This window comes from Choristoneura fumiferana, chromosome Z (assembly GCF_025370935.1).
Source record: "Choristoneura fumiferana chromosome Z, NRCan_CFum_1, whole genome shotgun sequence".
Taxonomy (NCBI): domain Eukaryota; kingdom Metazoa; phylum Arthropoda; class Insecta; order Lepidoptera; family Tortricidae; genus Choristoneura; species Choristoneura fumiferana.
This window is the reverse complement of record NC_133472.1, coordinates 35,497,177-35,641,355: the sequence shown is the minus strand read 5'-3', so window position 1 is coordinate 35,641,355 and position 144,179 is coordinate 35,497,177. Positions and strand designations below refer to the sequence as shown.

The following is a 144,179-nucleotide window of genomic DNA, read 5'->3' as shown; positions in this document are numbered from 1 at the left end:
AATATATAAATTCGGGATAAAAAATTTGCTTCTAAAATAATGACTTTACAGTTGTAACTATAATTTATCGAATGTCCTTATATTTATGAAGTATGTTATTAAAACTTGATCTACCCTTCTAATTATTGTAGGCTGAGTCTACCAATTTTTTTTTTGGATTTGTATTTTTATACCATAGGTGACCATAGCTTCATATTAATTAAATATAATGTACCTAAGTATTCGAAAATACACAGCACAGAATATTAATCATAGGTTCTGAAATAAAAAAAATAAAGTTTAAGATGAAAAGAAACTAAAGAGATTTTCGGATTGCCACGCGATTCAAGCCCGCACCTGGGGGGCTACTACAAATTTCGAAAATCGAAGTTACCGTCCTTTTCACTCTCGTTTGAAATAATATAAGTGTCAGCGGGACGGCAAGATACGAAGTTAGAATTTTGCACTTCGTAGTATAGGGCCTGCTCCCGGCAACCTCATCATCATCACCGGAATGCCGTCCGGCGTTCCAAAAATTTTATTCGTTTTTAATAAATAATAAATACAAACAATATAAATTCAAAGTTTTTGTCGATAAAACTGTTGTCTAAACGCGCTCGTTGTGAATCTACAGGTATTAAGTAGGTATACTAATCGTAGGTACGATCAAAAGTTTCACTTAAAGAAAGTTACATGGTTTTACATTATTCATCAATGAAAAATCTGTTATTACTTGACTGATTTATACAGTATAATTACATACTTATGACCACTTGTAAAAAAATTAATCAGAATGTAATCATAATAATTAAACGGATTTAATTAAATTATAATATAATTAAATGCAATCACGATATGTTATGAGTACCAACCAGGTAGGTAGTTGGTAAAAAAGCGACGTATTGTATTAACTAGTTGGTATCTTATAAGTGAGTTACCGGCAGCCAGGCTTTTTAAGGGAGGTTAAAGTAGTTTGTTACAAAGTTAATAAAGTCTAAATTTGAGTTTATTGATTAAATTAATGTCATGGTTAAGTTAAAGAAATACGTTACTTTAACCTCCCTTAAAAAAGCCTGGCTGCCGGTAACAAACTGTATGAAAGCAAGTTGTACATACTAAATCACTTTGATGCTTAGTTTCAAATTTAACTTTAGATATGATATAGTAGATTGATAACCAAGGGTGAAAAGTGACCCATTTCACCCGAGATTCGCCAATAGTTCGAGGGGAGACGGGTAATTTCACCCGAGTTAGACACTCTACTTTTCATTTCGACTGTCAGGAAAGTAAAATACTACAAAACATTAGAATAATAATAAATTGAATATACTTATATCTAACCTCCAACAGTACCTTTTCGGCTGACCACTTGCCACGGCCGACTATAAAAAAATCGAGTTGGTCACGACCAAGGAGCTTATATACAAAACTGGAGGTTAAACGCCGAACGAAGAAGTTTGACCTTTATAACTTATTTATATATTCAATCTCTTTCTTTCACATGTCACGAAAGACTTCCATCTCTTTCTTAACCAAACTAAAGAAATTTCTTGGTTCAAACGGAAGTTCGACGTTCAACTTCCAGTGTTGTATATAAGCTCCTTGGTCACGTCGTGCATCTACTGGGCTACTACGAAACTCGAAACTCGAAGTTCGTATCGTACCGTCCCTCTCGCTCTCGTATTAAATAGTATAAGTGTCAAAGGGACCGCACGACACGAACTTTGAGTTTCGTAGTAGCCCAGCTAAATGGTCATTCCAAAACGTGAAAAAAAAGTGTCATTGACGTAACTCAATTATCTTCGACACCGTGGCTAATCGAAAAATTAAAAAAAATACTTTCCACCCTAGAGATGAAAACGCAATTTTCCACCCGTCTATCTACCCATGAAAATTAAAGTTTCCGAACAGGAGAGATGAAAATAAATTTATTTATAAACAAGTAAATAGATTAATATATTTAAGTTGTATACTTTAGAGACACATTTTGTATTAATTTAAGATTTCACACGCTGCGTTCTTGTGCTTTTCTCCGTTTCTCGTGTAAAACTAAATTTATTTAGTTTCATATTTTTGGGAGGGATTGTGTTTGTTGGTACGCGTACGTTGGTGCGTGTACCTACCTACACGTGTTAGGTACTTTGTTGTCAACATGCCTAATAAAGGCAGTTAATATAGTTTTGTGGTTATCAATCAAACAAATTGGATTTGAAAAGTGCAACGAGTTGATTTATGTTCTTAAAACACTAAGTAAAAAAATCTTGTAAAGTAAACTTTAGTTCCGTACAATAAGAAAAAAAAATGTCTTTGATTGTACCTATTTCCTTCTGATAATCGAACCGATTATTTTGACATAGGTAACTGTTTTTGATGCATATACATTTTACCGTTGCAAATCTGGGTGTCACTTTTTCCCTGCCCGGATAATACCGACATGGAAATACCGACCCTGTTTTTGTATACACGCCCATAGAAACTGACATGAGCTTCTATGGGCGTGTACACGAAAAACAGGGTCTGTATTTCCATGTCGGTATTATCCGAGCCGGGAAAGAGTGTCACCCGCAAATCTTTCTTTTTTTATAATCTTTTTGACGCACAATCTCTGCAATAACCTCACGTTTTGAGCAGTTAACTTTATCGCCGTTTCGTTACTTAAACTATTTTGCTATAACGTTGTTCGGAACGCAAAACAACAAAACGGTTTTCTTTACGAAAAAAACCCACACATCCCGAGCAATCTAGTATATATTTGGTATATACAACTATTGATTTCTAACCATGTAAATAAATAAATAAATATCATGGGACAATTGACACCAATTCACCTAGTCCCAAACTAAGCAAAGCTTATACTATGGGTACTAGGCAACGGATAAACATACTCATATAAGATAAATACATACTCATATACATACATACTTACTAGTATATAGGCGCCTCCCACTCTTAGTAGTCGCTACATTTCTATTCTTGTTATTGTTAGTTCTTTCATCGGGCCTACGGGCCGGACTGACGCCTCGGGACACGTAGCGTGTTCGATAGCCAGATGAAGTAAGCTGACGTATTGCAGTCAATAGATCTCGTTTCGGGCGGGCAACAATGGATCGCGTGACGCCGGCGCGTACGCTACGTATCCGCGTTATGATGCCCCACGTAACAACAATAAACGATTTGTTTCCGAGTAAATCAAATGAAACTAACAATCGTAAATGTAAAATAAAACATTTTTATTTATAAAAACGTAAAAACGGTGTCCTGGTAAAATCCGTACCTACTCGAAATAATACAGAATGGAAAGACCTTAGAAAAGCACTCAAAAATTCGGGAAAATCTTTTATAAATAAAAAGGGACAAACAGTTCCCGGCAAAAAAAATGAAAGAGCCCTGGAAATATTCAAAGAAATGTTCCCAAAAATTGGAAGAAAGGGAATATGTTTTTAACTGTTTTTGGGATATTGGAAGTCATGAGAAACAATGGGAATTTATTTTAAAGTACACAAAATGCAATAAACCGAAACGAATTAAAGCAGAAGGGCCTAATAGAACACAAATAAGGGTTTATAGTTTACTTATAACTGAACGACATTATTTCAGCGACTTTTTAAAATTAGTCGAGTCTTTAGATTTTCCCTTTTTCATTCAAATTAAATAGTATTATCATGTACGCCACGCCAACCTAGAACCCGATTGACGTCGCAAATGACATTAAAAAAAGAATTAAAAATAAAAATATCAGTAATATAAAAGGGCACTTCACACTTGTCCCACATCGCTAGTAATATGTATTACAAGAAGGTAGGTATATATACAATAAAAGGTGCCTCAAAATTGTTCAGAAATATTTCAGTCATGTGGGTTTGTTTGCCGGAACACCCGTGTAACAGTATTGCATCGGCATTTTTTGTATCAAACGCTTTTGTTGAGGCCACACATTTATTTCATATGATACGAGTACTGTGTATAAACCTGCCGTCAAAAATTGTCTAACGAACAGAGAAAACTGCATTAATATCCGAAAAAATTTGAGAACGACTTTATACTATACCTAAAAGTAATAATAATATTAAAAAGATAAAATATTAAAGACAAGTGAATGTGAAACTTAGACCAATTCCTTCTTTTGGGATGTAAAAACTTACATAAAAAATGGCAATAACGTTTGATTTTTTTTATAGTAAAAACCATTTTTTTTGCTATCTTTTGACTGAATTCTCACCCAGGCCCTCAGCGATATCAACAGCGACAGGGTCGCAACCCGATCCCAGACTCGCATTAGCCTAATGACGAAGGAATTCTAAATTACGCTTGTCCATTAAAAAAATGAAAGTAAAATTGTTTTTCCTTAAGTGCTCCAATAGAAATGGGTAGTCATTACGATGCATTAGTTAACCATACCAACTACCCATGACCGTGGCTAAGGAGCCCCGCATGCGCTGCGCTACGCATCGCTGCATGCACCCGGCCACTACCAGTGCATCAGACCAAACTCAACCGTATTTTATTGCACTACAGTTACCAGTTACTGTATTAGCTTCGGCTTTATTTACGAAACAAACGACAACCTTAGTTATAGCTGAACCTTATAACGGCGAGCGGTCACAGACCATGTGGAGAATGTGAATGAACTGGCACTCTATTATCTATTTTGGTATTTTCCAAAATATTTCTGCTCTTCAGTGAGCACTATTAACTGACTCGTGTAAAGGTGCAATCGTAATCATGTGGTTCCGTATTTTTGAATATTTTGTAAGATAGGGATACATGCTATTTATCCACAACTAGCTTTTGCCCGTGGCTTCGCCCGCGTGGAATTTGGTTTTCACGCGCTGTTCCTTCGGGAACTGTGCATTTTCCGGGATAACAAGTAGCCTGTGTCACTCTCTGGCCCATAAACTGTATCTATGCCAAAATCACGTTGATCCGTTGCTCCGTTTCGACGTGAAAGACGGACACACATACAAACATACAAACACACCCACTTTCGCATTTATAATATTAGTATGGATTAGGTACCTATTGTCAAGGAAATTAATTTGCGTCCTGGGGTGGAACCTTTTCATTATCATTTTTGTCATGATTTCTTTAGCAGATGTATGAAATGTCAATATGACATAAGTAGAAGCACAAAGTTTCCACCCTGGGTAGTGATTAAATTTCCTTGACTGTACGTGTGAGAATTTAGTTCTTAAATAAACAATATTCTTTATCACATAAGTGCCTAATTACATGTTGTAACATCGTACCTAACTATACTTCATTTTTTTAGCATTAGAAAGAAGTATTTTTATTCAAAAACACTTTTAAAAAATAAGTCACAGCAAATAGTAACAATTAGCAAGGACATATGATCATTTACATGCTTTTGGTATCTTAAGTAATAGTTACTGTTTTTTTTAAAACGTTATTCAATAAAAAGACTCGTCAAGATTGTTTACCTTATTTCTAATGCTAAAAAAAAAACGAAGTATAGGCAAAATCCGCCTGCCCCCCCATACTATGTTTTCATTTAATACCTACCTAAAAATGTTCTTGAAAACATAATAGGAAGTACCTTCAGTCTTTAACATACTACATTACAAGAAAACATTGCACTCTGTAGTGAATCGTGTCTTGTCGTACTGCATTTATGTGTCTTAAATCAAGATTTAAAAAAAATAGAGAGACAAGTACACAGGCAGTGTACGAGGACATATATATCACAAACGCTGTATACCTACATAACTTCAACAAACGCCTGTCACATTAAAACACACGCCATAAAATTACACGTTTATTAACAAATTGATACCACCCTATTCATTTTAAGCAAGTTTTATGTCGGTACATTAATTTCAAGTGACTGCTGACAACATATATCAAGAACACATTTTACGCGCAATAGTTATTTGTGCAACAAGAGAGCAAAGTTGTTTTTTGTTGCGAGTGTTGATTTTGAATCCCGAGTTAGCGAAGGATTCTATAATTGAATCATGAGCGTTAGCGAGTGATTCTAGGTTAGAATTCTGAGAGCAGCAAGGGATTCAAACACATGAGATGCAAAAGAACTTTGGTCTCGTGTGACACATACAATTTTTCACCTCAGCAGCGAGAACATAATTTAAATGTACTTACCTGTTTACGAAACAAACACAATTTTTTTAATATAATCCGATTAAGAAACAAATATAATAATCACATTTAAAAACCCTTACTCAAAAATGATACGTACAGTCGCAATTACATCTTTAAAAAGTCACCAGAAAGTTAAGAATGCCAAACATTGTTGAAAAGCGGTAAGTAGAGAGGTTTTGAATTCTGAACGAAATAGTGACCAGTAGGTACAAAACAAATCTCATACTCATAACATGCATTGCAATTTGAACTTAGAACTTCTTGTAAAATATGTCATACTTATTTTTTAATACTGCAAAAAGCGTCATCTTTGGGTCATTAAAAAGATTGAACAATAAACGTATCATCCCAGTCTATATACGTCCCACTGCTGGGCACAGGCCTCCTCTCTGAACAAGAGGGCTTGGGCCATACTTCCCACGCGGGCCCAGTGCGGATCGGGCGCTTCCCACGCACCATTGAATTGCTTAGCAGGTTTGTGCAGGTTTCCTCACGATGTTTTCATAGCTCGTGGTAAATTTCAAATGTAATTCCGCACATGAATTTCGAAAATCTCAGAAGTGCGAGCCGGGGTTTGAACCCACGACCCTCTGCTTGAGAGGCGATAGGTCAAACCACTAGGCCACCACGGCTTAATATTATTATAAATGTTATAAACCTTTAAACATGATTTTATTAAGATTTCTATTACATAGACATGAATAGATTTGTTACAAATTCATTCAATTTGACAAATATTTATTCCAAATGTAGAGGCAGTATACGGAATTCTTTTATAAAAAAAAAACAAGAGAAGCGGCTTTCGTGCAACGAGGTTGCATACTTTATTTAAAGATAGGGATAATTTACATTTTGGAAATATTTCGTTGTCATTAATTGCCATAAATTTAATTTAAGATTGTAATCAACACATTTGATCCTATCTCTCGCTTTTTTCGTGTTGAAGTGATAGTGACAGATCAAAGTGAAATTCAAATATTTGGAATTCAGTGCGTAGACGCAACACTACTCAGCATTTAAAAAATAATAATTAAAAAGTTACTTTGTCTCACGGAGTGAGCAAAATGCGATTTTGCTCACTGATTTCTCATAGCAAAACCTGCCTGTTTGAGGTGCTGAGGTGAAAAAGAAATTAGTAAGTGGACATCCGTTATTAGTATTAACACTGTAAATCGAATGCTGACATGCGACAAGTTATATCATGCCACGAGCCACTGGAGCGAGAACAAAGTGTTATGCTACAGCAGTGATTCCCAAAAAAGGGTCTTGCTGTCTACGTAGGCGTGAACAAAAAATGCGATGTTAAGGTCACGAAAATTTATCTGCTTTTGATAGTAAAGAGCCAAATGTAAGCATAGTTTTTATAAGGCCTACCTACATTGTTTTAAGTAAACTAAGCAGATAATATTTTAATAGGGCAAGCGACTGGACAGATCAGAAGCGACACAATTTTATTTTTGCGACTTTAAGAATGTGGTAGAAATGTAGCAGCAGGGTCCACCGAAACCAGTAAAATTTTGAAAGTGGTCCACGAGAAAAATAAGTTTGGGAACTACTGTGCTACAGTTTTGACCGTCACATATTTGCCTTTGTGTAACGATTGTACTCTTAGTTTTAAATTGATTTGTTTTAACAACGCCATTGAATTGGCCGCACGTGACATTATAATTTGAGAATGTTATTGAAAGTTAAATAACTTTGAAGGATGGAGTAGCTATTTATGAAAAGTGACGGCAGCCGATCTAGTATCAGTGAAAAGACGTATCGCCATCGTCAGCCTCACCGAACACTTTTGTTTGATATTTTTTTTATTAGTTTAGAAATTACGAACTTGTAGTGATTAAATGAACTGCGAGTCTGAAACAGTTTTCGATAGCGGCGACTGAAATAATCTAGAAATACTTAAATAATACTTAATTAACCATTAAAGCCAGCAAAACAGAGTAAATTAGAAATATACAATTTAAAAAAATAATTTTAAAAAATACGTGTGCTACATTTCTAAATTTTACAACAGGAATGTAGGGGGTCCCTTAAATAAAATTGAAATACCTATGTATGTACTCTGAACATCTTCAGATTAGATCTACCAATCATGATTCTTTTTAAACAAGCTGTCAGTACTTTCAGTGGAAGAGTAAAATTCTTCCACCGTAAAAAAATATAATTGTATAAAGACGCGCAAAAGTCAAAACTACATTATTCTGATCTGAACATATACATTTCAGGTCAAGTAACCATTAGCTTTTGGACTTCGAACTGGACTGGACTTCGCCGGCAACCCAATTTAGCTCTTACACGCTTTCTTGTCCTGCGGGGCTACTCCGAAATTCGAAAATCGAAGTTCGTGTCTATCCGTCTCTTTGACACTTATACTATTTAATACGAGAGTGAGAGGGATGGTACGATACGAACTTCGATGTTCGAATTTCGGAGTAGGCCCTCTGCTCTGAAAGCAGAATGGTACCGAAGGTATGTATCGCGTCCGTTCTCATGAGCACTATTGGATTGTTCTAGAATCTAGACGCAAGCTTTATAAGCTTATTAATATGTACTCGTATACAGCCATGAATACAAAGGGATGCATAAAATCCATTAAATTCCAAATTAAATTTATTTACAGATGTCTCCAAATTTTGGAAGAGGAAGCTCGTTTTAGTTAACTTTATGTGTTTTATTTTTTATATAAATAATTATTTTATTTGCGAATGTCAAAAAAATATAATACGTAAGCTGGAGATGTATAAGCTCTCCGTAAGTCAAACCAACAATCTACAGTCGAGTACATAAACTTGTGAGCAAATTTTGATCAAAAATATCTGAACACGACTCTATTGTTAACGGCGTAGAAGCGTGTTCGGATATTTTTAATTTTAATTAAATTATGGCTCACAAGTTTATGAACTCGACTGTACCTAATTATATATGTCAATAACTTAAAATAACAACAAACACATAATATAGACCGATTCTCTCACAAGTTCACACACTTAATATTAGTAGGATAGGATATAATTGGTTACATGATGTCGATGTATTTTTATACAATGAAAGCCTACGATGAAAGCCCACACAATATAACTACGGCTACAGCAAATTGTGCATTATGGTTCTACAACGGGCGTTGCGTAACGTATACTTCCCACTTTCTACGAGCCTGTACATCATCGCGAGCAGCATTATCGCATTTTAAGAAAAAAACTCATTTTCCTTCTTCCTTTATATTGAGTTGCAGAATGGTGCAGACATATTGATTGCATAGAATTTTAATTTCGGCTTGTGGCATGAAATCTATAAATATTTGATGCTAAACAGACCTGCCATTGTGCCTTACGTGGAAGCAGTTCAAATAGTCTTCATTTTGGCATTCTTCTTTTGGCGACTTCTTCTGTATCCTATATAGGTGTAATTTAAAAATATCTGATTACATGCTTTAATGTGTCTAATAATATAATTTTTTTCAGTATCAAGCACCAAAAGCAACTTAAGTGTAGGTACTTAAGTATTATGTTTCTTTAACACAAGTCTTTATGCTGATAATTAAACAAACTTCACTTTTAACCAACAGACGATGGAAGCAAATCTTAAAACTCGATTATTAACCACTTTCAATACGATTTACTTTTTCATACATGCTCAATACTAATCAAATCATGTAGATTACCTTCCGTCAGCAAAAAAGTCGGTATGTTTTTTTTACAATACTTATCTATTTGCCAAACAAACCACTAAGTTAGTAAATAAACAACGAAGCCAGCTAACAGTTTTAATCTCGAATAAAACACCGGCACGAGATTGCTGCTGTCCATCCATCTCCCTTCAATCTCGACCGTTTCCCACACTAAAAGGGAACTCGCTATTAAAATGTTACGAGGCAGTAACCAGAGTAATTGTGACCAATTTTTGAACCTTTTTATTACCCCATGCAACTATCAAGTTGTTATCTCGAGCCTTGGGGATCGTTGCAACGCTTCAGTGACGCCACTCACTGAGATAAAAAGGGTCTATCTCGGCTTTGGTTTGATGCGCCCATCGAAAGTGGATGTGTTCGTGAACCAAATAAAAACAGTGCTTCACTGTGGAAATTAACCATTCAAAAGTCATTATCAAAATTTTGTACAGTTGCCTATAGATCGTGAGTCATCCAAGAAATTCTTTTAACACTTTATACATCAGTGTCAGTTGTTCGCTTTACAACATTATGAACATTATAAACTATATTACTAACAAGACAATATAGAAATCAGTCTTTATGATTCTTTTTGACGTAGGAACTGTAAAACTAATGGCAAATTACTTATTTGGGCGATCATACCTATAGGTAGGTAAAGCAAAACCGTCACTTCAGGAATGACAGCCAGACAACGCACAATATTAGCCACCAGACCGATATAATTTAAAATTTAACACACGCATAACTTTACATAAATATACATGGAATAGGGAACTAGCGTATATATGTTTACGTAGTCCATCTTCAGAAAAAAAGCCTTGGGATACGTTAGTTCACAATAAATAGCATTAAGCATCGTAACACCGTTTAAAGTTACGTTTCGAAGTCCTATTACTTAAATTATTACTTTTACTATTACTTACTATTACTTAAATTTTTATTAAAAAAAATACTTTTACTATTGCTTACTATTACTTTTATTATTACTATTACTTAAATTTTGAGTTCTGAAATTCAATCTCAGACATGTTATTCATCGAGCGAGCGTAAAGCGTTTCAGCTTGGGCAAAAGTGCGTTCGTATATCTGCCCGGATGTCTGGCGGTTTACAGGTAGGTCACAATTCTCAACTGACTCGTGAAATTTTGTGATCAGGCTCGATAGTTAAATATCTAGAATTTTATGTCAATTCAGATTATGGTTTTTTTTTTGGCGAAGCCATCGGTGGGAAACGTAAGAAATATTATATTTTAGCCCTTTCAGAACCACTAGTATAATTTATTTCTAGCTAGAAGACCCGCAGGACAGGTTTTACAGTTTTAATTGGACAGCATTGGACATACAGTGTTGAATGCACTGTTACTTTTGACTTGTTCTCTAACATCGTAATATGTATGTAGAGGTATACACAAACTATGATGTACCTGAAATCCAATAATTAAGACGAAATATGGTGTTAAATAACCCGTATCCTGATTATAGATTATGGATCCATTTTATTTTGTTTGTTACAGCTCGTTGAGTTACATTGTTACATATATGTAGCTGGTGATATGAGTTGAGTAGGTTTAGTCTTTGTTAAGAGCAAGGAAATGCAGAAACTTTGTAACTTGCTTATGTACAATGTCATGAAAAGTATTGAATAAAACATTTTAATTAAAAAATTGCGTTTTGTAGGTGATCTGGGCCGACGACTCAGGCAAAAAGGGGAGGACCCTCGCTCCGAGTCATTTCTGGTGCAAAGGCTGTCCATAGCTATCCAACGTGGAAATGCCGCAAGTGTTATGGGCACCTTTGGGGCGGGAATGGCGAGGGGCGAGTTATTTGACTAGGTTATAGTTTTCTTTTGTTATTATGAATGTATTTTTGCAATAAATGATTTAACAAATTACAAAAAAAATTAAAAAAATGGGTCAAGTGCGAGTTAGACTCGCGTATCGAGGGTTACGTTCAATTTTGTTCAATTCTATGAGCAGCCTAAACTTTTTTTTATTTTCTTATTAATTTACACCTCAAATTTGCTTCTGGGTTTAAAATTTATTTATTTACATTACACGTTTTTTGGGTCACTAACTTATCTACATATATTATATATGTGTATCAAATTACTACTAAATCGGTCCAGTAGTTTTGGAAAAAATCGATTGTGACAAACGGACAGACAGACAAACAAAGAGTCACCAAGAAACTTACCAAAAAGAAAATAGAACGGAAAAAGTCAAAATAACCTCGAATCCATTGTCTGTTTTTTTTAAGTAATCTATATATATAAAAGAAGAAACTGACTGACTGACTGACTGACTGACTGACTTATAGATCAACGCACAGCCCAAACCGGTAGGCCTAGAAACTTGAAATTTGGAATATATATCGCTTGATAGGTGTAGACACGCACTAAGAAAGGATTTTTCAAAATTCCCACGGGATAGGGAATAAATGGGATTTATATTTTCACTTCAAAATGGCCTTATTTCCGTAACTATAATTATTAGAAACTTCAAATTTGGAATGCAAATAGATAATACTAACAGCTAAAAACAGTTTTCAGGATTTTTCGAAATTCCCACGGGATAGAGAATAAATGGGATTTGTATTTTCACTTTCAATTATTGACCCTTTTACCGTAAGTATAATTATTAGACTTCGAATTTGGTAAACAAGTAGGTAATACTAACAGCTAAAAATTATTTTCAGGATTTATCAAAATTCCCACGGGATAGGGAATAAAATGGGATTTATATTTTCACTTTGAAATGGCCCTATTTCCGTAACTATAATTATTAGAAACTTCAAATTTGGAATGCGAATAGATAATACTAACAGCTAAAAATAGTTTTCAGGATTTTTCGAAATTCCCACGGGATAGAGAATAAATGGGATTCATATATTTTTTTTTTCAATAAATGTCCCAATTTCCGTAACTATACTTATCAGAGACTTCAAATTTGGCATAGAAGTAGTTAATTATAATAGTTAAAATTAGTTTTAAGGATTTTTGGAAATTCCCAAGGGATAAGGAAAAAACGGGATTTATAATCAGTTCAATGGGATCTATTTTTCGTTATACCTACTGGTGAAATTTGGCATGTAGGGTACTTGAGGAGTATTGGGAAGCAATAAGAGATAATTTCCTGAAATTCCTACAGGAAAACAAAAAAACGGGATTTTTCGTTTTACTGGTCGTGGAAAGCTGAAATTCGGCGCCTAGGTTGCTTGGGGAGTGTAAAGTAGCATTGAGAGAGGATTTTCCAAAATTCCCACGGGAACGGGAAAAAACGGGATTTTTCGTTTTGCTGGTCGTAGAAAGCTGAAATTTGGCAAGTGGTTTCCTTGGGGAGTGTAGGGGAGCACTAAGAGAACATTCCCGAAAATTCTTACGGGAACGGGAAAAAACGGGATTTTGCGTTTTACTGGTTGTAGAAAGCTAAAATGTAAAAATTCAAAAGTTTCTATTGTAAGTAGGCCACAAAGGGCTCTTCAACCGACTTCAAAAAAAAGAGAAGGTCATGCATTCCACTGTATATATTTTTTATGTTTGTTCACTGATTTGTCGATCAATTGGGGATCACCGAACCAGGATCTGATGACGGGATCTCAGGGAAATCGAGGGCAACCTTCAAATTTTGTATGCACGCATTATATTTTTAGTTCAGTTCAGTTTCTTTATTTGCCATAAATACATGTACTAAGCATGTTGTAGATATAAATAAGTCTCAATACAATTTCAACAATATGGTGTAGCAAACAGGTACAAGCATAATCCTTACGAATATTTTATATATGCGAAAGTGTGTGTTTGTGGGTTTGTATGTTTGTTTGTTTATTTATAGTCTTCATTGTACAAAAGGAAAACAAAAGGTTACAGAAAAAAAATATGTTTGTTGTTTGTTTGTATGTTGGTGCATCTTTCACGTCGAAATGGAGCGACAGATCGACGTGATTTTTGGCATTTGGCAGTTTACGGGCCAGAGAGTGACATAGGCTACTTTTATCCCGGAAAAATGCACAGTTCCCGAGGGAACAGCGCGCGATAACCGAATTCCACGCGGGCGAAGCCGCGGGCAAAAGCTAGTGCTTAAATATTGTGACTTTCAAATTATTGAAGCGATAAAGTAATTACCTTGTTTTTACAGCTACACTTAAACGTTAATTTCTTGTAGTAAATTACATTAATAACTAGGTATATATCGGGATCGCTACTTTCTATTTCAGTTTTGATTCATATGACACATCAATTTATGAAAATGGCCAAGAATTCAAAAACCACGGTGACGAAATATTTTGGCACCCGTTGAAAAACCTTTTGTTGAATTAATCCATTGTGCCCCGTCAATTAATTTTTGAAATAACGTTTTGATTGAATTAATTGCGAATATATAACCTAGTTGTTGCCCGCGATTTCATCTGCGAAGAATTCATCACCTTGTACCATCCTTGTACGAATATATACGGAATTTGCGATTTTCCGAAATATTGTCTTTCTCGGGGTCCCAAACTATCTCCCATATCAAATAGCTGTTGCTCGTGACTGTCTGTTTTTTTTTCGTTTATCGCGCGCTTGCGGGTAGGTACTATCCAATTTTCCGGAAAAAAAACTATGTCCTTCACGGGGCTAAAAAAGTATGTCTACACCAAATTTCATCACGGTTGGTAGAGTAGCTACTCGTACTTTAAGCGTAAACGCGTAGGTAACAATCAAACAACCATACTCACTTTCGCATTTATCATAGTACTGCCTAAAAATAAAAACGAAAAATCGAGTTTTTCCCAAAAATATTTTATAAACTATACTGGCTTATTAGGCTGATTTTTTATCTCCTTTTCCTTTAAGAATATAGCACTTTATGTATTCAACGGCCAGTCTTAGTAAATTAATGCTTTACACTGGCACGTTAATGACCAGCAGCTATCCTAAGAACTTCACAATTTTTGGTCTGATTTATAAATCACTTTCCCGATAGCATTTCCCTGATCGCGGCCCGTTTCATGAGTTTCACCGCCGCGTAAGTGCAGGAAATACTATGCACGCACGCAACCGCAAAATTAAACTATATACACAACCACAACTTAAATAATGATTATATTTATCTATATGTAATTTTGTATAAAAACTAGTCATTAAGGGAAATTAATTAGGTACTGGAACTGTTCCGCTTAAGATCAGCATTTGTATTAGTTTTTTTAAGGGTTCTGTACCTAAATGGTCCCAGCAGGACCCTAGCTTCCACTATACGTTTGTCCGTCTGTCAAATGGCTGTATCTTTCGAACCGTGACAAATAGACACTTGAAAAATCACAGAGTAAATATAAATATGCTAGTTCAATTACGAAAATGATATAAAATTATAAACCAAACTGGTCCCCTGACCCCATGTAAGAACAGTATTTTAGTGTTTTGTGATCTTAACATTAAAAGTGGGTAGACACTATGGCTGCTGTAAAAATAAATAAATAACATGAAGTGTAGAAAGAAGGAGAATAATTCCGACATTACCTAGTACTTCTCGTGGCATTAAATATTTTATAACCTGTAAAGTAAATTTAGTGATTATTAAAATCGTATGAACATGACTTTATAATTCAAATGAATGCACGAATGTGTATGTTTGTAATAACAGCAATCAATATAACGTAAGCGCGAATATATAGCCCACTGACGGACCAATATATTACGTAAAATACATATTACACCGCGTTTTTCTTGATATCCGTTAACTTTCAATCAATCAATCATTTATTTGCGATAAAAACATACTTAAATGCATGCAAATACAGTTTTAGATGAGACACATACCATTATTTTATATTACGAATGAAATTAGAAAATAAATTCTAAATACAAAGTCAAAGATAGACATAATATGGCTCAGTTCGTTGGCAGAAATTACTTAATAATTAACTTAAAAAAATGATAACTAACATATTTAGTTAACTTTACAATTGTTAAAGATAAACTTGTAAAATTTACAAACTTGACGAGTGACATCACGTGACTCAATAGAAAGACATAAAATTTAGATGAAATTCGGTATATAGATAGTTTGAGTCCCGGGAAGGATAAAGGATAGTATTAATTATTAACAACGATGAATAGCAGTTGATAACATCCTTCAATGTATAGTCACCAGCACCAATATCTGACACAACAAGCGTGCATAAATATCTGATAGGTACGACTCTATTTCTAGTGCCAGAAGGACGTGTCAGATATTTTTGCACGCTCCGCTGTGGCAAATATTAATGCTGGTACCAACAGGATTTTGTCGAAGTTGCTAATATTTAAAAAGGTGATACGCAGGGGTACGACCGAGTTATTGTTCAATAAATGACGACATCGTGAGAGTAGCGGGAAACCGGTGGATGCAAGTGGCGAGTTGTCGTTCATTGTGGCGTTCTAAGGGGGAGGTCTTTGTCCAGCAGTGGACGTCTTCCGGCTGATGATAATGATGATGATGATGATTACAGTGGCCGTGGTGACGAGAAGACCGAAGTGGTGGGTGTCAAGTCTCCCTAGCAGAGCAAGTCCTTCAAACTACCCGCACTTGACCCTTGACTTGGCCGTTTAAGTGGTAGGTATTTTGACTATGAGTGAAAATCACGAAAACGTTGTAGCACGTCAGTATGGGCCTGTGACGTCACTCCTTAGTAAAAAGTGTACATACGTACTCGTAGGTGTGATGCCACACTGGAATTGGTATAAACTCCCTTATTATGCAATGCATAGAAATGAAGTGTTGTGTCCGATGACATACCTATAATACACACGCTTCTCACATTCCGGGTTGTCCCACCAAAATGCTCACTTCACACCACTTCTGCCTACTCAAGTATACCAAATACCTAACAACGTTTTGAAAGACAAACTATCCTATACCATGGGAAGATATCAATTTAATTAGCTAATCTTAAACATAACCGTTAACTAACCTACAAACATTGGACTTTAATGATTTCCAAATATCTGAGTATCTATCTATAAAACGAAACACGTGGAGTTCATTCACTGTCCCTCGTCCCAATTAACGGTGCATGCCTTATTATAAGGCAATATTCAAACTGGAGATAAAAGGGAAAAAAACAGGTCGATAAGGGCCCTGCCTCTCCGTTTGGAATCAATCCGGGCTACGTATCGCTAAAGCCACCGGTGCACAAGGTTTTTACACCCCTTTCGATTATTAAGCTACATTAAAATGTCAGGCTGAGACGTCACATCTTTCGATGTGGAGAATTTGAGCCCGACTTAGAAGGTGATTAATCGTGGCATTCGTGGCGTTTGTCTATTTTATTTATGCACCTACTTAAGGATAGTCTTTAGACATTGGAAGCACTCAGTGAGCTGTGTTAGGGCTAAAAGTGGATAAAGTATTCAAACGTTTCATACACAAATTTTACACTTCAAGAAAAATCTGCTTCGATAGTAAAAACTTTTTTTATTTATTTATTTTGAAAAGTTTATTTATACTATCTAACATCCAAAACTAAAACTATATAATATAAACTAAACTAATGTTACAAAATAAAAATGTCATCCAAATTTTTTGCCTCAGGCCCCAAGACACTGGCAGCATTACCTCTCTGAAATGTTTGCGAGAGATAAGTGCCAGCCCTGGGGTCGGTAGTTAATTATTATGTTAATCTTTTTGTACCTAAAGAGACCAAACGAGCATTTTCGGATAATTCCACTTGGCAACTTTTTCTAACACAAGTAGGCACTTATTGAAAATAAATTTTGATCATATCTACTCAACGAGCTTAAAGCCATCCACGACTCTACTCCCAAATTTATTTACGAAATGACAAACAGACAAAATCCCTGACATTAATCAGAACAGCCACTAAACCCGTCAAAGTTTGAGAGCCGCCGCTCGAGGACTCAAGATTTATTATGTACAAGGGAGAAGGCTCGTCCAGTGGGGTTTATTAGAAAGTCGGCTTATCTGAGTATTTTTTTGTGTTACGGTAAATCTGGTTCGAGATGTTCCATGTTACCGGGCGGCCCTTCATCTTCCAACCAACTAAACCGCACATGTTTCACACCGCATTCAGGTTAATTCTCGAGTTTGTGGACCACCAAGGTTGCGATGACGGCCCTGATAGTGTGTTATTTAAAATAAGTACAACTTTTGTCGTCTTTTATGATTATTTTTATTAGTGACCGGACTAGAGGTGTTGCGACAAATGTTCTGCTAGACGCAGTACGAAGGTACGTGGATTGTGAAACCGAGATTTTGCAGGTGGTAGGACTTTGTGCAAGGTCCGCCCGGATTGCTACCACCATCTTGCTCGCTAATCCTGCCGTGAAGCAGCAGTGCTTGCACTGTTGTGTTTCGGCGTGGAGAGTAGGACGGCCGGTGAAATTGCTGGCACTTGAGGTATCCCATCTTGGGCCTCTGGGTTGGCAACGCATCTGCAATTGCAGATGTTTATGGGCGGTGGTGATCTCTAAGTATCAGGAGACCCACTTGCTTGTTTGTTAACCAGTCGAATAAAAAAAAATTGCGTTCGTTCAACCGTGGGATGGGATGGACTTCTCCTTCATAGTCCAACGTGGGATTCTTGATCGCTGTTCGTAATTTGGCCATGCAATTAAAAAACTGCAAAACATAATATAATGTGACATAATATCAAACGTATGGGATGTTGTGAACAAAACATGTATTTTTTATAATTTTTAAATTAATATTTTAAGAGCATTCTAGGATTGAAGTATTTTAAAAATGATGATTTCCCCTTATCCTAATAGTAATGGGCACAAAATGTTATAAAAAAATAGTTTTATACCTGTAGATTACGGGAAAACCTATGAGAAGTCTACGGTATTTAAAGTAACATAGGAAATATCCACAATGTTTAGCAAGTACAGAACCTTCTCCACGCGAGTTTGACTGGCACTTGTCCGGTTTTTTAGGGTTCCGTAGCCAAAATGGCATAAACGGAGCCCTTATAGTTTTTATGGTAGCTATCAATATTACTCTTCAGCACAATCACGTACGTTTATAATAACGGTCTTAGCACAGACACGTACGTTTTTTTGGAAACGATTGAAATCAAGAAATGTACTTCTACCTATGTCTACTTATGACTTATGACCTACCTAACTAACAATAACTGTCTATCTTTAGACAGGTAGCGCCATCTATGTGTTACAGGTATCATTTTGCAAATTGTTCGCGACTGCTTAGTCTAACAGACCCGTGAAGAAGTTTCAGTGAACAGTTGCCGAGTGCGCAAACGCAGCCTTTCTCCTCATTTCGCGGACTTAACTCTAGATGGTGCTGTTTTTGCAGACTTACACTACAGTGTAATCATTTATAAAGGGTATTTTTTTTAAACGACTAGAAATCTTAATCAAGTTCCTTTCTTATTATTTTTCAATAACTGTTAGCCTCACTTGCAATTAGTACTCGTAACGTCTAATATGGATTTAAGTTTTTACTAAATAGCTTAGACTCAATTTCAGTAAATAATAAATACGTGATGTATTTTATCTATCCAAAATATCTTAATTCAGTCCCTATTTATGTGTAATGTCCTCGCTCTAACAAATGACTACCGTCCGACGTTGGTTCCACCATTTATTAATTAAAATACTTCATAGAAATGAGATGTCATAATTTTAAATAAACTGTCATTTGTATGCGCTCTGGGGGCTCTCCCCAATTGGATGTCAGCTGCCACCCAAGACGACTATTTATATAAAGAAAACAGATGACATGTTAATGTTGACCACAACAGTTTCACGTAGGGCTTTAGTATCTTAGTAGATACTAAGTGAAAAGTACTTGAAAAAAGGTGTGTTTTTGGTTGTATCAAAATTTATAGGTACTTGACATTACTGATCATAGTTTTGAATGATTTTGAGAATGAATTAACTTTTGATAATCTATATTTAAGTCGTCTATATTATTTGACAGCATCCTGACCTTATCCTGACTGAATGATTGACTAACTGATTGACTTATCAACACACAGCCCAAAGTACTAGAACTAGTGGCCTAAAATTTGCATTGGGCTTAGTTATACCTTTTCCTTTAAAAAAAGTAACGTGACTAAATAACAGACAACCCGCAGCCTAAACCATTGAGCTAGACTAGCAAGACTTGGAATTGGACAGAAATATTCCTTAATTTGTCAGAGGTGTACAAAGAATAGTTTTTTCGAAATTGCTATGGGATAGTGAACAAAAGGGATTTTTAATAGTTACTTGAAGCCGATATAATGTAGATATGATAGTTCCTGAGCTAAGGGGAGTAGTACTAATTTTCAGTTATTTCTACGCGGAGAAGTTCGTAAAGTATAGTTCAGTCGAGTGCGAGAAGGATCGAAGGCGCAAATAGCTACTTACCTACACAAACAAAATATTGATCATAACTGATTTATCGGAAGTTAGGTATGACTATGTCCATTTTGTAGGCACTTCTGGCCTGCTTTTGAAAATACTTTCTTTTCCTTAGCTTAAACTTTCAAATCAATAATAGTCTATCCAAATTCAATCCGTTGCGGGTGATTGAAAATTTGGCCGTAAAATTTGTTGTAACTTTTACATTTGTTGTATTTTAGATGTATTTTGGTCCTTCATTGATGACGGTGCTTGATTTTTGTATTTCATCAGTTTTACCAAGGACCATAGTAGGTATATATGGTCCTTGGTTTTACCTACACGTACCAACTAGATTTAAGTCAATTTGAGGTCAGTCTGGGAACCTCATAAGGAAGTCTAAATGACTATAAAAGAAGTATAGAAGAACTGACGTTATTGTAAATAGGAGTCACACGAACAATAGTATTTCTTTTACGTAGAGCCTTATTTTCTGAAACTTTGTCTAATAAACATATCAAACGATCTCCCAAGACACAATAATTAGTCTATAACAACATTTTAAGTACTCGTAGTTCCCATAAAATATCCATCAAGCCATGTTAAACAAGGAAGGTAATAGACAGATGACAGGTTTTATATACTTTATATGCTGGGGCTAAGCTCACGCTCTTCGTGATTCCACTCTATTTGGACCTTTTACTCCGTTGATTGGCTCTGCATACAATTAAAGCACCTTTCTAAATAAGTAATTTAATTTTAAAGCCAACGCATAACGTGTAGATAAACAGTCCTTGGTCAGAGAAGCGCTTTTTTTTTGTTCTACTCGAAATTGAATGACGTTCGATTTTAATTTTAATATTTTCTCGGTACAATATAATATAAAGCCCCTTATTCATAGTATCCGTTTATTGGTAATAATGTTTTTTTTTTTCGAGATTTACAGAATACATTTTGCTATGTTGAAAAGAATATTTACCTAACTTAATCTGTTTACAACATTCTAAGAAACTGGGGGGTATTTTAACACAAGCATATCGAATATGTCATCAAATTAACAAGTTTTTTAATTATTAAAATGCCATAGCAACTTTACGCCAACGTTTTTTTATCTATTTCTCATCCATTTAGTTTAATCCGTTCAGATAATACACATTACTCAACATCGAAGGATGTTTATGATAATTATGAGCGCCGGCGCCGGAGGGTAAAGCGCTAATCCTCTGACGACTAAACCGCGTCCACCTCGCGTGATCTGATCGTGGATGGATACCTTTAGACACGGCATCTATCGTGAATAGTAAGGTTTAAATTAATTTAAACGAGAATGATAATTTCCAAATATTCTTATCCGCTCGTCAAAATAATTGGCCGACTGAGATTTACATGGTGTCCATTAAGGTAGTAGGGCTATTCGGCAAAAGACGGTGTCACCAAACATGACATGTCGAAAACTATGTAATCTATCTGTTGTGATTTTACCGAAAATAATAACCCTTAAGGTTTGCGAATAACAAAATCCACTATTATTAATATATATTGTACAATTGTTCGAAATAACAAAAAAATGACTAATCTTACATATCATCACTAAATAAATAATAATACCAAAAAATATAAAAAAGGAACACCCCGTTAGTGAATTGTTGAGTAATTGTTATATTACAATATTATGTTCGGTGTTCCTTATCCTTACTCGTTGTATGGTCTGTCTGATACCTCTTACCTCTCTGAAGTAGTAGGGGGTTAAGTATACTTAAGTATATTTCTTTTAAATCAGTTCAGAAGTTTAAGCATGGATTTGTATACATATGCATATATGCATGCAAATTGTATTCTTACTTTGTGTCACGAAATCACAGATGCTTGCTAATTGACTCCACAAAATAATTATTTACTATCATTCTCTAAGAGCAAATTTACAACAATTATATGTAAATTGTCATATAAAGGGGCGGCTAACAATGTCAGAAAAATCAATTCGCCGCGAACAATGGCTATGTAGACGATTATATCAATTATTTTGCTGATTGGACGATGGTAACATACTACTGGCACCTAACACGTGAAAGTAAACACAAGAAGCTTATGTAATGCGGCCCAGATCTAAAGCGGGTATCTTTTTTTTTTATTGTTTTGGTTGCAGTTCCCGCCCGCAATGCTTCCTTTCCGCTGGTTATCAGAAGCCATGTGATTAAATAAGATGTTATGCCATTAACTATACGCAATAGGTAATCAGTGGCCGGAATTCTCCTAGCACTTTTGAGCTGTTATAGTGACTTCTCCTTTATCGACCTCCCGATTTCCGATATACATATTTTATCGATCTATTACAGAACAAAATATATTAAAGAAGATTAAAAATGGAGGTAAGCGACAGGCGGTTTTATCGCTAAAAAGTGACCTCTTTCAGATAACATTCAATAGTTGAAAATATGAAATAGAGATTTGCAATGAAAACAATGAAAAGTTAATAGTTAACAATTTCGCATTAAATCAGTTCAGTGTTTTTTCATTTATCAATTTCATGTTCAAAGTCTGTTTTTGTGCTAACAAGTATTTCATCATTAATTTCTCTATAAAAAATAGATAGTCTTAGTTTTTTCCCAAATTATTTGATTTTAAATTACTTCTTTTACGGTCAAATATCCATTTGAAGAAAACCTTGTCGAGATCCTGGCCGGATTCTTCTGAACCGTTTTTCTGAACCAAATGGATTTTTTTGATTGAATTTAAATTATTTTTGCCTGAATACAAGCTCTTATTTAACTTGCAATATTTGCCAGTAGAATTCCACCTGACTTTTTATATGGATAATATATAGTCAGAAAAAATTGTTTTAAGAACTATATCCATTGCTTGCATTGTACCTATTAGTGATTAATTTATAATAATTATAATGGTGATTTTCCACCGGCGAGGCGAGACGAGGTTTCGCCTCGCCGGTGGAAAATCACCTTAATTCTACTTGCTTCTTAGGGCAAGCGATTAAAGCAAATTGTGTTTTATAGATACGATATTGTTTCTTAACCACAACAATAACTGACTTCTTAAATGACAGTAGGTACTCAAACCGTTACTTATACCAATTATTTATTGGCTGACTGATATTGTCGGTAGGTCCAGTGGTTTTGACCAATTAATGGTGTAACTCCGGAAATCGGTATAGGGGAAGGTGGCCTAAAGCGGGTAAGCTGGGTACAACAACGGATATTATGATCAAATTATGTAAAGATATTTTACAACATTTGGTAGGTTATTTATCGTACTTGAAAATAAAACAACTTCTATGGCTTTTTTTATCAAGTTTTTATAAAATAATAAAAACAAGAAACTTCTTCTAAAACCCGCTTTGCCCGAAGAGGGGCCTAAAGCGGGTATGTGCCTTGAGCAAAGCGGTTGACAGTCAAAAACAATACTTTAAGAGAAGGAAAGTAACAGCTTTATTGGGTGTTAAATTCTATTTTATACAAAGGCAGTCTATTTTTGCGGTTTTTTTTATTCATCTTTTCTTTATTCTAGCTTGAGGTCCCGGTTTTGATTCTCGGTCGGGGCAGATGTTTTTATGAATAATACGAATGTTTGTTCTCGAGTCTTGGGTGTTTAATTTTTTATCGAGTAATAATAATATCAAAAACAAGCAAAATCATGCCGTTTTTTTATCTCATTTGAAAGTCAAATAATACTAAAATGATACCGTAATAGCAACATCAGAATACTTATAATCATGTTTTACTAATCAGGAGACACTTACCCTGTTGTTTTTTAGTAAAACCACCGCAAAACTTTTGTTACATGTAGCTAAACCAATACGCGACCGTGGCGCCCGAGTGGAAGTGATTGAAACTAATGCGCCTTCGGTCACTTGCGACGCTCGCACACATTGACACTAATGTTTGTAACTACTGTGTAATGGTGATTTTTTACCGGCGAAGCGAGACGAGATAAGGCGAGACGAGAATTGAAATTTGTATGGCAGCGCCCGCGGCGGCTCGCGGCGACGCGCGAGAATGCATACAAATTTCAATTCTCGTCTCGCCTCGCCGGTGGAAAACCACCTTAACAGCGCTTACCCGCTTTAGGCTACCTTCCCCTAATACCTGATAATCGATTCGATTTCTGATCGGCGGGTTATGGCTATACGCAGAGGGAATGAATCGATGACTAAGATATATTTGAACTCGTCAAAGCATCCACCGCTTTCCTAGTGACTTACAAAAGTAACATACAACCTACCTTACGTAATTTAAGGATCGAGTTATAACGTTAAAATGTCACAAAACTAATGTAGTGACTTAAGTACAACAAAAGAAAGAAATTCTCGATCCTCTGAAATTCGCTTACTGTATACAATTTTCTGCTTTCAGGCCGTCTTACAGGCAACTAGATTTATGGTCACTGTATGAATAATCTGGATTTAGTACTTAGTTTAATAGCACCTCGTCCAAAATGTATGGGAATGCTAAGTTTAAATCAGGTATAACAACTAATAAGCATCTATCTTGAAAAATTAAAACTCAATTTACTAACTGTGAAATGGGGCGACACGACTTCTATTCTATTCTAACTATTAAATAGTTATATATTAGAATGCAGGGTGCCACAGAGTGGAGTAACTTCTCCGGACCTCTTCAACCTATATATCAACGACTTGATGGGGAGCACCAAAATTGGTTGTCACATAGCGCATAGGTGGTGTTTGTGTAAACAGTCTCAGCTATGCCGACGATATGGTGCTGCCGAGCCCCTCCATTAAGGGCCTCAGGCAATTGGTACCTATCAGTCTGTGAGAATTATGTCAACTCTTATGGGCTAATATATAATATAGCTCATCTGCAGGCTGACTAGTATTGCTAATAGTTTCAGCGACATCACGGACATTCACCATGACCCACCTCGCAAACTAATCAGTAATATTCTAAAATAATTTATGGCACTCGTCCTAGTTAGTATACTTTTGCTTAGTTTTTGTGTTATAAAGAGATATTAAGAAAATACAAAATATCCAAAGGACTAAAACTGATGTGTTTGTTTTCTTTGAGAACATAATTCTAATACTCATGTGAATTTAGTTTTTAGGGTTCCGGAGCCAAAATGGCAAAAACGGAACTCTTATAGTTTCGCCATGTCTGTCCGTCCGTCCGCGGCTTCGATCAGGGACTATCAATGCTAGAAAGCTGTTTGCACGGATGTATATGTAAACTATGCCGACAAAATAGTACAATAAAAAACTAAAAAAAAAATTATAGGGTTTTACCTCCCATAGACATAAAGTGTGGGCGATTTTTTTTTCTCATCCAACCCTATAGTGTGGGGTATTGTTGGATAGGTCTTTTAAAACCATTAGGGGTTTGCTAAGACGATTTTTCTATTTATTGTTTTTTTGCGAAATATTCAACTTTAATGTGCAAATTTTCATTAAAATCGAGCGTCTCCCCCCCTCTAAAATCTAAACCGGTTGGTGGAAAAATTTAAAAAAAATTCAGGATGGTAGTAAGTATATCAAACTTTCAAGGAAAACTATAACGGCTAAGTTTGCTTGAGAATTATTAGTAGTTTTACTCTTAAATAGCAGCCTAAGGTATAAAATATATCTAAACTTGGAAGATTCCGTATAAAATACGAAATCCTTTGAAAAATATGACTTAATTTTTTCGTAATGGCTACGGAACCCTATATTGGGCGTGTCCGACACGCTCTTGGCCGGTTTTAAGCTTCACGTTTGTTTTGCATGCGGTGTTTACCTATAAGTGATTAGTTCAACATGTTCATGCAAGCAGCAATTTTTTGATGTATCTTATGTTAACAATTGTTGGTGAAACTTAAATAAATAAATAAATAAAAATAAAATAGCTAAAACGGAAGTACGAAATGGTTTCCAAGGCGGGAAGGGGTCCGGAGAATGTGCCGGAGATCAGACTGAATGGTGAGACGGTGCGCATTGTACGGTAGTTCAAATATCTGGGCCATATACTGACTGAGGACATGAGGACGACAAGGATATGGAGAGGGAGAGGAGAGCAATGGCGGTCCGAGGGAACATGTTGGCCCGGAGATTCGTCAGGTGTACCTATTCCTATTGCTACACCTGGCAAATCGAGCAAGTCAAGGGCACGCTATATAACTACACTTGTCAACTCTGGGTGAGGCATAACAGCAAATCGTACAGCTCCATAAGGGTGCAGTATAAACATACCCATCAAAACATAAATGTAAAATGAAAGCCAATAAGTTCATACCTTGAATTGTTGACTTTAACGACAAAAGAAGTGAGTTCTTAATGGGTGCCAAGCCAAGGTGCCAAATGCAATAGTCAGCACTGAAATTTATTTATAACTAAAATATTTTTTATTTATAACAACTTAAAACATCATTTCTTCTTATAACTTAGGATAATATATTAAAACCTAAGGTCTGACTTGGCTATTTTCGTAAACGAATTATTACTAAGTACCTTAGTTTAGATATTCCGGGCCCTTGTGGGGCTGCCGCTGCCCAAGTTTTGTAGTGCCTCGTAATGTTTGCCAAGGCCGGAGTAGCTGACTTTGTGCGCGCGCGCATCGCCTCCTTTTGGGAGGGGCTGCGTCGCTTGCGGAACAGCATCTTGAATGCGATTTATCTCGATATGGACAGTCTCATCTTTAGGTACCTACTGGCTTTCCGCCCATCAAAACGAGAACCGGTAGTAGCTAGGATGACGGCAATCAACATTATTATTATTTTATTGATTTTTTATGTGCTATTGTTATTTTGTGTTTTTATTTTTAATTTAAATTCGTTTCATTTTATAATATGGATGTACCGAGTCTGTAAATAAAACTTTATTAAAATTATTTTAGAGATTATATAGTTTTTTTATGAGTGAAAATTTTCTAAATGTAACGATAATTTCCGCTTTTCTGATTGCGATAATAGTTAAGGCGATTAAGAAACAATGAATAAAGCCAATTTTTTGTTTATAAAATACGTCCACTTAGAGATTTCCCTGGGCGACCTTAACACTTTTTGGAAGTTGAACTCACGGTTGAATGAACGGAGCAGCGAAAAAAAGGTTTCAGTTCAAGTCTAAGGTTTAGTCGGAAATAAAATCTTTAGGTAGGTACCTAGGTTGAATTAACTTTTTACTATATTACTATTCTTTTTCACTATTCCTAGTTAAATTCCTGTTATCACGAGTGCCAGATATTTATTAGACCCTCTCCGTTAGTTTTGTTCAATTCACTGTATGCCACTATTATGTAGACGACCTGGTAGGGCCAGCAGGCTATGGCGGGATAATGAACCCGTTCTTTAAGGAATATTGTTCACGATCGGACAAGGAGAACTTGGCTCAACAGGGACACTTTTTCAGACTATCGTTTGTATTGATGTTATGGTGAAATTAAAAAGTCTATAAAGATTTTTGTTACTCATTCAAGTTTCAAATGGTTTAGTTGAATTTTATACTATGTTCCTGTTTTAAACGGGTAGAAAATTATTTTCATGGTTTTTGCACTCAGTAAAATTATTTTTAAAACTTTCATGAATGTACTTGTCTACATAAACTTGGAGTTAAAAAAATGTCTGCGATCAAAATTTCGTACAAACACTTCAAAGTCAAAGTCAAAGTCACAATATCTTTATTCAATTTAGACTAAGACAAGCACTTATGAATGTCAAAAAAAATCTACCACTGGTTCGGAAAAACCTCTGTTGAGAAGAATCCGGCAAGAAACTCAACGAGGTATATTTTTTAACCAGATTTACAATTATTATTAAATGATATCGATACATCATAAGTATTTAACGCAACTTTATTTTTAACACAGTAGGTGATTCGCTATTTGAGGGGATCGCTAATGCGGATCGGAATTATTTCCAAATATGATCCTGACCATGATATAATCATTAACTTTATAATACGCCTTAGATATTAATGTCTTCTTGACAACAGAGCTGAATTTTGTATCTGTTTCTTTTATAATATTTTTTGGAATTTTATTATAAAAACTTATGGGATTCCCCAATAATTTCTCGTCTGAATTAAGTAATATGATTAAGAATTGGCTCGAATTATCGTGCTTACTCGCAATAAAACAGTGATTGTGCTCAATTTAATTACGCATGTATGTTAATCGCTGCTGTGTACATCGGTACGCAGTGCAATAAAATAGTGTGGGAAGAATACCCGATGGGACCAAAATATCTCAGTTTTTGTTGTTGTTAGCTTGTTAGTAATTCATAGTGTTGATCTGCGTGAGCCGCAGAATCAACAATAGTAGGAATAGACCTGTCACGCGAGCTAAAAGCAAAGGTGCCTGTATTCACATGCCAATACAAAAAAGTAATTCATTTATTTTAAAATCTTTGCTAGCATGTAAGGGGCGCTGTTCATCCCAAAACACAAGACTACCTATTTATGAAGCAGGGTTTCTGGTTACCTAGTCTATATGACTTGTACAGTCATCAGCACTAATATCCGACACAACAAGCGTGCATAAATATCTGATATGACTCTATTTCTAGGGCCGGAAGAACGTGTCAGATATTTTTGCACGCTCTGGTGACTGTACATACTCGTAGTCCATAATAAAAAAACATTGAAACCAATATCCATTTTATCCCATTTATCAATTTCTATCCTTTTTAGAATAGGTATTAGACAATGTTTGCATGCCAATGTATAGTTTTTTTTTAAGTTTTTTTTATTCAACTGGATGGCAAACGAGCAAGTGGGTCTCCTGATGGTAAGAGATCACCACCGCTCATAAACAGCTGCAACCCCAGGGGTATTGCAGATGCGTTGCCAACCTAGAGGCCTAAGATGGGATACCTCAAGTGCCATAGTAATTTCACCGGCTGTCTTACTCTCCACGCCGAAACACAACAGTGCAAGCACTGCTGCTTCACGGCAGGATTAGCGAGCAAGATGGTGGTAGCAATCCGGGCGGACCTTGCACAAGGTCCTACCACCTGCACATAGTACTTGATTAGACTTTTATAGTATTTGATTAGACACATCAGCACTACGTTTATAAATTATAAGGCTAATTTCACAATGTGTAAAGCTAAATAGACTATTTCATTTCGTTTCAATACTTAAAAAAAAGGTTAAAGCTTTACGATACTTTGACATATGACTACAGAAAGCGCGCTACGAAATAATATTTTTCCTTTTTTGCGCTAAACCAAACAGATCAGAGTAAACTTACATAAAACTTTGGCAATTATAATAAGCGACTTTATGATGGTTGTTATAATCGCATCAGGTTCCCTCTCGTCGTAATGATAGTAAAAGTGAGAGCCTCATTCACCGCCGCTTGCGCACCTAATTCTACCAATGCAATCTAGTGTGCAAGATGCACGGTAAAATAAGAGCAAAAAGTTGTGCATCCGACTTGAAATCCAATCTTAACGTACGTAAGGTTTAAATTGTGGCGAATTTTTCACTTCCTCTTGTTTAATGCTGATTTATATCTCAATGGAAATGGCCCGCATAGAGCTACTTATTAAGAATGCGCTTTGTTTTTGTTTATTTCCGTTATAATATTTATTTCCTGGTTGGTTTATTACTGGTGTTTGGTGGAAGCGGTTTGTTTAATTTACTTTACTTTTTTAAGACCGAAATATGTTTGGCAAACAAAATACGACTAGCACGTCACTGGTCTGATCCGTTTAATAGGCACAATATTACGTTTGAGTTACATGATCGTTTTTAGTTTAAATTTTTTAACAAAAAAGTAAAACCGACTCCATAAAAACAAAAAAAATATCAAAAAATGGAACCGACTAAAAACCCATGAAAATATTTTTCTAGCACTAGGTATGTACATACCTACTAGCTCGAAGTCCATGCCTCAGCACGAGCCAATAGATGCTAACTGTCCGTGTCACATTCAATCGGATATTGTTTTGAGAAAGAGTAGAGATAAACAGATAGGTTAGTCTGAAAAGAATCATATTATGCCTATTGAATAACTACCACTCTGCGAATTGAGTACAAACTATAATACAATTTTATTTTAACTCATGTAGGGGATATTTCATCAATAATATTAATAAAATCATTGATTGCCACAGAAAATAAGAGAGGACTACACAAATAAAAACTGAAAATTTTAGCTTTACTACCAAATAATAATAAAAATAACATTTAAAGTTACCTGCAGTAAATTTAGTAGTTAACGCGATTTTCGGAATAAACTATTAATATTTTTTTTATATTTGGAACAGTTAAGCTACGACGTCTTTCTGTAAACATCCACTTCAACGAACTGAACGATCTTTCTACGTCAGTAGTTGTAATAGGTGCGAGTAGGGACTTAATCTCTTCAGGTTCATTATCATTATGACTTATCTCTTTCATTTATATAACATTGTTTTAATGTTTTTTTTTTCAATTAATTACTCATTAGGCAGAAACCTGCTAGAGTATTTCAAATTCAAATTCAAATGATTTATTCAGTAAATAGGCCGCAATGGGCACTTTTACACGTCATTTTTTTAAACTACCAGCGCTTTCGGAAAGACCATCATTGCCAAGAAGAATGCGCCGCAAGAAACTTGGCAATTAGGTATTTCGTATACTTAATGTACATTTAGAAGACTTTTTTTGTTAAAAGAAATTTTTCCAACGACAGTCATACCGGAGGGTAGGTAAAGCGGATAGCTGCGCTAACACCATAATGACTAAAGAAATATTAGGTACCTTCCAAGTAACATATAGACGAGAAAGTTATTAAACAAAATACTCTTTGTCTGAGAATATTGCAAAAACGTATGAATTGATTTATAATAAATAATATTAATAAACCTGACCTAGTGACATAATTATCACACTTTTACGTTCAATTGAAAGCGATGATCGTCTCACTAAGAGTATTTCACATCCATACGACAATAACCATTTTTCACACCTCTCCTTTAGAAAAGTAACTTTTCTTCCCTGACGAGAGGGAGCAAAGTGCAACTTTTCTGTTCAAGGCTTTTCTAAGTGTTTTATTTAGCAATGGCATTTTTTTAAGTTGATTAATTTTCTATACTGGTTATTCATTAATAATATGTAGAATGTTTTTTTTTTTAAGTTTCTTAATACTCGGTGTGAAAAGTTGTATGAGCCACTCGGGAGCAAAATTATTTTCATCTTGGGCGTTAACTTTACTCGCTACGCTCAGGATTCTATTGTAGAATCCTTCGCTACATTCTGGATTATATGTGATGACGATCCGACCGATTTCGGCCATGGCGACCACCTCGACTCCTAGTTAGTTATTTGGCGCTCATGCGCTCTAAGATGGCTTACATAGCCTATCTTAGCTGTGAACGTACGTCCGCACTGTCGGCACGTAAGCACACCGAGAGATTTACGCTCGTCGCGTTTAGTATCGAGGTCGGCTTTACGCTGTTCCTCAAACTCGCGAACTTGCCTCTGCTACATTCTTCCATCCTTCGCTACATTCTGGATTCAATGTACGCCCTCGCCGTAAATACACCATTTTGCTCCCTTGTGTTATTATTTCATTGCATGTTTTGTGGTCGGCGAACCTGGTTGATAGACAATCCATATATTTCAATCGTCTTTTCGCTTACAAGTGCGTTTTTATTACCTTTCTGTAATTGTTGGTGCCTTATGTATTATTTTCAGCACTTAAAAGACAATTTTATTTGTCGACCAAATAGCCCAGTCTGACTAGTCAGTCGGGGCACATATTTGTATAAAAAATAAAAATGTTTGGTTTTATAGTCTTGGGTAGGTACTTTATATGACAGGCTATATTTAACTATGTTTATCCGTAGCTTAATACTAGTAATAATGTGCGGCAACATATGCTGAGTGGAGACCCTTTCACCTAGTAACATAGTTTTAGTGCTAGTTCTAGTCTTAGTTTTAGGTGGTACTTTTTGGAGCCAAAATAAACTTTTCTTTCTTTCTACTTTCTTTCTTTCTAGTACTAACCAAGTAATAGAATTCTTTGAGGTTAGGTCACTTGGTGTAATTATTGTCCCATGATATTTTTTAATCGAAACTAAGGGTACACATATTAAGAAAAAATAGTAACTATTAATAAAACTTAACTAAAAACTAAATACCTTGCTTAAAATCTTAAAAATAAATTATATATCAAAAGGCCCTTGTGGTATGGTGGTCAAAAAGCATTCATTTTTTTATTGATGTGTACCTAGTATATGTATATCTAGTAGGTAACGCTGCCTCTGACCGATCACACTTCTCTTATTGATTGATCTTAACAATATCGTCCATGAGCCCTATGATTCCAATCTCGATCATTTCCCACAAAAGAACACTCAATTACCTATAGAAGCATTTTCACTGTAACAACGGAACTTCTAAACCGTCTTCGCAGAAAACCAAGATTTTGATTATGGACCTTGTATTGGCGTTGTCGGGTCCAAGTTCCATTGTCGTGAAATCAGATCTATTAAATTGACGATGATATTCTAAACAAGGCTTTAAAGCCTCGTGCCGAGAGTGGTCTTATGCTTGGCTGGTGGGAAGGCAAAGTCGCTGAGAGGCATTGTCGCGAAACGCAACCACGTTGCGATATAAAAGGAAGTTTTGTTTAAATTTCTTTATCAATCACACACCGACCGTCCGTATTCGCGCCCGGGTTCGATCTTTCATCACGGACACCATGTCTGCGAATTTCCTGGTGAGTTACGCAATTCGATTATAAATATTACTTACATAGTTTACATACGCGCCATAGATGTCGTAGAGGTTTCAGAAATTGAAAATCAACTCGTTTTATCATTAAAAAAATTTTGAATGATCCTGATTAAATAAACTTTATAATTATTATTTTTAAAGTCAATGGAAACCGGAATCCAGGGGTTATTTTAACAGTGAAATAAAAGTAAAAATATCCTATTTGTTGAGGTTTTCTTGATGTGATTTTATTAAATAGCTGTTTTCTCACTCAATAAACTTCTTAATGTTTCCTCGGGCTACATCTATTACTTTGTTAGGTAGGTACCTACTTTCGCAATGCAAGTGATAACTTATCCACCATAGCCGATTAAGTTTCCGGCTCAGTTTTCATTTCGCCTCGTAGACGCTGCCTTGAGATGTTGCGACATTCTGAAGTCGGGAAAAACAACACAATACTTAATGACATTAAAATTAAGTTAGTATTTTGATCTGTTTTGGATCCAATTTTAATTCAACAACTGAATTTGTACCAAGAACCTAAATTTCGTGTCCCTAATGTAAGTGATCTGTTTCTTGATTTATTTGAAAACAAACCTCCGTAAATCGTTACATTTTGAACACACTTAAAATATCCTGAATACCTCTTAATACAAAATAAGTAGCAGCGTCCATACAACCATTAGCATTACTTGTAGAAGTCAATTACAAGTATCAATATTTAATATTTATGAAAAATGGATATTAGCAAACAAGTAAATTGTAGTTAGTTTGTGATTTTAAACTGAATCTTGTGATAATTAATGTCAATATCTAAAGTTAGTCTCGAGAAAAGACTTGAGAAAGCCAATGTACGCAAAAGTAAGATTATGTTTGATATCAGCGGCTGCAACTATAAATAAGTAGAATAAAATAAGTCAAATAGGTTGGTGAACGGCGAAAAAGTTCGCATTGAACGGATCTAGTTATTTGAAAGTGATCCACGACAGTGATTCTACAGATTTTGAACGGGTGTGTACAGATTATAACAACATTTGATATAAACTATAACATTTGGTACAATTCAATTTTTTTCAGAAGAAAAATTTCTACGATTGTTTCAACTCGTAACATAAAAGTGACGTCACCTAACCCAATGCATATGCATAATTAAGCATAATCCTGTAAAGTGTTTATACTTCTTGAATAAATCGAATTATTTCAAATCTGGCATTACGTGTATACCAAATGTTATAGTTATATCAATTGTTGTTACTATGCCTATATCTTTCGGGCTGCACCCATTTTGACATGCAAAATGTGCATCACTGGAACTATTACTGTCTTGGACGGTGTTCTTTCTAAAGTTACTAGATAATCACTGTCTGTCAAAAATCCTTTGATTACAGTGAAATTGTATCGTATGGTTGCGTAATACGTCTTGCGAAAGCGATTTCCTTTCTAGCCATTTTTTTGTTTTTGATATTGTTTCACGCCACAGCGAATTCGTATTGTCATGTCATGTCAGACTACTAGTTATTATTAGATACAGTAGCGTAAGATGTATAACGTAATCTATTTTAGATATAATTACCTACTCGTACAACAGGGTACGTCGGTGCTGTCTCGTGTTCCGAATTACTTTATTCTCTTTAAGCACAGGTTTAAAAAATTAAGCGGTTATTAAGGAAGTGCAGTAGGTAATAAAAATGGCTCCAAATGGTTCGGGTAAAATTGCACACGGTGCTGCTCGCCAGTTCTGTTAGCTTGAACTTGGCTTGACACGCTACCGCATGTCTAGATACCAAGCTTCTACGGCGCAACTCTTAACGTTAATCTTAACTGAAGAAAACATAGAGATATCGCCCCTTGCAATACTTATACATAATTAACTATGTTATCAAAGATACTGCATTTTTATGTAAAATGTTAGAACGTTTTTGGTTGTAAGCTAGTTAAAGTTTGTTTAAATTTTACTAAAGATAAGCGCTCTCTCTATTCCAGCTAGCACTGATCTGCGTCGCAGAGTTGACTTCCCTGATATCAGCAGGCGGACACGGCGGCGGCCACAAGAAGGTTATCATCCACGTACCCATCCATGTGAAGCATCACAAACATACGCATACAATTGTGAAGCACGTCCACCACAAACACGGTGGCGGCGGCGGCGGCGACGACCACTACGAAGTGCTGGGCTATACTTACGGGGAGCCCAAACCAGCGCCACATTTCGGTGGAGGTGAATGGATACAATTTTTTTGCATTGCCACTACAATCTGTTTTGCCTTGTCCTTTGATTGGGGTAGTGCCAAGTGATCTTTTGGCGTCATTGGTGTCCAGCAGTGTGCCCCTTAAAGGGCCGGCAGCTTAGACCTTTAGAGCCGGCAATTTCTGTTCATATAATGTTTAAAAATTTCGCGATTTTCACTCATAATTAAAGTACCACCAACGAGACTTATCACGCTAAACACAGGAGTAATATTTAACTCGACGTTTCGACCACATTACAGTGGCCGCGGTCACGAGTAGACGGAAGTGCGGGGTGTCAAGTCTGCCTAGCAGCGCGAGTCCTTCGAACTACCCGCACTTGATCACAAATAGTACCGACACCGCGGTATCTCGGACTACCCGCACTTGGTCATTTTTACTTGTCACCCCATCACACCGCACCGACACACACCACTAACAATGTACCCCCGAACATTCATCAACTACATATTGGATTAATGGATACACAATGCAATTAGTAGGTACTTACTGCCGAAGTGAAAAACACAATTTGAAATTCATTTAAGGCATCTAAATTCTGATCACCCCATGAACCATGGCGTTGAAGTTATTTACCGTCTATGCAGAAATAAGTACGTACCATCAGCCAAATAAGTGGTCTATCAATTTTGAAACAAGTTCCTATGAAATGAATATGTCGCTAAAGTCGAACTTTCAAGTTGACAGACACGTCTATTGGCATTATTGTTTTATGACATGCAAACGATTATCAACTTTAGGGTGGTAGACCACTTATTTGGCTGATTGTACCTACGTACCCTCCTTTTTTGGGTATTTGGGTAAAAAGTACCCTACATATTTGTCTTCAAATACACGCATTACAGTTGGTAATAAATAACTGATAGTTAGTTAAAGAAAAGTACATACGGTTTAGGGAGTGAGAGAAAGCTTTTTGTGTGAGAAAGACAGGAGACTGGCTTCGTTCTCATCTCTACTCCGTGCTGTTTACTGGGTGAGAAGTGACACCGGTAGACACCTGGCGGGATAATTGATCACTTATCGACCACCAAGGGTTGAAAATTATTAAAGCACTAATATTACTATTAAACAAGAGCGTGTCGGACACGCCCGAGATAGGGTTCCGTAGCTATTTGGTACGAAAAAATCAAGTAATATTTTTCTAACGATTTCGTATTGTGTACGAAATCTTCCAAATTAGGTATATTTTATACCTTAGGCTAGTATACTACTAATAATTCTCAAGCAATCTTAGCCTTTACAACTTTCCTTGTAAATTTTATGTAATTACTACCATCCTGAATTTTAGAGGGGGGACGCTCGATTTTAATGATAATTTGTACTTTAAAGTTGAATATTTCGCAAACAGATCACTAATTCGAAAAATCGTTTTGGTAACCCCCCAAAATTGATTTTAAAAGACCTATCCAACGACTCCCAACACCATAGATAGGGTTGGTCAAGAAAAAAAAACACCCCCACTTTACGTCTATGGGAGGTACCCTAAATTTTTTTTACTTTGTCGGCGTGACTGGTAAATTCATGCCAAATTACAGCTTTCTAGTACTAACGGTATCTGAGCTTAGCCGCGGACGAACAGACAGACAGACGGACAGACATGGCGAATCATAAAAAAAACAAAATAAAAAAATAAAATTTGGGATGTGTCACTTAAAAGTAAGGGGTATGAAAAAAAGATTACGTCCTATTCCCAGACCTACCAAATATACACAAAAAAATGCACAAAAATCGGTCAAGCCGTTTCGGTAGAATTTGGTTACAAACATTGTGACCCGAGAATTGTATATTTGTATATATCAGAATAACTGAATTAGGCTTGAACTAAAAAAACGCGCACTATTGCGAGCTCGCTAGCCGTTAATCTAATATATAAAAGTCTCGAGTATTCTCAATGTTTATAACCAAACTCTACCGAAACGGCATGACCGATGTTTATGAATTTTTTTGTGTATACTCGTATGTGGTAGGTTTGGGAATAGGACGTAATCTACATATTAAAATCTAGTGGGCTGTAGTAGGAATCTACTACAACCTTACTACACCTTCCTTTATAAGATAAATGCTACGAGTGTCTTATGAACAATGTCCTTCTTTGAACAATGCTACTAAAATCATTATATACTCAGTTTAGTTATATATACGTAACAATAAGTTTTTTGTATGAATTAAAAGTTCAGATTTATTTTTTATAACTAGGTACTTACATGCAGTAAAGTTTTTTCTAACTTAACCTGATTCAACAATCCTTTGTCTTTACCTATTATACCTAGTGGCATCCACGAAGACGCGTGATTTTGTCAAAATTAGACATTAATGATTAATAAAAATCACGGCACGCGTCATCGTGAATGACTCTTCCTATACTTTGACATAAATTTTCCTTTGTTAGACATTGTCAAAACCTTTTTCCTAGTAACAATATTGTGATTGGTAGACTAATAACTTATCGTTTCATTAAAGGTCACGGTTGGGGAGCAGCGGATGAGGGTCACGAAGGTTTAGAAGACTCACCAGTAAGCTTCGAGGGTGGTGACCACGGCAGCTACGGCCTTACCGGTGGTGAAGAGGAGTATGGCTCCCACGGAGAATACTAACTCTCATACATCAACTCTCATACATCTTATTATTGATTAATCAGGACTTACCTACCTAAAGATGTCTTTGAATTCTACACGGTTTATTGGCTGTACCATAGTTCAGTTGTCAGCCGATCCACTTTGTTTTTTTTTTAATTCGACCGTGAATCAAAAGTCATGCACCTCACGTCTTAGAAAGAAAATGAATTTTAGTTTATCTTTAAGGCTGAATGTTTTCACAGCCTGCCTTATTATAATATTAACGATGTCGTACTGTAATTGTGTAGCAGCGACATGGTCCATTGCGATGTTACGCTACCATTACGCACGTATTAATGCAGAAAGCAAACCATGCCATTTTGAATCTTGGGATGGGTCAACAAAGATTTCAATGAAAGCGAATTTCATTTGTTTTTTACTTTTTTGCTTTCAAATATGCGTTTGCCGCTTCAATGCAATTGACGCCCTACCTCAATATCGGAACGTTTTTGTGTTCGATTTATCAATAATTTTATCACAATACTTTAATCGCACGCACCACTATTACAGCCAAGTCCCTGATGCTTAGTTAATTAAGTACCACTAAACATTGATCTTCGTTAATTATTTATAATGGGCATTTACTTACGGAAAGAATAGAACCATACTTGAGATACAGTCTTTCCGTAAGCCTTTAAATAAACCATCACGGAAGGACATCCCCGTTTGGATGCATAGGTACTTCGTTTACTTTCTTAAGCCATTCAGTAAATCCGGTGGGTAGACATCTACTATAGTAAAAAATATTTACTATAGCTTGCTCAAAAGTCAAAAATGTATGTATTGTTTCAATCATTATAAAAACAATTGGTACCTGTTAATTGTAAACTTATAGTTTGTTATTGTGGAAAAAAAATAGTTCGTTTAAATAGCACCATTTATTAAAACCAGACACGTGTGACAAAGTGGTGTCCACACAGCAATCATATTATCAATAAATAAGAAATGTTTGACATTTGTGTAAGAGTATGACATAAATCTCGCTGCGTTTCTTTTCTCATACGCTCTGAAGAAAACTTGCAAAATTGCACTCGTGTTAATATTTTTTGCTACTGTGAAAAAAAAGCTGTGCTAGAGAACACACGTAAAAAAACATAGGCATGAACGGTGTCTGGTTTTAATAAAACTATACAAGTTTTTGTACATAACATGATAAAATATTTTTGTTATGAAATATTCCCATCATATTTTAATGTTTGTTAAATAGTTTTAAGCCTTGTTGTGATTTATTAATTCCTGTTTTGAATGGGATATCGTTATTAATATTATATTTTATGGTTAAGATAAATCCTGCTCATTGTAAGTGTTTTATTTTGACTATAGTCATTAGTCGATCCTTGTATGATAAATGGGGGACCGAGCCCGTTCACGTCGATGGTACCGTTCCAGAAACATGGTGGTTTAATAGAACCGGTACAGTAACTTACGGCAACAGTCGGCAGAGTAGGTAACTAACGCCCTTGAATAGTAACACTCAGCATGTGAATGTTACGTTATTGTTTTGACTACAATAAACCTCAATGAGCTCAGAAAGGACTGCAAGCATTCATCTGATTATAGAGTAGTGTTTAGATGCTTCGTTTTACGAATGTTAAGCATCTTTTTCGGTTGACTGTACTTGTTATAGATTAATCATGGAGTTTAGCAATATTTCAAACAGTTCAAACAGTATGATGGATATCAGAAGTTGTAAAAGAAATAAGGAAGATGAACTGATTTTGTAAATAGATGAGCTTGCAATAGAGTTTATAATTTTACAATTTCTTTGATGTACAAAAAAAATAGCCGAGGAAACAGAACTGACTACAGAAACCGCAGCTTCTTAACTATAATGTACCAATAAAAATAAATATGAACAAGAAATAATAACTAATGTAGGCAGCAAAAAAACACTTTAATTATTTTTTGCTGGGCTTTATGTCAAATTACAATAAGAATAAAAGTACCATATATATTTTAATAAATGGTCGTACGCGGCAGTCGAATAAATACCTAAATAATAAATATCATGGGACACTTGACTCCAATTGAGCATTTCTTAAAAATAAAATGCCAATAATTTTATACTCCGATTCCCGAATACATTTCAGGCAGGTAGGGTAAATGATACTAAGTCTAATTAATATAGATTCCCAAAATGTCCCTAATAATTATATAATATAATATATAATAGTATGGAAATGTTTCCTTTGTGTTACCACATAGCATACAATTTTGGTAACAAAAAGAAACATTTTTATACAAATATTTGGGACATTTTGGGAATCTATATTAATTTTATTAAGGTCAGTATCATTTCCCTACCTGCCTGCAATTTTTTTACGAACCGGAGTCTCAATTAAATTATAATCATAAAGTCATTTTTTTTTTGAGAAATGCTCTATTGACCTAGTCCCAAACTAAGCAAAGCTTGTAAATACAATGGACACTAGGCAACGGATACATAAATAAATACCATATTAAACATCCAAGAACCGAGAACAAACATTTGCATTATTCATACAAATATCTGTCCCGCTCGGGAATCGAACCCGGAACCTCAAGCTTCGTAGTCAGGTTCACTTACCACTTGGCCATCCGGTCGTTAAAATAAAATAAGATTGCGTTAGTGATATAAATATAATAAGGTGACTATACTAATAAATAGATGCAATAAAATCGTACAAGCTATGTACGTACGTTAACTTGTAACGGACCTATTGCAAGCTTTTCAGGGAAAAGTGTATAAAAATCAGCAGCAAATAGACTTTACTGGGGTTTCATCCTCTGTTATGGGTATACAAATGTTTTTTTTTTACAAATGGATTGAAAAAAAAGTATTATGTTAGCCAAAATGAGCCTTGAAGTAGCAATTTAGAGACGAAGCTTTTATTGTATGTAGTATTAATTAGCAAAAGTCAGACTAAAAAACTTCACCTTGAAATCTAGAATATGATGGACAAAACTCCAGTATGTAAAACACCTAGCTCTTTCAGTGCCTTAATCTTTAAAATGTTCTATTGGAAAAAAAAGTGTCGGCACTAACTACTAACCAAGGAGACATTATTACGCAAATGAATAAGAATGAGTAACAGTGGTAATCAGAATGAATTCAAGTCCATCGAACATTCCGTAACATTTACTTTCTACAATAGTTCTTTTTACCTTTTTTTTCTAATGTCTTTGAGTGGTCTGTGGCCGCTATGACAGCACTCGTAACCGACTGAAAGTTAAAATTCTTCTTTTAATTTATTTGTGGTCAGCGAGAGAACGTTGGTGCAGCCATTTTGCTTGGTGTGAACTGAACACTCATAGTAAAAAAAAGCGCAGGTCAATCGAGAAGCGTAAAAAATGGGTAAATGTTGGAGCTTGGATTATTTTATGCTCTTGTTCTTTTACTTTCCTGGACGGCTCAGATTATGAAAATTTGTGTAAAACTATATTTTTCAAGTTATTTTTATCTGCCATATGAAGGTCTGGGCGTTTGCTCTACCTAGGTACGTATTGTTTAACAGCGGGTTTATGTTTAAGTATACACATGTATTTGTTTTATTTCAACGAATTTGGAACAAACATTTGAAATTGGCCAAATTTGCTAGATTCGCGGTATTATTCATTGCTAATTACGTGGATTTGCACAACCCCCCGACGATTTTTAACTTAGTACAGTCGAACCAATTGTTTTCTGAACCAACGTGGAACGTTTACACCGTTCGTGTCGTGATTATTTTTCGGTGTCAGGCAAAACGATGTTACAGTGTCATCTTCTGTGAAAAGGTCACGATTCTGTCGGTTTGTTTGTCGTATAGTGTAGTGTCGTCATCATACACATCGGAGCCGTCTAGGTGCTTAAATTTTAATATATCTAAGTAATCGCACAAACGTGATTAAAAACTCAGTCGTATCCAGATATTTCAGAGCACGTAAAAAACAATTAACTACAATACTTTTCAATTAAAACTACCTTGAGACGCAGATTTATTCAAATAGACTTATAAAAAACCGGCCAAGAGCATGTCGGACACGTCCAAAATAGGGTTCCGTAGCCTTTACGAAAAAGTTAAGTAATATTTTTCTGAGGATTTCGTATTTTATACGTAATTTTCCAAGTTTAGGTATATTTTAGCAAACTTAGCCGTTATTCCTTGAAAGTTTGATATATTTACTACCATACTGAATTTTTTAAAAAATTTCCACCGACCAGTTTAGATTTTAGAAAGAGCCCCCTCAACGCTCGATTTTAATGAAAATTTGCACTTTAAAGTTAAAAAAATACACTAATTCGAAAAATCGTCTTAGTAAACCCCTAATGGTTTTAAAAGACCTATACAACAATATCCCACACTATAGGGTTGGATGAGAAAAAAAAACACTTCCACTTTACGTCTATGGGAGGTAACCTAAAAAAAAATTTAAATTTTTTATTTTTTATTGTACCATTTTGTCGGCATACTTAACATATATATCCGTGCAAAATTACAGCTTTCTAGCATTGATAGTCCCTGAGAAAAGCCGCGGACGGACGGATAGACAGACAGATAGACATGGCGAAACTATAAGGGTTCCGTTTTTGCCATTTTGGCTCCGGAACCCTAAAAATTCGAGGTACTTATACCCGACATTGTATGACAGTGGGTGGGCGTGCCTCCGGGCTGGAAAACGGTTTTGCATACTTACTGCGTCGGTGGTTAATATGGACGAAATTTTAGAGAGTGATGTGATAAGTAAGGTGTACAACCCTACTTCACACAGTAATTTTGGTGAAGACGGTTCATTGTCGGTTTTCAAATGTAGCTCACCTTGAAAAAGAGCCTCGGATTGGCTCGGAACATGTCGGACATACCTCCAATATTAATACGTGAGCGATCCGTTCATCTTTTTTAATAAATAACAATATTTTTGCAATGCAATGCAAATATTCTTTCTTCCTTTGTTGTTGCAGTTGGGAGCTGACATTAGCCCTTGCCTACTGGTTCGCTCACGTAAACCATGGATCCGATGGAAGTCGAATGAAAATCCCGAGATTTTTCTCAACTCTCATTGGAATAAGAATTGGTTGTCATAAATAGCACCAGCTCAATTTCCAGTCTCTAAACAGTTTAGACTGATCGGTTAGGATTTTGTGATTTTACATATTGTGTACTAAACGGTATCCGTTCATTTCGCAACTAAAAAATATCTATACACTTTTATGCCACTAAACACAATGTCGATGTATAGGTATGCATATTTTGATGCTATGTCTGTATATATGTTTTTGCATTCGACTGTACATCTATTTACGTCTACTTCCAGCATAAGATTGTGTTTACCATCTTCTGCTTTCTTTTGATCTGAATTTGATGAACATTGAACCGCAAACCCATTTTGCTTCACGGACAAAACTTTTATGACTGGGTTTTTAGTTAGGTATGTTACCTACATACCGGTGGTACGAGTAAGGATAAGGTAAGCTTTACGGACTATTTAGGCAATTGCAATTTTTTTGCTTTAGCCTAGCGCATTACTTTAAAACATGGTTGTATTCCGCGTTGCTTTTTTCAAAAGGTGTTGCCAGTTGATTAAATCGTTACATGTTAGTTTTTGTTTCTATGAGAAAACCGCTGTTTAAATCATCCAACACTAGCACGTCCGTGACGGGTGCTTTATCCTTAATCTAAAGAGGTCGATATAGACGTAGTGAAAAAAGTTATTACACAAGCCAAGTCAAATTCATTCTTATGTCAATATCATACAGGCTTTGACATGGATAAACTTTTCTTACTGTGACTTCACCTAGCTACATTAGTAATCTGTGGATATCAGTGCATTTCAAAATAAATACCCATTTACGTAATTGTATGACAGGAAGCGGCATCTGTTTGTATAAATGTTTCTGATGCAATATGTCTTTAGTTCAGGTCTTAGCGTAGTTGCCGTGTAAAAATTTCGATGGAAATCCTAAAATCTGAATGCAGTACATATATTTTAATGATGCACTTAGAATAGCTAATTACGAGCTCTGAATGAAAGTCTAATGGCCCATGACCTGTCGTTGCGAGGGCAAGCCTGTGTCTATTCATAAAAATAAAAATAATAGAAATGAAACTCGTGAATCTTTTGTATTTTTACAAAAACTATAAATCAGCAGGTTTTTTTCCGACAGCGCATATCTACGAATATAAGTCAGTTTGTTCACTTACCTATTTGAGACGCAGTATCTTGTTGTCGTAGGAATTAAAATTTACGTTATACTTAGTGCCATCCACGAAGACGCGTGATTTTGTCAAAATTGGACATTAATGACATTGTAATAAGAACCACGGCACGCGTCATCGTGAATGACTCTACATATACCCGCGCCCGTGAATGTCTTGAGTTTCAGTTTTCAGTCTTTATTGTAATGAAAATTTTGACATTGAATTAATTTGGTCAATGACATAATGAAGAGGCTTCGCTAGGGTAGGTGCTTGCACTATTAGTTATATTATTATTATTATTAATTTTCTTCTTCTAACTTAAAACCATATTTGTAAAATTTACTATGTATTCGGGTTGAGCAAGGTGGAACGTTAACGTGCAAGGAGTTGGGGACGTAGATACAGCTGGGTTTTTAGCTGGCGAGAGTCCGGCACTTTCTGGAGCCTTCCTTTCCAGTCGTCCATAATGGATTTTTCTCGACTGCACTCCCCTTCTCCCATAAAATAACCTCAAATAAAATAAAAACTATAATAAGTAAAAAAAAAAGTGTTGTTAGCCCTTAAAGTGAATCAACCCCAAAAAAACATGTTGTGCTGTTAACCTGTAGTTTATCATACAAAAGGACTTACTAAAAAGACCTCCGTGATGATACAAGAAAATATGTATACTTGTATTGGGTGTTCCATACACATTTTTAAACCGGCGTTAAACATCCAATTCTTTGAAGTCCACCCTTACTGTGAATGTAAGGCTGCTTGTAGCCGTCCGTTGTTTTCACCGGACAACGGATCGTTTTTTTTGCCGGACTAGCGGTGTTGTATGTATGGCTTACAATCCGTTGTCCGGTGAAATGACGGACATCTACAAGCGGCCTAAAGGGCTTAATTTATCTACCTTCAAAATGCATGTTGCGTAGAGTGTACAATGAACGTGTTGCGTATCTTTGACAAGAATCTTTGAATGAGCGTCACTTCAAAACAATTTAACATTCAATCACATTTTCGGTTCAGTAGCCGAGCGATTCGGTCGGTTGCGTAATATTTGGTTACGTTACCATTAGATTTGGTTTATTTTCAACTGCAATCTCGGAATTGGGGCGTGTCAAATCGTCATTCGTTTACTTTTTGGGGTGCTATAACAACTTGTCGCTACACTGACGCAAATAAGTACTTTCAAATGTGAACTGTTAGTAAGAAGCTCCAAACTAATCTACTAATTTAATAATCAGAGCATTAGAAATATCACGCGAGTTAAAAATGTAAAAATATGGAAATAACAAAAAGAAAAACATAAATTAATTATCCCATTTTTTAGTCTGGAAGGGTATTCCGAAAATTGATTATGCGGAGATTGTGATTCAAAAAGATTTACATTTCACTAGTTCTTGCGTTATTAAGGAAAAAAGATTAAAAAGTGGCTACATCGAGTGGCAGCCGCCGAGTCGCGTTGCTCCGAAGAGGAAGGGCTACGGATTAGCCCGAAACATGTCGGGCTAAACTCGATTTAAGACGTGAGTTATCCAGGTCAATATATTTAATATGGCGACATCGACTCTGGAAGCACTAGCGATAATATTTATATTCTTCTTATTATTAGTTCTGTATAATTTGTGTTCCTCTGCTGTGGCACTCTTTTGCAATTTAAGGGTAGCCCTTTGGATTATCTGCAGTAGATTAAAACCGATTTAAGTATGTCCACTTTTTCAATGACATCTAGGTATTTAGTAAAATAACTATAAAAGTAAGTATAAAAATGATAACAAAGAACATTTTATTTAAATTACATTTCAAACAACTATGAACAAAATAACAATCTGTTTCTCTCACATAGATTACTTAAAATGTATTACTTTTTTGTACATTTAATGAGTCTTCGGTTACGTTATACTACGAGTAATTAAAAGTAACGATTTTTACGAATTTTAGTATCCCTCAGACAGGTACAGCCAGAATCAAAAGAAGTACTAAACACCATGCAAGATTGTCAATGTGCTACTTTTGATGCTGACTGTACATTATTTCAAAGCAAACACGTTCAGGAAAGATTTAGTTATTCTTTTATCCTAAATAAGGCAAACGGCATTAAATCGTATTCGAGACCTTGTTTTGTTAAATCGGTTTGATAGGATTTACTTGATGCGAATGGCATTACAAAAAATAGGAGAACAATATCGAAAGCAATATTGTTAGTAGATAGGTACGAGTACGTACGAGTATAACGTCAAAGACTCGAAAAAAGGCCCGAAAAGGATCTCGAACGTGTGTAACGCTTACTGTAACCGAAACTACATAAGACTGTCTGGATACTTTTAATTGATTTAACGTCCTTCGGTGCAAATGGAAAATCGTCCACTTGAATTGACCATTTTGAATTTTGACCAAAGCCAAAAACCGTCCAAAGTGAATTTTGTCAAAATATGATTGTGCTGAAAAATATTTACAACCAAATTTATTTATGTTGTAAATTAATTGAACCCAAAATGGAATATTGTACATCATAAAGAATGAGCAAAATGAAATACGCAATAAATGAATGTCGTCTAAATCAAGTAGGCCCAAAACAAATGATTTTGGTTGGAACATATTTTTTTTTCGACGTCATCAATCGCGTTTGTCAATTTTACCATGGGACAAGATTTAATTTTCGACTATATTCAAGATGGTAAATTTTCCTTGTTGATGTATTTCAAATTGTCATTTTTCTGCTTTGACGTATAATTTCGAGTCGTCCATTTTCCATTTGCACTAAATTACAGCTTAGTAAATCTTTTAATTTACATTTTAAAAATCGATCATCATGACTGCCACTACAATTATCACATAAAATAAGTTTTAAATAGTTTTAATTATTAATAGACAACAGTTTCGACTCCTCCTGTAGTTATAGCCTGCTGCACACCAGCCACTCTCGAGTAGGAAACGACGTCGTTTGCAGTTGGCCTGTCCTGCGGTGCCAATGCCGTGCTTCCTGCATCAGCCCCAGTGAAGGAATTCGCTGGATCGTCGAAACCGGTCTGCGCGGCCTGGAAGGTTACAGGAAACTCTGGAGTTGATTGTGCACTTGGAATAACGTGCTGAGTAGGCGCTAAGGAAGAAAATTGAGCCTGAGCTGGACTAGTAAAGTCGTTGCCACTGAAAGCAGTAGGTACAGGTGATTCTGCGAATGGATTGTGGTTGGCTGATTGCACGGGCGCTATTGAGGAGAATAAATCGTTTGAAACTGGCTCCGACGCCGCTCCTCGCACGTAAGCAAATGTCGCTGGATAGCTCTGTTGCAGACCGTCTATCGCTGTAAACGTATCATCTTCCTCTTCGCCTTCCTCGGTCACTTGGTAGCCGCCACCACCACCTACGGCGTTTGAGGCCACACTGGGTATACCGCCAGGCAACGAGTCGAATACTTTGACCTGTTTAACAGTATGCGTTACTCCGTGTACGTGCGGCGTTCTAGGAGCTATTCCTCCACCGTAAGAGGGGGCGGAGCTAAAATGAGAACCGAAGTCATCTTCGAAAGAAGTAGGGGTAGGATCGTAGCTGATCGAAGGAACGTCGTGCTGTGGACCGTAGTAGCTGGGGATGGGACTTTCGTAGTCATGGTGTCCGTGATGATGGCCGTGGTGTCCGTGATGGTGGCCATGATGCTTGTGATGATGTCCATGGTGTCCATGATGGCCATGATGACCATGATGACCCTTACTTTCTGTTTTAGTGTGATGTACCTTCTTGTGCTGATGATAATGATGTCCGTGTGGAATGTGTACTGGCTTATGATGATGGTGGTGGTGGTGATGATGCTCCTTTTTTGGCTTGTGGTGATGGTGATGAATCGTGATCACTTTCGTGTGGTGATCGTGATGAATAAACTCGGGTATGTGCAAATTCACGTGATCGCTGCAAAGAAAACAAAAACTCGTTAAAATCATATTACGAATCCATCTTACAAAAACTTTAAAATGGTCTATTATATTCAAAAAAGCATATAAAATCGTAGTTATCGTACAGTTATATGAAAAAAAATAACTGAAATAATATTGCTATAGCAAAATCAGGTTTTAATTAATTTTAAACAAACATAAAATTTTAAATAACCAGCTCAATAAATTATTCTAACGAGATTGTAAATATTCGTGAGCAAAATTGCAATGCAATGATGATAATTCGCAACGCTGAAGAGGTAACTTTAAAATTAGGGCTTAAAATGGTGTTTGGCTTACTGGTGTTTTCCTCCGTGTCCTCCAGTCTCTCCACCGTCGATCAAAAACACCACGAGCACCGTTAGATATAGAATGAAATCCATTGTTCAATATTATTAAACACACACAAATTAGTCCTCAAACAAATCAAGCTTAAACAGCAGTCCAGTTAAAACAGCACTACAGTCAGAACTAAAACCTAATTCACATTTTGTTTTTATTCACAGTCTTTACTTTCATTTGTTCCTGTTTTAGTTTTGTTGGAGGTTCAGGCAGCGAACATGACGAGGCCGGACCGCACAGCCGCCGTACAACGCCAGATTGAATAGCGAAATATCGTGAGATGACCATTTATCCAATTTCACTTAAATAAACCCGTAATATCAACAAAAAGACAATAACGGCCATTGTCAACGAAGCATGCAAAAGGCACACTCTAGGAAGCAGGCGTCGCGATACCCATTCTAATTGGAATGGACCGAGAGTTCCATTTGCCGACTAGGAGAAGTTATGTTAGAATCGTTTTTTGTCCGCGTTGTGTGAAATAAGTATTTCGTTACCGTTCCAAAGGAACGCATTCGATTAGGCCGCTGTGTGAATGCGGTAACCGAATTTGAGGTTCTTATAGGAGAATGCGCCAGTATTGTGCCGACTGTCATTTGTCATGGGGATAACAACAGAGCACGGGTGGGCACTTAAGCTCAACACGTATCACACATATGTAATTTGCAATTGCGTAAATCAAAATTATGACGTGCTTGATAAAAATTTAGTGTCGCACGAAGAAAGTTCGAAGTTACTGGTTTTGTTAGAATAAAAAACTACGTTCCAGTAATGAACCTTAATAAAACAAAGTGGTAATAAAATATGTCCGGAGCGGTGGCCTCTATAATAAATAACGCTTGTAGGCGTCAAATTTGAATCCGTAAATATTCCCAAGTGTAAACGGGCTCAGTAAAATTTAATTATCTATTCCATTGGAATTTATTGATTTCCTACGGGAAAGAAATTAATTAGTGGTTTATATAATTATTTCACAGTTATGCCGTAGGACCGGTATTCGGGTATCAATTTTTTAACCTCATTGTAGTACCAAGTTTAAAACGAACCTGCAAGGAGGTTGTAGCCACAGAAGTAAAATTGTAGTTGATACAGATAGGTAACGCAGTTTTGTTGGTGCCAACCAATAATAAAACAGTTAAAGTAAAGTTAAAGTTAAAGTAGAGAACAATTCTCTAAAAATCGTATGTATGACGGTATGACTGACAGCGCATCACTTTTTAAAACGGCTGCTCCTATTTGGCTTATTCTTTTTAAATTTTTAAATTCTGATCTCATTCTGACAATTACGTCAGAAGCTTTGTATCATTTTTTTGGGGTACGTATCTGAATATCGAATGTTAAAATACCGAATGTATTAAATTAAGACTCTAACTTTTTTAGATTTTTATAAATCTAACCTAACCTAACCTAAGGGGTTCTATACGATAACATTTTAATGAATCCTGAAAAGTTTACGGTTTCAGAAAATAAACCTTTCGATATTATGACCCATTCGATATTTTAATATATTCGATATTTTAACATTCGATATTCAGATGCGTTCCCTTTTTTTTAATTCTTGTACGGGACAGTGAAAAATAAGTTTTTGATAAAAAGTCATTTTTAATACAAGCTTTTTTGCTGGTTGTACTTTTTGTTGACTGTACTTGCATTGTCACCCAAAATACATTTGCATACCAAATTTCAAGTCGATGACATTAACCGTTGAAGAGTTCCATCCTGCGGAGACGATCTTTGCCGGACTACGAGGATATCACTACCAGATTATTGTATTGTCATGCAATTTACATAAATATGTCAAATTTCAGGACAATCTGACTGCTGGAAGTTGGTCGAATTTAATTTACTAGATTTGATGACAAACATCGGGACAGGTGAAACTAAATAAAAAGCTTGCAAAAGTTTTATAACAAAAAATTTAACCAACTAAAAAAAAACATGTAAATAATTTTCTACCAGTCTGAAGTCGGTGCTTCAGCATGAGCTAGCAGGAGTGGACCTAAGTCGTCTACCTAACCTACACATGTTAAATCAATATTTAACATATGGCTTCAATCACTCCTGCTGGCTCGTGCTGAGGCACCGACTTCAGACTGGTAGAAAATTATTTCTAGGTTTTTGTAGTCGGTTCAATTTTTTCTTGTACATTTGTTTAAATAGGTTAATAAGATACAATAGTTTAATGTCAACTGCTCGTCACCTTTTCCGAAAGATTGCCTTTTCCGATGCAGAGACGTTCATTATTGAGGAGTCCTGGCGCGTCATCACCCGTTCCATTTCACCATAATGCATTACGATGAGCGTAAATTGCTTAGCAACTGTGTTAAAGTAATTGAAATTCAACCCGTGAAGTACTTATTATTGAGAAGTAGCTCCGTTGGTCAAATGTGGTCTTCATCATCTATCGGTTCCACTTCACCAAATGATGATTTTCAAGAGCAAATACACGAGTTACTTAAATATATCCAAACCAAAATTACCTACAATATTTGAAAAATTTCCTCGATATCCTTAGGATCCAATCATCAGATCCTGATTGCGTGCTTATGGGACATAGGTAACTTTTTCTAATTTACCTACCAAAAGTAGCCTTCATATTTTAAATGTATCTATTTACGTTACATTTCCATCTTTGACTCTGTAGTTTCTGAGCAATGTGGCTGTGACAGACGGACAGATAGGCAGTGATGCGAGTGGTCTCTAAAGATTTTTTTGGTTTATCATATCTTTGGTGCAATTAAAAATAGAGAACATAGTTGAAAAATAGTAAATAATCGTATTTTTTTTCTAAATTACAAATTTTCAGTGCATTCCTTTTATAGTTCACTATCCACTTATGTAGGGGAAAATTAACTCTTTACATCTACAGATGTAAGTGGTACGTACTCGTATTTGTAAAGTGATACTTCACCATTATTAGGAAGATTCACTCAAATTTCGATACATTTTTACACAAAATCTTATGCTTTCGTCACCATATTGCACCCATCGTCTGCCCTTTAATAATTTTAATGTGATCTGATCATGATTTCGAAAAATTCATGAAAATCACAGATGATTAGAAATTTTTGATGCCTTAATTGTGGAAATAAATACGACCCCCTTCACTTTAAAATAATCCAGCAGCAAAATAACTTATTATACTCGAATAAAGTGATGCAATTGACAAAAAAAACGTACAAAATATGAAAGTAACAATACATCTAGCGTCATTATAGTAATAATGCAGTTTTTTTAGGTCTTTTAATACGTATAAGTCGTAAAGAGTGAGAGAGCGCACGGATTTTTGAATTAAGTCACATCTTGTGGTTACACCGTAATTCTAATGTAATAGCGTGAAATGTTTGCCCACGAATTCTTATGAATGACCATTCTTTTAATAAAACTAGACAGGACGGAAGGAACAATCGAGACCAAACGATTTTTTAAAGTCATTATTAAATTTAGATCCACTAAGGTAAATGTCCGAGTGCTCGACACGCTAAAGCCCAATAGAGGGCACCCTGCTATCATCACTATTGCTAATGACATAAGGTTAAAGGTGCCAACTATGGGACAGTGACGAGCACTACTACTAAGTACTCGTTAACTTAAAAAAAAACAAGCGACAGTTAAATTAAACCTGTCATAACTACTAACTTATTTACCTAATGGAAATAACTGCAGTAAATTTTTTTGGACTCTTGTTTACTGAAAAACATACAGACAAGTTTTGTTGCTGGAGAGATGCTCTACAGCAGGGGTCGCAAACGCGAGGCCCGCAGGCCGCATGTGGCCCGAGACCTATCTCATTGTGGCCCACGACAGTTTTGTAATATCACTTATAGTACCTCCCTACAGTAGATAACTAGGCTAGATTTCAATTAGGTACAAAATTATCTTACAAGTTCAGTCCACCTTTATCTATTTTTTTCACTATGTGGCCCTTGTCTGCCAAAAGTTTGCCGACCCCAGCTCTACAGTAACTACAAATTCAGTTTATTGTACTCTCGCTCTATTGAAGTAATTTTTTTTGAAGTAAGTACTAATTGAGTACTTATATATTGTGTACCTACATCAACATCAGCTGTCACGCGTGGAATTCGGATATCGCGCGCTGTTCCCCCGGGAACTGTGCATTTTTCCAAGATAAAAATAGCCGCTATGTCACTCTCTGGCTCATAAACTATCTCTATGCCAATAATCAAATATATAAATCCAAAGACAGACAAACATACAAACACACAAACACACACACTTTCTCATTTATAATATCAGTACGAGTATATGGATAAATCACAATATAAGTATTTAAACAGTGGGATACTCCATAAAGCTATGTTTGAATGAAAAAAATCTGTCAAAAGTTAAATATTTTATTGGTCCAGTACACACAGTTTGGCACACTTTTAAAATTGTGGGCAAATTTTTTATCAAAAATATCTGAACACGACTCTATTGTTAACGGCGTAGAAGCGTGTTCAGACATTTTTGATCAAATTTTTGCTCACAAGCTTATGAACTCGACTATACATTGACATATATTTTGGAGCCGTAACAACATTTTGTACATTATTTTTAATACTAAAATTAGATCAGTTATTTTAACATAATTAATTATACTATTATTACAGCATTACTCTTAAAATCTTATAAAATAAAATATGTACTTATATTTTCCTCCTATTTATCAGTGGCCAAAGAAGAGAGAAGTGTATACTAGCATCATAAATTACTTAAGAAGTATGGCTGTCTCCTTCCCGTTTTGGCTTGACGTTTTTCGGCGCTATCTGTAAAAACAAAAAATATAATAAAATATTGACTACTGTATACAGGGTATTCGGCACATGGATCGTCAAATTTTTTTGGCATATTGATGGGGTGATTTGCTATCTTTTCACCCTTGGACCTTGGGTCCTATGGGTCACGGTTTTGGAGATATTTTTTATGATAATTGATAGTCTCAACGGGACATACGAGATTTTTTATTCCACAAAATTACAAAAAATAAACAAATTTTGTGAAAAAAAACAACTTCAAAATTCAATTATTAAAGAACTAAAGACAATGAGGGGCTACCGTTTTCGCGCTCACCAGTTGGCGCCACTAGAGACAAAGCTCCTGCCTGAAGTATAGTGGTTAGTCTGTTATTACAGCCGTGAAAACAAAATTTACATTTAAATCATATTTAATACCTTAAAACCGTACCATAAAAATATCGAGCATGCCAGTGTTGCATAGTCCTGTTTTGTTCGAAAAAAAAGAGAGGAAAATGGTTTCTGAAATACGAAACTGTCTCAAAACACTGTCATTTATTGCCCCTAACGCATATTTGCCATAATTAATTTTAGGTATTGCGAAATATTCACAAAATTGTTTTAATTATAAATAAAACCGTAGCTCACCCAAAAACAGTGAGATTAGACATTTCAGAGACCACTCGCTACACTAGCGCCTCTAGCGGTGAGTTCATACGCGATAGCCCTCATTGAGAGCTTCATTGTTTTTTTAAATACTTCTCTAGCTTATGAGTTTTCTAACAATATGCTACACATTGTAAAAAAATAAATCTGAGTCAAATTACGGGGATATTCCGTCAAAAGGTCGGAAATGGTTCGGAATCAGCGAGTAAAACAACATTATTCGTAACGCATCGGAGCCCCATCGTACCCAATCGTACATCTCGAAATACTATTAAAAAATGGTGAAAAAATTCTGTTAAATTTCAAAAACGATTCGAGTAACTAGACATTATGGCTCTAACTATTAATTTATGCTGGAGATAGAGGCCTTTTACGACCCTGTGACCGTGTGTAAAGCTTCCCGTGCGTAACGACCTGGTGTCCGACCGAAAGGATACTAAACCGAAATTTCGATTCCACGCCGAAATATAAAGCCAAAGCCAAAAGTTCGTTTGGGCGCTAAAACCACTATGAACTTTTGAAGATCACTCAATAACAGCTATAGTTGCCAGTGTCACTTCACACTTCAGTGTCAGTTAACACTTGTACTTACTAAGTTCCTCCTGAACAGCGGAATAATGTGTCGGTTGGGGATGACGGGCACGTCGTGTGGGATACCGGGCACGTCCAACGGGTCCAGCGGCACGTCCGGCAGAAACTCCGGGATACCTATGCCGGGTACCGGCTGGCTGTGCTGCCCGGCGCCGGGGTCGTCATGGATATGCATAATGTTATGGTGGAAATGCTCATGTTCTTCGGACGGTGAAATGATCGGCTCATGCTCGTGATGCGTGTGATGATGATGAATAGTCTTGTACACTGTGTGAACGTGTTTTATTTTCTTCACTTTATACGGCACGTGGATCACGACCTTCTTCTTGCGCCTGTGGAGTTTTAGGACGGTTATTCTTACAGCGCTTAGAGACATTATTAAAAGTAATTAAAACCAGTACAGGTCAAAAATTCAAGTCAATCTGTCCCTCGATTTAGTGGTAACGCGTTCGTTTAGACAGTTGATATTATGTTCCTAATTAGAAAAATTTAAAAGTTTTATCAGTTCATATCTGTACAATTCTACGTGCAAGAAAAGGCTTAAGTTTTAACCTATACCATGACTGCCTGACAGCCTGAATCATCGAAGCCAGAAACTCTAAATTTGATAGATGTTATATTTCCTTGAGTAACAAAAAGGTGCACTAAAGAGATTTTCCAAAAGTCCCACAGGATAGAAAACTAAATTTTTGTATATTTCCATAGAATAAGTATATCGTTTCTTGATGTAAAAGAAAACTTATTTGCCTATAGAAATGAAAATATTATTTACTTACTGTAAATAATATGCATATCCTACTAAAAATCATAATAAATCTTCAGATATTTTCAATTTTTTTTAAGTTAAGTAAACCTTTCTTAACGCCTTATTACAGCTTGCTCTATCAAAACAAAATTATATAATTGCTATTTACAAATCTAATAATGTCTCGGTCAATTTTTAAGGTTGATTGTATCATTATGAATGCTCTATTTAAACGCCAAGTTAAAATCGTTTGTCAAGTGCTCAGTTTGTCGAAGTTTTGATGTTAGTATTATAGTAGCTAGTAGACCTGCATTTTCCTAATAAAAGAATAGTACAGTCAAGGGCATAAATATACAGTGGTGGACCAAATCAATCATACACTTATAATTTTATCATTTTAGGTATTTAGCCCGAAGAATTGCGAAACTAAAGTGGCAGTGGGCGGGGCACATTGCTCGCTGGACTGATGGCCGATGGGGCCGGAGAGAAGGTTCTCGAATGGCGTCCGCGGACCGGGAGACGAGCTGTCGGTAGGCCTCCAACAAGATGGAGCGACGACTTGGTTAAGATCGCGGGATCGCGGTGGATGCGGAAAGCACAAGACCGGTCTGAGTGGAGAGCCTTGGGGGAGGCCTATGTCCAGCAGTGGACGTCTTTCGGCTGACATGATGAGGTACTCAGGGTCGATATAGTCCCAAGTTTCTTCCAGTGAATTCAAATAAGAATCCTTATTAATTAGTTACTTTTGTTTTGTTAATTTTGTTATCCAAATAAGACCACAAAAATTCTCAATCGGGTTGAGATCGGGCAACAGTGGCGGCCATTCAAGCTGTTTTATGCTATTTGCCTTGAAGGATGCAGCTCATATTTTAACTGTGTGCTTTGGGTCATTAACTTGTTGAAATACATACCGGCCCTCCAAGCCACATTTAAGCACTGAAATCTCTAAATTTTCTCGCAACATGTTGACATAATCTTTAAAGTCAAAGTCAAAAACCTTTATTCAATTTAGGCTATAACAAGCACTTATAAATGTCAAAAATATCTACCACCTCTGTTGAGAAGAATCCGGCAAGAAACTCAACGAGGTATATATTTTTTAACAAATTTACAATATTATTAAATGATATCTATACATCACAAGTATTTAACACAACTTTATTTTTAACACAGCACATTATTGCATCAATTCGAGATAAGCTCCGCTCCAGGCCATGCAAATGAGCCCACACCATAACATTGCCCTCGCCATGCTTTACAGTTTTTGGATGTTTCGTTCTGCTAAAGCTTCGCCAGGTGTACGCCACACCCTAAACCGGCTTTTTGTGTTGTTTGTGTGAAATAGCTCGAATTTACTTTCATCCGTCCATAATAGTGACTTCGAGTACTACAGTGTGACGAAATTGACATAAAAGTTGTGTAAGAAAATATTTTTAAGCTTTTCGTGTAAGTGTATGACTTATTTCATCAAGCACTGTATAGGTATATACTATAAATTCCCAAGACGTCAAAAATATCTATACCTACATCTTTATGCCACTAACCAAGAGTTCGATGTCTACATAATATACTTATTTGATGTATGTGTAGCTGTATAAATATTTATGCCCTCGACTGTAACTGGGCGATCAAACTTCACTTGGAGATTACAATAGTTAAATCGTATTTTTTTTAAACTCTAGACCTCCACTTTACAAGTCCAACACTGTATCGTTGAACCACTACTCTAATGACAGGTCTATCAAAATTACCTATCTTATTGCTCGTGATAATTAAATATATAAAGAAATAAATACATATAAAAGAATTGTTCGTCTCAAGATACACGAATACCTATGATACAGGTTCGAATTAAAAAATCGCCAATCAACGTTACCTACACATAATCGTTAAAAGTGACAAATAATAACGTATGTTTTGGCAACATCACTACAAACAAGTATCAAATGTGTGAACTTACATAAACTCAAGTACATATCTCTTAAAAGTAACAGTACATTTTATTTTGAAAATTATCTTCTTTTATAATAACTTCACTGAAAAATACAAATATTGGAACATAGAACCTCCTGCTTTTTTGAAGTCGGTTAAAAAAAGGATAGCTGAACTAGTTAGGCTACTTGACGTTAAGCCAAAATTTACTAATTAGGAACCAAATTAATGCTAGGTAATATGCAACATTGATTTTGTAAGGCATCACCTAACTTTTAGCTACTAGTAGGCCTTAGTTTTGTAGTTACACAAGTTATATTACAAGCAACAATTTTTCTTGTTACTGTTAGCAAATCTTTTTTTATGTTACTACCAATCAGAGCAACTTACAAGATATTAAAAAAATGATCCGATTACAGAATCCGATTGACGAAGACAAGGTAAAACATGCAAATGTAGTTTATTATGGTATCCATGATCCACCAATTCAAAATGCCAGGGACCGTTTTAAGCAATACCAACTACTTAGTTATTTCTTCCAGATTTAGACGCTCATCTACTTAAGCATCTATTTAAACATCACGCATCATGTGCAAAGTGCTATAGGTAGAGTCATTCACGATGACGCGTGCTGTGGTTCTTATTACAATGTCATTAATGTCTAGTTTTGACAAAATCACGCGTCTTCATGGATAGCACTAGGTATAAGATCGTAAAGTTATTTTCAAGACTGCGCTAATAAAATAATAGATGCACTGCGAACGGCGTAGCATCAATTGGATTTTTAGCAGGAGTTCCTTCACTATGCAACCTTTAATGGAACTACTGCAATATATTTTCCACTGTTCTACCTTTACAACTGGGGAAGGCAAGAACTTGTAAAGGAACAAAAGTGAAAAACAAACGCTACAGTTCCGTTAAATGAACTACAATGAACAATCCCATCAATCAAGCAACGCATAAAAATGAATGTAGCATTAACATACTCACAACTACACGCTTTTTACAACTAACAAACATAATTCAATCACGGCAGTGAAATTCTAAAAAATAACCAATTATTAGAGTGACAGAAATTTCCCCTATTTTCAATAGTGATCCAAATTACCAACGCAGTCGTAGCTGTTACGTATGTTACCGAAACTTCTCGATTTTATGTAATAATGGATTTCACGCGCGATATTGTACATCAGAATACCACTTTATAACACGCGACTACCCCGTTAGTACGAATCAATTTTATAACGTCTGCTTGTGACAGTATGGTTGTTAATCGTCTGGTCGTGTGCATGCATAGACGCGTTTCCGCCGTATGCGTACGCGCAGACCAGCAATTTGGCGTGCGCGGTGTTTACTTGGATTTCCGACTGCCGGGCGGCGAGCCGGTAACTATTACATTAGCCGTATTTGGTAAAATACATAGTTGCTATCTAACCAACTGTGATGTTCTGTGGAACCTTTTTACAGAAAATGTCACAGTAAAATCGCATTGCCGGGCAAAGACAATCATTATGACGGTTACTGTCAAAATGTTATATGAAGGGTTAGGAATCAAACGGTTTGAAAGTACTTAAAATAGTATTGATGAATTACCGAATTAATAGTATGCGAAGGCATTGGTACATAGGTAATTAACCTAAAAATAATTAATGCACTACCGAAGAGAATAGGATTTAATATAACTTAAACATAGTAAAGTAAAGGCAAGTATAGTACAGACGACTCTATTGTTAACGGCGTAGAAACGTGTTCAGATATTTTTGATAACATTTTTGCTCACATGTTTATAAACTCGACTGTACCTTCAGCCAAGTATAGTAAAGCAGTATCATAAACTCCAGGGCTATTGTGCTATATTATGCTCAAAAATAACAACCTCGACAGCTCCTATGTTTATAATGGCAACTGTACTACCCTATTACCCAGAAATAGATCGAAGCTAATAGGAAATTGTTCATCAGTAGGTACAATTAAGACTAACAATAACTTATTAACTACCATAGACGCACATCAATCTTGGGGAACTAAGAAAGTGTTCATACAGACAGACGGCAGTACCTAAATGCGTTTAAATAGAAAAGTTTTGTAAGTGCAAATATATTTTGGAACTTGATAGTCATTTTGATGGTCCACTGCTACACCGAGAAGTTTCCAAAGGTACGAAATCAACGTAATTAATTAAAATGTACTTATTCCAAAATGAAAAAACTGACCCTTCAACTTCGCTAAGAAGCCCCGCCAGGAAGACAGCCATACAGAACAATAGCTGAAAAGAAAAGTAAAACATACAGTAATTAACAAAAAGCTTTATATTGAAGACTAGTTTGCTGAAAACTGCACTCTTTTCTTAATTTTTTTTTGAGAGTTTTCTGTTTTATTATCTACAAGATTCGCTTGCATAATTCATTATTCTAGGCTGTCCATCGTAAGGTGATTGGTATCGTGTGACAATTCGATGACGATGAGTTAACAACACAATAACAATACCTTACATCAATTAACCCCATCACATATCCAATAATCTCGAGTCGAATCTCCGACAAGATAAAAGATTGCTAAGTAATAACTCGCATTAAACTAATCTGTATAAAATCAACAAATGCAAATGCCTTACAAATCACCTACACTCGAATAAAAAAGTGTGAACTGGACAAAAACTCACTCACCACTGCTCGACAATCCATTATTGTGGGTCTATTGTCAACTAACAATGTAGTGGAAAGCACAACTCAACATATGTAATATTCTCAAACAACAAAAAGTGCCCGGAGAAACGTGCGAAACACCGATCAATAAGCGATGCGCGGGCGGCTCCGGAAAATCAATGCACTTTCCCACGATAGCGCGAATATGATGCACTCCACACTAACGATAGACACACAATGAAAGCCGATGCACCTGCTTATACTTTTATATGCCATGCATGAATGCAACCCACGAACACATTGATCCCCTATTCTCATGCACTTGCATTTTTCGTCCCGTTTCAAGTGCGAAATTGTTCATCACGCTATCTCTTTCCATCGTTGTAACTCCGGCGGGATAAGATTCTTCTAGAATGTTTTGCACATAAATGCAGTATGCAACTTCCGACGGGTAGGGTTTTCCAGCTTGTTCTACATGTAAACTTTGACATAAACGGATATTGTAATTAAAGCTTTTGAAACGCTAACGCGATGGTTAAAAATCACTAAGGGTGCAGTTTTTGAGTCGTGAGCGGCGAAAATACGCGCCTCACGTTTAAAAAAAAATCGCTCGTCTGGCTCCACCCGAATAGGTATATTCGGTGCTAGTTTTGAAAACTGACATAGGTAACATAATAATCATTATCTGATGTTTTTGATATTATAAGCGACTGTATAGTAATATATGAATAAAGAAACAAACGGAATAGCTATTCAATAAACCACATGCTTCCAAAATTAAACAAGGTGTTTTAAAATACGGGTAAATACTGAGCACCAATTTAGTTGCTTAAAATAAACATCGCTGTAAATATTAACAATATTTTATGGATATTTAACGTTTTTATACATCGGCGATTTTACAAAGTGCTCCGCGTTAAAAGCGTGAGTACCTAGTACCTAGGTATATTTTGCGGAATAAAAATGCCGATATATATGACTGATTAGTGAGACCAACCCACCCATCTGTTAATATATCCAGATTTTAATGTAACAGCGAAGCCTAGTATTCAGCGTTACCACAATCCAGGCATTTTGACACCCAGAAGTGGCACGGCCAGGCTTGCTTCAGCAATTCGTCTCAGCAACATTTTGTGGTGTCGTTGCGCACAGCGTAAATGATTGTTAAAAGCAATATCATCAAATTGCAATGACGCAAACCATAAAATAGGGCTCGATTTCAAATCTGTTAACTTGTTATAATCGATTTTATTATTGGGTTTGCACAATTCATAAGATGGATAGTAATAAACAGATTTTTACGCAACCTGACATTAGCATAAATAATGGACTATGAATGTTTCGTATTATAATAATACCTTTAGACTTCAACTTACGGGACTTAGGGCCTATGCAAATTGCATTTTTCCGTCCACGGAGTATTTTAAATTGTTTGTAACGATGCACGTTTCCTGAACGCGCGTATACGACGCTAAAATTCTTAAAAAGCTATAGCTATAGCTAATAGCACAAAAGGGATTGAATCTCGCGCCTAAAAATACGCCGTGTGCATTGACCCTTAATGAAGTAATGATATTCAATGTAATGAAGTGATGATGTATTATTTCGACGTATTGGCCACGAACAGTCGAGTTCATAAACTTGTGAGCAAAAATTTGATCAAAAATATCTGAACACGACTCTATTGTTAACGGCGTAGAAGCGTGTTCAGATATTTTTGATCAAATTTTTGCTCACAAGATTATGAACTCGACTATAGGCAGTTCAAAACAATACATTTCTATATTCTTTGGAAGATAACGAAATTAAATGTTGATATGAACAACTTTATGAACTCGACACAATAACAACAATTGAAAAGAATACATTTCTATATTCTTTGGAAGATAACGAAATTAAATGTTGATATGAATTCTTCAATTACTTGAATGCGTTTACGAAACGCGAGTAAGCATCACAATAACAACAATTGAAAAGATTTCTTATTTCTAAGACTTTAATTTGATTCGTTTTCTGCATTCTGTTTGGAAAGAGAAATACGCTGATATTTTTAAAATTTTCCTACGATTATTAATTCATTTATTACATTTTTTTTAAGATGTGTTTATTCTAAAAGGGCATAACTCCAAAACTACCACACAATAGATCCATTACTTATGACAGCTCCTTTTTCTGGTGAAAAAGGCAAAGGAAACATATCTATTCTGTCGTAGTGTTGACAAATTAAGATATATTTTGTAAATTTTTTGTATTTTTTTAAATATGGAGAAAGAAGCTATAATAAATATTTTCCCATGTTCGGGAGGAAAAACTCTTGCGATTCCTGTAGTAATTTACAGGGGTAAAAAAAAACTTGTCAATTGTTATAAGAATGGGAACCATTTGATTCCTGACCCACCGTAGAATGCTCTCACAGTAAGTGTCATATTCAAGGAGCGAAAATCTTTGGAGCGAAACCTTGATGCCGGTGACAGCCGTATGACGTCAAGCTTCATACAGAGTGTTTTTATCTAGATTATAGATAATCACTAACAACTTATTGGCCTCTTTAGTTACGGATATTTTATTGACACTTGAGACGGCCAGTACTTATTTATAAAAACACCCTATATGTCAATTTGCGTCATAATGACGTCACCGGCATCAAAGTTTCGCTCCCTGGTCATATTGAATTCCCTTGTCAAGCAAGGCGATGTCACTATGACTTTTTACAAAAAGGTTTCGCAGTGGGCCACGATTCAGTTGGCTCGATAGTAAATATATTATTAATGATAATTTGAAAATATCTGGTATGATTTAAGCCTTTACTTAACACTTACTTTGCAAATATGACATTAAGTATACACTGAGGATAGTGAAAACGGCGTTGCAACGATTTGTTCTTTATATTACCATGTAACAAGGTAATGTACACGAGCTTGCCATTGTACATACATTCATATCAATTAGTTCGCTGTGAAAGTTTACATGAAATCTCGACTTTTTAAATAAAAAAATGCTCGCGTCAAGTCTTTGTTGTCGCGGGAGCGACATCGAGTAGAAATGAAGCATTGCGCTAGTAAAAAATACCTATGATTTTAGTCTACGGTTAAAAACTATAAAATATTTAGGTATAATACAGGATGTTTGTTAATGAGTGGATAATCCTTGAACGACGGATAGAGGCACTTAGGCATTATAATAGTTATAATAGGTTTAGTAAAAGTTGCACGGCTTCCAAGTTTTTTTTTAGAAAATGAACACCCTTGTTCAATGTTTTGGTCATACTCGTATCACCATCTTAAGCTATTTTTTTTAAAAAAAATATTTTACTTAGTCAATATTTTTCCGCCGCTTCCACCCGAGGCAACTGGAGTTCTATGGGGGAGGCCTGTGTCCAACAGTGGACGTGCTACGGCTGATATGATGATGATGATGAGATGATGAATCGTACATGAAAAAAAAAATACACTACCGTCTAGTTGCCATGTCAATTTAGAGCAGACTTTAAAATACTAAACATTTGTTGGTATCACTAATAAACTTTTCAAAAAATTATATTTTCATCGTCTCGCTCCCTTGGTCAGCCCTCGCTATTTTCTCCTTAAAAGTCCAAATATCTCGGAAACCGTACCACTTTTACTAAAACTATTATAGCTTTAATATAACGTCTTAAGTGCCCTCTATTCATAGTTCAAGAAGTATCACTCATTACTCATTACCTAACACCCTGTATAACTAGTGTTTACCCAGGGCTTCACACGCTTAAACCATGAGAGCCACAGTTAAATTACAATTTCGAGGTTTTACTAAATTTCCATGGGAATTCCCAAAAACTACATCGTGGTTTTCATCGAAGAAGAAATTAAAAACAAACCTAACGGTTGACATTTCGAGATTTCATCCCGATCCCGTGGGGCTACTGTGTGTTATTCCAGATGGCCATCTATCTGCATACCAAATTACATTCAAATCCGTCCAGCTGTTTAAGCCTGAAGGAGTAACAAACATATGTTTCTTATTTAGAAAGCTTAAATCAAAAACCCACAACTTCACACACCATCATGACATAGTGTACTTAGTGTACTCTTACCTTAATTGTTTTTTCGCTACTTTATATACCATCGTATATAATTATATTACCACACTTACACGATACATATTACTACCTATTACTAAATAATGCAAACTGTACGTTTATTTTTAGCATGCGAAGTTCTTTTTATTGATAATGTAATGCAGCGTAACTTCCTATGTGGTACATTGTAAAAATTCTATTATGTACCTGTGTACTTTTATTTCAACAAGAACATACGTGCTCAACCCACTAAGTAGTAATAATGTTATCGCGTAATAATTTATGTAATGAAAGTTCCAATAGCGGTTTATTTTTCAGCACGTAAAAGTGCAAAATAAAAAACTTTGTTGAAGCGCTAAATTTGTAAAAGATGTCACCCTGGTGGCATTTGAAACATGGTTAAGTATACTGATATAAAAAGTACTCAGAGAATGTGTATAAACATTTACAATGTCGTGAATTTAAAACCAAGTTATTTACGCAAAATGCTGACTGAAAAATGTTTCTACAGTATCAAGGAATTTTTAAATCACACATTTGAAGAGATGCATGACAAGATAATGTAGTTTAGATTTATTTTAGTGACATTTGTTTTATTTTACTACGGGGGAAATCTATTTAACAATCCATGATTTTACACATTATATTCAGGATGATTATGACATTAATATGACAGGAATGCCTCGAACACAATTTTATTAATATTTTTTAAGTTGAGTATTTGTTATCGACTGGGTGACTAAACAGATTTTCACATGCCTAACTTGGCTGAACATGTCATGGGAAGCAATATACTACGCATAATATAATACCTTATCGAACTATATGAATAAATAAATATTTCCTTTCATTTCACTAGAAACAAAAGAAAATAAAACATCTAAGACTGCTTTGCGGTGCCGATAACGGATGATTGTCGGGAGCCCCGAGAAGTTGCAGAGTAGGTAAAGTTTAGGAAACATTAATTAATTTACTATATCTGATCTTGAGAATGTTGGTGCTTTATTATTAGATTGATGTTATTATGGTTGAAAATACAACGAAATACCATGAGGGAAAGTAGGTAGATACGGCCCACTTTTTTGATCGTCTTATGAAAGCTCTATCTTGTGCATGTCCTAGAATAGGACTAACAAAGTACTGTTATATTAAAAACATATTATAAACGTACGTGAATTCAGTTTGCACTATTTTCCTAAATCCATATTAGGCACCTTTCTCGTTAATCTTGATTTACTCGACCGAATTGTAGGCTGCAATAGGGACATAAATTAAAAAGTGGTAAGTATTTCAAATATCAACATTTGAATCAAAGGCCACCTAAAAACACCACCTGTGTATTCTGGAAATGCTTCCACAATCCGTACCTCAGTTCCCAATCTTCAAAAAAAAGAGTAGGCTTATTCCACGTTACATGATGATGTCCTAGATTGTAATTTTGCACCAATGGTGGATTCAGTTGAGGGGCTTCCTTCGCCCTCCGTGCAATTATTTGATTGACGTATTGGTATAGGACCGGGGCCTTGTGCACCCAGCAGATGAGGGACATAACAGAGATGACAATAGCGTGCATCCTGTAGCGACATGTGGCGGAAAGGTTCTCTCCATTCAATGCGAAGTCTTGCATCGTCATCATCATGCAAGCCGCTGCCGCGGCGGTTAGACCGCAAGGCACTTCCAGGATCATGCAGCAGACCACAGCAAACAGTGCTTTAAGGTTAACACAATTTTCACAGTGTCGCATTACAGCTTGAATAAAGTACTCGTGAAGCTTCTCCCTGTGACGTCTCATAAACGCTTTGTCACTGCTGTCATAATCTCCTATTTTTAAATGTACCTAAAAGAAGAACACATGGTTGTGATCTGCGTGTTTAACAATACTTCACGTAAGTAGTGCTTAGACGTAAAATCTGACCTGTGAAAACTCATAATATAATGTAGGCGAAAGTAAATAAGGTGCATTGAGCTGTCTATCTAAAAAACGTTGAAGAAGACGGCAGCCGACAAGACTATAAAGTGCATTGGTAGAGCCAACTAGGTAGCTCAGCACGTAATCAAACAGACCTTCTCGAAAACTTTCACTATACAACCCCACTTTGTAAAGCTCTGCGGCGTAATCTAATAACGAGGAAAATTCTAAAATGTCGTCGTCATTCATGCTGACCATAGAGAACCAATTCAACATAGTGGTAATAATCGTTAAGCGGTGTTGATTGGGAGCCCTCTCGAAAATGCGGCGAAGACACACCTCAAATCCTTTCCTCAGATATTTATAAGCAGACAACCTGTTTTCTCCTTTGATTATGCTGTTTGCAAAAAAATCTAATAACCGAGTAATAAACGGTAACAGTTTGTGTTTTTCCAGAACTAAATTATCACTTTGCAGGAGTTCATAGAGCACTCTCATGCGATGCCTTGCGGTCTTCACGTCGTTGAACAGCTCGTAATGTATGTCAGTGAGCATCAAATTGAACACAATCATCTCAGAGCGAGTGAAATAAAGGACCACTTCTAAAATTTGTAAAACGAAACTCTCGTAAGGCCACAGCGCTACATTTGTGAAAAACAAGAGCATGATTTTTATTGTCGCTTCACTGCGTTCCGGTAACAACATGTCCATTGCTTTTTGAAAGACATTTTCCGCCTTAAGAAATTGTCTTTTACCACTCCAGTGAAAATACTTCGAGGTTAATCTACTTAGTTTCAATCGCATACCAAAGTAATAAATGAGTGTCAGACCGCATAGCAAAACTTCATCAAAATTTGCTTCTTGTAAATTTTGGCGATTTGTCTGAGTTAAAACACTATTTAGTTTCGTTATAGACTGTTTTTTTTGGCGGTGATAAGCAGAATTCAGGTCCATGGGCATATATGAAAGGTAGAGCTGGTTGATTTTTTCTTGGAGCGCCACTCCAGAAAGGACATAATGTTGTCGTGTGAATCTATGACCTAACATAACGTTTAGCAACTTAAATAGTATTACTTTATAAATCTTATTGCTTAAGCTCTGAATAAAAGAGCAACTGTTGCGCAATACTAGACGCCAATAATGACAGATTGATTTTTGATGTAACTTGGATCTAACTTTTTGACAGCTCCAGAAAAAGGTCATATATCTCTCTTCAGATTACGTCTATTCCCGTATGATTCCCGTAGTCTATTCCACTGTCTTGTTGTACCATAGAAGTGTGAAGTTTGTACCCTAGCGTATTGCAGGTTGCATCCCAAAGTAAAACTCAACCAATCCTCCAGGGAATCTGATGTAAATTGTGGTTTAAAAATTTACTTATGTAAATCCGGTAACAATACAATAATCTGGTAGTAAAATTCTGGTGTTCTAGCCAAAATTATCTCCGCAGGACGGAACTCTTCAACGGTTAATCTCATCTACTTAATTGAAATTCTACATGCATCTTATTAGGTCAGTAACTCTATTGGATTTCTATAACTCTACACTAGTATTTTGTACTTTTTAGAAGAAAATCAATAGGTACCTACTGTCAGTCGGTATTACATAAATTATGTAAATAATCATGCTACACGACATGGCTAAGACATTGCGTATTACATATATATGTTACGGGATGTGGACTTGTAATTGGCGTATGTTGCATTTGTAACTTTTAGATTGTGCACAGAAAAAAGGTATTAAAAAACATAACCTGCTTTTAAGTAAAGTGTAAGCTATAATTATTCTACTACATATTCTGAACAAAACTACTTTCAAGTTTTCAGTTATTTAATACTAGCTGGTGCCCGCGGCTTCGCCCCCGGTGTGGTTTTTTTTAATCTTCTAAATCTTCTTTAATAAGAACCTTCTCCTGACAATAGCAAACACAAAAAAAAGAATAGCGAAATCGGTCCAGCCGTTCACGCGTGATGCCGTGACCAAGGGAAATAGGGATTCATTTTTATATATATAATTAAGAAGATAACCAGTGCGCGTACTTATAATTTTCGCAATTTATAATGTACCTAGGTCATTTTTGTTATTCATAACATAATTCTCTCTCCGTCGAAACCATATTTTTTTAAAATTGTTAAATGATTATCTTGTAGAACTCTATAGGTTAGGTTAGGTTAGGTTTGTTTTATAACAATTTATGTATTTAGGGGAAAAAAGTTAAGAAAAACTATACATATGACAAAAATTACATTATTAATTGTGACAACTATGAGAGTCGATATGGACCCAATATTAACAACTGTAGAAATTAAGGTCGCGCGTAGTTGGCAGTGGTTCCGCAGGCTTGCTCCATCCGTCACAGCCACTTACTTCGGACACCAAGTTCCCGCTAGTTTGCGTAACATTCTCCGACGTGGTAATGGAACGAAATCACGGCTTACGAATAAACAAAGCTTACTGTAATCGATTACGCAACAGGCGTGGGCAAAACAACATGATATGATTTATATCAGAGGAATTGCACAATACGAGTACACGCATAATAAGTTAGGGAAAATAGCAATTATATCGTTCTAATTATTTAACGTGATGCACTTGACTGGAATCATTCAAGAAGGAGGTTATCAATGAATTCGATTGTATTTTCTTTAAAGTTACGTTATCCTTTTGGCGTGAGTAAAACTGTAATTTTAAAGTGTCCCAAAGTAACGAATGTCCCTTTTATGGTAAGTATACATTTTTGGACCATTAGACTGCACCCTAGACTATTAATTATTACACCCTAGACTATTAATTTTTGACGACAGGATGGCCAAATGGTTAGAGAACCTGACTACGAAGTTTGAGGTCCCAGGTTCGATTTCCGGCCGGGGCAGATATTTGTATGAATAATGAAAAAAAAACGAATAATACGAATGTTTGTTTTCGGGTCTTGGATGTTTTATATGTATTTAAGTATGTATTTATCTATATAAGTATGTTTATTCGTTGCCTAATATCCATAGTACAAGCTTTGCTTAGTTTGGGACTAGGTCAATTGGTGTCAAGTGTCCCACATGAAACATTGAAAATTTAAATGTAACGGTTCTAATGACCGCCTTTTCTTGCAATTTTAAAATTGTGGGGGCTGACCATTGGGTACTACTTTTTATAAAAGATCCAATGGTCGGCCCCCGGAGCTGGTCACTGGGTTCTTGAACTATTTTTAAAATTGCAAGAAAAGGCGGTCATTAGAACCGTTACATTAAAATTTTCAAATTTAGTAAGGCATGTTCTTTCATATTCCTCAATAAACTCAGTGGTCAGCCGCATTAAACATTTTATTTTTACGCGGCTGGCCACTATATGTTGCCGATCCAGTATTCAGCCCCGATCTACTCGTAGCTGGGTACAAACGAAGATACTGTTAACTGACCACCCATAGACTTTAATACGTTGCGACAAGGTTTATGTTCCTTTGTAAATATACAGTTAACAGTGTCTTCGATTGTACCCATTTAGGTAGTATTTTTAAGGACGTCGGTAGACTACATTTTAGTTTTACCTGAAATAGTTATAAAATGTATTTAGGTAGTTTGTATTTCAGTAATTGAGAAGGTACCTATGTAAATAATTTTTGATAAATAATTCTGTATATTTTTCAGCCCAAAATGCCGCCAAGACCAACGTATCCTCCAGAGAAACTCTCTTCCGCCATGGAAGTCATACGAAACGGAATGCCGATAAAAGAGTCTAGTAGAACGTTTAGAGTTCCTTCGACATCTTCATCCGGTTCCCCGAGCACAAGTAAACATACGTATTGTGTCAAAAAAATACTTTACCTAAACCAACCAAATAACAAAAACATTAATGAATGACCGGGAAATAATGAATATCTGAAATACAAGTAGCAGTTCGGATGATTAGATAGATATGAGTATAAAATAGATATGTTTGTTGATGTATAAGAAAGTTGATATATATAAAAACAGGAAGATTATGACTGTGATTATTTGATTGTAAGAATAGTTTTTACTAAATAGGTACTATTAGTAGATTTGCTAGTGACCTATTTCTCTTTCGTGTTATGTGTATTAAACTTGAGAGGAATATTTACATAATATATAAGTATGCATACATACTAATGTTGTTGATTTTCATATAAGTAAATAAATATTGATGTTTTTATGATTAAGTTTTAGAAAATAAGAACACAAATACTTATTTTTGCAGTACTTACTGTGATTGTTGCTTGCAATAATATTTCGGTCAGGTGAGATTTTTTTTTAGTTTTGACAGTTTAGCTATAAGAAATAAGAGAGACCTAAATAATATCGTTTATTGTGATATAAATAATGCTCATTTTGATCTCATGCTGACCACTGGCCGAAAGTGCAATTTTTTGCTTGAATTTAAACATATATTTTATAAAGAGATTGTTTTTGACATATGATGTTTAAAAACTATAATAAACAATTAATCCAATCATGTACTACGTTTCATTATCCGACGAATCCTGTAAAAATGACTGTTTTACAAACTTCAAAAAGTCGTTATGAGGCTGACCACAGGTGCCATTATCCTGCCTCTATCACACATTGATCTGTTTTTAAAAACCCTGACTGATGTTCTAAATATCATTGATCTACTTTCGTTTCTTTCACGTCTGTTTGCGCTTGTTAATACAATCAATGAGGTTACCATAATCGACTCTCGTTCTTATTTTATTTGATGATGTATTTTTTCAATGGGTGTTGTGCGAATTTATAGTAACAGGTAGAGCGTGAAACTAGTAAACTTGCCTATTTGTTTTGATTATATGGTCGATATCGTCCAATCCAAGTGATATCGAAAACACAATGAAAGTGTTTGCGTAATGTTGTTTCCCGCTATTTCCGAGTGGGTCTGGGCTCAGCGCATTCGTGCAAAGAGGCGCGTGCGCACGGCACGTTGTCTGGGCTGTACCAATAAATACCAACAATGAACGCCTACTTTACCTTGCTTTAGGCAAGGACTTGTTTTTTCGACACATTACGTAACGTGAAATATTTTTTTGCGGAGATGGGAAATAAATTTGCTTGTAAAAATCACTTGATCGTCTTCGGGTTTGAAACATCCATTTACTTACTTATTTACTTATTTGTTTATTTGACCGGGCATCACGTGAAAATGGCTGAACCGATTTAATGCAAACTTTACTAATCTGTCGAGAAAATCCCCGGCCAGGTTATAGGCTATAAAAAATCAACCCCTAAAGACTACCTAGGAAGTTTAACTTAGGGAAGGAGGTGCAAATTTTTTTTTTCATCGACTTTCGAGTAGGTACCCTGCTAAACTAACAGATGGCGCTGAAATTAATATGTTGCGACATGAATACGCCACTGAGGAAGGATTTTGCCAAATTAAGGGTTGGGTCCTGAAGGCCTTACTTGCGTTTAACCTTGGCTGTAAAACGGAATGACCTGGCTGTAAAACGACTTAATGTCATACATAATGTTTTAGTAGGTAAATGGTCAGGTCTGGCCTTGTAAATCTATTTAATACAATCAAGATCTTACACAATTGAGTCATTCTGGCTTCTTGCGCATTTCACTACCTAGATGTTTTGCTAAGTATTCCTGAAACTTAGACAATTTAACATACAAATTAGATAATCATGGCATTAGATAAACAAATCATTTTGCATACTCGGTCAGTGTACTACTAAGACGTTTTGAATACTCGTACCAAGGCTAAATGCATGTAAGGCTTTCAGGACCCAACCCCAAATTAACTCTACGATTAGAAGAGGGGATACGGATATTCACAAAATTTAATGGGATAATTGATTTAATAATACAACAAACTTAAACGACAATAAATTATAACGATTGAATACGTACGTACGTTTTTGTTTATGGTATTTTGACAATAAATTAGTTGTCACACATTGCACTGTGCCATCTTTTGGGGAACTGAGTAAACATTAAGTAATCAAGTTAACTAAAAATGTAACGTAGTGCTAAAATCAACACACTTATCAGCACACGTATAATTGCATAATTATTTAATATCATAACATAATCATCATCATCTCAGCCGTAAGACGTCCACTGTTGGACATAGGCCTCCTCCATAGACGTCCAGTTGCTTTGTTTGGCAACGGCTTGCATCCACCGTGAACTCGCGTCTTTAACCAGGTCATCCGTCCATCTCGTTGGTGGACGTCCCACGCTGCGCTTGCCGATCCGCGGTCTCAACTCGAGAACTTTACGGCCTTAATGGCCATCTGTTTTCCGTGCTATATGGCCTGCCCAATGCCATTTCAACGAGCTAATTCGCTTGGCTATGGCGGTGACCCGGCCTTGTTCTTCTACGTGTCTCCTCATTTCTGATTCGATCCCGTAGGAAACCTCAAGCATAGCTCTCTTCATTGCTAGCTGAGCAACTCTGAGCTTTTTTATAAGACCTATAGTGAAGCACCACGTCTCGGATCCTTATGTCATCACTATTATTATTATTTAATATACTACGAAATAATAGAAAAATATTAATTTACTCGGTCATGAATTATACCTAATCGTAATTCGCGTTCATATTCATATGTATCGCCTCCTTTAAGTACTTGATAATGACCACGAAGGTGAGGGGTACTCGGAAAATTAAAATTATTTTTCCATGTCGTTTGCGGAGTAAATGTCAAATGATTTGGGGCTCGCATTTTATACGCGTTACCCTTCCTGCATGTAAAATCGTATTCCTTTACCAGATAATAGGTACATAGATGTGAATAACTTAGTGAACAGAGGCCGTATCGCCTAACGTTTCTGACACTCCCGATCGCAATCAAATGACAGTTTTTGTATGCGAAATCTGCCATTTGATTGCGATCATCAGAAACGTAAGGCAATAAGGCCTCAGGTTTTTCAGTTGATATTTATCCGCAGTTTGAAAGGATTTTTCGAAAATTCTATGGAGTCGGATATGGTGTATTGTGTAAATATCGAAATCTACGCATACGAAGTCGCGGGCAAAGGCTAGTATAAATTTATTCGATGTAATTTTACATGTTATGGACTATGAATTGGTTCATTTATTATGAAATTACAGAAATATTTTTTACTCTAAAAATGAAAGCCTCATGAATTTTAATTAATTACTTTATTAATAAAAATGAACATACAAGTTTCCCCTTACGCTATCAGTCTTCGTTTATGAATGCATATAAATAAAAATAAATTAAGTAATAAGAAACGTATAATCTTTTGGTGGGATTCTTAAGCAATATTGAATTCGGTGCGCGAAAATCCCTACTGCTTAGTTGAGGTTTTGGTATTGTCCGCGGCCGATACGGTCATCTGTTGGGGTACGGGGTAGGATTGAGGGGCATAGGTTTGGGCCAGGTAGGGCCCGGGGCCGACTTGCTCCTGTAGCTTCTCAGCTTCTTCTGGGGCGACAGGGCACATGCAAGGCACTAGCTGGACGTGCTGAAGTGACACAGGAGTTAGACTAGCTCCAGCGGGGACGCTGATTGGGATCGGGGCCATGCTCTGGGGCATCGCTATTTCGGGCTGGTACTGCTGAGGGGCCATCTGGTACACTTTGCGCGGCTCGTACGGCGAGTAGTACTGGTACCGGTATGCTGGAGACATGTTAGGCGACATCTGCTGCACCCACTTCTGAGAAGACGGCTGTCTGCTAGAACAAACAAATGTTTGGGTATTTTACGGGGTTATCAATCTTGGTATCGATTAATAAGACTACGCTCGATTGATCACAGTCTAGTTTATTTCTTCCCAAAACCGGTACCAAAACGAGAGGCCCTGCGGTTTTAAATAGAATGTTCGATTAGCTGGGCTTTTGATACGGTAACACGGAAAAAAAAGTTGAACAAATAGCAAGAGAGATGATTGTATAACGTAAGTACCGCATTATCCGCAGTTCCGGAATTGCAAGCTAGCTTAATTGCATTGGCAAACAGAAAATAAGCGGGTAATAGGTATGTACGCTATATCTATTGTGTGATACACTCTATTGATTTTGCGTTAACAATTATAAAAGTTTTGATAACGGACCGTTGTGCAACATCAAAAGTTATTACCGATTCATGAGATGTAACAATGTTTCTTGGCCTAGTTGATTCGATTACAAAGTCACTTGTAAAGAAATTAATGATTAAATAAGAGAAGACATTCGCAAGTTAGATAAGTTCGCAAGAGAAAAATCGCTTAGCATGAAAAAAACACTCAACATAAATTTATCAAAGCACAATGGATTCATGAAGGATGTAAAATCAAAATGATTAGACAGAACAATGAGATAAATAGCAGGAAAACTAAAAACTAGGAGTTGCAGAAGTCCGAAAGAGATGCTTTAGCCAAGACGTACCAGTTAATAGGTATAAATCATAACTCTTATTTTAAGTCGCATAAATAAATACTTACGTTGTGTCTGAGCCCCATTTCAAGAAAAACGCATCTGAAGATGCAATTAGCGCCAAGCTTACAACAAAACGCATCTGCAACAATGAAAAAAAAATTCAAATGAACAAATTAAATAATATCAAATTGATTGGTATAATCCGATTTGCTCTATATCGTCTATCATTACATTACATAGAGTAGCGGCGGATAAACAAAAGAAAATCCTTTTTAAATTTTTTATGAAATAATTTAACTGCAGTACATCTCGTGAATAAGGTGTCTATTAAATTTCTCGTGAATTATTTACAAGCGATATTAATGTCTCCATACAAGAATTTTTAGAAACGATTTTTCTCCCCGGAAAACCTCCACATAGACAATTGTGTCACATAAAGTGCGGCAACACATGCTGAACGGAGGCCTTTTTTGGGGTCCGGTCGTGTCACCAAGTAACTTAGTTTTAGTGCTAGTTTTAGTATTATTACTGATCTTATTAGTCTTATTACTGTCTCATTCTATAATATTTACATCGAAATGATTAGAGCCGTCTCCAAAATCCCCAAAATAAATAAATATAAAAGAATTGCTCCTTTAAAGGTATTTTAGGTAATTATATTTGTTAATTAATGCGTGGTACATTTTCCTACACGGATAAATGGAGGAAACTGTTTGTAATTTTACTAGTTCCTAATTCCAAACTCATGTAAACATGAAAACAATTGATTAAATCTATTCATGTTAGCTTATATTTTAGTTTTTATCAATTCTAATAATACTCGTACCATGAGCCAAATATGTGGTCTACCACCCTAGAGTTGATAATCGTTTGCATGGCATAAAACAATAATGCATAAAGACGTGTCTGTCAATTTGAAAGTTCGGCTTTATCGACTTAATAATTTGATAGGAACTTGTTTAAAAATTGGTATAAATGCGATAGTTATATCAGTAAGTTATTAGATCAGTAATAGGTATATGGTCAGTGATTTATTATTATTGCGTACGAATGCAGAAGCTTTGACTTTGAGTTTTTAAAAATGGAATTCCAGGATTTCTCTAAATTCCATTGGGTATTTTCGAAAATGGCAATATTGTCTTCATTTCCGTAATATGGATAGGTGCTTTATGTGGCTACGACTCTAAGGTTCCATGGTGGCCAATCATTATTTTTGAGGTCCATTTTGCAAAAAAAATTAGGATTGTCATGCGTAGGTATAAGATGAAAGATATTCAACCTTTAAGTGGGTCTCTAAGTTGTGGTTGTACTCACAACTGAACGTTAGACCACGACGTTGGAAATAGAGTCGTATTAACTACATATTGTCTCATAGAGACTATATACGCTAAGTTAGTGATCTCTATTTAATTAAACTGTATCGATTTTGATCAAATTTAAAAGTTATATATCACGCCATATAAATCTGCCTAAAAGTTTACTTAATACTCAGTTTTGACGCATTTTTGAGATACATTTTTTATGCGATGTCTTTACGTTACTCCCGGATTGTGTTCGAATCGCTTAGCAGTATACTTATGCCTATTCAATTATTCATTCATAAGTGCTTGTTTTAGCCTAAATTGAATAAAGATATTTTGACTTTGACTTTGATTGGAATTATACCTTTATAGTTTTTGTGGTACTAGTCGTGGCAATGAACTTTTAGGCAAAGTTAGGCGGCGAAAGGTATACCACCTAAATTTTCTTGGACTGATTTATTTTATTTTTCAATCATGCCATATCGCATATACCTACCATAATTTTGGTAGACGATGGAAACAAATATTATTTCAATGTACCGTCATAATATATTTTTTATCGAGGGACTAAAATAAGCCAATATATACCCGAAGTGATTAGCCACCCGAGCTTTAGCGAGGGTGTCTATTTATCCGAGGGTTTATATTGACTTTTAGTCTCGAGATGAAAACTCTATTTTTCACTTCGATTGCGAGAAAAAAATAGTCATTACTGTGAAACTTTCATAGGTTTTTAAATAAATCTTTCTAGATTTTGGCTACAAAAGATTATCAATTATGTATTTTACTCTTTGCTCGACATCATAATTTTCACTATCACTTGACGATATTGTGAGAATAATCAATTGATTTTAATCGTTTATGGTTTACGCTCTACAACAATTTCAAAGTTTTCGCGGTAAGTATTTTTTTCCAACCAGACACAGATATAACAAAATCGCATCGGCCAAATGCCAAAAACTAAGCAAGTACTGGCTGTTTAAGTTTATCTAAGTCACTCAAAGTAAATTAAAAAATGTATTACTTGTACTCCCTAGGGACTAAAGTACTCACTTTACTCCCACCTCGTAAGGCTTTAACCACTCCTGACATTTTTTAACAAACTTAGCGTGTAAGATCTAGACGTTGGTGACCTGCTTTGTTATTTTTGACATTATTTCAAAATTCTTAGAATTCTTTATTCAATGTACAATTTGTACTTTCTAAAGTTCATTCGGCCGTTATTCTTAGTGTTAATTAGTCCTTTATAAAGTACACGAGGACTTAGGAGGTTAATAACCTTCTTTTAGAGCATGAGAAGTAAAAATAATAATATGTACCTACTTATACTAAGTATTTAGAAAATGTATATCAGACCTACATACATAATTGTCAAGTTTCGTATCAAATACGATACGACTATAAGAAGTGTTATACATAGATACAAGTAAAGCTATTAGAGTGCCTTGTTAATAAACATCATTTTGTCGATGGCGTATTGGACACCAAAACTTCATTTGTTTTAACTTTATAACTAGCCTTCGCGCTGTCATCGCTCATCCACCATTACCTCTCATATTTCGTTTTCTAGAATATTTTCACCGTACTACGCAACGGCAAAACCTACTAGACACTGGCAAATTTGTCCTCCAATGGATGGACACACACAAACATCACACCTGTATTCCCAAATGGGGAAGGCAGAGCACACGAAACGTTACCGCTTCGGAGCCACTTTTAGCAATTTTAGGTTTTAAAGTTTGATAATAACGCTACAATATTGACAGGTTGCTAGCCTGTCGCCTACGGTATACCTTTACCTATATTCTCAGTCGCCTCTTACGACATCCACGGAAGAAATGGAGAGGTGTAATTCTAACCCGACACCACATGGGTATGGACAGTTATCCATCCATACTAATATTATAAAGTGTGTTTGTATGTTTCTGTGTTTGTCCGTCTTTCACGCCGTAACGGAGCGACGGATACACACATAGACATAGGCTACTTTTTATTCCGGAAAAATGCACTGCAGTTCCCGAGTGAACATCGCGCGATAACCGAATACCTACCACGCGGACGGAGCCGCGGGCAAAAGCTAGCATTTCATAAAAAAATCAACAACAACAACAACTTTATTACTATATGTTTGCTTATTACACTCAAAGGATCGTATTGTTAATTTGAATAATTACGTCTATGATTAATGACGAAGAGGTAGTTTATTAACCCTCTAATGGTCTCTGTTGTAATTAGAATACTTTAAATAAACGTATGTGTCAATCATATCCTCGTTTAACACAGTTAGTGCGATCGCAATTACCAAAACAGTAATTGGAACTTGTTTAAAATGCATCTGTAATCCATTTTAACTGACTAAAAAAAGAGAGAGGTTCTCAGTACGGTTCTATTTTTGACTGTACATTGGAGCGGGTTTATATATACCTACATACTAAGCAGGTAATTTGTTTGTTCTAACTTGTAAGAGTTTTTAACTCGAATGTTCATACACACATCAAAAAGTCTTGGTGAGATACTCATAATCCCTAGACTAATTTGATGTTTGAATATTAAAATGTTCAAATCTATCTGGGGATCAAAAATATCCCTATGCACTTTTGATGACTGTGTTACAGTTCAGGCAAATTCTAACTTTGGAGCAGAAACAGAGCAAAGTTAGATAAGTAACTAGGTATCGACCCTTACCCTACTACTTACCTACTTACTCGTACTACCTTAGGTCTAAAATTGGCTAAGTAAAATTATATAACAAAGAGGTTACATTTTTTTTCGATATAACGGCAGCTTTTTTTAAATCGAAGTGTTATTTGCGAAAATATCAACCGTCACTTGTCAATCTTTGACGTCATTTTTGCCTGTTTTGGAATTTTTATCCAATGTTTGGTAAGAAAAATCTAGTAAACGAAATATAAGAAGTAATGGTGGATGAACGATGACTCAAAATAATGTCAAACAGTAATGAGTTTATTCTTTACGGGTGAGATATACAGATGTCAAACGAAAACGAACCTCGCGAAACAACGTTAACTAGCCTGCCATAGGAACCCTCATTATTGTAACGGTTTATTTGATCCCATTGAAAATATTTTATTTCTTTGTTATGTCAGTAATAACATTGCGCAATAAACTTTTGAAGTTATTGTTTAGTTTGAACAATAAGGCTTATTATTTAACCCTAGTTTCATCTTAATGACAAAAAAATATACGTCATCATTATTATCTATTGGTAAACAGAAAATCGGTAGGTATTTTATTGGGAAAATATTGAACTAAGTACCTACTATGCAATGACTTAACGACATGTGTTTTTGCGTGTATTTCATAGGTCACTGAAGGGGGATCCCATGCCCTAATGACCATCGATCTGAATTCCTTAGTTAATGTTTTTTGTAGCTTGTTATATTAACAACAACGACTTGGAGCAATATAGAACTTATCCCATATTTACTTCAAAGTTCATTGTCTTCGAGATATTTGGCATCAAAGTTGAACAATTTTAGGCCAAAAAGTGGTTTTCGGGCCATTACTTTTGTGTTAATTAAGCAGTTTCAAATGAAAACCCTAGACACGTTTTTAAAGACATCAAAGACGAACCCAAATATATATATAGATTTAGTATATGTTAGATCTTGTACGTCAATATGTTCAAAAAAATCATACAAAATTAAGTATTTTTTTTTTATTCAAAATCCGGTAGACAAAAATGGAGATAAAAGATTGAAGAACCGATAGCCATTTGACTCATAATTCTATCTGTAGTGCAAAAGTAGGAATACGATTCAAAACTTGACGAAAATCGATGAAAACCTCGGGTAGCCCCTTAAATATTCATTTTGTAATTAACTTTACAACAGAATAAGGGAAGAAATAGATAATATCCCAAAGTTGTTTTTATTGTGTCGAATTAGGTTACTATGATATTTTCCTGTAATAACAGTAATTTGCCAGAACATTATAAAGTGATTTGAGGCGGTGCGTGGATAATCTTTAAATGGTCCCGGTCCCGGGTCGTAAATTTATATTATGCTAGCGGGAAACCGCGGCCTGCGCCTGCCTTATATATTCCAGTCATTTTTAGGGTTCCGTACCCAAAGGGTGCCAACGGAACCCTATTACTATGACTCCGCTGTCTGTGTCTGTCCGTCCGTCTGTTACAGAGCTCTATCTCTTGAACCGGAATACACTTGAAATTTTCACAGATTATGTATTACTGTGGCCGCTATAACAATAAATACTAAAAACAGAATAAAATAAATGTTTAAGGAGGGCTCCCATACAACAAACGCGATTTTTTGCCGTTTTTTGCTCGATATTAATAACGGCAACAGGTAGACGCTTGAAATATTCACAGAATATTTAGTTGTACAATCACTTTAAAATTATAATTATAATTTAATAAAAATAAAAATTTAAGGGGGCTCCCGTACAACAAACTTGTTTTTTTGCTAATGTCTATGTCTAATGTTGTATAGATAATGGTACGGAACCCTTCGTGAGCGAGACCGACTCGCACTTGGCCGGTTTTTTTGTAAATCTGTAGGTATAACGCTACACATAGTCGCCTATACGAGGTTGTACCTATACAACATGCGACTATGTCTTATTGCCTTGGGTATCTTTAGGTACAGTCACCAGCACCATTATCTGACACAACAAGCGTGCATAAATATCAGATACGACTCTATTTCTAGGGCCGGAAGGACGTGTCAGATATTTATGCACGCTCCGCTCTGGCAGATATTAATGCTGGTGACTGTACCTACCTATTGCAACAGTTCAGCCAGTTTGTTTTTACTCTTTTCCTATGAACGTCGTAGGTAGTCTATAACTGCCATTGATGATATAAATAAGCAAGTGATTTTTGATTTATAATTTAGGCGTAATAATACATGTAGGTACCTACCTATTTTTATACTTGATAATATGAATCTAACCTTTTTTTACTCAAACAGTAAACAAGCGCTAAGAATTTAAAAACTAACACTATAGTTTGTTGGAATTCAACTTAAAATATATCTAATCCTCCCTCGATTAAAACATTAATTTACTTACACCTTCAGATGTTTGTACTATACCATCTGTCAGCAAGTGTCAAAATATAACAACAACTTAACAAAACGATGGTGGCCTTCTATGTAGAATGACTTGCACCTGCTCCTGCGCTCCTATTCAGACCGACCACTGCCTTTCAATAAAATTTATACCGCACAATTGACTCTCATTAAAGTACGTTAACATACGATACGATCCTATGATCAGAAAAATGAATTAAATAGAAAATAGGCGAAATTTAAATTTTCCTATAACATATTAGCACACATCCAAGCGATTAAAATACCTACCTATTTTTCTTTAATGGCCACATAGGAAAGTACATATCTACAAACAGTTACATATAGTCAAATTTATTCAAGCAAATCGGAAGTAAATAAAACTATATACTATGTGCTTGTTTTGGCAGGCGCGACACGATGCAAGCATTTATTTATATTAAAAATACTGGTACTAATAACATAGAACCAAAATAACCCTCCTTCTTCGCAGTCGGATAATAATAATTCCTTTCGGTAGGTGTCAAGTAAAATTTAATTAGCACTTACCGCTCGCGTCATATCCGGAAACATCACAAAGAAATACGAAATATTAAAATAATTAGCAAAACTTTCACGACGAAATCAAAGCCTGAACTATCCAGGGAACGGGTCAGGGAGCTACGCGACTGCTGATCGAACTAGTTAAGTTATCCGGGAGTGAAGATGCCCGCACCCACTCCAAACGCGGAATGGCCGATCCCAGAGGTCCAGTCGTTTTTTATACACGGTTTCAGAAACATTCCGTCCCTAAAAGCCGGTCCCCGACCCCGAACTGAGGTATAATAATAATCTTATTAACTTATCTTCACTTCTATCTTTACTTAGAACGTACCGTTATATTAGCCCGATTTTAAAAGGGAGTTTCGTAGATACGGGCCACTTAAGTTAATTTCACACCGTTCGTGGGGCGGCTTAAGTGTTTTGACTTGGATTTTGATCGATACCGAAGGAAAAGCCACTTAAAACATTTAAATTCATAATAACAACAATATGGGGCTGGTTTGGTTCCTATGTAGGTACAGTACAGTCGAGGAAACTGAAACGTGTACCAAGGTGGAAACTTTTCGCAATCGATGTTACGACGATTTCTTTGACAAATGTATAGAATGTCGACATGACATTTCCAACGAAAGGTAGTAGCACCTCTCTAGGATTCTTATTATCTTCTGTCAGGTTATTTTCCTCTAATCATAGGGTTGTCGTTATTGTGTAGATAGTGGTCCTGCCACGTGTCCCCGGTGACCGAGCGCAAGATGAAGAAGGTACCCAGACACGCAATTCATATACATCGACCGTGCCTAATCGCTTTCCAACAAATAGGTAAAGTCGTAACTCTAGGACTACTCTTAGACACTAAGCAATCTATGTTACTGAGACTTAGAAGATTAAATATAAGGTAATCAAAGCCTTAGGTAATTATAGGTACGCCCTATTTCACGAAGCTACATACAAGCGGTGGTTTTTGTTTAACAGTATATGCACTGAAAAGAGACTAGGTACCTATCTGTAAATTGTAACTTGTAGCATCGTGAAATAGGACACAGGCCACACCTAAAGTACCTAACTTATACAGGCTTTACTATGACAGATGTGACGAGCGTATGCGGACCGGCACGGTGATAATGGGAGAGGAAGTGTCGGACATTCGTGACGAATCGCGGGACAAGTTCATTACCGGAGCACCTCCGGCCGACCCCGACCTGCGTCCGTGACTTGCAACGCTCCTCAGCGCGTGAAATCCTGAATACTTAGCCGGAGTCGTACAGTTGACAAGCAAATAATAAAAAGGTAAAAACAGTGCAAGAAATAGCGCAAATTAGCTTACGTACTAATAAAAGGTCCATGATGAAATTTTTAACGTGGTTCTATGGACGCTAGAGGGACTTAGCACGCTAACAAACAACCGATGCCGCCGAAGCCAATGTTCGCAATGTGGCCGAAACGTCGGGGTAGTTTATGACTTTTATGAGTATCAATATACTCATAAATAATTATTACTCGTTGTTTAGCGTGATAAGTCCCGGGTGTGTTATTAGTTTAAGCAAAGGGCATTAAGTAAGCGCACCGTGCATTCTACCTATGCACCGCTTATGCATGCCTCTACAAGTATACATATATGCTTCTGGTATCGATTTTTAATACCATTCGAAAACAATAAAAATTTGTCAAGAACAGCGAACGAAAGCGTGTACGAATGCACAGACAACAGACAAACCGACAAACAGACAATAATTCTAAAAATCGTTGTTTTGGGTTCTATTACGCTAATAAAAGCCCCTAGTAAAAGTTTTTCTCAAATATGTCTAATGTACTGACGCCGACTTTCTACAAATTTATTATATGTATACCTAGATATAGATAGATAGAACCCCTATACAAACATTCCGTTTATCAAGACGTCATCTTGTCAAGATGGAAAAGTCAGCCTTGCTGTTTACGATCGCTCATTTGTTTACTGTTTTTGTCATGTTTTTCTAACACAAAAACAAACAAAAATAGGTAGCAAATATATGTATGTACGTTCCCGAGCTTCAAATATTTGCAATTTGATTTTGAGTAATTAAAATGTGAACAAATTCGCTCATTTTTATCTGTACAATGACAGACAAAAATATGTAGGCAAACAAACAGCCACAAATTATACACGTGTCTCATTAAGTATACATGTTGACAAAGCAGGGGTCGAAAATATCTACACAGGTATATCATAAACGTGTGAACATAACAGAGGTCAAAAATATGTACCCGTTACTGCACAATGTCTATCAGATAATATTTCATGTCATGTTTAAGAAATAGTACGTTACTGTAGAGGCCGGCAACCCCAGGTTCCGGCCGAGGCTTGTACAGTGCTTTTCTCAAACATTACATGAAATAAAATAAAAACAAAATGAAGCCGGCGGGACACTAGTCTGGTCGCCCTGTTGTGTGGCTGCTGGCTGTGCTGCTGTGCGTGCTGTGGTGTTGCTGTGCGTGTCGCGCGCGCGCGTTAAAACAAAAGACGGTCGCATTGCCGGCCAGCGGCCTGCAAAGTTGTATGAAATCTCTTTGCAGGCCGCCAGAGTGACCGCGCGCAGGCAGGCGAGTCACAGCGCCTGCAGCGCGATACTTCTCAGCCTATTATTTGTAACACAACGTCTATATTTCATGTCATGTTTAAGGAAAATACAATACATTACTCTTTTCTATTTATGGCCGATTGTTTGCCTACATGTTTTTGTCTGCAATTGTACAGATATAAATGAGCGAATTTGTACACTTTTTAATGACTCGATAAATGTGAATACATTTCTGATAAAATTTCCGCACGGATATATTTGGCTAATATATAGTACAGATATATTTGAAGCTCTGGGAACGTACATATTAATGCCCTTGACTGGTCAAGGTTTTTGCGAACTGTAACTACTCTTTCCTGTATATTGAAGACCATTAGAAGTAGACCAAATGAAGATACCTAATTATTGATCAATGTCATCAGGTCATCAAAGCCAAAGTAAAAAAAAAGACAAAACCATCAAGACGAATAAAATAACATTAAACAATTGAGCTTGAATTGTCATATGAAAATTGAAAATTCAATCTCATCTTTCAGTTGCCAGACCCTATTTTAGGACGTTTCGTCCTTGACATCACTTTATCTCAAAACACCTTATTAATTACTTACCCCCTTATTCATAAACGACAATCAAACCTATTTTAGTTAAAATGCCGCTAAAATTTGTTTGTCCTTATCTGTCACTTCGACATTTGTATTTGTTAGAAAGGGACAAAGCATTTGTTAGTTAACATAGGCTTGTTAAGTTTTATGAATAAGGGGGTTAGTCTCTAACACCTATTTCAAAAAGAAGATGAATATTAACGATAATGACACCAAGTAACTACGCCCATTTCCAAAAAGCCCGTGAGATGCGTACAAATTAAAAATCCAGTTTCCGATCGATATCACAAACATACCAGCTATGATTTATAGCCGTTGGTAGTGTAGATATCGGTCAACAGGACATTTTAACGACACAATGTCGTCGTCATTAAGGGCTGTCGAAAGAAACAAGATGACGTGGGTTGGTGCTCAACATAGGTCCCGTTACCCAGAAAAAACATGTGACTACTTATTTCGAAACATGTTTCTATGATAGCAAGCAACCGTTAATAGATTATAAGTGGCGTCAGCGTCATCCAAAAAGCCATGCAGCTAAACCGTTGATGTTGGGGATTGTTGCTCGTGACATTTTTAAAGGCGTTTTACCGTTATTTTTTAATTCACTACAGAATATATCGTTTTAATTTTTTGTTTTTTATTCATAGTCAAAATACCACCAACAGCTGTGACTTACCTATAACAGACTTACCCATAAAGCGTAGGTAACGGATATGTGGTGAATAAATGGCAGCCCAGAAGGAAACGTAGAACCAAACATCCCGATGTAGCTAGACAGCCTGCGTATTATGCCTTAGATTTATGTGGTAGAAGCCTTACTGAAACCACTTGCTGGCTGCAGTACGAATGGGCCAGCTCGACCGGGTCAGTACCACACTCCCACAGAATACAGGCGTGAAATAGTAGTTTTGCTCTGTTTCGTACGGTGAGTGGAAGATCCGGAGGCCCAACTCCCCTCCCCCCTTCCCCCGTCCTCCCTCTCCCTTTTAGCACCCCTTTAAGCGGGCAACGCTCCCGCAGTCCTTATAATGCTGTAGGTGTCCATGGGCGGCGATGATCACTTACCATCAGGTGACCAGCATGCTCGTTTGCCAGCTATTTGACATAAAAAAATAAGCTAAAACTTTTATTCAAAGCTGGATTGAAATTGTAATGCATGCCATCAGACTTTAGTATCGCGTATGATTTTTCCACTATCTACTTAATTCAACTCAAATCATATCTACTCGTTATATATGCAAAAGGGAATACAGCAATTAAAAGAAAAAGATATCATCTTGAAATTATTTATTTTTGATATACACACTTATTCTTCGTCAAAATTGAATCTCCTCATTCCGTCAAATCTGAATCCGTAAGCGGCTGCGTTTTTGACGTCCACTAGCGCCGGATTGCGATGCTTGTAGAAACTGCCGTGCCCGTGCGCAGGGCGCGACGACCCGTTCGGTATGCCGTGGGCCTCGCGCGGGTAGAAAGCCTCGAACTCTCCGCTAGATGGCAGCACAGACTTCAACCCATCGTCCTCCGGGTCGTACGGGCGACTCAAAGATGGCATCACGATCGCCAACAAATAAAACACGTACACAATCATCTGCAACAGGAAACAGGAATCCAAATTGACATTGGATTGTATAAGATGGGATAGAATATATTGTAAACATTACATGATATCAATGCAAATACCTAGGTGTTGCTCACGTTGGGCTGGTTACATAAGGAATGCGAGTCGTCGGCGCAGATTGAGTGAAACTGGAACGGTAGCCGGCAGTCGGTCACCTTGGGGGTAACAGCGCGGTGGACGAGTCGTGGCCGCGCCGTGTGCGCAACAATACCAACTTTCCCTCCACGGCCTGCCTATTAACATCACACAGCCGGCCGCTAAAGTCTTACGCGTCTTTTGCACTACATTATTGCATACCTACCTATACTGTAAAAGTTTACTTAGTTATAAAGTAGGTAGTATGTCTTTATTTTGTAAAAGGATTTCATTAAAATACAAAATCTCATATTCCGTCTTTATTTACCTTTAATGAAAATAAATCCCTTCCAAAACTTATGTTTATGACAGACAAAGATACTATACAAGGTATTTCTAATTCATTTTCAGATAACATCAATTTCTATATACATATCGCAAGGTAACACAAAACAGAATCGATCAACAGTATCTACCAAAATAACACTTGGTCATTATTTCGATGCCAGTGAATTTACATTTGTTAGTACATGGTTAGTACTATGAAAAAGTGGAAAAATCAATACCTATGTACATACCTAACCTGTATAGAAATATGTTCCTAAACATATGATAGGTACTTGAAAGATGTGTGAGATGCCCGCCAGCAAATTATCCATAAAACGAATGTAATCAAAAAAACAATTTGTAGTTGTTGTAAAGCTATAAATATTATTTAAATGTTTAATGTTCAAGTAAATGATGTCCAGTCAAGGGCAAAGATATCGACACGGCCAAAGTTGCAAAAAATATGTATACTCGACTTTATGCACTTCACATTAAGGCCGTGTATACATATTTTTGCAACTTTGGCCGTGTCAATATCTTTGCCCTTGACTGTAGGTATAGAAACAAAAGACACAGTTGGATAATTAAATTTCAATTGCAAAACTCGTTCACCGCAGGTTTTGTAAAAAACGATAATTACCACCCTTTACTAACTAAGTAAAAAGAGTGGTTAGTATTTTATCAAACTATAGATAGGCACCTAGAATTTCACAAAAGTTATTATCATAGCCAAGGTCAAGACTGCTTTTGTCTTGACAATATTATAATCTTTTTTCATTAAAATTTTTAACTTACCTACCGTTAGCGGACACCGAGAATATTCGCTATGAAAGGCAAGAGACGAATGTATGACGGATTTTTAAAGGTTTTGTCACTAACCTTTTTGGGTTCGGTGCTGTAAAAATACAATCAGACAATACTGGATAAAACTTTGTGGTAACTACGCGATAAGTGCTTAAAGTTTATGACTGATTTTAAGTAAAATCACTCAAAAGTACAGCTTTGAAATGAAACCTTTAATACTTAATATAAATTAGACTAATCGTGAGTTCTGACACCAGACGCAGATTTTAATTGATCATCTATGTTTAACTAGGTAATTTAAAACTCTAGAGCCAAAATTCTTAATTGTTACAACAGACATCTTGCCGCCTGTTTTTCTTTAACAACTGTCCAATTTTATTCCAATTATTTCGACCGCTATACACAAAATATTGTATAGTTAGTGAGCTATTAGATGTTTGCAGTCACCATTAGATACATCGAAGTAGCCTAGGTGCTTTAAAACGTGTACCTACTTAAACCCAAATCTATTGTCAAGCGTGTTTCCTTTGAGCACCCATGTCCCTCCCATATAAGTCATCTCCCTCCAATATAAGGAGCCATCCACAAAGTACGTCACACCAATTTTGACCATTTTCACATACCACCTTGTCACACGTAGTGCTATGAAAATTGCAATTTCATACCGCCTGACCCCCCAATTGAATGTGTGACTTAATTTATGGATAACCTCAAAGCGATCAACGATTACTTGCTTCGTTTCTAATTACTTTTCTGCATAAACAAGACATCAAGTGACGTAGCCGTTTTAATCCAGTCACTTAGCAATAAGAAGGGGTCAGTTTTTTCGCGATTAAGTATCTGACTTTTGTGACCTGACCTTGAATAACTTACGACGCCGACACGAGATTTTATGAGACTTTTAAGACAACGTTTAGGACACCAAAATGAAGCTGTATACGAGTTTTCAGCTTATTATCTCTCATTCCTAAGTGCAACTTCTACTATGACTGCATTATTGGCGTTTCAATGATGCTTTGCAAAAACAAAAGCGCCTTCGGTGATTGATTTGTATAATGTGTACCTATTCTTACATATTTAGCCCGGGATATTGATACAGGTGAAATTTCTAAAGTATAATGATATGAAAGTGTACTGTATATAACAATATTTAATATGTATTAGGTACGGTGCAAACCCCATAATAATATCATCTGCTCGCAACTACGACACAAAATTATGAAAATACATTTCTCTTATTTTAGTTAGGTATATTTAAAACTAATATCTTTATACAACTGCTATTTTACTGTACATTATTGTAAAGTAAATACATATAAATAAAATGTATTGCTTAGATAATTCCTCGAAACCGGTCTCTATATAATATTCCGATCAATACCAGTGTTGTGCAAATTGGACGATACGTAAACTTTTCAGATAGATCAGAAGTACCTAAACAAAAATATAAGGCGGAATATTTTACCGAGAAGTAGTGAAAACATACTAAGTAACAAACTAAAATACGCTGGGAATAATTATAGTCTCTGCAATCCATAACTGCAAACCAAGGACTATATATACTATAGGACTATATATACAAGGATTATATAGTATATATTATAGTCCTTGCTGCAAACTAATTCTTGCAATATGATCCGCCCTACATTCTTGGCCACCTTTATAAATATTAAGTCATTGCCTTACATGTTATTTTATTGGTGTTATATTCCACAACCAAAGTAATGTTAAACATTTTTTTTTTCAATTTTTAAATATTGTATGCACCAAAAGGCAGACCAAAAAGTTACTCGGAAACAAAATAAAACTCATAATCAGTTAAATTACCCCGCTAAGCGACTCTTGAACAACTTTTTAGTTTGTTTATAGATTTTTTTTCATTGCGTCAAAATTTGCATGTTCAGCCATAGGTATTATGTTTAATAAAAACCGGCCAAAAGCGTGTCGGACAAGCTCGAAATAGGGTTCCGTAGCCATTACGAAAAAAATAAATAATATTTTTTAAAGGATTTCGTATTTTGTACGGAATATTCAAAGTTTAGGTATATTTTATACCTTAGGCTGCTATTTACTATTATACTACTAATAATTCTCAAGAATATATTTGTACTAGATAGTGACAAATAACGAATCAAAGCATGACACGTGAATTGATAAAAATACTAAACATGTGTAGGGGGTATTCAGATAGGTATTGAGATACTACCTTGATTGTCACGTCTATCATTGTGTGAAAAACTAATGTGTAGGTAATTTATGGTCGGCAATATTCGATGCTAAGGGGCTGTTTCACCATCCATTGATTAGTGTTAAATATTTGTTTTGTTCGAATAGACGGAGACGGCATCACATTTAATAATAATCGATGGTGCTAAGTAACGTTAAGGTGGAAATACCGTCTCTTTTATTTCATGTATGTATATAATAATGTCTTAGTTGGGTACTTATTATTTTTAAAATATGTCAAACAAAAATGTGTCTACATAAATCAATAAATTAGTACGCTTTTTTAATATAATAATACCAGGTGATTCACCCTATTTGTTCACTGGTTACTAAATTTAGCGATGCTGTTGTGTAAATTTGCGTATGAAGATAATTATTTCGTGACAAAAAAAAGGTGCCAACTTATATATTACGTAAAAAAAAAAGGAAAAAATCCATAAACTATAGCAACCCATAGTCTTATCGTTGAGTCGATAAAAAAAACAAATTAGGGGTTGTTAACAAATCTCATTACAAATGTGACCCCCTGATTATTTTAACTCGTAAAATCAATCACTTTAAACAATTATGAACTGTAAAAAACAGAATACAACGGCATCATGGTTGCCGCGTCCGCTCGCTCGACGGACCGCGCGTTTGACGAGAACTGAATGCCTGGTACAGTCAAGTGCAAAAATAAGTATCTATTCGAACCACACAAAAATATGTTACCACGGCCTTATTACGTCGGAATAAGATTCTATGGTACATATCTCTGAAGTGTTAGATAAGTCCATATTTTTTGCATACCTGACAAAGGATATTTATATTATAAAGCTAGTCGTATTTTCAATAATTACAATGAAAATTGTGACCTATTACGAAATTAATAAGGTTCAGTTTCCAACTCAATGCAAGTGGTCGCTAAATCGCCTCAACCTTATTAAGGGTTTATTTGTAACAATAATTAGATTAGAGCATTTTGTCAAAGGAAAAGACTTCAATATACTAAGCGTTTCTTTGTGATCGCTATTTCTCTGACGAATACACTCTATTGCATAAGACTTTTCGATAACAGGATAAATATCAGCATTTAGTAATAGATAATATTAGTTATAAAAACGTTATTTGCATTTACGCTTGATTTGTACAACAGCATCAGTGGTATAACCACATTATTACGCCTCATATAATATCACACTTCGAGCGATCGATCAGCTAAGAAAGGATTAATTTATGCAAAAATAAGATAAGCGCGTTATACTGTTCAGTTCAAACGTGCTAAAGAAAAAAATGTGACTTACAGTAGGCATCAGGAAGGAGCGGAGTGATAGTACAGCTTATTTTAAAATATTCACATATCCGTTAACTTAGTCTAACATATTTCCATAGGTTCACACAAGTCTTGTGAAATAACACGTACAATAACATTTAAGTTCGAGCACTATGTACTTATTTTAAGAGAGTTGTTAGACAACATCAAAATAATAACTTAATACATTTATACACGCCCGGAACCAGTCTTAAATTTATTTTCCATTAAGTTGTCATAGACAAGCTCATTTTTCCAATAAGCGAAGACTTTATTATTTTATTATAAGCCTATGCTTGCGGTATCAATGAGCATCGATTTAAAAACCAAAAGAAAAATAGATCATTGCTCATGAGCAGTGATCTGTTTTCTTGTTTGATCACGATCAATTGCAATATGGCCGAAACGATGAATCGAGACGGTGCAACACTTTAAATAATTTGAGACGCATTTTAAATTCCTACTTACTATACGGCTTTTCATTTTATAATACACTACGAAATCAACAATGTGACCGCAGACGAAATAAAGTTACATTTGACTTATATTAGATCATTTTATTGCTAACAAAGCATCACTAGTGTGGGTGTGGTTAAAGTACGACCGGTAATTATTGTCGATGTCGGCGGCCGATTGTAGAATCCGCCAGATCACAAAATTCCTAGGCATATCGTGAAATGGCGCCAAATCATGAATTTGCTAAGGGACATCCGCCATATCGTTCAAAACTTACCATTTGACGATTTGCCTAGTGACGTTCAGGCAGATCATGAAATTCCTAGGCATATCATGAAACGCCGCCATTTCATGATTTGGCTAGTTTAGGCAGATCATGAAATTCCTAGGCATATCATGAAACGCCGCCATATCGTTTCTGGTCACAATTCAAACTAACCACTCCTCGCTTCGCTCGCCGTACCTATTTTTTTATTTTTTTCAGCATATCACGATGTGCCCGATATAAAGCTAGGAATATCGACGAATGCGTTGCTCTAATCGATCTGCCGTATTGTTTCTCAGGCACATCGTGATATGCCTGGCCAACTTTTAGGCATATCATGAAATGCCGCCATTTCATGATGTGCCTAGGATCGACAAAATTATATGACCTGATCGGTTCATAAGAGCTGGCGCGAACGTCACTTGTCACTGTGAGTGCCGTTATTAATCTGCACATTATTAGGACTAAAGTGTATGCAGGTAAAACATGTGGCAGAGAGGTAAATTTGATGGTTCACTACAAATATTTATTCAACAATTAAGTTTGTATCTTATATATAGCCTGTTTTCACACTGACGTCGCAATCCACGAAATCACGACGAAAAGATGCAAAAACCATATGTAATTTAGGTGTTTCACTGTATTTTTATATATACGTCCAGAATTATATATTCGTAGCGATTTTTACACTGCATTTGGCCGAATGAGACAAGAATATCTAAAAACACGATTACCACTTGTTAAATCAACCTGTATTAAATCATTTTGTGATGCACACATAGACATTATTATTCACTCATTCAATCCATTTGTGCCAGCTTTTATGAATCGACCTGTAATTGCCATAAGGGTTCAATTATCAGGTTGTGCATTAGTGCCATTCATTCCTGGTCGCCAAATACGGGGTCGTACACCAACCATAGTACCTGTTATAACATGAGCACGCCATAGTGAGCTTACAGGTACTATTGCAAGATACATTACATTATTGCTTTGCGTATTTCATCGTTTTCCTCTCTAATAGAAATAATGTTATTTAACCTATATTCGTCATGTCTGCGGGCAACAAAAAAGAAATCCCGTCCCCAACTTCGTTTTAAGGTACAGCTAGCATCCAATAAGTCTAAGCGGGTAAGATGCTCAAAATATACTATCAAGTACAAGTCTCTACGAGGGCGACGCTGAGCACATTTAAAACATCTAACCCGCTAATTCAGGTACTGACTGTACTACTGCCATTTGAAGCAGCCATTATATTTTACAGATATCATTTGCAATCATAATCACATCAACAGAGATCCTTACTATACCCTATCATTGGTCCTAAATTAGACCCTATCAAATATATACCAAATAGAAGATTTAATTTACACGCATAGCATATTTAAGCTTAAACAATAGATTTTCATTTTATTCACCTCATACAATTATATTATGGGCACTGATGTGGATCCTATAAGCGCACGAAACAGCGATAGGCAAAACTTTCTTTTTAAAAACAATATTGCCAGTAAAAAAACGCACTAGTCAAAATAATTTAACACCTTGCTGCTCGCTCATACTGGGGATTTAAATGTTGTATGTATATCTCATAAGAGCTTGTGGTTTTCGGTCATAAAAGCATAGTCAACCAATTTGATTCCTAGGCCACTAAACTGAAGCCTTATTGTCTAGCGCACTCTGCATCTCATTTTCACCATTTCGTTCTGCCATTCGCCATAGGATGAGGGCAGAAAGAGATAGTATAATTTGATCGCAAGTGGCCGCACGTTAGACAATACAGCCTCAAGAATGTGAGGAAAAAACATGGCCCGTGTGTTCTGTCAGACCAACTACCAAAGGTTTTTTGTTAATACGAACCGAAATTAATGAAGTCAACTGAAAAATCATCTTAAACGATTTATCTCTCTCCCAAACTCATAAATTACTTTCCATTCAAAATCAAACTTCAATGTAATTATAGAAAGATACAAGTTTGAGAAGGTAATCATCGTGAAATATTCGAATTTCACATAATACTTTACTTTAGGGAACTATCGCATACCACGAATCACAAATAGAAGATCCACCCCTTTAAAACTACACCGTGCCTTACATCTTGAACGTGAGATAGGTACAAGTTCATGGAAATTATTGCGTACAATATACTTAATCGCAAAAGCAGCAGCTACGCGGTACGCGTAAAATTTAATGTGTTATCTACGAAAAGAATTTGATCTCTAACCATAGTAAATGCAGACATTTGGTTCCCTAATCAACTCACACTTTCATCAGTCATACAATTGTGATACCGTATTGTACCATTGTACATAAATAGTGATAAAACGTTCGAGCAGCTCACTCTACGGCGAATTCATCTCATTTGGTGTATATATTCGCGCATTTAAATGATTAGATCCGCCGGACTGGCTTGCTCTATAACAATTTACAAAAATAAAACAAAAATGACACATAGCAAAATGATTACACATAAATTATGAAAAAAATATTGCTTAGTCTGAGATGCAACAATTTTCAAACATTGATAAAAATCACCATTTCTGCAAAAAATTACACGTGAAATGAGATCGCATTTCATATTAGCGAAGGCCGATTGTTATAGCAAAAATATGACCATAGTTTTACGTGCCGTGTCGGGTACAAAGGTGTATAAGTATAAACTATAAAGTTTGTATGAAAACCTGTTAAACACTGTACAGGTAGCTATCCAGTTTCGTTTTGATGGAGGGTTGGGTGAAGGGCGAGAACCAGAATATTGAGAATCGACCAAACACTTGTTGGATGTTCTTCCATCGACTCTTGCGCACCCACCGCGCCTGCTCCTTTTTCAGCTGTTCGATACCCTGCCGAAATAAAATGTAAACGTATAATACTAATACCGGGGCAAGCAAGCTTCGCTCGGGCTACAACTAGAATTTTTTTCAGAGATAGAACCAAGCTAAATTTATCGCCCCCGAAACCCTCACATAGCAAAATACATCTAAAACGCTGAATACGTTTCTGGTGTACCCGAAATAAATATATTCATATATTAATTACCAGAAATAAATGAAAACGAGGCCGTATTATCATCAATTGGGCACCTTAAGTTGTCTGGGATGGTCCATATTATATTTTATATCGATAGTAAACTTAATAATTATAATGTAGCTCACTCCTGTAGATAGTTTTTTTTTCATTTGCCGTTTTTTTGTAAAAATAAATTGAAACTTTATTTCGGCAAACCACACGTTTCGTGAGAATAATAGCTTTTTCTTCCAACTAAGCGTTGGTCAACCTGACGGTCTTATGAGATTTGACAGATTGCGTACAAATTGTTGCTACCAATCCTATCAAAAACAGTAAGTAGCCGTATTTTAAAAAAAACTTTGTGTGTTTGGGTGGCCAACCTGGCGCCCATCCGAAATTTGACAGATCGCGGGTAAAAATATCTCAGAGGAAAGAAACAGGTGTATAGGTCAATGAAAAATATCTGCTACTTACTCTGCCAAAAAAGTAAGAAATTAAAAAAAAACAAATTGGCTGGAACCTTGCGAATTTTCCGTGGACATTTTTTGAGAGTGCGAATGTAAACTTACAAAAATGGAATCATCGAGTGCTAGTGACATTTCTTTCCTATTAATTGTTTAGCATGAGTTTTTTTTTCGTCTACTATTCCTGTAACAGTTGAAAGAAAAGCAGATTATGCACCTCGCATTTAGTAATTTATATTGCCCTCGTGCTTTTTAAAGCCCTCGCTGACGCTCAGGCTCCAAATCGGCACTCGATGCAATACTAAATAACTTTCTGCTTGGTGCAACAATCTACTATTGTGCCTTGGTCTATTTGATTTAAAAAAAGAGGTCGTATTTACAGCAGCTACGTCGATGCAGCTGTCAGTTGTAAAATGTCGCCGTACAACGACACATACGTAAACACACACACGAACCGTACGGCGACATTTGACAACTGACTGATTGCGTCAGCGTTAAAAATATATGCTGGTTTGAGGGTAATCTCGAGGTACGATTTCACCGACCCTCCCCTAATACCCCTTTTTCTGCGTCAGTGTTAAAAAGCTGACACTAACAAAATAAATGATATATTAAAAAAAAACTCACAGTCTCATCGTTCCATATGGCGTGCAACTGCGTCCCAAGCATGACCACAGTGAATATAGCAAACAGTAGGGCTTCGGCGATCAGGAACAGAAGCAGCACCACTGTGGCGGGCGGGGAGTACGTGCTACAGTCGCGCCACTCGTGCCGTATACACGTCACGAATTGGTACAGGGACAGCGCCAGGGAATGTATCGATATTGCTGCTATGTAGAACTGCGGAAACAAAACAATTTCTAGTAAAGTTTCTGTTTAATCCAGGGGCCTTATTACTACTACTAACACTTGGAATCACAATCGTTTTCACCACTTCTTTCTGTCACACGGTATAAGACGAGGGTAGAAGGAGATGGTGAATGCGATCGCGAACATCGGCGCGTTAGAAAATGCGGCTACAGTACTAGATTTCACCTGCAGCCACACACACTCGCGTAAGCCATTAGTTGTGGCAGTTAAAATTTCAGAAATTCAAAATTCTACATGGTCTTTAATTAAGTTTAGCCGTTCAAAATTTACGTAAGCCGTGGTGGTCTAGGGGTTTGACCTATGGCCTCTCAAGCAGAGGATCGTGCACTCATACCGGGACTCGCAACTCTCGAGTATTTCGGAATTCAGGTGAATTTACGGCGAAGTCAAACATCGTGAAGGAAGCCTGCACATACCACTGAATTTCTTCGTTGGGTCATCGCACTCTGGGTGGTTTGTGCACAGCAGTGGGACGTATTTATGTAGACGAAGATGATAATGATCTATCTACATACATACCAGTTCTAATTCGTTAAACCATTTCAGAGTGAAAGAGCGACAAATAAATATACTCAAAAAACTTTAGGAATTATAATATCAGTAGAATAGTACAGATGTGGTGCGTAATCCTTTTCCTTATCGTGCTCTCTCCATCGTACATTTTTCATTTTGACACTAAAAAATAGCTTCCCCGGACAAAGACTTAGCTTAGCTATTCAAAGAGGAAACGCTGCCAGCATCTTCGGGACCCTGCCTAAGGGGGTACTTTAAGTATTTTGTTTTAGGTTTTTTTTTATTGTAAGTATTATAAGTTTAGGATAGTGTTATGTACATAGTTTTAATTTAATAGTACTAGGTTATATATAAATGGGGAGTTATAGTTTAATTGTGTTACTAAAATAATTCAGTAACATATTTGGGCCGCCATACATATCTATGGACCTACCAAATACAAACAGTAGTTTTCCGTCCGAAGTTTTTTTCCGATTTGGAATTCCGTATGGTGGCCTGTGCGTACAGAATTGAAATAACGTATGTGTGTGATGTATTTACGGAATTCCGAATCGGAATTCCGAATCAAAATTTCGAAACGAAATTCCGAATGTATGTGGCGGCCCTTAATGGATATAAAATTTAATACAATACATGAGTGACACTCCGGGTGCCGATATGAGATCCGATTTTTCCCGGTGGAAAGCCATTATGTACCATCAGCCAAATAAGTGGTCTATCAATTTTTAAACAAATTCCTATCAAATGAATATGTTGCTAAAGTCGAACTTTCAAGTTGACAGACACGTCTATTGGCATTTATTGTTTTATGACATGCAAACGATTATCAACTTTAAGGTGGTAGACCACATTTGGCTGATGGTACATCTGCAGCTGCATGTAGTGAATCGAGAATCTACTGTACACACCGTGAACAGCACGAAGTATTTCTGATTGTTTTCTCCCACGCAGTTGTTGACCCATGGGCAGTGGTGGTCCATCTTGCGAATGCATCGCTGGCAAACGGAGCAGTGGTGGGCTCTCTCCGGCTTAATGCTGCAACACTTGGTGCACTTGAATATGACCTGGCCTTCGCGGAAACTCATCTGCTTGATTATCTTCTTCGTCGCGTTGCCTTTGGGCACAGCGCCCTGGAATTACAATTCAATATATGAAACTGATGTCATTTATTTATTTATATCAAGTATCGAACAGTAAAGACCTCCGCTAACTCACGGTGCACGGCACGGGCGCCATAGCACCTCTGCGTGAGGCTGGTCTCTGCTTTATTGAATGAAGTATCCTGAGTGTTAGGAGGAACTTGCTGCAAAACGGTCATCTTGGCGATCTACCATCTCGTGGGGCATCAAATTATATGAGGAAGAGCGTCTCACGGCGTTAGACGTAAAACGCCAATTACGTAGAGGGAGACCTAAGTCATCCTACACGTATACAGCTCAGCAGGGCAACTGTACTGTTACGCATGAAGGAGAGTATTTAAAAGTAAATTCGGCCTAGCCAGCCATATCAGAGTCCATAAGAAGCGTCATAATTTGTAGTTTTTTTTTTTTGGGGACGCCGTCATCGAAATCGATGACGAGTACTATATGTTGAACGAAACGTATTGAAACAGTCGAGTTAACGGAGGCCCGAAACTTAAAATTAGGTCTAATTTTTTATTCAAACTATTTGAATAAAACTATACCTAAATAAGCGGTATTACTTAGGGTTACCATATCATTTGAAAAGTTCTGACAAAAAGACGGACATTCCAAAAAAATGTCCACATGTACGTTACAGGCGTAATAATAGCCGAATATGGGGATATATTTCGAACGGTGAATATACCGTAACAAATATATCTAGTGGTTTACTATCATTTGGCAAACAACGTTTCGCAAACTATTAATTTATGCAGAACAAGTCATTTTGTAGACTCAGTCGGTTTGATACAGACCCTAATATTTATTATATATATATTTATTATTTGGCAAACTATTCATTTGTTATATGATGCATGGTTTGTCAAATAAGGAGTTTGTGAAATGATTAATTTGTAAAATGTGGTGTTATAAAATGATTAATTTGTGAAACAAAAGTTTACAAAACGCTGTTTGTCAAATTAATATTTGTTGAAGCGTTTGTTGCCAAATGATTGGATACCATATTATCTAGTGTTAGTAGCAGTTTCAGAGTAGTATCTTCGAGGGACTTCTGCCAAAGAAAATAGAAGCACTCAGTATCGGCAGCGGTGGGACAGAACTACATTTATGGAGTGACAGAGCAGAGCCAATGCTCTTTCTCGTTGGGACAGGGTATATTCGACGTCAACTCACCGGATCAGTGAACATAGTCCTTAAGTGCGAAGCGAAGGCCAGGAAAGCGAAGCTTTGGAACAGGAAGATGTTCACGTAACTGTAGAGGGGGTACGTGGAGAGTCCCGGGAGAAGCATCACCATCATCACGACGAACTCTGCGTACAGTATCAGCATCCACGTCAAAACCGCGCATATGATGCCGCATATGTCCTGGAATAATAAGCTTCTGTAAATATTTTTCCGCAAGCTGTTGCCCGCAACTTCCGTCTGCGTCCCGCGGGAACTTTGCACTGTTGCGGGATGGAAGTAGGCTATATGTTAATGTTAATTTCAAATAGTGTAGGTTATTAGTGAAAGTAATCGGTTTTTTTGCTACAGAGATTACCTCCTTTTGTTTCGAGACCACTATCTACAACACCAGCGGGAGTGTAGGAGTTGCCGCCGGCTATGTAAGCTTCTTATCTCACGTTACGCAACACAAAAGTTCCTCATCTCTTTATTTTATTAGTGTGAGTTGCATCAAGTCTGTGGGCACGGCAGTGCCCCCGCCAAGTTAAGCAAAACAAAAACAAAGGCACGGCCTACCTTTACCTTTCTCGAAGCCATTCAGGCTATTTTCAACAATACTTTTACTATAACAATAAGGCAAACTAGCCGCCAACTCAAAGGAATTTGATGGCTGATATTTCCTATTTGGTTATCGTTAGTCTACGTTTCCACCAGAGACATGCGAGGATGCGATTCGATTTATCGACTTGGACCCTCAAGGCTGGCAGCGCGTGCACGAGCTACCAAAATACGATTGCAATTGCGGCCCTCTCGTATCATGGATGTCTGTAGCTCTTGATTACTTATTAAACCTATCTATCAGGTGACCCTCTTGCTCGTTTTGATTCCATGTGCCACGTTAATTTGTCCTTAAGAGTGACAAGCTCCATTAAACCCGTATGTCAGCGCGCTTCTCTCATTCTAAGCGAGTTTAGAGAGCCAAAAAGCGGATAGTTGCCACTTCTTATAGCCGTCGGCCACAAACGCTTATAAGATTAATAAGATACCTACAAGCGCTATAACAAAACATAATATAGGTATGCGCCGCTTCCCGCTTCCTTTTTATTCAAGGATAGTTGCTGGATGCGAACTACAGTGATTCTATTGTGTGACACTTACAAATTTACTGCACGTATGCCTACTGGGAGTGTCTGTTATAAACCTAGGTACAGTTTTTAAATGAAATGAATACGGACAAGTTCTTATAACTATAGTACATTACTGTAGAGGCCGGAAAGTAGGGGGTTGCCGGGCAAGCAGATATAGACGGATAGGGATGCGAGGCCGGCAACCCCAAGTTACGGCCGAGGCTTGTACAGTGCATTTCTCAAACATGACATGATATAAAATTAAAAAACAAGAAATGAAGCTGGCGGGACGCTAGTCTCGTCGCCCTGTTGTGGTGCGCGCGCCGTGCCGCAGCTCACGTTGAAACAAAAGACGGTCGCATTGCCGGCCAGCGGCCGGGAAAGTTGTATGACATCTCTTTGCAGGCCGCTAGAGGGTCCGCGCGCAGGCAGCGGAGGCGCAGCGCCTGCAACGCGGTACTTACCGGCCTATTATTTGTAACGCAACGTCTATATTTCATGTCATGTTTGAGAAAAGTACGAGTAATATAACACAGAGAAAAGCTTTGATTGTGTATTTGTTTGTAATGGAAATGGATAAACTTAAAAACAACTAAACCGATTTTTAGAAATTCTTTCAACTGTAGGGTTCCTACATAGAAAACTTTAATGTTATCAGCGACTAACATAGGCTTTATTTAATCCTGAAATTATGCTAAATTCATAGAATATAGACGAAGAAGTTGCGACCAGCAGCTACGAGTAAGTACCTATTCAATAAAAGCATACATACATTGCATCTCTGAAATTAAGAGCGTTTTTACCTGCTGAGCTGGTAACGTTGCATCTTTGTTAGTTTTTCTCGATTATTCCATAAAAACTGAATGAAAATTAAAAATGTGGCTCAATTACGTTGTAACACCTTGTGTATACAGTAATCACCTATGCTGATAAATAAAGTTACTTTGACTTTGACTATGATAGAACTCTTCTTAATATTTAAATTAATGTGTCTACTCCAATAATTATATTCGTGATAGACTTTTATTTTCTTTGAAAACCGTTAGTAAACAATTGTTCGTTTTTAAAGAATATAAAAGACTATCACGAATAATTATTGGAATTCTATTAGACCACATTTTTGATTTTCATTCAATCTTTATGGAATAATCGAGAAAAACTAACAAAAACGCAAGGTTGGCCAGCTCAGCAGGTATAAACGCTCTTAATCACATTAGCGAATACACCTACCCACTAATATTATTCATACGGAAATTTGTAGAATGTATGTCTGTGCATATTTTTGATCATTCACACTAAAACGACTTGGCTAAAATTTGGCGCACAGATAGTTTGTAGGTATCTGGATGAAAACATAGACCAGGTACTTATATTTTCAAGCAATGAAGGAATCAAAAGTATATAAACAAGCTCACATTTAAAGATCGGATTTTATAAATATTAAAATTTCTTTCTTAACGTCCCATCCCGACAATTCAAGAAGACTACAAAGTGCACACTGGTATTATAACGAATGAATATTATCTAGCTCTGCGTTCTACGAAGGGTTATGTTGTTTTATTAACCAAGAATCAAGGATAAACCAGTTTTCCTGTGAGCACAGTTATCAACGAGGAAATATCGAGAGCTATCGGTATTTCGATTAACGAAGTCATAAAACTATTGTAGCGCGGCGAACTGAAACGCATTTTCAGTTAAGTACAAGTACCTACCTAGTGCAAAACCTATGAATCTATCTATTTGTCAAAGACCTTCCTCCTTAAGAGCGTTTATACCTGCTCAGCTAGCAACTTTGCATTTTTGTTAGTTTTTCTCGATTATTCCATAAAAATTTAATGAAAATTAAAAATGTTTTCTGATAGAACACTTCTTAATGTATAAGTTAATGTGTCTACTCCAATAATTATTTGTGATAAACTTTTTTTATATTCCTTAAAAACGGATTCATGTTTATGACCGGTTTTTAAAGAAAATAAAAGTCTATAACGAATAATTATTGGAGTAGACACATTAACTTATATATTAAGAAGTGTTCTATCAGACAACATTATTAATTTTCATTCAATTTTTATGGAATAATCGAGAAAAACTAACAAAATGCAACGTTGCCAGCTCAGCAGGTATAAACGCCCTTACTTAATCCTAGAACTGGGTCACTAACTTTGTTATCTTGGATGTTACTACAATATTCTTAAAATTCTTTATTCAATGAATGAATAATAGAATGAATGGTGCTTTATAAAGTGCATTCGGTCGTTATTTTCAAAGTTAATTTGTTATTTACAATTTTTCGGGACAAAAGCTATTTTTGTTCTTTCTCAAGGTCCCAATCCCAAACATGAAGGCTAGCACGGGTATTTTTAATATACAACGTTAATGAACAGCACGATGTAATTTTTGGGAATTCTAATTAAAGGCCAGGTCTAATGATTAACGCGAGCAAAGTCGCAGGAAAAGCTTAGTATTACATACATAACAACTAGTCAAAAACTGCTTATCATGGCGAAGAAGGGAGGAGGCATTTGTTTGAGTAGATCGGGTAGCAATGTTATCTTTGCCTGCTTATGAAAAAAATACTGTCAGTGGGATCATATTGCTGTGCAAACCTTTATGCACCAGGCTTTGCCGCCGCAGCAGCGGTTGTGCATGTCGCGATTGGGCCTCGTAAGGCCCGCCCGCTCCGGATCCACGTCGCATTGACTTTCGATGTCATCCTCGTCCGAACTTACAAACATCTCGCGGATCATTGTTCCTAAAATCACATAAAACGGTTAAAGTCTCCAACAACACTAGTATCCATTATCAAGGGTGTTGTGAGGTATGGACATGGGGAGGAGGATTGCCCAATCTAAAGAATGAAGTTCATTAGCTGGAATGCTCACGGATCTCAGCTTGCACAGAATACCTATACTATATGTTTATTGTTTGGATTTCTTTCATAATATCTATTTGTACTGTTAAGCGTAGATAAATATTTTTAATTTAAATTTATGTTAGCTCTTTTAGCCTGCGACACAGAGTTCTCTAGTAACCCTAGTCCAGGCAAACGTGAAGCATAGATTTTTGTAAAACATTGTATTTTGTAATCTTGTGCTGCAAATTATTCAATAAATTATTATTATACCTTAGGAATGATCTTAATATTCTCACTCCATCCAATCTAATCTTAATATATAAAAATGAATCCCTATTTCTCTAGATGACGGCATCACGCGTGAACGGCTGGACCGATTTCGCTAATTCTTTTTTTGTTGTGTTTGCTATTGTCAGGAGAATGTTCTTATAAAAGAAGATTTAGAAAAAACTACACCGGGGGGCGAAGCTGCAGGCACCAGCTAGTATCCAATATATCCTGATAAGGTTATAGATAAACAAGAATCTAATTTCAATCTCTCCATAGAACCCTGGCACAATGTGCCATATCATGTCTTTGAAACCATTATGGAGTTATTGTGAAAGGTTTCTGCTACTAACGGACTACACAATTAAAGAACCAAACAATAAAATAAATAGTAGGTAATGTGAAAGGTAAAAGATAATTATAAGTAGTAGATAGTAAAAATTCGCTGAGCAAAGCAACTCTATAAATAAGCAGTTTTTTTGTATCAAGTCAAAAGCACCTCCTGAGCCCTGGCTTTTTTTATTAATAGATTGTAGTACTTAAGACCTAGACACTCGTCACCAATTTTGTTATTTTGGATATTATTTCAATGTATTTAAAAAAAAAACAATCAACAATATGTGCTTTATAAGGTACACAAGGGCTCACACTCTCACAAGGTAGTCATAATCTATATATATCTATATATATATTATAAACCAACTTTATGCGAAAAAGCCCATTAGTTATCAGCTAGAAAAAATATTGTTTTATATTTTTTTATACTTGCAATACTTGTTTATTGGATGGTTTAGAGATTAGGCAAAATCTTATTCGCTCCACTTGCAGGATTCAGATTGACTTAAGATTTGGTACACATAATGTATGAGTTGACTATGCAAATATAGTCAGCATAAAAAACTAATTCATATATGTATACAATATTTCAATATTCATTATACAATTCCACTTAGTACTAATTGCAAGGCAAAGCATTACCAATTGTATGCAACACTTTTTTGTGTAAGTAAAAACAGCACAGAACATTATAAATAACCAATAATCGCTTTGCAGCATAGTTTTTTTTTTTCAGAATTAAAATGAGATCTTTCTTACACATTGTAACAATGCATAATAACATAAAAAGATGAATCTTTAACCCCTGCTTTAGTTGACCATGTAAATAGTTTTTTAATGTCTTAAAGAATAGCAAATACAGATCTAATAAACTTGGTTTTCAAGTAATTGTATTTATTGTTTCTTTCAGTAATTCTGAACCTTTTAAAGCCCAGTTATAACAAAAAGTTGAAGAAGTTGGTCAAAGCCTTGTAATAGATTTATTCGACTAAGCCAGACACAACAGCAATAGTTAGTGCTGCATATTGTTCAATACTGTCAAGTTCATGGAGTTCAATAATTAGTTGTGGTTAGCACAAGAAAAAGGTCAACCAAGCTTTATTGTTACACTAAACAACATTAAAGCAATGTCATATTATTTTTTCTCTATAATATATATTTACACACATTATAACAGCACAAATAATTTAATATAAAAGAAAATAATGAAAATGACTTTTTTTGTCAATTATTTTATTACTATATATTTTGTTACAAGTATTGTTCGATGACCGGATGGCCAAGTGTTTAGAGAACCTGAATACAATGCTTGAGGTCCCGGGTTCAATTCCTGGCCGGAGCAGATATGTGTATGAATAATATGAATGTTTGTTCTTGGGTCTTGGATGTTTAATATGTATTTAAGTATGTATTCATCTATATAAGTGTGTTTATTCTTTGCCTAGTATCTATAGCACAAGCTTTGCTTAGTTCGGCGGGTCTGGGTCTATTGGTGTCAAGTGTCTCATGATATTTATTTATTTATTATTTACTCTATTATTTTTATAGAAAGTAAGATCAGAAGGAATATAAAATCTATTCATGTTAATTGATAGCACTAAGGTTGGCAACACACTTATCCACATCAATCAATCATTTTAGGATTCCTATAAGTTAATAGATAAAAATAAAAAAATAAATGATAAGAAAAGGCCATGAATCATAATGGAAGTTCTAACTAAATTATTTTTCATAGCCCTAATTGATATATTTTTATAATTTAAGCAACGAGGGGCTTGAAAATCATGACACTGTAAAATTAATTTATCAGTAGCTAGATTACAAATTCCTAATGCAATACATATTGCAGCAAAAACTTGTATCCTGTGTATATATATGGGATATCACATTTAATATATAATTTATTTATAAGGAAGTTTTTGCTACAGACAAGATCTAGTAATACAGTTATATCACTAAATTGTGCTTGTATCATTTAATCATTTAATTTAGTGAAATACCTAGTTGTACTCATAGAATCAAACTAACAAAAACCTAACTGCCTATAGCTTATAGCCTTTACTAGCCTTTCACCTAACTCATAGGCCTTGCTAACTTCACTGATTTAATTCTACACACAAACATCACGCCTGTATTCCCAATTGGGATAGGCAGAGCACTTTTAGGTTAAAGTTTGACAAAAGAAAGGTACAATAGTGACAGGTTGCTAGCCTGTCGCCTACACTGCGGTATACTTTAACCTATATCCTTTGATTTAATTCTACCCGATAAATATTTCACTAGATTAGTCTAGCAAGATACTTTTATAAAATTACTTGATCAGGCCTGTCACATAATAACTGTACTGCCTAGGAATCTATATATAGGCCTAACCTGAGTATTACTAAGTAATATCATGACTTTAACCTACAACCTAACCTACCTTTATAAGAAGGTATGGAATCAATTAAATAAAAAACATTTTTAGGGTTCCATACCCAAGGGGTGCCAACGGAACCTTATTACTGAGACTCCGCTGTCTGTCTGTCCGTCTGTCACAGGGTTCTATCTCTTGAGCCGTAACATTTAGGCACTTGAAATTTTCACAGATTATGTATTCTGTGGCCGCTATAACAATATATATTAAAAAACAGAATAAAATAAATATTTAAGCGGGGCTCCCATACAGTGTTTTTTTTTGCCGTTTTTTGCTTAATAACGGCAGTTAAATGCTTGAAATATTCACAGAATATTTAGTTGTAGAATCACTTTTAACAATAAATAATAAAATTAAAATAAAATAGATATTTAAGGGGGGGTTCCCATATAGTAAAATTGACTTTTGCCATTTTTTGGTAATATCTAATGTTGTATAGATAATGGTATGGAACCCTTTGTGCGCGAGTCCAACTCGCACTTGGCCAGTATTTTATTTTTATCTCTTGAGATACCACAACATTATTGTTGTATCATCATGTATATTGTATCATCATTATAACAAGCATTATATCTTATAAATGAATCATGCTCTGCATAGTTTAAACTTTATCATTGATAGATATGACTTACACTTTAAAATAGCTCCATGCAAGTGTTATTTTATAACTAATTTTATTACGAAAGTAAGACGACTGGTGATAGTTAGTAATTCTTGAATTATACAAACAAACAAACAAATCAAATTAGCACAACTTACAGTTTACCAACTGAATAAGTGAAGGCTCTTTAATTATTGCATTATTTTCAAGATCATTCTTCCCAGTCCAGGTTTTTACCTATTTATATATTGAGTGAATAGTGCCCATTTGACCATGAGAGAAAGCAGAACTTAATAAAAGTACCTAGCTATACCTAATTATAATGACATCATAAAAAAAATACAAAACTAGTTATGTGTAAAGTTAACACATACACCAAGGTAAACATCGGCAAAATGTAAGGTAAACTTAAACTGCATTAATGTTTCAAATACTTTGCATTTACAAGTTATTTCATTAACAAGAACTTATGTGCTTAAATCTAATTTTCTGTTTTACTTACCTGATTGGAAAAGGCAGAAGCGTTTGTAATATTCTAAATCCTTTTATTTTTCATATCATAACTTAGGGTTTCTCTAGAGATCTTAATTACTGAATGGTAAAAAGTAGTAACTAATTTTAAGATCGAATTTGGAGTAATAATAGGGTTCGACGTACTTTCACATTTTAAAAACAATTAAATATATAGGAAATCAGCATTTTATTATAAAAATACGATTGTTAAAGCCGGAATTTAACTTAATTTTTCTCTTTAGCCGTATTATTCAAAATCAATAAGTAAAATCGCTGTCTCAACTCCATAGGCCCTCAGGCGTTGTTTGATTAACTTGTACCTACTTCATAACGAATTAAGAAAGCAGCGATTCGTTGTAACTCGGTATAATTTGCTTGCGATTGGCTAAAACATTTTGACACTAATTTACCTATGTTCAACCAATAATGAAAAGCATTTTTCCAAATGAAACTCTCGAACTGAGTGACGTAGCCCAGATCCGTTCTAATACTCATCTTCACTCATTTTTCAATCTAAGACTAGTTTCATAATAAGAGTGAAAAAAAACAAGGATTAAGACCATTATAAAGAGTTCAATAAGTTCAACTTATATCTTAGAAGGCTTTTTTTGTATAATTACCATGAATTTGAGGTAAACAAAATACAAACTTTCAATAATAATTATCATAATCTAAATCAGACTCATTACTGAACGAAGTTCCACGATGCGGTGACATATGATAACGTAGATCCGTTTTATTTTATTTTTCATTCAGGGCTAGGTAAAAGGAATCAAGCCTACACAACACTCGTGGTCTGTCCTAGTTTTCGAGTTTTAGACTCCTTATGTCGTCCATGAAACAAAAATGTACTTAGAATAATATAAAAGTTAGATTACAATAAATAAACTAAAACTACATTAAAATCAAAACCATAATAAATCTATAAATGGACCCTGCGGCATAGTACCAAAGATGCCGGCAGCTTTTCTTCGCTGGATTGTACAACATTGTATGTATGACTCGTATTATATGACGGCGTTAGGGTAGGGCGCGGTGAAACGACCCGCCCCCCTTTTATTCTCTCGCTCATTGAGCAAAGCCTATACTTACTAGAAAATTCCCAAAAGTTGGGGGCGTCGGTCGTGAAAATCTCGCCGAGGGCGCTGGAAATTCTAAAACTGGTACTGCTGAGTAATATAAAACGGCGGGAGCACGCCTTTCCATTCGAATTTCACATATTCAATTGAATGATTCACTCTAGCTCCATCGATAATAGCGATAATTCTGTGTCGAATTTCTCCTTTATATGGTACTAGCTTTTGCCTGCGGCTTGGCCTTGGCTTGGTTATCGCGCGCTGTTCCCTCGGGAACTGTATTTTTCGGGATAAAAAGTAGCCTTATGTCACTCTCTGGCTCGTAAACTATCTTTATGGCAAAAATGACGTCAGCCCGTCGCTCCGTTTCGACATGAAAGACGGGCAAACATACAAACACACACACACTATCACATTTATTATAATTAGTATGGATTAAATTAATCTACCAAACTAAAATTCAAGTAAAGCCAAAACAACGCAGTGTCCGACAATGACTACATGACATATAGGATATTTCATATTAAATTGATGTAACCAAAATTTCATCTTCTGAGACGTCCGAACCACATTGAAAATTGAAATATATAACATACATATATCTGGAAAATAGATGCGACTTCGGCCTTTTAAGATGTGGTTGTATGTAGATAAATTCCTTTGGCTTTTCCTAATGGTGAGGGTATTTAAAAAATATTAACTGTCAAGTGTCAAAGTAGTCTAGTAATCAAGAATTTTTTCTCAAAAATTTAAGTCGTGTAGGACACAAGATAGCGGAGTTTTAGAATAATTAGTAGTACAAAGTATAATACTGCATCACGCAGTGTTTCTAATCAGCATCTCTGTACTGCTTTACTACAGAAAGTAATAAAAACTAATCGCAATATGCCCCCTGTAAGTATCGTATTTCCAGTACTTTTACTTTACTTTCGTGTTGAATTAAAAACTTTAACTATCCACGTTATAACATATTTCTAACATAAAATAATGTATGGTGTATGAAACAAGTTAGGCGAATGTATTCTAGTTACAGCCTGAGCAAAGCTTGAGTACATAAAATAAAGAATCAGGTCATTCTTCATTTGAATGAGAAAATCAGAAGTACATCACAGGATTATTTTTGTTGAAAAAAATTATATTCGACAGAGGAGTCTTAACAGAGCTTGACTAGGTAGGTGACAGATAGCAAAAAGTAACTTTACTTTATGTACTATTGACAAACAGATGGCCAATTGATTAGAGAATCTGTCTACGAAGCTTTAGGTCCCGGGTTGAATCCCGGCCGGGGCAGATATTTGTATGATTAATATGAATGTTTGTTCTCGGGTCTTGGATGTTTAATATGTATTTAAGTATGTATTTATCTGTATAAGTATGTTTACCCGTCACCTAGTATCCATAGTACTTACAAGCTTTGCTTAGTTTGCGACTAGGTCAATCGGTGTCAAGTGTCCCATGATATTTATTTATTTTTATACTAATTACTATGTAAAGATGAAGAATATAGAAAACCTGCACACCATCAATAAATAACTCACTGTACATACACATTTTCATATATCATTATGCACCTTTTTTATTTGAATGGGATGATTAAGGGTTGGGATAACCTGTTACTTCACTTTAAAAAAATATGCAAATATGTAATAAAATAAAACTTTTTGTTTTTTAGCCACCCAAGAAGGCACCTACAAAAGGTGCTAAACAAATACTGGTAGAAAATTCAGCTACAGTCAACTTTTATCGCAACATGTCCCTAGGTGCTGCCTTGTTCTATAGCATAGTAACTGGTGTATTCTACTATGAAGACCTCACTGGCTGGTTTATTGTGAGTATAAAATTCAGATCCCATGATTACTTTTATAAATTCACAATTATCGTCTGAAACCTCAAACACAAAACATATTATAGTGTTTCTGCATCTGCATGAACTGGCCTTATTGTATAGCGCTGGTCGCTAGCAATCGCATTTACCATCACTTTCTAACCTCATCTTACACCATGTGGCAGAAAGAAATGGTGAAAATGATTGTAATTCCAAGTGTGTTAGACAAATTTATTTTATAATTTGCAGTTCTTGAACATTTTTGTGTTCGCTGTGTATGTCGGGTGCTACCGCATGATGACTTACATTAGCAGGCCAACCTATGCTGACAACAGTCAATTGATCGACCCAGGGCTTGATCTGAATATGGAAGGTGGTATGGGCGAGTGAGTACTTTTTTATATCATGCTCTTAAATATTGATATAAACATTTATTTGATATGGTTAAATGATTGCAAAGAGCATTACAAACCTATGTTGTGAAATGAATTAGTTGTATATCTATGTTAAGTATTCAACATTGTAGTGTGAACTGAACACCAATTTTGTTACATATCTATCTAATTCCTATTTTTCTAGTTTTGCTTGCAGTTTGATTGAAATGTAACCAAAAAATGTGTATTTTGTTTCAGACATGTAAAAGACATAGTTATCTTGACATCCATCACACATGTGTTGTCAGTGATATCTAATTACTTTTGGCTACTATTGGTCCTTTTACCCCTCCGAGCGTTCTGGCTCCTCTGGACCAACATCCTTGGCCCCTGGTTCTTCCAAGAAGCACCACAAGACAACGAACAAGATGAGAAGAAAAGAAAGAAAATGGAAAGGAAAATGAAGCGTTACCAACAATAGTTAGAAGTGACTAGTTTCAAATATTTATGAACACTCGATTCACGAGAACACAATTTTGAATTAATAATGAAGTTAAAGCTTGTTAGACCTAAATAAGTTAAATATCAAATTTTGTATTTTAACCAACTTTAATTGCTGAGCACACTGAAGGTTTGTGTGAGAAGATTCAAATCAAATTCAAATCATTTATTCAGTAAGTAGGCCACAATAAGCTCTTTTACACGTCTTTTTTTTTAAACTACCAGCGCTTTCGGAAAGACCATCATTGCCAAGAAGAATGCGCCGCAAGAAATTTGGCAGAAAGTTATTTTTTCAAAATAGGAGTTTTTGCGTGAAAGAGTAACGAACATACATCCAAACAAACATCCATCCATACAAACTTTCGCGTTTGTAATATTAGTAGGATATGAATATTTCGAATTGTAAATGATTAGCTATACCTGCATTGATTAGTTCTAAAGCAGCTAAGCGCATTGCTAATGTAGGTAAGCGTAGTGACAACGAGCGGCGACTCTGGTATTATACTGTTGCAAAACGGTTACGATAGCCCTTCTATCTTTTTCTTTCCATCTCTTTCTTGTATTCCGTGGGCTCAACAATTCAATTTGGCGACTTTACCTATTAGTACAAGTGTAATGACGCCTCAATTTTTTTTTATATGGCAATGGGTTAAATATATAATAAGTAGATAAGGAATACATATTTATTGTTTATTTCTGCGCAACTTCCATCTCTGTTCAAACCCGTATACAGAAAGAGGCTGTATTGTCTAACGCGCTGACGTTCGCGATTCATTCACCATCTCTTTCTATCCTCGACTTATACCGTGTGACAGAAAGAAGTGGTGAGAACGATCGTTATTCCATCCAAGTGTGTTTGACATTAATGGGAAGTCAACCGGCAGGCGTGTGCGTTTACCTACTGTTGCATTATAAAGTATAATGTCAATATTACGTGAAACTGCGTAGGTGTATGATGTAGGTAGGTCTTCAAAAAGTCAGTTTGCCTCTGCCTTGAATGCCCTCGCGCGCAAAACGCTCCGTCTGTACAGGGCCTTACTGAGACGTGCATGCGAAACGAGGTTTTGTCCCGCGACTATCTCCGTGCAGAAATGTATTTAATACTTACTACATTTAATTGAATAGGGATCGAAGTAGAAGTAGTAGCCCGAAAAACTCCCTGTGGGATCTTTTCTAGAATCATATATCATATATTCTCTTAAAATTATGCTGTTTCTATGGTGATTTTATAATCTGTATTAAGTACAGCTACCTACGGATTGTGCCTATATCGGATCTAGTGTACATAAGAATATTTTATTAGAAAATAGTTTTAGTAACTGATAGTACCAACTCGACTTTGAGTACGAGAAATGTTTTTCAATTAAATATGCAGTATCAATTTCCACTTTTTTGTAATTTTTTTCTACCTTTCTAGGAGGGAATTTAAAGTCACTTCTTAAACATTAAACGGACGCTTTCTGTAATTTAGGAAGCCTCAAGCTTTTTTTCTGTCTGTTTTATTTCTGTTCCAAGCGGTCCCGAGAATAAAGCCTGAGGCCGTATTACCTAACGTTTCTGACGCACGCGATGGCAATCAAATGGCAGATTTCGCATACAAAAACTGTCATTTGATCGCGATCGCGAGCGTCAGAAACTTTATATACCTACGGCCTGTCTGCACTTCACTTGCTTGTCGGTGCTATTTGCATCTATGACGCTCCGACGCTCTAGAAATTCCAAGGATATCATGAAACGCCGCCATATCGGTTCTGACACTTCACCGGCCGCTGCCGCGGCACACGCACGCTCGCTTCGCTCGCTCGGCTCGAGCGTTGCGGTCACAATTCATACTAATTACTCCTCCTCTCAGAAATATCTGACACGTCCTTCCGGCCCTAGAAATAGACGTGACGGACCCGTGGTCCAACTATAGTTTGTCTAACTGCTTTTCGACGGAGCTCCGCCCAAGGACGGAGCTCCTCATTCTGGGTATTTTGCCCTTCGGGCAACTGAAGTTACCTAACAAACCTAACCTATAATACCTAAGTATATTGTATTCCGATCCAATTTATGAAAATTGTTTACTTTCTCTTTACGTTTGTCATACCTACTTTTTACTAAAGTATGAAAACATTAAAGTTTACTTTTTCTCTTATTTTGTATTGTAAATTAATTAATAAGTACTCAGTGGAAGAAAAAGCTAGTGGCGTCTTTTTCTTACGATGTTCGCTAAAGCTCACATCGCAACTCACGAACTCACCTTTTTTGAACCCTGTTACTGTAATATTATGCAACAGTTGTATAACAGGGTTCAAAAAAGGTGAGTTACGATGTGAGCTACCTATCTACCCTCGAAATAACGATATACCTACTTATAATGTCCAGATGAATTGGATAACCCACACAATGACTCAAACTAAACTGTCATACATTACAGCATGTTCCAAAAAAAAAAACTTCCTTACCGCAAAGTTGCGACACCCCAAAAGTCAGTTGTGACGTTGCCTTAGCCGTAACATTAAAAATACCTAGTCATAAAACTATTACCTAAGTAATTCGGGCATTGTAATAACTAGTTATTATCCTTACCATAGTTTGCCGAAGCGTCATTACTTATTGCAAAGTTCCAAAGTAAGTGAAGTAAGGAGGCGGCGACCGCGGATTTGAACGGCATTGTGCGTTCGCGCTTCGTGGGAACCACTTGTTCAACGCGGTCTCAAGTAACGCGTAGACGCTATCAAGGTATTTATATTGTTTATTTAATATATTTTTTTTTTGTTTTTATTCAACTGGATGGCAAACGAGCAAGAAAGAAGTGTGATTATAACAAGTACTTTGGAATAAAGCAACTTATCCAGTTCATCAATAATTGATATAGATATATGAGGTGAATTTAACCGAGCGCTAGCGCCGGGAGGAGTTTTAAATAAAAATAAAATATTTTTTCTTAAATTATAGATAGACAAACATGTTTTGCCTAATCAAAAAACTTAATAATTTTATTCCATAGAGTAGTTTTTAAATATTTTTTGACCACTGTTTACGTAGCTTGATTGTTTTTTTTTATTAGAACAAATGCCTGATGCTCTATTTTATTTAACATTTGGTATGTATTTTCGATTTCGATATTTTTTATCAAATGATACGCGATATATATATATATATATATATATATTGGACGACCAGATGGCCTAGTGGTTTGAGAACCTGACTACGAAGCTTGAGGTCCCGGGTTCGATTCCCGTGTCGGGGCAGATATTTGTATGAAAAATACGAATGTTTGTTCTCGGGTCTTGGGTGTTTAATATGTATTTAAGTGTGTATCTATATCTATATAATAATATTTATCCGTTGCTTAGTACCCATAACACAAGCTTTGCTAAGCTTACTTTGGGACTAGGTCAATTGGTGTGAATTGTCCCTTGATATTTATTTAATTTATTATATATATATAGTTGTTTTCTTGATCTAACAATCTACTTGCGAACTGAAAACTTAAGATTGAAAGCTTAGACTCGATAAAAAATTAAATTTTCAAAGCTTTTGCGTACATACATACTTAGATACCTATTTGGCAATGCGTTAATTTTACTTCAAATTTAAAAATATGTTTTTTAGCTTGATTTACACAGTGTGAGCAATATCATATTATGATGTGAGCCGTGGCCGCAGATGAGGGATTATTAAAAAATCTGTGGCTACAGAGTTCTGCAATTTACAAACATCTGTATAAATATCTGCCACAGTGGAGCGTGCAAAAATATCTGACATGCCCTACCGGCCCTAGAATTAGAGTCGTATCAGATATTTATGCATGCTTTATTTTTTATTGTTTTATTTTCTTTATTGAGGAAAACAAACAGCAATACAATCCCACTAATATTATACGAGTAAATGCGAAAGTTTATAAGTCTGTGCGTTTGTTTGTTTGCTACTCCATCACGTCAAAACCGCCGCCCCGATTTAGATTAAATTCAGTACCCTTAGTGTAAGTTTTCGGTTACAAAATACGTCTCGATCGCGTTCGCGTCAAAATCTCAATTTGTATGCAAACACGAACAGCGCCTCTAGCGGAACGTTTGCGATGTTCGTGTTTCCATACAAATTGAGATTTAAACGCGAACGCGATCGAGACGTATTTTGTAACCGAAAACTTACACTAAGGGCACAGTACACAGATAGAATGAGTCCCGGGCAAGGACATAGTTTTCATCCCGGGAAATTACAATGTTCCCGCGAGATAGCGATAAACGAATTGATGTTCATAAATCAAAAAAATTACTTGGGCGTTAGGAGGTTATGACAAAAGTTGTTATGGATTTTGAAATTAGGACAAAAGATATTATGGATTCCGATATAGACCCGGTTATAGTTACTATTATGTGTGGCACAAACTCTTATGCATAATTACGCCTACAAGACCTAACGGCAAAAGTATATTTGGATTGGAGCGAGTACGTAGGCCAGAACACTTAAGTTTGTTGTGTCATATTATTGCTGGTGACATGTATCTACTTAAACTCCCGCGATTGTTCTAGCACCGTTTGACGACTGAATAGCCTAGCTTAGAGATTAAATAACTTGACTACGAAGCTTAAGGTCCCGGGTTCAATACGCGTCGGCGCGGATATTTGAATGAAGAATAGGAATAGGTATTTGGATATAAATTTCTCATTTTTGTGCTCACAATATTTCTATGCATGTCACTCACTACCATGGTTGTAATCATCATGGATTCATAAATTATTTATGTTATGATACACGGTACATAAACATTTTATAAGATTGACGTTTTTTTTAATATTTTAAAAAGTTATTACATCCATGAAACTCGTCTCGTCACTTCGCAAAATTTTATATCCGTTTGTGCTCGCGAGTCTTGGATATTTATTATGTTTAGGTAGGTATGTATTTATCAATATAAGTAGGTTTATCTACATATTGTCTAGTGCAGTCGGTGCTTTAACACATTGTTTTTCAACCTTTTTCATGACACGACCCCTTTAGTATTTAGTATTTTATTTTGTGACAAATATTATTAAATAGTTAACATTTTCTAAATGAATTATTACTGAAGTAGTTTCCCCAGCAACTAATAGGTTAGGGGTTTCGCGACCCCCTAAAGAGGTTTCACGACCCCCAAGGAGGTCGCGACCCACACGTTAAAAACACTGCTCTGACATAATAAGTATCGACTTTTAAATGCAGCTAGTATGAAAAAATGGAATAAGTAGTTCAAACTATACATAGTTAGTTTGGGACTAGGTCAATGAGGGCTATCGTTTTTTGTCTCACTAGATGGCGCACTGTTGCGTGTGGTTTTTAAGTATGGATTTCAAAGTATGTTATTACGGGCGTGAAAACAAAGTTTAGATTAAAATCATATTTAATACACCTTAAACCGTACCATAAAAATATCGAGCATACCACAGTGTTTCATAGTCCCCGTTTTGTTCGAAAAAAAAGGGAGGACAAAGGTTTCCGAAAGACAAAACTGTCTCAAAACACAGACATTCATTGCCCCGGAACGCATATTTGCCATAATTAATTTCAGATATTGCAAAATATTCACAAAATTATTCTAATTCTTAATATACCCGCGTAGCTCACCCAAAAACTATGATATTTGACATTTCGGCGACCTCACGCTACACTAGCGCCTCTAGTGGCGAATTCATACGCGATAGCCCTCATTGGTGTCAATCGTCTCATGATTTATTATTTATTATTACCGTAAGCCACGGCCACGAAAATCATAATGTTTTTTAACCCTTGCAGATTTGTTGGGAAACGAATAAAATCAAATACGAAAGAGCGGTACCTACTTTCATTAATCTTCTGATCGCGAAACAATGTTTCTTGTACTCGATAATAATCGTTTCTTAGAAGTAATGATACTTATCCAGTTAGCTTCTCGTTAACAATAGAATGAATTTAATCGACTACAAAAGATTATTAAAAGTGATCTTGAATCATCCCTAAGTATCTCGAGTTTATCTAATGTCATTATAATTTAGTTCCTCAATTTTCCGTAATTCCGTTAAAAAGAAGCCATGTTAGCCTAGTAGATAGACAGGATAGACTGAGTTTTTCGGAATTTTATGTGACATATACTCGTAGGTACCTACCTACATACTTAGAAGTATACACCGTTAACTTTTCGGTGAAAAAACTCGATGCACCTTTATATATGCAAACTTTTGCTTCGGCTTTACCACGAAAATATCTGACGCTACGCCATTGATACCTACCAACTTTATAACCGAGAAAGTACCTACTATATTATGTTACCTACTAGAGTAATAAGTAGTTATAATTTTAGGTGTTCTTATTCGTCAAGTAAATGTGTTACCTAAATTACAGAAAAAAGCGCTTAAGTATGTAATTACTAAATTTTCATATCACTTGAAGCCGCTTTCAATCTTCTTGGATACATGTTAATACTGCATATATTTCTTTTACTTAGGTATAGGTAAATAACTTTAAAAAGGCTTATACAAGGTGTTAATTAAATAACTGAAAACCTCAGACACCCCAAAAATATTTTTAATTTTAAGATAGTTGATTGCATTTATTTTCGATTACCGACATTATTAAAAAAAAAACTCGTATGTTTTGTTAACTCTATAAATCTAGGTACTTGATTTCTAATTCTACACTCATTCATAACGAAATGTGGATCCCATCAAAAACATTAAGTACATGTAAAAAGCTGCAAGTCGCGCAACGCAGTTCTTATATTGGTAAAAAGTTTCGAGATGCAATTTTATAGGTACCAAGTCGGTTATTTTTGTCAGTACCGGGGGATGTCCATGTAACTCGATTTTCACCAGCTTGCTTCTTTTAAAACCGTGGAAAATACATTTTATAGTTCTCAAATAAAGAGTAAGCCAATTTTTTTCTAATACACATACTGACTTGGCCATCGCATACTTAATGATATAAGAATAATCGTAAACGACAACTATTTAAAGTAATCCTAATTGAACATAGCGCCAGCCCTAATGGCATGCAGTTTGAGCGATACACATTATGAGTATAGGTATGAGTGTCTAAGCGTTAAGTGCGATGGCCAAGTCAGCTAGGCTGATGGCCAAGCGGCTAGGTATAGATTTTTGAAAACATCTCATAAATACTACTCGAAAATTGTGCTGAATTTTTTTTTTAGATTCTTCCAAAGCCTTAAAAACATTTATTATTATTATTTTTAATTTTGCAATCACAAATGTAGTGTAATCTGAAAACAGTTTAAAAGCTCTACCCAGAAAAATTACAAATATCCACCTGTTGAAACAGAGATAATTCAAAAGATAACTTTAGGGAAAATTAAACCTGTGTTGTGTTGTGTAACATCAAACAAACCATGCAATGCACCATTATTGTATTGGTTGTAGATCAGTGGGTAGAATAATGCGTAGGTAGGTAGAGTAGCTAGAGCAATCAAAGTTGATGAGACAATCTTGGCAATCAATCGATCAAAGATCTAATCTGGTGCACCGTTAGATAATTATAAAATCTTATGTACTTAGGTAATTGAAGCAAACACAGTTTTTCCATTCATCATCATCATCGCAGCCGTAGGACATCCACTGTTGGACATAGGCCTCCCCCATAGACCTCCAGTTGCTTCTGTTGGAAGCGGTTGCGGTAAACTCGCGGCTTTAATTAGGTCATCCGTCCATCTCGTTGGTGGACGTCCTACGCTGCGCTTACGCTTATCCGTGGTTTCCATTCGAGAACTTTTCAGCCCCAACAGCCATCCGTTCTCGGTATATGGCCTGCCCAATGCCACTTCAACAAGCTAATTCGCTTGGTTATGTCGGTTACCATTGTTCTTCTACGTATCTCCTCATTTCTAATTCCATTCTGTATGTAGCACCGAGCATAGCTCTCTCCATAACTTGCTGAGCAACTCTGAGCACATTATGCTTGATAAATTGTTATATTACTTAACCAGGTTATAGTAGATTATACACCACGGAGATAAAGCACTGTATTATGTCACGGGCGCTAAATTGAATCCTGAGCGTAACGAAGGACTCCAGATTTAACTTCCGAGCGTAGTAAGGGTGTTGTGAGTAAATTCCCGAGCAAAGCAAGGGAATTAAGATGGAGTCCTGAGAGCAGTGAAGGATTTTTTAGGGCGCCCAAGGCAAAATCAGTTTTATCCACGAGGAGTATACTCTACTTTTCTTACCTTTTGCGAGACAATAAAAACCAAGGCTACAAGAAATAGTATTTTACTTATTAAAATACAATTTTCATTACTAATTCTAATTGGGACAGTAAATGGAACAGTAACTCTTGAGTTAAATTTAATGCCATTTTTATTAAGTCTAAAAATCGAAGCCATGGTTTCTATCCAAAGGACAGATTTCGCTATTTCTCATAGGTAGTTTCTGATTAGAGGTGACATTTCTGGTTAAAAAACATTTAGGTACCGTTATCCCGCGGGAACTGAAATTTTGTGGGGAAAAAGTATCCTATACCTATATCCTTCCCGGGTTTCAAATTAACTCTATACAAAATTTTATCTAAATAGGTTCAGCGGTTTAGGCGTGGAGAGCTAACAGCACAGAATGCTTTCGCAATTCTAGTAGGCACGGAAGTGCTGAAATAAGAAGTATATAGGTAAAACATAATACATAGGTATATCTACAAGTATGATGGTCTAAACCTGTTGACCTGGGATATTCTTGTCTCATTCATTAGCTATTTGAAAGATCGAGGCTAAATATAATAGTCCAGGTCAATTAATGGTAAATAGGTATTAATTATTCACTATCTAATAAAAGCACGCAATGGACAGTTTTTAGTATTGTTTTACGAATACGCAAATTTACAAACATTGCAGTCACTTATTTTATTTTACAAGATTTTGTTTAACTTGGAATGTACAGTCGGAGTAAAAAAAGGTTCGTCGCCTTAAGATCTAAAACGAGCATGACGGTCACCTGATGAGAAGCAATCACAGCCGCCCATAGACCCTAAAATACGAGGTGTAGGTATCACAGGTGTGTTGACGGCGCTTTAAGAGATTGATAGCTCGTCTTTTATAAAGATCCAAGTTGTATCGCTCCGGGAATGCGGTCCCAGGAAGCTGGTTCTACAGTTTAGTCGTTTCATTTGTGTTTGTTTGTTGGTTTTGTTTTGTTATTGTTTCACGCAAGTGCTCTTAAATTTTGCAGCCTTTGAGTGTGTGTTAGTTGATAGAGTAAAGAAAGGTACTCTTCATCATCCATCTAAGGAATTAAACTTCCCACGAGACAGCGATACTTAATCGAATTCGCAGAGCAAATCGGCAAAATTACCTAGTAATCAAATTTATAGGTCTGTCCATTGTTGGTTTAACTGCTAATTACGAAAGTCTTTCATACATTATCGTCACATGAAAAAAGTATATACCCAATATTTATATCCAAATTTAAAATGATTGCCGTGTTTTTTTCCATTTGGATTTGGAATGAATCTAACTAATAGTTCATGTTCAAGACCGACGGAAGATGGCAAACACGTCGCAGGTTGCTATTTACTGACCGCCACCAAACACTTCGTGTACTCAATACTCATCGTCTATTTGCTAAGTTGGGTCTAATTCTTCAAATAGGTACGGCAATGGCGTAATCGATGGTAAACAAATTTTTGACGTTGTATGATATAATAGTTTCCTAAACTTGAGTTCTGTTCTTGCGCAAAGAAAATTTACTGTGAAGATATTAGGTACAGTCACCAGCATTAATATCTGCCACAGCGGAGCATGCAACAATATCTGACATGTCCTTCCGGTTCTAGAAATAGAGTCGTATCAGATATTTATGCACTCTTGTTTTGTTAGATATTGGTGCTGGTGACTGTGCATAATAAGTTTCTGTTAAAAATTTAATTTTCAATACAAGCTTTTTGCTGACTGTACTTTTTGTGGACTGTACTTACATTGTCATCCATCCTACATTATACAGGAAGTCTCTGACCATGGGGCTTTAAATCCAAGGTTCGATTCTATTCGCACAGCTGAGCTACTTTGGTTCTGCATCTTTTTAAAAATATGATCCTGTTAATTATATTTTTTTCATACAGATTAAATGTAATTGACATCACGTTTGATAACTGTTTATCGAAAAGATTACAAATAAATGTCAAAAAAATATTTACAGGCCCCCTTACCAAGTGATACCTACCGATCACACCGCCATGTCACCGATTTATCGATTAAACTTTGAGGATCAATAAATTATCTAAATTCAAGTTGGTTATTTGAAAATGTTACAAAACAAAAGTATCTACCTAGCTTAGTGTGCGAGTAGAATGAAGTGTCAAAATGAACTTGCAAAACAACAAACAAGGCAAGTTAAATAAAAAGCCTGTAAAAAGAAGCATTAAGTATTTTTCTCTAATTCGTTGTAAAGGCACGCACAAATTAATTATTTAATTTCCACAGACTATAAAACGAGGATAATCTATAAATTTAAAACAATATACAATAAAATGGTTTGTCGGTTAATTTACTTACCATTTAGCTGGCCTCGCTCTCTTTACATAAATAGCTCTGTCATGGTTCTATCAAACACTAATTCATTCATGTAAAATATCATTGTTTCATATTTAAGTAGCTGCCAGTGGCATAATAGCAGGTCTAGATTTCTAGTATACGTATATGAAATTTCGTGCGTGAGCGTGCGCGTGTGAATGTTTGTGTGTATTTGTTCACACATCAAAAAAGTCCAGGGATACCTACTCATTATCACTGCACAAATTTGATGTTCTGACGCAGTACATGCCTATTTATATTGAAATGTTCACTACTGTCTATGTCCAAAACAATACTACCGTATTTCAAGTTTCTAAATTTCACAACATGTAAAAATGAATTTACGACGACAATATTAAATTTCCGCAAATGTCGTTACATAACTTCAATGTTTTAGGTTGAACGCATCCACGCGAGACTTACGAAAAAGTCTACCGGCTGTCGAAATGGGATTGCACTTCGTAAGCATTTTTCTGGGACACTTATGTCGTGTTCGTGAGAGTGCGGTGATGATTTTAGATTTAAGATCATCCATAATGAGGGCTATCGCGTATGAATTCGCCGCTAGAGGCGCTAGTGTAGCGTGAGGTCTCCGAAATGTCGAATCTCATAGTTTTTGGGTGAGCTACGCGGGTTTATTTATAATTAGAATAATTTTGTGAATATTTTGTAATATCTGAGATTAATTATGGCAAATATGCGTGTGTTCAATGAATGTCTGTGTTTTGACACAGTTTTGACTTTCGGAAACCTTTGTCCTCCCTTTTTTCCGAACAAAACGGGGACTATGGAACACTGTGGCATGCTCGATATTTTTATGGTACGGCTTTAAGGTGTATTAAATATGATTTTAATCTAAACTTTGTTTTCACGCCCGTAATAGCAGACTTTGAAAGCCATACTTCAAAACCTCACGCAACAGTGCGCCATCTAGTGAGACAAAAAACGATAGCCCTCATTGAGGCCGCTTGCTGACTTGGCGGTTCATTGGTGCAGTACAATAGGTACGAGTACATTCGCCTAAGCCCCGTACCAACAGTACACGTACTGTCGTCGTTACCGTCATTCTAGCCTACATACATACATCCCATTCCCTTATCATTCTCTTAGAATGAAAGAGCTCGGGCGGTACTCGGTAGTTCCTACACGGTTCCAATGCTGATTGAGAACTTCACACACACCATTGAAGTGCTTCGCAGGTTTATGCGTTTATTATTCCTTCACAGTATAGCTCATGGTGAATTTCGAATGGTATTTCGCATATGAATTTTCGAAAAACTAGGGTTTGAGTTTGAACCCACGGTCCTCTGCTTGAGAGCCCATAGGTAAAACCACTAGGTAATGTTACCAAGATTTTTTTATTTAAGTACTCGAATAATATTGTGTGAATTTGCTTATTCGTTGGTGAATTTTACGGAATTTAAGTGTTAAGAGGCCTGTGCCCTGCTAGTGGAATGTACTTAAACCCTTAATTTGGCAGTGCACAGTGTATTGAACACAATTTAAGGCTTGCTTTTTGTCTTTTTTTTACATAGAATTTTTAGGACTCCAAAATTACGACGAGGCTTAACCCTTTACCAGGCCCCTTAGAACTAGCGTGTCTTCATACGTACTTTATATACTGTTACAACCGTATTTAACGCCTTGTAAAAAATGTATTTACGAAAGTCGGAGATGTTCCTTTAAACCAGAAATAAAAATGTGGGTTACGGTTATCCCATCGCCTGTCTAAGTAATTAACTGTCATACTCGATTTTGTCTTATTATAGTCTTGATCAGGCGATGGGATATATTCCTCCCACATCTTATTATTCAGGGAAAGTCTTTAAAAGGAGATTTTACAGCTAGGTACATGAATTCGCTCTAGGTTGAACACAAAAACAGTTTTATTACTTACGCGAGTTTTTATGACACGACAAGACAATTTACCGGGCCATGGGAAGAATAGCTCCCGCACAGTTAAACTCTAATAAGGCCATGGGATAATGTCAACCCACATCCTAATTTTGGTCATACACAAAAATGCATGAATATTTAGCAATGTTTAATATTACATTACCTTTCAACACTCAAAATCTATAAAATATCAAAAAATTGTTCGATCTATGTACTTCTGTTTCATAGAAATTAACCCTTTACCAGGCCCCCGAAGAACCAGCGTGTCTTAATACGTACTTTATATGCTGTTGCAACCGTATTGAACGCCTTGTAAAAAATGTATTTATGAAAGTCGGAGATCTTCCTTTAAACCAGAAATAAATATGTGGGTTACGGTTATCCCATCGCCTGTCTAAGTAATGAACTGTCATACTAGATTTTGTCTTATTATATTCTTGATCAGGCCAAGGGATATATTCCACCCACATCTTATATCGGTTATAATAGTCAAGGTTTAACTCCAAATATCCTACGAAACATTATATCAATCACTGAAAACATTATTTTATGATCTTCATTCATGACACGCTTTAAAATAATATATCTTTAGCAGCCGTTTAAATCCACTTGACCAGTGATGTTAGTGGTTTGTTTACAAATTCGAACACTTTACTGAATTTAAGAAAAACACAAGCAGATATATCGAACCATTTTTTGTTATTTTCATGATTTTAATGATTGTAAGGTAATATAATCATATATTTTGCTAAATACTCCTGCGTCCTTGTGATAGGACTAGAATTAGGATGTGGGATGACTCTATCCCATTGCCTGGCTAGAATTTTCCTGTGAGGGAACTATTCTTCCCATGGCCAGATTAGATTTTGGGTCTCTTTGGTACATGAATTCGTTCTAGGTTGAACACAAAAACTGTTTTATTACTTACGTGAGTTTTTGTGACATGACAAGACAATTTACCAGGCCATGGGAAAAATAGCTCCCACACAGTTAAACTCTAATAAGGCCATGGGATAATGTCAACCCACATCCTAATTCTGGTCATACACAATAATGCATGAATATTTAGCAATGTTTACGATTACATTAGCTTTCAACACTCAAAATCTACAAAATATCAAAAAATTGTTCGACCTATGTACTTCTGTTTCATAGAAATTATGGAAAGTGTTCGAATTTCTCCGTAGTTTACTGAAATTAGCGTTCAAGTGAATTTAAACGGCTGCCAAAGATATATTACGCAATTTAGAAGCGTGTTGTGAATGAAGATCATAAAATAATATTTTCAGGGATTGACAAAATATTTTGTAGGTGGTTTGGAGTTAAAACCTGACTACGGTTACCGATATAAGATGTGGGTGGAATATATCCCTTGGCCTGGTAAAGGGTTAAGGAAAGTGTTCCAATTTCAACGTAGTTTACTAAAATTAGAGTTCAAGTGAATCTAAACGGCTGCCAAAGATATATTACGCGATTTAGAAGCGTGTTGTGAATGAAGATAATAAAATACTATTTTCAGGGATCGACATAATATTTTGTAGGAGGTTTGGAGTTAAAACCTGACTACGGTAACCGATATAAGATGTGGGAGGAATATATCCCTTCGCCTGGTAAAGGGTTAAACTCGTCTTTTTTAAAATTTTGCCAAAATTAAGGGTGCCGAGTTAAGTGTCACCTTATATCGAGTGACCAGTCTGTGACGTTGGTGTAGAAGTACACTAATTGTCTGTTCTGTGCAAATATATTACGAGTACAACCTTTATTTTGACGCATGTAACATGGTAACACAGACGACGCCAGTTTACTTACTTGTGTGGGCACACAAAAAAAGTGTTGATAATAGGTAGTCACGAGTCTTTACAATTATGATGAACTGTCGAACAAACTGAATCGCGTACTTCTCAGTGGGAGCGTTTCATAGATATTTTTGCATGCTTCGTTGTGGCAGATATTAATGCAGGTGACTGTACCCACGTGTTAAAAAACCGGATAAGAGCGTGTCGGACACGCCCAAAATAGGGTTCCGTAGCCATTACGAAAAAATTAAGTAATGTTTTTCTAAGGATTTCGTATTTCATACGGAATCTTCCAAGTTTAGGTATATTTTATACCTTAGGCTGCTATTTACTCTTAAAGTACTTGTAAATTTCAAGCAAACTTAGCCGTTTTAGTTTTCTTTGAAAGTTTGATATAGGTACTTAATACCATTTTGAATTTTTTAAAATTTTCCACCCACTTGTTTAGATATTAGAAGGGGGGGCGCTCGATTTTCATGAAAATTTGCACTTTAAAGTTGAATATTTCGCAAACCAATGACTGAATCGAAAAATCGTTTTAGCAAACCCGTAATGGTTTTTTTCTACTCCTATACTGTAATCTGTGATTTACTTAATCACGAACAGTAGGTAATATAACAGCATACATAACAAGATTCTGGAAAAGTCTATATTGTCTATTCCCCATAACAGCACTGTATCGTAATGTTGCTAAAACGATACTGCAACCACTTACATTTTTTTCTTAATTCGTACATTCGGGCATGCTAAGGTGCAGTCAGTTATATTACATATTTCATATGGCTTTTATACAGAATAAAAACTTTCCGAACATAATCCATAGCCTGCCAATATAAGTAACGCGTATTTTAACATCATCACTGGCAAGTAAACGTTAATCAAAAACAGATTTTTCATATTTATCTCTTGTTTACCTTCTTTTTGCGTTTGCCATACTTTTTACTAAAGTATGAAAACGTTTTAAGTTTACTATTTCTCTAATTTTGTATTGTAATTACTAAGTACCCAGTCGAAGAAAAAGTATTGTATGCAACGTTGTATAAGTAAGTCAAAAAAAGCTCGTGGCTCTTTTTCTTACGATGTTCGCTAAAGCTCACATCGTAACTCGCGCCACTCACCTTTTTTGAACCCTGTTATACAACTGTTGCATAAAATACTATAAAAGACCTATCCAACGATACGCCACACTATAGGGTTGGATGAGAAAAAATAAATCACCCCGACTTTACGTCTATGGGAGGATTGGGAGACCTTATTTAATTTTTTTTTGTTTTTATTGTTCCATTTTGTCGGCATAGATTACATATATCAGTTTTACATATACAGGCTGGCCCATTTATATCGGTCAGTATGGGAGTCTGAAACTATACGACATACGAAAATTTCTTCTTAGGAACCATGACGTCGATTTTAATAACAAGAAAAACTGCATTCATGCATTTAAAAAAAAGCTGTACTCAGCTCGGGAATCGAACCCGGTTGTTTTGAAAAAAAAAAACTTCGAACACCTACTAAAATAAATTAAAATATGTGAAAACAATGCATTTTATTCATTTTAGACATAATGTTTCATGGACACATTTACTTCTTAAGACGTACACAATCGATATCTAAATAGAAATAGTGTGTTTTTTTTTCAAAACAACCGGGTTCGATTCTCGAGCTAAGTACAGGTTTTTTTAAATGCATGAATGCAGTTTTTCTCGTTATTAAAATCGATGTCAAGTTTCCTAAGGAGAATTTTTCGTATGTCGTATAGTTTCAGACTTTCCCATACTGACCGATATAAATGGGCCACCCTGTATATCCGTGCAAAATTATAGCTTTCTAGCATTGATAGTCCGTGAGCAAAGCCGCGGACAGACAGCCAGAGACATTATGACTCCGGAACCCTAAAAAGCGCATAAGATTCATCGGAAGTATAAACAAATGTTTCGCGCCGTAGATTGGTGCCAAGTATAATTCCATGTACAGAATAACTAAGTACTTATTTAATAATAAAGTAAGTCTCGATCAATAGTGGCCCGGCACTGGTCTATACTTAATTAAGTGGTAACGTCTAGTTAAGGGAAAGACACGTTAACAGTAATCTATCAATCTTCTATCTTCTTTTATCTTTTATCCTTTTTTTTCGCTTATGCGTAGAAGATCGTCTCGTTGCTGGGCAGACTCAGGAAAAGTACCAACAGCATCCTGAGTGTCATAGCTGATAGGTACGACTGCCCCATTCTGGCGTACTGGGTCGGTCTAGTAAAGGCTGTAGCGCGATTTAGATTTAAGTACCTAGGCGATAAACTACCATAGATTAAGAATTACTGACACTACTTATATATGGATGTAATAACGTCTGAAATTAAGTTTATTTTAATATTAAGTAAATAAATATACTTACCTACATAAAAATTAATCATCGAAATATACCAAGGTACTTACGTAAGAGCATAACTTCTGAACGACGTCACCAAATTGGATATTTTTTTTTTTTGTTTTCGTTATTGTCAGGAAAAGGTTTGTGTGAAACAAAATAAAAGGAACCTAAAAAAGAAACGGGGCCAAAGCCGCGGGCAACAGCTCGTAAATAATATATATATATATAAAACCTTAAGCATGGTTTATTGTTAAACCGGCTAACTGCTTCATCATCAAACCTTGGATACCTTAAGTTAAGACAATGCTTACAAGTCCACACGGCAAGCTTGCGTTGCGTCATCGTTTCCGTTCTGCCTTGGGGTTCCAGTTTCTAACTTCATCAACATGTTGTCATAAGAATTACGCATAATTGCCAAGTTTGTATTGTCAACGCAATAACAAATTCAACATGTTTTTATTCAATTTAGGCTATTATAATAAGCACTTATGAATGTCAAAAAATCTAGCTAACACCGTTTCGGAAAACCTCTGTTGAGGTGAACCCGGCAAGAAACTCGACCAGCCTATTCCTACTTACTATTTTATTTAGACAGAGAGAGAACAATAAGAAGAGGATGAAAATCAAATCGAAAGACTCCGTTTCCGTTATTCATGTTTAGATATGCGATATATATATAACCACAACCACATCAAACAAGTCTTCGGATTCGGATACTTATTATTCCTATTCCTATTCCTAAATGTTCAAAACTGTCAAGACAAAAATATCCCAACTTTGATGAGTACTTATAGTTACAAGTGAAGCTAAAAATATGTACATCTAAAGCCATATAATTGATAATAATTAAGAGGGAATAGAAATGTTATGCGAGCTAAAATCGTAATGGTGCATATGGCTACAATGACAAATATTAATTTTCCCAGTTCATGCCTGAAACGATGGTGCCTGCTCGAACAAATGGGTTGTCGCCTTGTTGCAGTGATGGTGGATTACATTTCACTTTCAGTCTGCTGAGGGCCTACGCTAGCTGACGCGGTTTGCACCGAGCGGGTGGACGCATAATATATATTGAAAATAAGTTTTTGGTGAAAATTTCATTTTTAATACAAGCTTTTTTTGCTGACTGTACTTTTTGTTGACTATACTTGTATTGTCATCTAAACTACATTTACATACCTACCAAATTTCAAGTCGATGCCATTGACCGTTGAAGATTTCCGTCCTGTGCAGACGATCCTGGCCGGACTAACAGGATTTCACTACCAGATTATTGTATTGTCACTACTGAAAGTTGGTGGAATTTAACTTGCAAGATTTGATTACAGACTGACTGACAACGGGACAGGTGAAACTATAAATAAAAGCATACAAAATAAAAGCTTGTAAAATAGCAAAAATGAGCAGCACTAACTGCACCCTCCGCCAGATCCGTGCACCCGCGGCAGCCTAGCGTAGACTCAAAGAAAGAGCGCCATTCATTATACTGAAGTAGGTATAATATTAAGTAATTAAGCTCTTAAAAGCATTAACGAATGAATTAAAGCCAAGTTTAGACTTGAAAGAAAAATCGTGCAAGTTGCATTAGGTACATTGAACATTGCGGCGCTCGACTGCCCACTACAAACTCGTTGGCTTTACGGCCTCGCAATGTAATACAACTTGCACAATTTTTCTTGCAAGTCTAAACTTGGCTTTAGACTTCTTAAAAGCTGTCATTACTTTGACAAACCAATTAAATAGCTACCTGTTCGAAAAAACAAATTTAAAAAATTGGAGACATTATTTTAATTTTCCATAAAACGGCGAAGCCTTAAGCTGCATGTTGTTCTAAGGACTAAATAAATTAGTAGCCCGCGCACGAAATAGACGAGGTTTCTCTTTGGGGTTGTGATGACAGAAAATTAAAAGCGGCGCTGCGCCCTGCCCTCGCACGTCTTGCACCGAACATGATTGCAGCGACAAAGTACATAATTCCCGTATTAACATTACTGATTGTAACACGGTCAATTTTCTCACTTACTTGTGAAGAAATATTGGTGATGCCTGCCGAAAAAAAACTCACCGTTCAAGATCTGGAGTCCACTCCGCCGAAAGAAATCGTTAAATGCGTAGCCCAACTCGGTAGGGAGCAGTTAAGGAGCGAAGAGGCGGCAGTTATTTGGAAATCGATTGCTCAATACTTCGGAGGCGTTGCCGAGATCCCTGACAGCGTCCTCATGTTGCTCCACTGGATCACCGCAGCCATCGCCCCAGAGGACTACGCTAATATGACTCTGAGCAACATTGACGTTATCCAAAACTTTGGGTTGAACTATAACCTGAACGACGCCCAGCTCTCGGCTATAGCTAATCGAGTCCGTGAAGATTTTGCTGGTAAGGAGCCTGAAGATTACACTTACTATGATCTGACTGCGCTGCGCCAGATATTGTGCGCCTATAATAGAAGTGAGATCGAGAGGATTCATCCCGCGGTGTACAGAGAGGCAGCGCTTCTTGTGAGTAAGTTGGAGAGGTGCTCTCCTGAAGTATTGGCTGGTTTCGCTGCCCTTGCTGTTAAGGAAGAAGCTTTCGGGTCGCCTAGCACCTGGTCCGAAGCTACTTCGGAAATCGTCGGCAAATCCGTCGCTCAGAATGTGAAAAACATAGGCCCGGAGCAGCCAGCCACTCCGCCGCCCACGCCCAGGGTTACAGAAGATTTGAAAGAGAAGAACAATAATTGAATTCAATTTATCATAATCAGAAACCAAGAAGCCATTATAGCAAAAAAAGTTAAATGCGCAAGTAGATAACTACTCTTCTGCAAAGCACGCTCGAAGCTACAATAGCTAGATACTAATAATTAGCTGCTTGCTTAGGTTGAATACACAAGTTTTAGTTAAATAAACCCACCCACGATAAAATAATCTGTCAACAAGCAAGCGCCACCCATAGCATAGGTGCCCTCCGGCGTCTTACGTCAAAGTCGTAAAATGTCCAGGTGCCCAGGTTGTAGAATGACCAGGTAGTACAATGTCAAGATCGTAAAATAACCAGGTGGTAGAATGTCAAGATCGTAAAATAACCAGGTAGTAGAATGTCAAGGTCGTAAAATAACCAGGTAGTAGAATGTCAAGGTCGTAAAATAACCAAGTAGTAGAATGTCAAGATCGTAACATAACCAGGTAGTTAAATGCCAGGTTGTAAATTGATATTAATAGTACATAGTACGAAATTTTTTAACAATAATGTAAACCCGACTTTGTATACCGAAATTTATCTAAATCGGAAGGAATAATGGGGAAGTTTTTGTGGATCGGCATTGTGTGTCCCCCCTCTATCTTGTCCAGAAAATATGCAAAATATGTAAAGGTAACGCTTTCAACGAAAATTGGTTTCAACATGAACGGATATACCGTTTTTGAGTTATTGCCGAAAAACTGCGCTTCTCAACAAAAGGAAGCAAGTGCCGTGAAGATACGCTCTTTTTCTGGTAATAGATTTTAAGACTGTAGTAAGTGTTTTAATTGTATTATAACGCACATAATATTCCTTGATTTTGGTCCACAATTGGACGCAATTTCGACACTGGACATTTTACGACTTTGGCGTAAGACGCCGGAGGGCCATAGGTGGTACAATAGAACTTTAAAGAAACAAAAAAAAATATCGCGTACCTAACATTTTTTTTTCGTAGTCATATCGAGAAGAGAATCCTATGCATGCATATCGAAATAAAATATATTTGCAGTAGATTTTTTTTGTTTTATTTTATTATCAACTTTAGCCGTTGCTAGGCTGTTGCCCCCGATTCCAAGTAAAAAAAAATATCATGTGTATCCAAGTTGCTAATTATTAAATTATGTATAGGTAAGGAAGCCCATTCGAATCAGTCCCGCCTTTTCCATTTAAATTCGTTATGTATAGCGTAAAGTATTGTAAAGCGCAATAGGTACTTTGCAAACGAATCCCTGAATCACAAAATGGTTTTCGAAAACCTATTTTTTTGTGAGAGACTTATTCAACGACTCGCACCATCAGGCAGACTAGATATAAAATCATCCCCTCTGTACATACAGGATAAGGTGTAATGCAACACGGCCACGGACGGTTTTGTTATTCCTTTTACGGCGTTTATTCATGAAAATGAAAGCACTTTTATGTAAGTGCGTCCTTTTGGTTTCAAGAAATGTAAGTAGATACTTTTATGGTTTCGACGTTTCCATGTGATTGATGGTCGTGCTTTCTGGCACGACCCAACTAGTTTAAAGAAAATGGAATCGATTATCGATTGTAATGGTCACAAATTACACAAAATAAATGTCTCAAAATGTATAGCCTCGCACATTAAGTGTGAAAACCGGCCAAGAGCGTGTCGTACACGCCCAATATAGAGTTTCGTAGCCATTACGAAATAATCCATACTTAATATTACTTAATATACTTTATTACTTAATATTATTTAATGCAAATAATTATAAATGCGAAAGCAACTCTGTCTGTCTGTCTGTCTGTCTGTTATGCTTTCACGCCTAAACCGCTGAACCGATTTTAATAAAATTTAGTACAAACATAGAATAGACCTAGGAAAAGAACATAGGCGATCTTTAATCGCGCAAATAAGGCTTTAAGGGGTTGAAATAGGGGATAAAAGTTTATATGGAAGGTCGTCATTATCGAAGATAAATCGACGAATCTTTGTGTTTAGGTATTTGATATGAACTAAAAAAAACTATTAAATGCGAGTCGTTTTTAGGGTTCCGGAGCCGAAATGCCAAAAACGGAACCCTATAGTTTCGCCATGTCTGTCTGTCAATCCGTCCGCGGCTTTGCTCAAGGACTATCAATGCTATAATTTTGCACGAATATATCTGTAAACTATACTGACAAAATGGTACAATAAAAAAAACAAAAAAAAAAACTTAGGCTAAGTACCTCCCATAGACGTACCTAAAGTGGGGGTGGAGTATCGTTTTTTTAAAACCATTAGGGGCTTGCTAAGACGATTTTCGATTCAGTAATTTATTTGCGAAATATTCAACTTTAAAGTGCAAATTTTCATTAAAAACGCCCTATTTAAAGTGCAAATTTTCATTAAAATCCCCTCCCCCCCTTCTAAAATCTAAACCGGTGGGTGGAAAAATTTGAAAAAAATCAGGATGGTAGTAAGTACATCAAACTTTCAAGGTAAACTATAACGGCTAAGTTTGCTTAAAAATTATTAGTAGTTTGAGTAAATATCAGCCTAAGGTATAAAATATACCTAAACTTGGAAGATTCCGTATAAAATACGAAATCCTAAGAAAAATATTACTTTTTTTTTTTTTTAACTGTTTATTTCAATAAAAAATGCATAATTACTTGATTAACCTTAGCTTCTAATCTTAAATTAAAAAGATTTTTTGAGTTAAGGAGTCTCTAAAGTTGTTTGTACAATGTGATCCTAATATAATCATTCTCATATTGCTATACCCACTCAGTTTAAGTATCTTGACATTCGGAACTTCACGGTGAAATTTGCACACGCTTTTAAACGAAGCAACGAAACTATTAAAAACTGTGTTAACTTTTACAATAAAAACATAACAAATGCCGCTAATAAATCTACATGTAGGTATTTTTAGTCCAATTGTGTTCGAAATACTGAGAAACGTGTGTTACAATTGACCGCTAATCCAAACCCTAAATCAAACGGAGCAGATTTCGTAATGGCTACGGAACCCTATTTTGGGGTTTCCATTTTTCCTTTTGAGGTACGAAACCTTAAAAACAGTTGTTCTTGCGCTTTTGAAGTTTCGACCCACTTGAAAATACGGGGACGAAAATTAAAGTTCGTAAAGAATTCCTAGCAATTTACTATATTAAGTATATTTATCGGAAACATGTACAGGTATGATAAGTAAAAATGCCCTCTTAATATAATACTACCCTCCTAACTTACACAAAGGACGTAAAGGTGCCAAGAGTTCACTATGAAGAGTCCTTTTGTTTTGCAGGGTAAAATAATACACGTGGTATCGCTAGTGTGACTACCCGCCAAATATTTATGTTTTACCAAAAAATGGAAAACAAAGAAAAATAGTTTAGTAAAATATATTATTTTCAGTAAACCGCAGAAGTTTCTATATATATGTAGGTATTAATGGCAAAATAGCTATCCAAAAAAAAGTACTTCCCAAAATTACTATTCCATGCGGACGAAGTCGCGGGCAAAAGCTAGTTAAGTAATATTTTTCTAAGGATTTCGTATTGTGTACGGAATTTTCCAAGTTTAGGTATATTTTATACCTTAGCCTGCTATTTACTCTTAAGCTACTAATAATGCTCAAGTAATCTTAGCCGTTATAATATTCTTTTGATATACTTCTGGATTTTTTCAAATTTTTCACCCAACTGTTTATATTTTTAAGAGGGGGGGGGGGCGCTTAATTTTAATGAAAATTTGCACTTTAAAGTTGAATATTCCGCAAACAGATCACTGAATCGAAAGACCGTCCTGGAAGTAATGGTTTTAAAAGACGTAATCAAACTATCCAAGGATACCCCACACAATAGGGTCAGTAGAGAAAAAAAAACACTCCACTTTATGTTTATGGGAGATACTTTCCAGAAGAAAAAAAAATATTTTTTTTTACCACTGTCGTGACTGAATGTATATTCATGCCAAATATATTACAGCTTTCTAGTACTAACGGTCTCTGAGCTTAGCCGCGGACAGACAGACAGACAGACGGACAGACATGGCGAAACTATAAGGGTTCCTAGTTGACTACGGAACCCTAAAAAAGAACTGCAAAAGCCGCTACTATTTCACTAATAATATTGATGGATTTTTTCCTTGCATATTGCTCGTGTTAGGCTCGTGTATGAGCTGGCTAAATAGCCTATGACTGCTATGACATATTTCTCACGGACCCTCAGAATGACATATGACAATCGTGAAATAAGTATTCATATATAGATGACTGACAGAATAGATTAGGAATTTCACAACCGAAAGTAACGAAGCACGAAGGCTAATCGAAAATGGCGATGGATCTGCAATGATCTTTCGCTTATGGAACAATACCGACTGTTCAAGGTCTTTGCAATGCAGTAGGTAGTTTTTTGTTATTAAAATCGATGATATGGTTCCTAAGAACAGATCTTCGTATGTCTTATAGTTTCAGACTTTCCCATACTGACCGATATGAATGTTACACCCTGTATAATACACGTAGTCAATAATTCATTATTGAACGGCGATGGCACCCACAGATTAGATAAAAGCTGGCTCACGTGACAAAGGTTCGAGGACTTTGAAGTGCGATATACATAATTTGATGCTGGTATTGTTTTTTTTTATACAATATAGGCTTGCGTTTGGCCACAATCACGCCTGATGGAAAGCGAGGATGGCCTACGATGAAGCACGCTTGCCTAGTAAATGCTCATTCACCCTAGACTTGAAAGCGGCCAAATTGTCTTTTATTTGGCCTCATTTTTCATAAAGTTGATTTACGGAAAATAAGCAGAAAGAGGCAGTTGAGCGAGGTGTTGCGCTCGCCCCCGAGCAGTGCGAACCGTACCGCAACGCTAATGGGTGGCTGATCAGCAGGGCTACTACGAAACCCGAAACTCAAAGTTCGTGTCGTGCGGTCCCTCTGACACTTATACTATTTAATACGAGAGCGAGAGGGACGGTACGACACGAACTTCGAGTTTCGAGTTTCGTAGTAGCCCTACTGGAGCGCGCGGGGACGCCCGAGCCAGCCAGCAAAGGACGTTGTAGTCGATGCCTAAAAAAAAGGAAAGTATTACCTACGTAGAAACCATTTTCGAATGCTGATACGTGCATATGCAACGAACTTGCATTTAAACTATGATATTGTTTCACATTTTAATAGTTCGTTCTAGAATTCTTATCACAAAAAAGAAGAGACTGGCATTTAAGACACAGGCACTGCCTAGTTTAAATGCTGACGTCAGGATGTCTGGACCACTTTCATACTCATTTTTTAGGGTTTCGTACCCAAAGGGTGCCAACGGAACCCTATTACTGAGACTCTGCTGTCTGTCTGTCTGTCTGTCCGTCTGTCACAGGGCTCTATCTCTTGGGCCGTAATAGCTAGGCACCTGAAATTTTCACAGATTATGTATTACAGTGGCCGCAACAACAACAACAATACTTAAAATAAAATAAAGTTACAAATTAAAGGGAGTCGTCATAGAAGAAACGTGTTTCATTCAGCCGTTTTTGATTGCTAGGCTGCCAAGATGACGGCCGTCAGTTGCTAGGGGCAACGCCCGTGACCCTATGTGGTTTAATGTTTAACTACTTATTAATTTGCGATTTTATTAGTGCTATTTTATAAAACCTTCGATAATTATAATAATTGTCTCTAAGACCGTGGTTTATTTTTTTATGCAGCATTAAGACTAAATAACAATTTATAATCCACAAACCTCCGACACACACTACACACACTTCACAAAAGCCAACTTCAATAAAGCACTCACAGCCGCTGTATTTAATGCTTTTTACACTTAAAAATGTCCGTTATAATTCATACTAAGTAACACTATATTTATTGACAAGGTCAAAATTTAAAATCAGGTTAAGATTTATTCACTAATTCATAATAAGTACGCGCCGTTCGGCCGAATTACTGCGTTCAGCGAAATTTTTTTTTTTGGCGCATGGCAAGATTCTAAAGCGCTATTCAGCCTCCGACAGGGCGACAGCTAAAGAGGATGAGAATTTAAAATTGTTCTTTATTCAAAATACTTGCACCTAGTGCTTACATTTTGGTGATATGTTTTTATTAACTTGTAATGTAACTAATTATGTTTGTTCAATTATATTTCAACTTAAATTTGAAGTGGATATCTTCAACCGATTGAGCTGAAATGTTGCATGCATGTATAAATCCGATGACAATGCAATATTATTATGACATAGAGCTGATCTGATGATGAAGTTAGATGTTGGCCATAGGATCTCTGTAATAAAACGACACGACTGCATCGATTTTGGTCAAATTTGATTCGTCTTGACGACTATACCTACTTTGGTAACCAGGGACAAAAAGTACCGCCCGCAAAAAAGCTTGTAATAGAATTTTTAGAATATTTGTTTTTAAAACATTGTACGGAGTTGCGGAACCCTTCATGAGCGAGTCGCTGGCATTCGCACTTGACTGTTTTTTATTTTAATAAATTGATACTGCTTAAAAATCTGATATTTTTTCTGTTAATTTGAAAGGTTAGGTATTCCTATTAATATAAAAAGTTTCAAGCGTTTCTAAATTTTTCATTCATTCCCCATTATCTATTCTGTGCTGGTACAAGGCTGGTACACATCTTTAGTTAGTTGGTACCTTATACCTACCTTTTAATACAGCTATACGATTACCGTAACTATATTTTTTTCAAGAGGCTTCACGATGACAACGGCAAGTGTTTTACTGACCGTGAGCAACAACTGGAACTCCAGCACCGAGAAATGCGAGAAGGAAGTGCTGGGGCGAGCGGCGCGCAGCGTGGCCGCGGTGGCTGCGCGGGAGTTGCGCGAGACGCCCGCCACGCGCGAGCAAGCGCTGCGCATCATGAGGGACTGGCTGCAGAAGAACCCGGACGTCGCTAATGTGCGACAAGGTAAGACAAAAGCCGCAGGGTCTGAAGGGCTACTACGAAAGCCGAAGTTCGTGTCATACCGTCCCTCTCACTCCAGCGGGACGGCAAGACCCGAAGTTCGAATTCTGCATTTCGTAATAGAGCCAATAGGTACTAGTAGAGCGAGAGTAGCGTTACCATTAAGGCCGCGGTCATGAAATCCGCCTTCGATAATACTTACTTAACCTATTTTTTTTTAACACTCAACCTTTATGACTCTTAAATTGGTAATCACTTCTTTATTGTATAAATACCGATACAAATTAGCATTCTCATTCTTACGTGTTCTTTTACAGATGAATCATTCTTACTAAGATTCTTGAGACAGAAAAAATATAGCATACCGATGGCGCAGCAGACTCTTCTAAAGTACTTAAATCTGCGAAAGTATTATCGGGATTGCTTCACAAATCTGGACTGCGAGGATCCGCAAATAAAGGGCATAATATCTGATGGGTAAGTTTAATCAAATAAAATAACTTTACCTACGTATTTACCCGTCAGATGTTGCAACTCTACCTTCCCGGGTAGAAGCAAAACTAGCGTCACGATTTCAAAAACCCCAAGCAATTGGATTTAACTAATCAGATCTTTTCCCTAGATAGTTTTATATATATATTTTTTTCAAAGTATCGGGATAAAATTACAAAATTTCAACCTCTGAGATTGAAAGATGGGAGACATGAATTTTTGCGACTCTATTTTTAATGCAAAGTTTATCCACGACGTAATTTCAGTTAATTCCCAAAGAATTTCACGCGTGCAATATTTCCATGTCGTCAACTTTGTGGCTATATTGCAACATGCAACATGCAAAGACTGAGATCACGAGTAGACCGAAATAGAGGGGTAAGGTATAGCTGTAGTTTAGCCATGCGCGTTTTAAGTTTAATTTTGGTGACGCATCCCTTTACGCTGAGATTGTAAGGTATATTCTGTGTTATGAGTTTACATAATGCAAAGTCGGTCACTCACGACTGGTTACGAGTGCACTGTCAAAATCCGCGTCCGCTATCAAAGTTCACAACGGCTTTCCTAATTTCACGTGTCAATTTATTTTCGTATTTTACGCAAGTAATTTTGTAAGTAAATAAGAGTCTGCTAGATTTAGTCTGCTTAGTAATTAACCTAAAAAGAAATTGAGATTTCATAATAATTTCTTAATTTAAAGGTACATAATGATTTCGCCTGTACGCGACAGCAAGGGTCGCCGGGTCATCATCTACAACATTAGTAAGATTTTTATTGCATCATAAAGATAACATTTAGATGTTAGATGGCTCTCTCTGTGCGTTTTCCTTATGGTTTGCTTATGAATAATTTAACTGGGTGCCTATTGTGTGTATGAGGCACTGAAGGTCTCAGTGGCGAGTATGGTAATGTCTCAGATGGATCGTCAAAGAGAACAACTTCAGCACTTACGTACTTCTAAGCTACTAGCATTAAATTTGTACACCTATAGCGACGGTTCATAGAGTGCCTTCTATGCTATTCACGTCATGCTCCCTGGAAACCCCACTGTCTGCCACATAGAATCGAGAGTACAATAAACTGAATTCGGGGTTGCTGGAGAGATTCTCTATTTAAGAAATTTCACATGGATGCACTTTTTCAATAAATAATTCTCGACTCGATTCTATTGAGGTACTTTTTTTTAAGTAGATACAGTCAAGTTTACAAGTTTATGAACTCGATTGTACTAATTCAGTATTGCTTTATGTCTTAATAGCTCACAAAACAGACAGGGTGTGTTCCCACTAGTTCTATTGACAGTACTATAATAGAGTTCTATAATAGTACTGTCAATGGAAGTAGTGGGAACTGACAGTGGGGCTTTCCAGGGAGCATGACGTCAATATTCATTCATTGGCTCTCGGCAGTGAACTCGTGTAGGTAATCGATGTTCAAAGTGTACCTATATACATACCTACTTGTATTTTGCATCAAAAATTATGAATAAATCTTTTAAATAGTTGTGTGGGGAGGTTTTCTGTTCAGTCAAACAAACCCAACTCTGCGCTGAAATATGATGGATACATTTTGATCTACCTGTTACTTAAGTACCGGCGATTGATCATGCGTCTTGATGTATTTAGGTAATTTTGTTGTTTTTTTAGGTAAGTTCGACCCGGGTAAATATATCTGGCGGGATATGTGCCGTGCCCACGTTATCGTGTACGAGTCGATTGCTGAAGACCCCGTGGACCAAGTGTGCGGGGTGACACATGTGGGTTCCGGTATCGGCGCATCTGGTGCCCATGTCATGTTATGGAACCCTGTCGACTTTGCCAGAATCATAAAATGGGGAGAGGTGAGGGCTTTTCAAGTTAGCCATCGTAACGAGTCGTGTTCTGATTGTATCTAACCTATTCGCCCGCGAATTAAGATGTGTATATGTATAATAATAATGTATTTTGTCGGCAGTAAGATGGTTTTTCCACCCACCGGTGGACGCTCGATTTTAATGAAAATTTGCACTGTAAACTTGAATATTTTGCAAACAAGTCAATCGAAAACTTAGCAAACCCGTAATGGTTTTAAAAGACCTATCCAACTATACCCCACACTATAGGGTTGGATGAGAAAAAAAAATCACCCCCACTTTACGTCTATGGGAGGTACCCTAAAAAAAATTACTTTTTTTTTTATTGAACCATTATGTCGGCATAGTTTACATATACATATATCCGTGCAAAATTACAGCTTTCTAGCATTGATAGTCCTTGAGCAAAGCCGCGGACAGACGGACAGACAGACAGACATGGCGAAACCATAAGGGTTCCGTTTTTGCCATTTTGGCTCCGGAACCCTAAAAAGGCCTACGCCCAGCCCAAGCCATCTTATTCTGAGAGGAGGCCTATGGCCAACCCATCTTATTCTGAGAGGCCTATGCCCAGCAGTGGGACATATAAAGACCGAGATGAAAATAACCCTGTATTTAACATTCCAGCAATCTCTCCCGATGCGACACAAGGAGATCCACGTAGTCGACATGCCTGCTGGAATCCGCTACGTGGTTGACTTCGCCATCTCTATGACAACGCCGAAAATGGCGGAAAGAGTTAAAGTAAGAATTGTTTTCACACGTTCAAATGCCTGACGATCCGGTCACGACTGCTTGCGACTTGCGGCGCAGAGCTTTTCTGTGTTCATTACTATTCATTAGATACGCGTGCGGCAAGCGGAGCGGACCCATTAATGACTTACATTACATCACTTCATAGAGGTCCGGTGTAAGTAGTTTCATGCAGCCGACCAAAAAACGCTTTATGTCCACGCAATAAGAGCTCTAAGCTAGTTCTTATTTCGTAGATATCAAGAGTTTTTTGATCGGCTAAATGCGACGTGCTTACACGTTGGCTAGTGTTAAGTGTCGCTCAGGAGCTGACGCCATACGGACGTACATATTAAATTAATTTTAGTGACCATCATGAGTGCTTGGACTACCGAAGAAATTTTATACTTTTTCTTTAAATAAAAATACCTATAAATTTTTATCTAGTTTGCATAGGCTTGGAGTTTGAAGACGCTTGGCAAGCCTCGGCAAGGGTGTAAATGTAGCATTAGGAAACGCTCGCCGCGACCGCGTCGCGAGTGCACCGTGGCAGGATCTGGCTGGTAGTGCGGGTCGTGCGGGCAAGCATTTTCGCCACTTGTGCAGGTGACAGGATAGGAAATTTAATTTTAATAAGTTATTATTTCATTTGCCGTCTTTGCAAGTGTGGGTCAAATGTTAGAAGTAGTCGAATTTAACCCAGTTTCAAAGGGTATATTTTGGTATATGTGGACGTTGGTTTGACAATGCAAGCAAAGTCGACAAAAAATACTGTCAGCAAGAAATCGTGAAAGGAATCCACGTTTTCACCTAAAACGGCCACCGTATGGCAGAAAACGGCGAATTGTGTTTAAGAAAAGCGCGTAAATAGCCTTCTGTTAAAAAACAACTCAATTTTATTTTCCTTAACGAGATGTATTTTTTTTATTTTTATTTATTTGGCAAAAAACATAAAAAAAACATAAGGCCTTATTCTAATAAGTCTTACAATATTATGCACCCTGGTAGGGTATAGCCACATTTATAATAATGTAATTTTCAGCTCCATACGAACCAAAAATCAATGCACAGCCACGTCGACCCAGCATGCTTGCCGGACACCTACGGAGGTTCCATACCGACTCGGGATATGATCCAACACACAAAGCAAATCCTGAGCGAGCAAAGAAAGAAGCTGCTTTCACTCGACGAAATGGAGATCTTAAGTACACGCGGTATTGTGTCATCGCGAGGCAAAACTAAACTCAACACGCAAGATGTTGAAGGTAGCTTCAGAAAACTGGATATAGATTAATAGTAACTGAATGTTCAATAAGTCTGATGCCGCCTTTAGCATCGTGAATCGATGATGAAAGACTAATGTTAGAGAAAATAATAGTAAGGGTTATCCAGACGCGGGACAAGGCGTGATAGCCTATGGCACAATCTTAACGGTGTCCAGCTAGGTGAGTGCTTTCTCTGTCCATTGCATGTACTACAAAAAAAAAAACATTTAGGTACCGAGTTAGTAGCAATTTGTGTCGATGCTATTTCTTAATAGTTTCGTTGGCGAAAAATAATAAACTGTCTTGACCCTACAGACGTGCAAGTTGCAGAAAGTTTCCAAAAAGTTGGGAAAGTTCTCGGAAATTTCTAGAAATTTTCACAATAAATATACGAAATTTAAATTTAAGAAACGGAAAGTTTCAACCCTCATACAAAATTGTGAGAAGTTTCCGAAATTTTCCTATATGAAAAATTCCGCAATTTTGGCAAGTTTCCTTTGTCACATCATTACTTGAACCTAATCGTCCTGTAATTAGTTGAAAGCTCGTGTTGGTAGGAGGCCATAAAGTCTTGCCTAGCCTACATCAATTTATGGCCTTGTCCCGCCACTGGATTAGGTACCTCATGTCATCATGAGTTTTATAGCAACTGTGTAGTTTAATGCTGCATTTTTATATCAATTTAACTTTGCAACGCTTAAGCAAAATCAGGAAGAAATTCAAAAGGAAGTCAAGACAACTAGCATTGGGGCAAGGTTACTACTAGATTTATCATTTCGCAAGCAGCATCTGGTTTAGTCTGTTGGATACATTGATATAATAATCATAAGTTAATACAGAAAGTATATTATTGATATAAAAGCATTCGCCGTGTTAACCAGAAATTTTTTTTTGGGTAATTTTTGGCATACTTTTAGGTATTGGTAGCTTTAGGTTAAGCCAGCAATTATGAACAGGTATTTTACTTTAAGAAAATTACATTAAACAAAACATGTGACCGGATTATGGTTGTAAAATAAAAATAAATATAAAAATATAAATATGTTTTATTTGACAACAAAATTTTATTGTAAATAAGTAAAGATAGACTGTAAGAGTTTTCTGTCTATTAAATCATATAACATACAGGACATAGCAACTTATATCGCGAACATAAACTATCTATCCAATCTTTGCGCACCATCATACTCGTATAGTCATCTGCCACAGCGGAGCGTGCAAAAATATCTGAAACGTCCTTCCGGCCCTAGAAATAGAGTCGTATCAGATTTTTATGCACGCTTGTTGTGTCAGATATTGGTGCTGGTGACTGTACATAAGTACAAAAATCTACATGCATACAACTAAAAAGCATGTGGCAGGATTGTGGTTGCGTATACCTCTCCCATATCGGCTTGCACAGCCATAAAATAAAAGGCGTTTTATTCCCTCATCCCTCATGACACTGCCTTACAACTTCATTGTCTTCATATGCTTTTTGGGCTACTCTACACCAAGGGCTCAATATATTGTAAGATTCATCTTTACAACCCGTTATTACAAACCGATCGAAACGATCGATCGATGGTGTATGTCGATATCGTACGATATTGACATAGGTACAGTACATATATTTGGAAGCGACCAATCGCCACGAGAGATCAAAGCGATTATCTTACCACGCATGGAGCCCCTCCTAATGTTAGGCAAGAACTACATGTTCATATTGATAAAACTGAAGCATAGAACCACTTACAGCTGAAAAAATTACACAAACTTTTCTACTAAAACGAGTCAGATTACTCAAGAGTAACTCAAGAGTTTATCCCAAAGTTCTATATGACATTCATGATTCCTCCATGATCATCCATTCCATAACTGAAATTTTTCATGTACGCGCGTCTGCTTTCTGTACTGCTTATACTATATTACGGGGAGTCATTGTTACTGTATTTTATATTCCTTGGACAGGGAAGTTGTTACGAGTAAGTATTTGTCCGCGACTAAATAGTCTATAGCTATATGTAATGAAATGAACGGTTTCTTGTTTAAAGCGTGTGACGTCATTTCATTGAACTAAGGTAGGTAGATAGGTAAGGTAAGGAGTTTAATTCATTGGCCGCCATGGAACCATTTCACAGTAAACGTCATAGTGACACCGCATTAACTAACAAGGAAAGTCGTAATGATAGATTTGAAGCTGAGGAAAACTACATCATCGACTTTTAAATATTTTAACAATATCATCTATTTTCAAAAAAATCACAGAGCAAATAGGATATGGTCAAGAAATAAAATCTTATATAGTAAAGTTTTTCTAGTGTACAGTCACCAACATTAATATCGTCACTACTTTGAAAAAATCTCGTATGTCAAATCAATACGTCAACAAAATCGACCCTTCAAATAATGTGCATAAAGTTCACTCGGAAAAACTATCCATACGTAGGTACGAGCTTTTTTAAAAGTAGTGACGATATCTGCCACAGCGGAGCGTGCCTAAATTTCTGACACGTCCTAACGGCCCTAGAAATAGAGTCGTACGTATCAGATATTTATGCACGCTGTTGTGCCAGATATAGGCGCTGGTGACTGAACCTATCTAATCTGCGTGCATTCATTTTTTTCTATTATAACAAAGCAAGTTGTCACGTCCGAAGCTATAATGATTGATCACAGATAAAATTTATATGTACATATATATCTATCTATAAACTTACCGTAAATTTATCGTCCAAACGTCTAATACCTAGGAATATAGACGTCGATACTTAAAAGGATATAATTAGAAAGGAAGCCCGTAACGTTCGCCGAAAATTCTAAAAAGAAATATGTTAATCTTCAAGTCTTCATTAATATTTTGGAAGTTTGAAAAAGTTTTAAACTAATTATCTCTATTAGTACGTAATAGTATAAAATTGCGCTCTAATTGCTTATACCTTACCTTATCGATACAACAGTTCAATCAGTTCGAGTTTTATTTTAATATTTAGGTGTATTAAATATGGGATCCTTTCAACTGCCATAATTTTATAAGTTAATGTTTGTCATAATTATTGTTAGTCATAATTTTTTTCCCGCTGAAACCGTACATTTATCATAATTTTTAAATGGTCATCCTGTAGAACTATATGAATGTTAGGTTAGGTTTGTTTTATAACAATTCTGAAAAATAAAAAGTTTCAGCGAAAAAAAGTATTATGTCAAACATTACATCATGATCATGACAAACATTACATTATTATGACTTACAATTTTCTACCAGTCGATATAGACCCATTAAATATACTTACCTACTTTGCTATTCAAAATAATATCCAAAATTTTAATCTAACGACCTTTTTTTAACAATGAGCGGTGACCTCGTCCGATTGTATGCTGAAAGACACTGGGAGCTATTTCCACATTAACGATAGAAAATAAACACATTACCTCCTACGCCTCGACAATCGGGTAATTTTTTAGAGAATGAGACTGAGACGGCGAGTCGAACTGGTGGTTCTTTTGCAAATCGTGAATGATCACAATAAATAATAAATTAATAAATATCGCGCACGGGACACTTGACACAAGCAAAGCTTGTACAATGGACACTATAGGCAACGGATGTATAGATGACCGTGGCGTATGGTATGATACATTCCATTGGCTGTCACGACTAGATGACCGGGACGGTGAAGAGGTTAATCCCAAAATAAAAACTAAAAAATCACGAACATACTCGTATAGATGTCGGCGGCCGATCGTAAAATCCGCCAGATCATGAAATTCTTAGGCATATCATGAAATGGCGCCATCGCGATATGCCGAAAAAAGAAAAAAATAGGTACGACGAGCGAAGCGAGGCGTGGTTAGTATGAATTGTGACCACAGCGCACGAGCCAA

At 36.2% G+C, this 144,179-nt stretch overlaps 9 protein-coding genes across 12 annotated transcripts; 4 read left to right on the top strand and 5 right to left on the bottom strand.

The window, feature by feature from the left end:
• Positions 1 to 32,661: 32,661 nt before the first annotated feature.
• LOC141439800 (uncharacterized) lies at positions 32,662 to 38,873 on the top strand. The gene is made up of 3 exons (XM_074104179.1): positions 32,662 to 32,733; positions 34,713 to 34,947; positions 37,437 to 38,873. Exons 1-3 carry the CDS (start codon positions 32,716 to 32,718, stop codon positions 37,568 to 37,570), a joined length of 387 nt encoding a protein of 128 aa, XP_073960280.1. The 5' UTR covers positions 32,662 to 32,715; the 3' UTR covers positions 37,571 to 38,873.
• Positions 38,874 to 46,539: 7,666 nt separating this feature from the next.
• On the bottom strand, positions 46,540 to 48,361 carry LOC141439789 (uncharacterized). Its single transcript, XM_074104170.1, has 2 exons — positions 47,964 to 48,361; positions 46,540 to 47,640 (listed from the first exon to the last, which is right to left on the bottom strand). Exons 1-2 carry the CDS (start codon positions 48,044 to 48,046, stop codon positions 46,599 to 46,601), a joined length of 1,125 nt encoding a protein of 374 aa, XP_073960271.1. The 5' UTR covers positions 48,047 to 48,361; the 3' UTR covers positions 46,540 to 46,598.
• A 4,016-nt stretch (positions 48,362 to 52,377) lies between these two features.
• Positions 52,378 to 66,401, bottom strand: LOC141439771 (uncharacterized). 3 transcript variants are annotated; one of them, XR_012452637.1, is made up of 5 exons: positions 65,293 to 66,401; positions 64,711 to 65,214; positions 64,549 to 64,630; positions 58,889 to 58,941; positions 54,317 to 54,330 (listed from the first exon to the last, which is right to left on the bottom strand). XR_012452637.1 is itself a non-coding variant. In XM_074104161.1 (4 exons), exons 2-4 carry the CDS (start codon positions 58,927 to 58,929, stop codon positions 52,721 to 52,723), a joined length of 426 nt encoding a protein of 141 aa, XP_073960262.1. In that variant the 5' UTR covers positions 58,930 to 58,941; positions 64,549 to 64,591; the 3' UTR covers positions 52,378 to 52,720. The 3 variants fall into 3 exon arrangements, 2 of the variants coding, with proteins under 2 accessions (XP_073960262.1, XP_073960253.1); XM_074104161.1 differs by lacking the exons at positions 64,711 to 65,214; positions 65,293 to 66,401 and adding an exon at positions 52,378 to 52,774 and having other exon boundaries at positions 54,000 to 54,330; positions 64,549 to 64,591; XM_074104152.1 differs by lacking the exons at positions 64,549 to 64,630; positions 64,711 to 65,214; positions 65,293 to 66,401 and adding exons at positions 52,378 to 52,774; positions 59,342 to 59,577 and having other exon boundaries at positions 54,000 to 54,330.
• A 5,984-nt stretch (positions 66,402 to 72,385) lies between these two features.
• On the bottom strand, positions 72,386 to 80,696 carry LOC141439762 (uncharacterized). 2 transcript variants are annotated; one of them, XM_074104133.1, is made up of 3 exons: positions 80,522 to 80,696; positions 73,686 to 73,759; positions 72,386 to 72,939 (listed from the first exon to the last, which is right to left on the bottom strand). In XM_074104133.1, the coding sequence occupies exons 1-3, from the start codon at positions 80,543 to 80,545 to the stop codon at positions 72,552 to 72,554; spliced, it is 486 nt and encodes a 161-aa protein (XP_073960234.1). In that variant the 5' UTR covers positions 80,546 to 80,696; the 3' UTR covers positions 72,386 to 72,551. The 2 variants fall into 2 exon arrangements, with proteins under 2 accessions (XP_073960234.1, XP_073960240.1); XM_074104139.1 differs by having other exon boundaries at positions 72,386 to 72,936.
• Positions 80,697 to 84,947: 4,251 nt separating this feature from the next.
• Positions 84,948 to 85,530, bottom strand: LOC141439751 (uncharacterized). Its single transcript, XM_074104123.1, has 2 exons — positions 85,359 to 85,530; positions 84,948 to 85,266 (listed from the first exon to the last, which is right to left on the bottom strand). The coding sequence occupies exon 2, from the start codon at positions 85,264 to 85,266 to the stop codon at positions 84,982 to 84,984; it is 285 nt and encodes a 94-aa protein (XP_073960224.1). The 5' UTR covers positions 85,359 to 85,530; the 3' UTR covers positions 84,948 to 84,981.
• A 3,347-nt stretch (positions 85,531 to 88,877) lies between these two features.
• On the bottom strand, positions 88,878 to 106,400 carry LOC141435854 (palmitoyltransferase ZDHHC3). Its single transcript, XM_074098679.1, has 6 exons — positions 106,006 to 106,400; positions 101,636 to 101,781; positions 97,912 to 98,103; positions 96,505 to 96,726; positions 94,841 to 95,053; positions 88,878 to 93,583 (listed from the first exon to the last, which is right to left on the bottom strand). Exons 2-6 carry the CDS (start codon positions 101,774 to 101,776, stop codon positions 93,425 to 93,427), a joined length of 927 nt encoding a protein of 308 aa, XP_073954780.1. The 5' UTR covers positions 101,777 to 101,781; positions 106,006 to 106,400; the 3' UTR covers positions 88,878 to 93,424.
• A 1,406-nt stretch (positions 106,401 to 107,806) lies between these two features.
• LOC141439742 (transmembrane protein 208) lies at positions 107,807 to 111,279 on the top strand. The gene is made up of 4 exons (XM_074104114.1): positions 107,807 to 107,986; positions 108,765 to 108,920; positions 109,167 to 109,303; positions 109,550 to 111,279. The coding sequence occupies exons 1-4, from the start codon at positions 107,978 to 107,980 to the stop codon at positions 109,770 to 109,772; spliced, it is 525 nt and encodes a 174-aa protein (XP_073960215.1). The 5' UTR covers positions 107,807 to 107,977; the 3' UTR covers positions 109,773 to 111,279.
• A 972-nt stretch (positions 111,280 to 112,251) lies between these two features.
• On the top strand, positions 112,252 to 141,772 carry LOC141435826 (clavesin-1-like). The gene is made up of 7 exons (XM_074098659.1): positions 112,252 to 112,516; positions 135,757 to 135,977; positions 136,292 to 136,451; positions 137,167 to 137,228; positions 138,113 to 138,306; positions 138,946 to 139,062; positions 140,093 to 141,772. The coding sequence occupies exons 2-7, from the start codon at positions 135,767 to 135,769 to the stop codon at positions 140,342 to 140,344; spliced, it is 996 nt and encodes a 331-aa protein (XP_073954760.1). The 5' UTR covers positions 112,252 to 112,516; positions 135,757 to 135,766; the 3' UTR covers positions 140,345 to 141,772.
• On the top strand, positions 128,082 to 130,094 carry LOC141439733 (uncharacterized). The gene has a single exon (XM_074104104.1). It carries the CDS (start codon positions 128,312 to 128,314, stop codon positions 129,083 to 129,085), a length of 774 nt encoding a protein of 257 aa, XP_073960205.1. The 5' UTR covers positions 128,082 to 128,311; the 3' UTR covers positions 129,086 to 130,094.
• Positions 141,773 to 144,179: the final 2,407 nt, after the last annotated feature.

Coding starts and splice junctions, on each gene's coding strand:
- LOC141439800 (XM_074104179.1), top strand. Junction 34,948..37,436: donor AGCGCCACATTTCGGTGGAG/GTGAATGGATAC, acceptor GTTTCATTAAAG/GTCACGGTTGGGGAGCAGCG.
- LOC141439789 (XM_074104170.1), bottom strand. CDS start 48,046: ATGGATTTCATTCTATATCTAACGGTGCTCGTGGTGTTTTTGATCGAC. Junction 47,641..47,963: donor GGACACGGAGGAAAACACCA/GTAAGCCAAACA, acceptor TTTTCTTTGCAG/CGATCACGTGAATTTGCACA.
- LOC141439771 (XM_074104152.1), bottom strand. Junction 54,331..58,888: donor CTTCTTAGCGAAGTTGAAGG/GTCAGTTTTTTC, acceptor AAAACTCCACAG/GCGCAAGAAGAAGGTCGTGA. Junction 52,775..53,999: donor CGCTGTTCAGGAGGAACTTA/GTAAGTACAAGT, acceptor TTGTTTTTACAG/ATAGCGCCGAAAAACGTCAA.
- LOC141439762 (XM_074104133.1), bottom strand. CDS start 80,545: ATGTTTCCGGATATGACGCGAGCG. Junction 73,760..80,521: donor TTCCGGATATGACGCGAGCG/GTAAGTGCTAAT, acceptor TCATTGTTGCAG/ATGCGTTTTGTTGTAAGCTT. Junction 72,940..73,685: donor AAATGGGGCTCAGACACAAC/GTAAGTATTTAT, acceptor TGTTTGTTCTAG/CAGACAGCCGTCTTCTCAGA.
- LOC141439751 (XM_074104123.1), bottom strand. CDS start 85,266: ATGATTGTGTACGTGTTTTATTTGTTGGCGATCGTGATGCCATCTTTG.
- LOC141435854 (XM_074098679.1), bottom strand. CDS start 101,776: ATGATCCGCGAGATGTTTGTAAGTTCGGACGAGGATGACATCGAAAGT. Junction 98,104..101,635: donor GCAAAGCCTGGTGCATAAAG/GTTTGCACAGCA, acceptor TTATTATTCCAG/GACATATGCGGCATCATATG. Junction 95,054..96,504: donor AATACTTCGTGCTGTTCACG/GTGTGTACAGTA, acceptor TTGTTTCCGCAG/TTCTACATAGCAGCAATATC.
- LOC141439742 (XM_074104114.1), top strand. Junction 108,921..109,166: donor ACCTCACTGGCTGGTTTATT/GTGAGTATAAAA, acceptor TATAATTTGCAG/TTCTTGAACATTTTTGTGTT. Junction 109,304..109,549: donor ATGGAAGGTGGTATGGGCGA/GTGAGTACTTTT, acceptor ATTTTGTTTCAG/ACATGTAAAAGACATAGTTA.
- LOC141439733 (XM_074104104.1), top strand. CDS start 128,312: ATGATTGCAGCGACAAAGTACATAATTCCCGTATTAACATTACTGATT.
- LOC141435826 (XM_074098659.1), top strand. CDS start 135,767: ATGACAACGGCAAGTGTTTTACTGACCGTGAGCAACAACTGGAACTCC. Junction 136,452..137,166: donor AAGGGCATAATATCTGATGG/GTAAGTTTAATC, acceptor CTTAATTTAAAG/GTACATAATGATTTCGCCTG. Junction 139,063..140,092: donor AAATGGCGGAAAGAGTTAAA/GTAAGAATTGTT, acceptor TGTAATTTTCAG/CTCCATACGAACCAAAAATC.